The 126,468-nt window shown below is 55.4% G+C and overlaps 8 protein-coding genes and 1 pseudogene across 17 annotated transcripts; 3 read left to right on the top strand and 6 right to left on the bottom strand.

The window, feature by feature from the left end:
* Positions 1 to 6,080: 6,080 nt before the first annotated feature.
* LOC123374042 lies at positions 6,081 to 7,378 on the top strand (annotated as a pseudogene).
* A 33,250-nt stretch (positions 7,379 to 40,628) lies between these two features.
* Positions 40,629 to 48,313, bottom strand: EEF1G (eukaryotic translation elongation factor 1 gamma). Its single transcript, XM_045025294.1, has 10 exons — positions 48,162 to 48,313; positions 46,894 to 47,052; positions 46,117 to 46,180; positions 45,522 to 45,664; positions 43,739 to 43,882; positions 43,355 to 43,484; positions 42,682 to 42,868; positions 41,607 to 41,779; positions 41,340 to 41,464; positions 40,629 to 40,952 (listed from the first exon to the last, which is right to left on the bottom strand). The coding sequence occupies exons 1-10, from the start codon at positions 48,174 to 48,176 to the stop codon at positions 40,794 to 40,796; spliced, it is 1,299 nt and encodes a 432-aa protein (XP_044881229.1). The 5' UTR covers positions 48,177 to 48,313; the 3' UTR covers positions 40,629 to 40,793.
* A 2,133-nt stretch (positions 48,314 to 50,446) lies between these two features.
* POLR2G (RNA polymerase II subunit G) lies at positions 50,447 to 54,336 on the bottom strand. Its single transcript, XM_045023172.1, has 8 exons — positions 54,186 to 54,336; positions 53,369 to 53,478; positions 52,832 to 52,991; positions 51,791 to 51,841; positions 51,627 to 51,692; positions 51,318 to 51,389; positions 50,958 to 50,991; positions 50,447 to 50,666 (listed from the first exon to the last, which is right to left on the bottom strand). The coding sequence occupies exons 1-8, from the start codon at positions 54,195 to 54,197 to the stop codon at positions 50,653 to 50,655; spliced, it is 519 nt and encodes a 172-aa protein (XP_044879107.1). The 5' UTR covers positions 54,198 to 54,336; the 3' UTR covers positions 50,447 to 50,652.
* Positions 54,337 to 55,127: 791 nt separating this feature from the next.
* On the bottom strand, positions 55,128 to 66,714 carry LOC123373909 (5'-3' exonuclease PLD3-like). Of its 4 annotated transcripts, none has more exons than XM_045023165.1 (13): positions 66,052 to 66,203; positions 62,750 to 63,082; positions 62,443 to 62,541; positions 61,222 to 61,656; positions 60,526 to 60,716; positions 60,084 to 60,267; positions 59,866 to 59,980; positions 59,574 to 59,701; positions 59,054 to 59,254; positions 58,539 to 58,678; positions 57,883 to 58,048; positions 57,102 to 57,201; positions 55,128 to 56,817 (listed from the first exon to the last, which is right to left on the bottom strand). In XM_045023165.1, exons 1-13 carry the CDS (start codon positions 66,190 to 66,192, stop codon positions 56,624 to 56,626), a joined length of 2,427 nt encoding a protein of 808 aa, XP_044879100.1. In that variant the 5' UTR covers positions 66,193 to 66,203; the 3' UTR covers positions 55,128 to 56,623. The 4 variants fall into 4 exon arrangements, with proteins under 4 accessions (XP_044879100.1, XP_044879102.1, XP_044879103.1 ...); XM_045023167.1 differs by having other exon boundaries at positions 55,129 to 56,817; positions 61,606 to 61,656; XM_045023166.1 differs by lacking the exon at positions 66,052 to 66,203 and adding an exon at positions 66,590 to 66,714 and having other exon boundaries at positions 55,130 to 56,817.
* On the top strand, positions 66,337 to 70,979 carry ZBTB3 (zinc finger and BTB domain containing 3). Of its 2 annotated transcripts, none has more exons than XM_045023170.1 (2): positions 66,337 to 67,082; positions 68,056 to 70,979. In XM_045023170.1, exon 2 carries the CDS (start codon positions 68,108 to 68,110, stop codon positions 69,503 to 69,505), a length of 1,398 nt encoding a protein of 465 aa, XP_044879105.1. In that variant the 5' UTR covers positions 66,337 to 67,082; positions 68,056 to 68,107; the 3' UTR covers positions 69,506 to 70,979. The 2 variants fall into 2 exon arrangements, with proteins under 2 accessions (XP_044879105.1, XP_044879106.1); XM_045023171.1 differs by lacking the exon at positions 66,337 to 67,082 and adding an exon at positions 67,091 to 67,634.
* Positions 70,980 to 71,836: 857 nt separating this feature from the next.
* LOC123373912 (microtubule-associated proteins 1A/1B light chain 3C-like) lies at positions 71,837 to 74,808 on the bottom strand. Its single transcript, XM_045023173.1, has 4 exons — positions 74,684 to 74,808; positions 74,219 to 74,274; positions 73,881 to 73,987; positions 71,837 to 73,401 (listed from the first exon to the last, which is right to left on the bottom strand). Exons 1-4 carry the CDS (start codon positions 74,742 to 74,744, stop codon positions 73,239 to 73,241), a joined length of 387 nt encoding a protein of 128 aa, XP_044879108.1. The 5' UTR covers positions 74,745 to 74,808; the 3' UTR covers positions 71,837 to 73,238.
* A 151-nt stretch (positions 74,809 to 74,959) lies between these two features.
* Positions 74,960 to 89,471, top strand: LOC123374363 (dapper homolog 2-like). 6 transcript variants are annotated; one of them, XM_045024245.1, is made up of 6 exons: positions 74,960 to 75,480; positions 76,272 to 76,536; positions 80,957 to 81,055; positions 82,446 to 82,743; positions 83,003 to 83,254; positions 84,701 to 89,471. In XM_045024245.1, exons 2-6 carry the CDS (start codon positions 76,348 to 76,350, stop codon positions 86,020 to 86,022), a joined length of 2,160 nt encoding a protein of 719 aa, XP_044880180.1. In that variant the 5' UTR covers positions 74,960 to 75,480; positions 76,272 to 76,347; the 3' UTR covers positions 86,023 to 89,471. The 6 variants fall into 6 exon arrangements, with proteins under 6 accessions (XP_044880180.1, XP_044880179.1, XP_044880181.1 ...); XM_045024244.1 differs by lacking the exon at positions 74,960 to 75,480 and adding an exon at positions 75,530 to 76,161 and having other exon boundaries at positions 84,701 to 89,470; XM_045024246.1 differs by lacking the exon at positions 74,960 to 75,480 and having other exon boundaries at positions 75,530 to 76,536; positions 82,449 to 82,743; positions 84,701 to 89,470.
* Positions 89,164 to 93,203, bottom strand: TTC9C (tetratricopeptide repeat domain 9C). The gene is made up of 4 exons (XM_045024249.1): positions 92,970 to 93,203; positions 92,187 to 92,442; positions 91,603 to 91,785; positions 89,164 to 91,042 (listed from the first exon to the last, which is right to left on the bottom strand). The coding sequence occupies exons 1-4, from the start codon at positions 92,979 to 92,981 to the stop codon at positions 90,948 to 90,950; spliced, it is 546 nt and encodes a 181-aa protein (XP_044880184.1). The 5' UTR covers positions 92,982 to 93,203; the 3' UTR covers positions 89,164 to 90,947.
* An 8,372-nt stretch (positions 93,204 to 101,575) lies between these two features.
* LOC123374039 (paraneoplastic antigen Ma1 homolog) lies at positions 101,576 to 102,628 on the bottom strand. Its single transcript, XM_045023434.1, has one exon. The coding sequence runs from the start codon at positions 102,626 to 102,628 to the stop codon at positions 101,576 to 101,578; it is 1,053 nt and encodes a 350-aa protein (XP_044879369.1).
* Between the last annotated feature and the right edge of the window lie 23,840 nt (positions 102,629 to 126,468).

Here is a 126,468-nt window from a genome sequence, read left to right as displayed (position 1 = left end):
AGGGTTCACAGGCAAATTTTCATTCTGGCATTTCCTAACTTTTGAGTGTTTGAATGTGCAACCATAATAGTGTTCTTTTGACTTAGGTTTTTTTGTGTAATATCCTAGATTTTAAAAAAAGCAAATTGAAAAAAACAGAAATACCATCATATGTTGTGACAAACTGGGAATGTTCTTAATGTGTTCTTTGAATTCTATGTGGGCACCTGTGATGCAGCAGGGAGAGGGGAGTATTGACCTGGGAAGGTTGCAGGGGAGTTTTGCTAGGACTGTCTGCATTGGGGATGGGAGACTTTCCTTGAGGGATGATACCTGATCATGTAACATGAGAACCAGGAGGGGAGTTGGAGGCCAGGTGACACTTCTGCCCAGGAAATGGACAAAGGCTGGGGGAGAAGCTGGGGGGAGGCTGAGTGAGATGGCTGGAGGGAGTTTCAGTTTGGAGCTGGCTGGGGAACCTAGACTGGGCTTTGACCTCCCTGGGGCCCCCAAAGATGGACCTGACTGAGGGGGTCCTGTTGTCTGTACCTGTAAGACCTGTTTTGGACTGTGTTCCTGTTGTCTAAATAAACCTTCTGTTTTACTGGCTGGCTGAGAATCATGGTGAATCACAGGAAGGGGGGTGCAGGGCCCTGACTCCCCCACACTCTGTGACATATGTACATCCACGTGTCATCAGCAGAGATAGAACCTTTCGCCATAGATCTCTGCCACTAACTGAGTAACAGATAGCAATAGTAGGTTGTCATCCTCTATGTGGACCAGCATTACAAGGGGATCAGTCTCATGTTTTGGCAGTGGGTTTCACAGTTATTTACTGACATCAAAGGAATGGTGAGACTCAGGAATCATAAGATCCATCCCAAGCTTTGGAGGGGAGTGTGTCCTATTGGGCACAGACTCTTCTGCCCGTTCCTCACTTCCTAAGGTGGATCCCTTCTGCCCTGACCCTTCGAACCCCTGGTTCCTTGCCCAGCCATTCCCAGTTTCCTCTCTTCCAGCTTCTCATCCAACTAGTACTCTTCCCCATCCCACTCCCACAGCTTCCAGTCACCCCACTGCAAACATGAATGGAGCCTCCATGAGAAACTAGTCAATCTTAGTGTGAGGAATGTGGGAATTTTGGGTAATAGTTTTATGAGCCATGTGTATGCCTCATTTTACCCACCCACTTTATATTGCTATCCCCTGGATTTAAATGGGTTGACTTCTGGTAAAGGAAAGGGAAATGAGGCATAGCCAAATGTCACATATGCTGTCTGGGTTGGGACCAGATACTTTAACAAGAACTGGCTGGATTCAACACATGAATGAAAGGCCTGGAAGAGTCAATGGAAGAGCCAATGACCAGAAAATTGACACTTAAGGAATGGAAGCCAAACTAGGCTGGACATGTGAACACCACATCACTGGAGGCAGGAGACCGAAGGACAAGGCATGAGGTGGCTGTAGCCATGTCTACAACACTACAAACTTTGGTCAGCACAAGTTACCTCGGTATACAGCTGCCACAGTTTGTATGTCACTTGGGCACATGCATAATTAGCTGCTTGCATCAGTGCTGCGTGTGCTCACCAGATGTGCTTGTGTCAATGTAAAGTGTGGTGCACCACAAATAGGCATTCCAGTGTCCCATTTGCACCTGTCAGGCACAATGCCTTTGCAATGTTTTGTGAGATAGAAATGACTCACCCCCAGGGCCGACGAGAGGGGGAAGCTGGTAAAAATTACCGGGGCCTGGCAGTCCAGAAGCAGGCCTGGGGCCCAGCTTTGTCGGCCCTGTTTAGCCGGTCCGCCCTTGATGGGGGGCCCGAAAAATATTTTCACCGGGGCCCAAACCCGCTCTCGGTGGCCCTGCTCACCCCGGGATCTCTGGGAGCTAGAGGTCAAGTTCCCAGCATGCTACTTTCTCCATCCCATAATGCCATCCATGTCTCATCATTTTCATGCCATTTTTTAAAATCCCACATGGCACTTTTCCATGTCCGCTGTCTGACAGAAGCATAGAGCCTGCAGAGTTTTACGCTATTCTCATGAACACTGTAAATACAGGATGCATGATCCTCTTCTATTTGCACACCTGCAGGAAGTACAGCAACAACAGGGGACGTGACTGTTTCTCTGAGGACAGTGTGCTGTGGGCCATAGCAAAAAACAATTCAACGTTGCTGGTGCTGTTCACAGAACAGATGCACGAGGTGAAGCACCACTTCTGGGCCCGAGAAACAAGCATTGCCTGGTGGGACTGCATTGTAGTGCAGGTTTGGAATGACAAGCAGTGGCTGCAGAACTTTTGGATGCAAAAGGCCACATTCCTGGATCTGTGTGTAGAGCTTGACCCAGTTTGTTTCCAGCGCAGGGACGCCAGAATGCGAGCTGCATTGACAGTGGAGAAGCAAGAGACGATCGCGCTCTCAAAGTTTGAAATGCTGGATTGCTACTGCTTAGTGGTAAATCATAGAATCATAGAACTGGAAGGGACCTCGAGAGGTCATCTAGTCCAGTCCCCTGGACACAAGACAGGACTAAGTATTATCTAGACCATCCCTGACAGGTGTTTTTCCAAACTGCTCTTAAAAATCCCCAATGATGGAGATTCCACAACCTCCCCAGGCAATTTATTCCAGTTCTTAACCACTCTGACAGTTAGGAAGTTTTTCCTAATGTCCAACCTAAACCACCCTTGCTTCAATTTAAGCCCATTGCTTCTTGTCCGATCCTCAGAGGTTAAGAAGAACAATTTTTCTCCCTCCTCCTTGTAACAACCTTTTATTTACTTGAAAACTGTTATCATGTCCCCTCTCAGTCTTCTCCTCTCCAGACTAAACAAACCCATTTTTTTCTATCTTCCCTCATAGGTCATGTTTTCTAGACCTTTAATCATTTTTGTTGCTCTTCTCTGGACTTTCTCCAACTTGTCCACATCTTTCCCGAAATGTGGCACCCAGAACTGGACACAATACTCCAGTTGAGGCCTAATCAGCGCGGAGTAGAGCGGAAGAATAACTTCTTGTGGCTTGCTTACAACACTCCTGCTAATAGATCCCAGAAGGATGTTTGCCTTTTTTGCAACAGTGTTACACTGTTGACTCATATTTAGCTTGGGATCCACTATGACCCCCACAGATCCCTTTCCGCAGTACTCGTTCCTAAGCAGTCATTTCCCATTTTGTATGTGTGCAATGATTGTTCCTTCCTAAGTGGAGTACTTTGCATTTGTCCTTAATGAATTTAATCCTACTTACTTCAGACCATTTCTCCAGTTTGTCCAGATCATTTTGAATTTTAATCCTATCCTCCAAAGCACTTGCAACCCTTCCCTGCTGGGTATCATCCACAAACTTTATAAGTGTACTCTCTGTGCCATTATCTAAATTATTGATCAAGATATTGTACAGAACCAGACCCAGAACCGATCCCTGCAGGACCCCACTCGTTATGGCCTTTCAGCATGACTGTGAACCACTGATAACTACTCTCTGGGAACGATTTTCCAACCAGTTATGCACCCACCTTATAGTAACTCCATCTAGGTTGTATTTCCCTAGTTTGTTTATGAGAATGTCATGTGAGACAGTATCAGAAGTCTACTAAAGTCAAGATATATCACATCTACTATTTCCCCCCATTCACAAGGCTTGTTACGCTGTCAAAGAAAGCTATCAGGTTGGTTTGACATGATTTGTTCTTGACAAATCCATGCTGACTGTTATTTATCACCTTATTATCTTCTAGGTATTTGCAAACTAATTACTTAATTATTTGCTCCATTATCTTTCCGGGTACAGAAATTGAGCTAATTCCCCGGGTTGTCCTTATTTCCCTTTTTATAGATGGGCACTATATTTCCCTTTTCCAGTCTTCTGGAATGTCTCCTGTATTCCATGACTTTTCAAAGATAATTGCTAATGGCTCAGATATCTCCTCAGTCAGCTCCTTGAGAACTTTAGGATGCATTTCATCGGACCCTGGTGATTTGAAGACAACTAACTTGTCTAAGTAAGTTTTGACTTGTTCTTTCCCTATTTTAGACTCTGATCCTACCTCATTTTCACTAACATTCACTATGTTAGACGTCCAATTGCCAGCAACCTTCTTGGAGAAAACCGAAACAAAGAAGTCATTAAGCACCTCTGCCATTTCCACATTTTCTGTTATTGTCTTTCCCCCCTCATTGTGTAATGGGCCTACTCTGTCCTTGGTCTTCCTCTTGCTTCTAATGTATTTGTAGAATGTTTTCTTGTTTCCTTTTATGTCCCTAGTTATTTTGATCTCGTTTTGTGCCTTGGATTTTCTAATTTTGTCCCTGCATATTTGTGTTATTTGTTTATATTCATCCTTTGTAATTTGACCGAGTTTCCACTTTTTGTAGGACTCTTTTTTGAGTTTTAGATCATTAAAGATCTCCTGGTTAAGCCAGGGTGGTCTCTTGCCATACTTCCTATCTCTCCTACGCAGTGGGATAGTTTGCTCTTGTGCCCTTAATAATGTCTCTTTGAAAAACTGCCAACTGTCTCCAATTGTTTTTCCCCTTAGAATTTCTTCCCATGGGATTTTACCTCCCTGAGTTTGCTAAAGTCTGCCTTCTTGAAATCCATTGTCTTTATTGTGCTGGTCTCCCTTCTACCATTCCTTGGAATCGTGAACTCTGCCATTTCATGATCACTTTCACCCACGTTGCCTTCCACTTTCAAATTCTCAACCAGTTCTTCCCTATTTGTCAAAATAAAATCTAGAACAGCCTCCTCCCTAGTAGCCTTCTCCACCTTCTGAAAGAAAAAAATTGTCTCCAATACATTCCAAGAACTTGTTGGATAATCTGTGCCCTGCTGTGTTGTTTTCCCAACAGATGTCTGGGTAGCTGAAGTCCACCATTACCACCAAGTCCTGTGCTTTGGATGATTTTGTTAGTTGTTTAAAAAAAGCCTCATCCACCTCTTCTTCCTGGTTTGGTGGTCTGTAGTAGACCCCCTACCATGATATCACCCTTGTTTTTTACCCCTTTTATCCTTACCCAGAGACTTTCAACAAATCTGTCTCTTTTTTTCTATCTCAACCTCAGTCCAAGGGTACACATTTTTAATATATAAAGCAAGACCTCCTCCATTTTTCCCTGCCTGTCCTTCCTGAGCAAGCTGTATCCTTCTATACTAATATTCCAGTCATGCATATTATCCCACCAAGTCTCCGTGATGACAACTATGTCATAGTTGTGGTTATTTACTAGCATTTCAAGTTCTTCCTGCTTATTCCCCATACTTCTCGCATTAGCATACAGACATCGACCATACTGATTTGATTCCCCCCATCCCCGCAAGTTCTGTCTTGTCTCTCCCTTATTTCTGCTATAACAGCCCATGCTCCCCCCACAGTGGGGGCCATTGTCGTGTAAGTGTGTAGGGCCATTAATTGTCTCCTGTTACACAGGACTGATTCTTGGGCAATGTGCAGGGAATAGTGGATAGCTTGCAGCCATGGGGTTCCCGCACTGAGGTGGGGTGATAGACAGCTCATCTTGCCACACAGTACATCAGCCGAAAGGGCTACTTTTCTATGGCTATGCAAGCAGTGATGGTTCACCGAGGACACTTCACCGATATCAGTGTGTGCTGGTCAGGGACAGTACATGACACTCGCATTTTTAAGAACACAGGGCTGTTCAGAAAGCTGCAAGCAGGGACATTCTTTCCAGCCCAGAGCATTACCAATGGCAATACTCAAATGCCAATTGTGATTTTGGGGGACCCAGCCTACCCCTTGCTCCTTGGGCTCATGAAGCCATACACTGGCCTCCTTAGCAGCACCAAGGAAAAATTCAACTACTGGCTCAGCAGCTGCAGAATGCCTGCTGAATGTGCTTTTGATAAATTGAAGGGACTCTGGCAGTGTTTACTCACTAGATTGAGACACAGTGAGAATAAATATCTCCTTGGTTATAGCTGCCTGTTGTGTCCTGCACAATATCTTTAAGGCAAAGGGGGAAAAGTTGCTGCCAGGGTGAAGGGTGAGTGGCTGTCTACCACCTTTGAACACCCAGACACAAGTGCTATTACAAGCGCCCCAACGCTGCTGCTGGCGGGATGGTGAACATCCCCAAAACCCACAAGACTTACTGCAAGAAATGTGGCAAGCGGCAGCCGCACAAAGTGACCCGGTACAAGAAGGGCAAGGACTCTATGCTCAGGGAAAGAGGAGATATGATCAGAAGCAGAGTGGTTATAGTGGTCAGACAAAGCCTATCTTCCGTAAGAAGGCCAAGACCACAAAGAAAATTGTGCTGAGGCTTGTGTGGAGCCCAACTGCAGGTCCAAGAGAATGCTACTGTGGCTGACTGTTAAAGTGCCCTTTCAAAGCCTCCATTAACTGAATAGCTTCCTTTTTTTTCTTTCCACATTCTTTAATGGATTCCATAACAATGAACAAGATGGGAGTTTAGAACTGGATCACCTGGCCCTTTCTCTTCTTGTCTCATAGACTCATAGACTTTAAGGTCAGAAGGGACCATTATGATCATCTAGTCTGACCTCCTGCAGAACGCAGGCCACAGAATCTCACCCATCCACTTCTATAACAAACCCCTAACCTATGTCTGAGTTATTGAAGTCCTCAAATTGTGGTTTGAAGACGTCAAGTTGCAGAGAATCCTCCAGCAAGTGACCCGTGCCCCATGCTGCAGAGGAAGGCGAAAAACCTCCAGGGCCTCTGCCAATCTGCCCTGGAGGAAAATTCCTTCCCGACCCTGAATATGGCGATCAGTTAAACCCTGAGCATGTGGGCAAGACTCACCAGCCAGCACCCAGGAAAGAATTCTCTGTAGTAACTCAGATCCCAACCCATCTAACATCCCATCACAGACCACTGGGCATACTTACCTCCTCCCAGCTCAAAGTGCTTTCACCTAGGTTGGACATTAGAAAAAAGTTCCTAACTGTCAGAGTGCTTAAACACTGGAATAAATTGCCTAGGGAGGTTGTGGAATCTCCATCTCTGGAAATATTTGAGAGTAGGTTAGATAAATGTCTATCAGGGATGGTCTAGACAGTATTTGGTCCTGCCATGAGGGCAGGGGACTGGACTCGATGACCTCCTGAGGTCCCTTCCAGTCCCAGAATCTATGAATCTATGAATGCTGGCCATTAAGAGGTGCAAGCACTTTGAGCTGGGAGGAGACAAGAAGAGAAAGGGCCAGGTGATCCAGTTCAAAACTCCATCTTGTTCATTGTTATGGAATCCATTAAAGAATGTGGAAAGAAAAAAAAATGAAGCTATGCAGTTAATGGAGGCTTTCAAAGAGCACTTTAACAGTCAGCCACAGGAGCATTTCTGCTGGAATGTTCTCTGGGCCTGGAGCTTTGGGTGTCACTTAAGAATTGTATAGTGCTTGCTGTACATTTATAAAGGTGGCTGGGTGTATTCCTGAAGCTATGAATTCTGTGGTGCTTGGTGTGCACTTACAAGTACTGTTTGCTTTGAGTATCACTGTGCATTCTGCAATATTTATTGTGAAGTAATAAAGATAATAGAGTGTTTGTATTTAGGAAAAAAACAGTGCAGAAAATCAATGTGCAAACCCCAAAACATACTACATGCAATGTTATACAATTTTTAACATGACTTAATAGGGGTGAAAATTTAAAATTAGAAAGGGAGTAAACATTTCTGTTCATTTGAGTGCACAAATTTAGTCTGTTATCGCTACACATATACACCTGTGAGACCCACGGTTGGTGTGTGAAGCTGTTTCTTTCTTGATGAGTGTCAGGGTAATCATACACACTGTGATGCCAAGTGGTATGTTGGGGGACGTAGGGAGTGGTGACCAGGGAGTTCTCCAAGGATGCAAAGGGTGGAAAGTCCAGGATTTTGGACCTGTAGGCCAACCAGGGTCTGAAGCATTTGGATTTGCTGCCTGAGAAGACCCACTATGTCCTGGTGCATTTCCCGCTTCTTGTCTTGCTGTGACTCCTGGGCCTTTTTCCTATCCTCTCTGCCTTCCTCTATGCTGTCAGTCATATTGGCTCTCCAGGCCCCTTTGTTTACAGTCTGATCTAGCACTGGCTTGCAGGATCTCACTGAACATGTCCGTCCTTGTTTTCTTTCTCCTTCTCATCAGGGTCACGTGCTCTGGGAGTGTGGAGGGGACACTCTTGAAGGCCACAATGCCCAAATATGCAGGGGCGGCTCCAGGCACCAGCGCTCCAAGAGCGTGCCTGGGGCAGCAAGCCACTGGGGGCGCTCTGCCGGTCGCTGCTAGGGTGGCAGGCAGGGTGCCTTCGGCGGCTTGCCTGCGGAGGGTCCCACGGCTTCAGCAGACCCTCCATGCTTGGGGCGGCAAAATGTCTAGAGCTGCCCCTGCAAATGTGCTGACGAAAACAGTCAGCTGCACCACTGGATTTACAGTCACAGCAGAAAGGGAAATACACTTTTCAAAACTCCCTTCTCTTTGATTAGGGTGACCAGATGTTCCGATTTTATAGGGACAGTTCCAATTTTTGGAGCTTTTTCTTACCTATTACTCCCCACCCTCTGACCCGATTTTTCACACTTGCTATCTGGTCACTCTGTCTTAGACCCATAAACACTTTGACTATGGCATGCTTATTGACACTGCACCTTGGCACAGCACCGCTCTCCAGCTGCAGCCATGGTGAGTACAGCCTGCCAGGGGTGAAAGGGAAAAGGCTAATCTGTTGCATGAAGTTATCAATGTTGGTCCCTATGAGTGTAGGGCAATGGCAGCGAATATTGGCACTATTTCCACAGATGGTGGTGATTTTAGCTGAGATCTCACTCTTGAGGGTCACAGAGGCACAGAGAATACAGCTGCTACTGGCATCCCCAAGCCGCCCTGGCCCGTATGCTGCTAGCCCGTTAACTGCAATGGTTCCAGCTGAGGTCTTTACAGAATGGCGTGGGGGAGTGTCCTACCCCAGAGGAAGACATAAGGCAGCCATCCCTAGAAACCCTTGGGAGAGGACTGCAAAGTATCTCCATGAAAGTTTCAAGATCTCTCAGGAGGATAAACGGGACACCCCTATGTACATCAACAAAGTGCTCCACATACCCCCTCACACATCTCACACATTCAAGAGGTGAATGAAAAGCAGATTGCAACTCTGCCTCTGTTTGTTGTACCTCTCTCTCCTCTCATGCGAGTAAAACAATGAAAAATCAATACTTTTGTCTTGTTAACTTGGAGATGAGCTGGGTACCACCTTTAAATGTAAACACTGTAAGGAAAAATGCATGGACATGCTTACCTGACTTCCTTTCCCCTTCATCAGGCTCATGCGTGCTCACGTGGTGGGACCAAGTCTCAAACAGGTCCTGGCTCACAGCATGGCTGGAGTCCCTCACTGCATCTGCCCTCCTCCTCCTCGCTGTTCATAGCAGGGTTCTCTGTCTCAGACTAGGTGGCCCCTTATGTATTCCTGGAATACCAGACATTCTGGCATTTCCCAGAACAGCATGGGTCCTCCCCTGCCTGCATGATGGTGCCACATGAGGGAAGCCATTTTGAAGAGCCCTCCACTCTGCCCTAGGGTGACCAGATGTCCCAATTTTATAGGCACAGTCCCGATTTTGGGTCTTTTTCTTATATAGGCTCCTATTACCCCCCACCCCATCCTGATTTTTCACACTTGCTGTCTGGTCAGCCTACTCTGCCCCCCACCAGTCTGAGCTTGCATGCAGTGTGCCTGCCAGATCAGGCTGGTGGGGTGAAGTGGCATGCTCTTCAAAATGGCATCCCATGTGATACCCGACAAAAGCACATCTGGTTTTGTCGTACCAGACAGGAGACAAACCAGCCAAAACAAGAAGTTTCCAATTTTGGCCTCCCTATCTCAGGCTCCTCCAAGGTATCGAGTGGTCTGCAGGGTGCTGGTGGAGTGTCCAACACATATGCCATGCAGTTCATTGCACCCATGACAGATCTATTATGTGCTCCCTGGCCTTATGGTATCCCTGGTAAAATTCATTCATTTTCACACAGCACTGCTGCTGTTCCCTGTCAGACTCCTTCACCTGTATCTCCCATGCAATCTGCTTGTAGATGTCCACATTTCTACTGCTGATCCATAGCTGTGCTTGCACAGCCTCTTCTCCCCACAGGTCCAGGGGATCCAATACATCCTGTCTGCCCCAGGCAGACTGCATGTAGTACCTCTCCATGTGTGGAGCTGGCATGGTCGGTTGGGCATTTGCACACAACCAGGGAGAGCCGCCAGGTGTGCTTCCCAAGGTGGGCAATCAGCAAAAGGCATTTTAAAAACACACAAGTAGGGGCTTAAAGGGGAGGTGATGGAAGGTGACGTTCAGTCTCTGTGACCTCTGGGCAATGGAATTTAAAATTGTGACCAGAGCAGTCACCATCACTGAGAATGGGGCATTGTGGGACAGCTGCTGGAGGACTGTTAGGGTCGAGACAGGTCATGCAGTGTCTACACTCACACTGCATTGCCCTAAGTAGGTCAACCACAACTCCATGCCAATCGGGGACATGGCTTTACTGCGTTGCTGTAATGGGGCACTTATACTGGCCAGAGACAAATCTGAGCATAGACACATTCACAGATAGGTTGGTACAAGGTGCCTGATGCTGGTCTAACTTTGTATTGTAGAGCAGGCCCATGCTAAAAACTGGGCTCACAGACACACCACTTCTAACAGACACAGAGATGAGGAGCCAAGATGGACCTCAGAGGAACTTGGCATGTTGGGGGCCATTGCTTCTACCAATATGGACTCTGACTTGAGCCTGACTTTTCCATGCTAACCTAAAGACTTCCCAGTGCTGGATTCCAGAGGACTAATCAATGCCACTTCGTTTTGAAAAGGCTTCCCTGTATCACTAAAGATATTCACTGTTTGCCTTGCTCCTCAAAGGTACAAAGTCTCTACAGGCCTTTGAATGAAGGTGGACTCATTGCAGGAGCTCATGATGAGAAATGGTGCTGGAGAGCTGCAGAGCTCACCCTGGTAAAAAGTATGGACCCCTAGGATCTAGCATCCAACCAGCATCACTGCCAGGAGACTGCCAAGAGGCTGGGTCGCAGCACAGCGCCTGCACATCCATGACACTCAACAGGGGAGGTGCAGGGACAGGACATGACTTGTCCAAGGTCACAAAGGGAGCTGAGAATGGGACCAGGAGTCCTGACTGCCAGGTGCTGGGCCTCAGCCATGAGGCTACCTTTACTCTGTGGAAAGGATTCCCAAGTCGTTTCGGGCTCTCTGCATCCCCTCAGCACGCTGTTAGTGACATGCGCAGTGCACACTGCAGCCTGTGCTACTCTCCCGGGGGCTTGGCCTTATCTCCCGGGTCTGCAACATCTCTCAGTCAGCGGGTGAGTCACTCAGACAAGGGATTTCCCTGTTTGGGTCTCAAGCTGTCATTGCAGTTGCCCGGCAATACCAGCCCAGTGACTATGTGCATTTATTATGGTTTGGTATCCATGGCAACCAGCACTACAATGCTTCTCCACAGCCAGTGGGATAGGAGGAGGAAGCGGGGCTTCCCCACTCCAACTGCAGGGAAGTTTCTCCTGGGGAAGCCTGGCCAGCCGGATGGGTCCCATCCAGCATGCTGGGATTGGCAGCTGCTCAGGGCAGGCTGGGTCTCTCTGATTGTCTTTCACCTTTGCAGAGAATTCAAGTGCAAACAGGGCTCCACCTTCTCAAACAAAGCTGTGGGTGCACCCGGCTGCCTCCCTCCACTGCCTGCCTGGCAGGAGATGGACAAAAACAGCCTGACTCACTCAAGGAGGGAGCAGGAGTTTGGGGAGGCCCAGCCTTGCCTCCATGTCCCTGTCCTTCCCCTCCAGCTTCACTCAGGCTTGTCTCACAGCCACACTGGGTCTCCATCTAGTGCCACGAAGCTGTGGCATTAATGAGAGAATCCTTGCCCCAAACCAGCAGCCCCCCCACAGTGGTCGTGCCTCCTGTACATCAGCCATTTCTGTGGACGTGCTCAGCCCAGGTGTGGCCTTCTAGGGGGCAAAGAGAACAAGGGTCTGTTGTCCCCATCTCCATGGAAACAAGCCCTAAGGTTAAATTGACTCCAACCCTCCTTCCCCCATTCTCCTCCCTCCACAATATGCTGGGATGGGAGCTGTGTCTGGCCAGTCCTTGCTGTTCAGAGAGAGCTCCCTGTCTCTCCCATCCCCAGGTGGGCCAGTGCAAGAGGAGACAGATGACAAGTAAGAGCCTGCAGTGCTGGGAAGAGGGAGACTGCAAAACAGGTTTCTCTGATCAAAAAGATCATAAAGAGGGAGGTGAGGCTGGGCCTGGCCCGCCCTCCACCTCACAACTGCAATTCCTTCCTGCCAGAGAGAGACTGGATATGAGAGACAGACAGATGATGCCCCACCATTTACTATTGTTATCACAGTAGCATCCAGGGGCCACCATCAGGGATCGGTGCCCCATTGTGTCTGGAGCTGCACAGACACCAACTGACAGCAGAGCCCCCATTGTGTCAGGTGCTGCACAGACCTCCATCAAGATCAGAGGCCCCCCGTCATGCCAGGAGCTGTACAGACCCCAACAGAGATAAGGGGGACCCATTGTACAAGGCACTGCACAGCTCCTGACTGAGATCAGGGCCCCCATTGTGCTGGGCACTGCACAGATGCACATTAAGAGACCCTTCCTTCAGTCCCTAGAATCAGCGCTGCGCCTGTGCCAGGGCTAGCGTTGGTGAGGTCCCCACATCTGCCACCCCATGGTGGGGGGAGGCTTGCTGCTGAGTGGGGTTTCAAAGGGATCTGAAAAGCTGCCGGATCATCCCCTGGCCATACACTCCCTCCTCTGAGTCTACAAGAGCAGGCCCCTACAGCTACAGCAGCAATACCTTCTGCAACCATGCATAGCTCAGGTGTTAGACTCACATGGCAATCACTGTGTTGGCCAACGTCAGGGATTGAGCTAGGGATCACTAAAGCTTCAGTGCCCGACCCCATGGAGCCCTGATCTCAGCAAGGGTCTCTGCACCATGAGCTAAAGAGCCAACCTCTGTAGGTGGAGGAATGTAAGAGACTCTCATCCTTGGTGCACTGGGGACATGTACCACACACAGACCAGAGTGCTGGCTCTGTGTATGCCTTTCCCCATTCTGCCCCATGTGGAGGCCAGGGCTCAGGGGCGACTGGGGTTCAGTGCAGAGACAGCAGAAGACAGTGCTACTTCTCTGTGGCACCTCTTGCCACGAGGCCCTGGTACAGCATCCTGCTGGTGAGCAAGCGGATACAGGCCAAGTGCACACATGATCCTGGCCAAGATAAGAACAAGAGAGAAACCAAGCCCTGCGGTCTGGGCATATGACTCATTTGTGGGTAGTTTGATCATTCAGTGATGAATTCATGAGGCCTGGTTTGTTATCAGGGCTTTTTCCATTGCTACTACCAGCCCCGTCAGCCAGCTGAGCCTGGTAACACACACTAATACATATACAAATACACTCACTATAGATACACCACACACGCAAAATATACATACACCACACACTACACCTCCCCCCCCCCCCACACACACAGAGCATGTTCATTATAGGTACACCACTCCCTCAGCCTACATGTGCCCACATCCTCACACATCATATATATATCTCCTCACACACAACACTGCTCTGATTTTCCCCAGGACAGCTCCCCAGCCCACCAAGGTGCTGGCTAGTCTCAGCTCAGAGACATCTCTGGGGAAAATGTCTCCCTGCTCTGGCTACATGTGACCCCACTAAATGGAATCAGACGTTTGCTCTTAAACCCTTATTTCCAGGATCTCTGACTGGCCCTCATGAGCATGTTACCAAAGGCACCTGGATCAGGGATGGTGCTCGACCAAACCCCTGCCACTGCCACTCCTCCTCAGTAAGACAGGCCTCCTCGGCGGCAGCAGCAGCTGCAGGAAGCTCAGGTACCTGCAGGAAGAGCGGGCACATGGAGCCTGCGGTGACTGACGGAGACAGACCCAGCCTCTGACAGAGTGATGGGCAGGCGCATGAGACCCTGGGGAGGGAATGGCAGCCAAAGGTTTGCTGGGTCTCGGGGTGTTCTCCTGCAAATGCTCCAGAGAAGAGTCAGCATGACCAAGCAGAGAGGGGGAGGGGCAGGAGACCAGGGTTTACTATTGAATATTGCTCTCCTGGGAATGGCAAAGGCTGTCTCCAGCCACTGTGCAGCCTTGCAAGCCCCAAGGAGCTGACGAGTCTGAGGGGTGGGAAAGAGAAGAGGGGAAGGTGTTGCTACAGAGGTGTGAGAAGGAAGGACTGGTTTTAAGAGAGGCATCTCTGTCTGTGGTGTTTCTAAAATCTTATCCGAGGGTAGGATGACCAGATGTCCCAATTTTACAGGAACAGTCCCGATTTTTGGGTCTTTTTCTTATATAGGCTCCTATTACCCCCCACCCCCGTCCCGATTTTTCACACTTGCTGTCTGGTCAGCCTATCCGAGGGGAAAGCATGGGCCAGATGAACGGGCCAGGAATGGTCCCTTCTACCCCAGCTGGTTACAAGAAGGAGCTGTCTCACTATGAAGATACAGGTCAGTGAATTTAATGTCAGTTCTGGGCCTCCAAACCCGCACAATTTCCAAGTGCTGCTTCTGCACTGACTGGTGCAAGCTCATAGCCCCCTGGCGAGCACATCAGGGCCATGGATCTTGTTTTACCAAATGGGAAACAAAGGTGAAGAGACTCACCCAAGGTCCCACAGCACGTCAGAGCAGAGTAGGGACTGGAACATGAGAATCCAAGTCGTTCCCCCCCCGCCCCCCGGTTCTCATCACAAGACCCCACTCCCCTTTCTGAGCTGGGGATGGAACCCAGGAGTCCTGGCTCCCAACCCCCTGACTCTAACCCACTGGACACAGCCCTACGGCCGCAGATAGAACCAGGAGTCCTAACCCCAGCTCTCTCTCTTATAAAATACCTTTATTACACGACATGTACTCTACTGTGGAACTCTGTGATGCCAGATACCAGTGAGGCCCAGAGCCCTATGAGAATCAAATGAGCACAGATGAATGGATAGAGCTGTGCAGGACTCTGATTAGCCCACGCAGCTACAATCAGAACAGCTACGAGGACACTCTATCCTCTAGTGACAGTGTATTCCAGTGGGGTCCTTGGCCTCTGCTAGGAAGACCCCACCCCCTTCAGTATTGAACACTGACCCAATGCATTACATGTGGGGGGGATCTGCTTCCTCTGGCAGAGCCCAGATGCCAGGTTAGATGGGCCACGGATAACCAGCAGCCCCTGTGAAGAAAGGGGCAGGCCATGGGGTGCAGGGTCTGACCCTAACAGGTGCCACGCCCCCTCTGTTCAATCCCAGCCCCTGGGGAGCACCACTTCCAGCCACTGCAGCACACCACTGAATCGCCCTCTGAATGAGCACTGCAGCACAGCCAGGCAGCACATACTTGAGGCATGGCTCATTGAAAGGAGACACTCCAAGCCTCCCCTCCCCCAGCCACTGGCAGAAGGAGCCCTGGCTGCACTGTGATGCTCCAGGGCATCGCCAGGAGGGGCTGAGACTAGCAGATGGGGGATTGGGCATGGGGCAGAAGGCCCTGCACCGGGCTAGGAACCCTGAGTGTGTCAGTTCTCCTTTCTGCATGTGGCTAAGGGGCATCGCTCCTCAGAGCAACATGATTCACCCCCATGCCGTGCCCCAGGGCACCATGTGCATCACCTGCAAACTGCCACCCTGAGCCCTGGAAGAACTGCTCCCCAGTTAGCCAGTGCTGGGGTTACACTCCCAGCTCCTACTCTAGCCTCCCCCAGCTCTAAGGGGGACTCTCCTCTGGCTAGCACCCTGTATTTCCCCCACCCCCATGTAAGGGCGTGACCAGGGAGAAGAGGGAGCAGTTCAGGGAAGGGGGGCATGGCCATTGCACATTGGGGCTGATTCCCAGTCTGCTGCATGTGTAAAATGCTGCTGCTCTGCTTGGAAGCATTTCAGTTCCTTAGCACATGTATGAAGGGCAGAGGGTCCTCCCCATGGTGTTCCAGCTATGCTGGGCTCCTGCCTGGCTCACAGGCAGCCCTAGCCCTCATAGGAAGTTGGAGCTGCCGGATCTTACACAGTCCCCTATCCACCACCCCTCCAGGCTACACCAAGCCCAGCTCAGCCACAGCTCAGAATTGTAATTGGATGCAGCAGTCACCACACACAGGTGCCAGGCTTCCCCACAGCCACTGGGTGCAAGTGCCAGGGCACAATTGCCATGGGCTACACTCCTGTCTGGCCTGACGGAGCTCACTTGGCCTGTGGACATGAGAAGTAACCTGGCCTCAAGTGCGTGGTCTTCCCCAGACCTCGTCACTCTCTTGCGTCAGTCCTGCTGGCATGGGGGGGGTAGGGGGGCATTGCAGAGCTGGGATAGGCAAGGGTGCCTGCCTCTCCGACACTGATAGCACTTGGACTCTCCCCCTCCCCCACCAGAGAGTCAGAGAACTGGTTTGGCGAGGAGATGCCAGAGAACAGCGAGAGGCATGTTTATGATTGATGGAGAGGGCAGGGCAGGGAGCAGTGAAGAGCTGTGTGAGGCATGGGGAAGCAGCCTGACTTGGACAAGCACCTCTGGGGCGCAGTGAGTGATGTGCCGTTGCCGCCCGCTCGCGGCAACAATGCCATCAGCCCGAGAAGGGGAAATTTCCCCCTGCCTTGAAGAACTGACCCTGGGGTCACTACCAGCAGCTCTCAGGAAGTGAGCATGCAAAGGACATGGTATAGGACTGCAGGGCAGGTGCCCGTGTGCAAGGATGCCTGGCATGAAAAGGGGCAGAAAGGCCATTCTAAGTTGGGCTCCCATTTGGCTTCCACAGCACCTGCAGGAGAATCCACCGGAGATGTTACCGGCATGGGAAAGGGGCATCGCTAGCACCAGACTCAATGCCTGGCCATACTGGGACGCTCCTCTGCCTCTTCTCCTCTCATACACATAATATCCAATAACCCCATGAGAGGCAAGCTGGCCTGTCCCTGGTGCTTTCCGACGCCTCTCTGAGCCCACACTCAAAGGAGCCAAGTTTTGGACACTCAGAACGAGATGTGTGCAGGGCCCTGATGCAAACGTTTTTTGAGCTCTTAACACAGGAAAGAGAATCTGTCACATATGAGACAGAAAAACTCCCTGGCAGGAAGGGAGCTGGGCAGGTTCCACTCTCTATTAGCTGAACAGGGAGCGGATTGCTAGGCCAAAGCATTTGTAAACCGACCTGAAGTAGGCTGTGCCTGTCTGGAGCTAAGACAGGCTGCATGGTCTAGCTCGCTCCCCCTCTCTCTCCCGGCCCCTGGGGCTCTGTTTAACACAGGATCTTGCTAGCTGGCTCCCACAGTAAAGAGTTTGACTTTCTAACTCCCTGGCCTGGCTCCAGGCTTGCTCCCTGCCTCCTGGGAGACTCTCTAAGGGCCTAGTTCTGGGAAGCGTATTTTCCAAGCAGGCTGGGTGGCTGCAAAGTGAAGGGAAAGGGGAGGAGGATGCTGGGGGCTGGCCCCAGCGTAGGCTCCCGGGGAACCGTTACTTGCTGACTCCTTTAAAGCGTCTCTGGCTGCCACTAGGCAGAGTCAGAAGCCACCAGCATGAATGGGAGCGGCCCTGGCAGGAAAGGCCCAGTCTGCCCGGCATGAGTCAGTGGAAATGCAGAAGCTGAGCAGAGATTCTTAAAAGAAAATTCATATTGCCATAGCAACCTGGTGGGGAGGGCCCAGGGCCCGTAGTTGCAGGAGTGAGATGCCAGCTCATCCTGCCCCAGCTCAGCTTCCTTGGGCAGTTTTTAGCCACCCCACGAGGTCCTGGCAAAGGCAGCGGATTTCAAAAGGGCTGAGCTAGTTGGGAAATCGATGCTCCCTCACATGACAGCTGCACGCCACTCCGGGCACATTCCAACAAAGAAGGACATTCACTCACAGCCAGCCCCCAGAAATAGTCCCCCTGTGCTTCGTAAACAAGCCTGCCCAGTTATAAAATGCAGCTCTCCATGCAGGCAACTTTGTGACTGCAGCGGCGTGGGCGGGGGCAGGTGAGATTTGGAAATGGTGGGAGAGGTGGCCATGATCAGTGCCAAGGCTGGACTCAGAGACCACCATCAGGGAGGGGCACATGGACAAGGCTAGAAAGGCAGACAGATAGATCGGTCGGTCGGTCTCTGGCAGCTGAGCCCCAACCTCTTGGCCTATTGAAAAGGGCTGCGTGGCTCCATTCCACACACACCCTTGCAGGGCCCAAGACAGACAGCTGGTACTTGGGACTCTCACAGTCCCTGCCTGAGGCAACCCAGTCCTTATTCCCTCCCCGACCAGAGCCCTGCTCCTGCATCGCTACAGAACCCTGTGCACATGCTGCTCAGGGCTTCCTGCTGTCATTCATTCAGTAGCCACCAAGCCCTGTTCCCCTCCCTTGGGCAGGCTGGGCCATGGGCATTTAACCCTTTCCATACCCCGGCAGCGTCTTTTTGGTAGGAGGTCTCAGATGCAGCAAGTATGTGCATGGTCCACAGGAGCGGGCGCAGAGACCTTTCACACACACAGCTCCCATTTCAGGACATGCATTCCCTTGGGAATCCCTTCATTGCTCTTAACAACACATGGCTTCCTGGCTGTGCTGCCACCCGATTCTCCCTCACCCTTGGAGAAGATGTCGCTGGGTCTGGCCTGAAGAAGAGCTCTGTGTGAGCTCAAAAGCTCGTCTCACTAACAGAAATTATTCCAATAAAAGATAACTTCACCCACCTTGTCTCTCTTGGGCAGGGATGGGGCCTGCAATAACAGGGCACCCTGTTATTGACAAACCAGAGACAGACATGTCAGGGAACCCAGCACAGCATCCAAAAGAAATGCAACCCCATCCTCTCTGCCAGAGTCCTAGTTCCCATTATGCTGCAGGGAGGGAGTTCAGACTGCCAGAGTTCCTGCTGTAACTGACGGGCACTGCCATGGGGAAGCTCACAGCACTGGGGTCCGGGCTGGCAGACGAGGCACGGCTATGGGGAAGCTCATTGTGACAAGTCCCAGCTGTAAGAGAAGAGCACTTGTGAGGCTGTCCTCACTGAAATAATGATGCTTTTGTTCTGGGGCAGAGTCAGAGCAGCCCACTACAGAGCTGCAGCTGAGTGAGCTACAGGCAGATCAGGACAGGGACACTGGAATGTTGGAGAGGTTTTGTTGCTCTGGCAACAGCTGTATGTACTCCAGATGTGGCTGCGCTCACAGAAAGCATAAAGGGCCGGAAATCCCTCTGTTGGTCAGTTTTTCACGTCACGGATGGTCTCCCCTCACCCACTATGTATAACAAAAGCACAAAGGGGAAACGGCACATTCACTGCTTCTGTGCAGTTGGCAAGGCAGCAGCAGCACCCCACAGCTTCCTGGGGCCACGTGGAAGAGGCTCAGCAGCTGGTCGGGAAGCAGCAAGAGAAGACGATAAGGGGGCCCCTGTGGTATGAAAGGAGGGCAATGGAGGCGGAACTTAGGGCTTCAGCTTCCTGCAGGCATATCCTCCACTTCTTCCCGGGAGGGGAGCAGAGCATGTGCCCATATGCATTTGGATCTGATCCTTCAATCTCCCAGCCAGTAGCATTTGTGCAGCACTCCAGCCAGGGGCAGCAGCTTCAACCACCAAAACTAAGGGGGACTGCCCAAGATGCAGGGCAAGCACCTTGCAAATGGCAGCAGGCAGTGACTGGTAATAGGTGAGACAGACACAGGGCGGGAAACAGACTAATGGCCCCAGCACAGAATCTGCAGTAAAACTACACAGTGAGATTTTTCAGATTCCGAGCTGGTGCTCAGCCATGGCCTTTCCTGAGCTACACACCAAGCACAGTGCCAGGTTTCAGTTCCTGGCACGGGGGAAGCCTCCTCCATGGGAGGGAGAGAGGGGCTGAAGTTAGTCAGGAAAGCTCAGCGCTGCCAAAAAGCCCTGGAGAATCATTGCTGGCTTTGGAGTCAGAAGCCAGGCTCTAGTCTGCAGAGCGCCCAAGGCAGCCTCCCTGTTACATAAACCCAAACATACAGCCCAGAATCTCTGCATCTCACAGGCGTTAAAAGACAAGCGCACTAGCAGCCATGAACTTGGAAGCCTTTGTCATTGCTTCCTGAGCCCTTCAATTCCCCTTGCAACTTTCACTGAATACAGGATCTTTCTCTGCTTCCTGTCCTAAACCATTGTGCAATATTGCTGTGCATTGTTAAACAGCTATCACATCCCAATCTCGAAACGGCTGCATTCCAGTGAACAGTAAGGGATCCTCATCTGTACAGCCACTATACCTCACCCCAGAAGCGCTGCCTTTCTGCACCAGGCAAGGGATCCCTTTATAAGCAGCTGCCATGCCCCCCTCCAGAGGTGGCTGCATCTCAGCACTGGGTGAAACAACCTTCTATACATCTAATATCTACTTCAGGCTGAACTATCTAACAGCAATACTAATCAGAATCCCACATCATTTACATTAATCCTCAGAGTACACACAGGGCAGAGGAAACTAAGATGGAGAGAGCTGATCAGATGAAGAGCACACAAGGGGGCAAAACTGGGGTTAAAGGCTCTTGGCTCCTAATCCTATGCTCAGACCACTAGATCCCACAGCTTTGTGTATGTATTTATGCAACCCTGTCACTGGTAGTATCTGAGCACCTTGTAATCATTTAACATATGTCTTCACAACCCGCTGTGACTGGCAGGGTAATACAGCTGGGGCAAACTGAGGCACAGAGAGGGTAAGTTACTTGCCCAAGGTCACCCATGGAATTTGTGGTGGAACTGCTAATTGAGCCCAGGCCTTCCAAGTCCCAGGTTAGTGCCCTATCATTACACCATCCACACTTCCCCTCAGCAAGCACCCTTCCCCTCACCTCTCAGATGCTGGTGCCAAATCCCTCTCATCAGAACCCTCCATCATCCCAACAGGGTTTTTATCCCTTCATGCCCCGTCACTGTCCCCCTGAGAAGATGCCCCCACCCCAGTCATAATGGGGTGGGCTCAACTCCTGAATGGATCACTCGAGCTGGAATGTCGGAGCCCCAAGTCAATCCCCCCATCAGATGCAGGTCCAGAGGCTGCAGAGAACCCACCCTTGGTTGGCATGGCAGCAAGGGATTTAAAGATTAGGAAAACCCCAGGAGAAATGTGAGTAAAACTGCTGGTTCCCATGGAAACCCAAGCCAGCTGTGTCCCTTCCCTTACATCTATGGTGACCAGATGTCCCGATTTTATAGGGACAGTCCTGATTTTTGGGTGTTTTTCTTACATAGGCTCCTATAACACACACACCCCCGTCCCGATTTTTCACATTTGCTGTCTGGTCACCCTACTTACATCCTTCCTAGAGGCTTTCCCTGCTGCAGCAACAGGGCATGAAGAATTCAAACAGCAGCAGTGATGTGTCTGTGTGAGTCACCATAGGCCGGATGCCTGTGCTGGCAGAGCCACCCACAATGGCTGCAGAAATACCCATTGTTGGGGCTTCAGAGCAGGCCGCAGGGCTGCAGCCATGCCACGGCAAGGGGGCTGGACATCTCCACACCACCCCAGAGGCAAGACTCAACCCTCTTCTCAGCACAGAGACAGAGAGGTGCTCAGAGACCAGGGTTCCATGCAGCATTTAAAAGACAGACAAAGTACCAGCACCCACTGCTGCCCCATTCCCTAGTGTTGGCACAGCCTGCTTCTCCCAGACCCAAGGGCACCCATCCCACCCCAGTGGAGGCCCAATTACCTTCCCCCCTGTTGCAGAGGCACCCAGTCTCTCCCCAGTTTAGGCACAGCCAGCTGCCCCCGTTTCCCAGCAGAGGAAACACCTTGTGACACCCCTGGGAACATGTCACCAACTCTGACAATGCAACAGCTGTTTGCAGGCTTTTCATTGCAAAATTACTTTTAAATGAGCTGTCGAGCCAGGAAGGAGAATCCATCACCTCCAGTGAGTCACAGACAGCATGGCGGGGGGAGGGGGAAAAGGGGTGTATCTAGTGATTGGAGCAGGGGCATGAGATCCTGTGTTAAGGTTCTCCCCGCATACCAGGGGGACCACAGATTCCAATGGAGTTACTCCTGTCTGACTCCTGCACCAGAGTCAGTGAGAGGAGAATCAAGCCTAGCGATTCTATTTCTGGCTCCGCCACTGATTCACCCTGGGACCCTGGGCAAGTCATTTCCCCTCTCCGTGCTGTCCTTTCTGTAACCATCTGCACTTCTAACACTTCCACTGTCAGCCAGACACCGCCTGCCTACCCTTCTCCATGTCCTAGTAACTATGTTCCTTGGAGGCCAACGCAGGAATGTTCTGTCCAGTCTAGTTGTAAAGGTCCCAGTGACAGGGCTTCTGCACTGCAATGAACTGGAAATGGAAGGATGCTCCAGGAGTGCAAGCTCAAATTCAGGAGACTTGAATTCAGTTCCCTGCTCTATCCCCACTCTCTGGGTGACCTTGGGTACTTGGTTTTTCTGTGGCTCAACAGGGGACAATAGCATGGTCCCAAGGGACTGGGAGGATAAATACATTAGAGAATGTGATGTGCTTGGAGGCTAGATACACACCTCATCTGCATGATTAGACCTCTCCTGAGCTGCTCATGATGACAGAGGTCAATCCCTGCTCCCACCCTGGGGAGAGGGGCCATTTCCCCATGCCACCATTGTATCTCACACCCCTTTCGTTGGCGAGATTGTCCCCAGACGGGCAGGAAGCTGTTATTTCCCACCTGTGACTCAAAGGCCAAGTAGCTCCCAGGGAGGAAGGTGTTGCCAACTCTTGTGATTTTATCATGAGTCTCCAGCTATTTTTTCAAAGCCCCCACTCTCAGAGTCATGGGATTCTGGGCAAATCTGAATTTTTATTAAAATTGGTCTCGAGCCCTTCTTGCTGCAGAGAGAAGCTTGAAAACATGATCTGGGCACTACTCAAATGCTCCGAAACCAGGAAGCAAATGAAAAGAACCAAACACAATTATTTAGAATCATAGATTATTAGGGTTGGAAGGGACCTCAGGAGGTCATCTAGTCCAACCCCCTGCTCAAAGCAGGACCAATCACCGACTAAATCAAAATTTAATCTCATGGTTTTGGGAGCCTGTTTTGAACATTAGGGACTGAGGAAGAGGATTCATTGTGTGTCTTTAGCCCCAGGCATGGCTCAGCTGGTCCGATTCTCCCCTCGCTCACGTGGATGTGACTCCACTGACTTTAGAGGAACCGCTCCTTGCTAGCATTACTGACTGCAGGTTCAGGCCCCTTGGATTTCCGGCCGGGCACCTCCCACTCACAGAACATCCCTTTTTACAGAGCCAGTAATCGCTGTGTCTAAATAAAAGCAGCTCTGGACACCCCAAGATGAGTCATCCACTATCACTGAGCTGTTGACATGGAAAACGCCCCATCTGATCTGCAAGCTGCAAAGCAGGGGAGCAGGCAGGTCAGCTGACACTGGGCTTTCACAGGCAGGTGACTGCTCCCAAGGGACAGCTGAGCCTCCATGAATTGTCCCCACAAAAACCAGCAGCAAGAGGACAAGGCCAAGCTCACCCTAAAACACACTGGGGGTGGGGGTGAGGGATCCTACTGCAGACTCCAGCTTTATGCCAGAAAGAGGAAACAGCCCCCACCCTCAGAAGCCAGGTTCCCCTCCAGTTGTTGAGGCACTGAGAGAAGGCTCCATCGCACCCAGACCAGGGCTCTCTATACCCATCTGTGGAGCCATCTGGCTCTCCCCTTACAATGAACACCCTAGCAGGACTCAACGCTGACAGCAGTTTGCTGCAACCACCCACAGCCTCGTCCTCTAGCAGGTGCCTGGCGTCTCTTTGCTGCTGCATCTGCATCCTTGATAAACACCATCAAGAACCTGTGGGGTGAGCTCATGTGGAATGAGATTTGGTGGGTCCTCTGTGTGGGTGAAGAAACTTATTCCAGTCTGTCATTAAGGTGAGCAGGGAGGTCATACCTGCACCGCGTGTCAGGGAATAGCCCCCAGTCCAACTTCCCAGGGAGCCAGAATCCCATGGGAGCTGCTTGGTATTTGGTGCTGCCTCCCACAGCCTGTCCAGTGCCCTCGTTACCCAATGCACAAACGCACACATGCACTGCTCCCGCATGGCTCTGCCTGAGATTCCTGATGCCTGGTGAGCCAAATGGGGGAGGGACTATACTGGGGTGGGGACTCTGGGCTAAATCCTGCCTGTGCTGAGCTGGTGTAGCCTGGGAGCCCGTCCATTTGGGTATCTGGGCTCACCACAAATGCCTCCATCCCCTGCAGAAGCTAGAGAGCTGTCCCTGCAGAGCACTCATGAGTGGAGGGGTAAAGGGCTAACCAGACAAGCACAAGCTCCCCAACCCAAGCAGCAAGTACAAGCTAATGTGGGGCAGAGGAGCAGCACGGGGTGTCTCCTAGGGGTCCTATGCTGGGACAGGCCTCTGTCCCGCCTTGCTGTCCCAGCACGGACAGGGGGAGCTCTCATGGTATGGAGGACTGGTGGGTACAGTAGCCAAAGCCTCACATGCTCTGCTTTACAGATCTCTCCTCTCCAGCTGAAACCCAGGAAATGGGCATCCCTGCCAGTCACAGAATTCTCTTGGGGGCAGGCCTGGGGAGGTGTCTGGATGCAAAGCAAACTCAGCACCAAAAGCCCAGTGCCCTCAGTAAACACTCCCTGTTAACCAGAATCTGCTGATGTCCTGCTCAGCCCCATTCCCTGTTACCCAGAACCCCCTGGGACCTGTCCCACATCATCATCCCATTCCGTTACCCAGAACCCCCCAGGATCCTACCCAGCCCCATCACCACCTTCCCTGTTCAGTATCGCCAACTGCAAAAAAACTAAAGTCAGGAGTGGGACCCCCAAATATCATAAGAATTTAAAAAAAAAAAAAAAGATTTTTGGGGCCAAATGTGTTTTCTTTGGTCTGTCTTATGGTTGTTGAACTCCCCATCCCCAGTGTGTGTGAGACAATCAGTGTCACCCACGCACCCAGATGTACTGTGTGAGTAGGATGACCAGATGTCCTGATTTTATAGGGACAGTCCTGATATTGGGGATTTTTCTGATATAGGAGCCTATTACCCCCCACACTCTGTCCTGATTTTTTCATACTTGCTATCTGATCACCCTATGGGCGAGGAGATTTTTGCCCCTGCTGCAGGAGCTCTCACCCCACATCCACCTTCCCCCTGCCCAACAATTAATCCAACCCCCAGCCTCCAAACCAATCCTACCCCCAAGGTCAGCCCCCTCCTCACCTCTGCTCCTCTGGGGCTCTTCACACCTCCCCCCACAGGCCAGGGGGTGCTGCAGCAAGGTCCCCTTGCCCCCTTCCAAGCTATGGGGCAGCCCCAAGGCACTTCATATCCAGCCCAGGGCAATGGGGTGGTTGCGGGGGGGGGAGGCGGAGCTGTCTCATTGGTCACAAGAGAGGAAGGGGCGGGAGCCCCACAGCAGTGGGGCTACACCTGCTCTCCCTGCCCTACTGACAGAACGGGTCAGGTTGTGAGGGGAGCTGTGCTCCCCTGTAGCAATGCTGATTGGTTGCTCAGCCCCAGAGACATGCAAGGGGCAGGCAGTCAATCAGAGTGGGTTCCCCACATGCAGGGCCCGACTCAAATTCACTAGAGGGCAGAGCTCCAGGTGGGCGAGGTGGGCTCCAGCCCAGCCAACATCCCAGCACCCAAGCAAAGAGAGCTGGCACTGCTGCCTGCCTGCCCGCCCAGCCCGAGTGCACCATTCCCTGCTACCCAGAACCCCCCTGGGGCCCACCTAGCCCCATTCCTTGCTACCCAGTACCCCCGCCCAGGGCCCACTCAGCCCCAGTGCCCCATTTCCTGCTACCCAGAATCCCAATAGGTCTTGCTTGGTCCCAGCATGCCTCCTTCGGGGGCCCACCTTGAATCCCTCTGGGCTCTGCCCAGACCCAGCACCTCATTTCTGGTTACCCAGAGTTCGCCAGTGCCACTTTTTTGTTACCGAGATGGCCATCTTGCTTGGGGGAATAGGTCTGAAGGGGACTGTATCTGAGACGATGGGAGGTGGGGGGGCAGGGAATTGGGACAGTGTCATGGGTAGGGCTGATAACCAAAGCAGGTGCAGTACCTCCTCCCCCAGCCCCTGTCCCAGCCTCAAAGACACCGGATCCACAGAGAAGGTCAGGGAGAACTCTGGGGTGTAAGGCATGCAAGCCCAGATGGCACCCCAGGTTCAGAGCCCCAAGCAGAGCTGGCAGGAGCCCACACACCCCAGCATGTAATGAAAGGGGCTGGGACTTGGCTGGGGGGAGAGGGAGCAACGTGCAACCCTTGTGTGTGTTGAGCAACCCAGGGCAGGATTAGGGAGATAAAGCTTCTCCCTAGCAGCAAAACAGCTGGGCCTGCACCTCCCCTCTCAGGGGCTGGAACACTGCAAAGCCCTGCGTGAGCTGGGCCCCTCCTCAGCCCTCTCTATGCAAAACCAGACAGCCCTGCCTGTGCCATCCCAACAAGGGTGGGGGGGAGAAGCCCTCTCCATAGGGGGGGAGACCCAACCTCCTTGGCTTCAACTCAGCCAACTAACATGTGGCCTTGCCTGCTGCACTTAAGCTGCACGACATGTCCGCTAACAACGCGCCTTTTCTCCTAGTCAAGAGAAACCTACAGAACATTCCCCCTCTCCTGCAGGCGTTACCAGAGCTGTCACAAAGACGCCTGCTCCTGGCCTCTCTCATGTCTGATGCCACTATGCGCTGTTGCGCCTGCATTGTTTGTCCTGTGACATAGGGAAGGCATTTGAGTCACTTGAGACAGACCCTGGAAATCTGGCTCAGATGGCAGCATGCAGGCCTGGGCTACAGGCCGCACCCACTGCAGTGATGCCTATCGCGCCTCCAGGGCTGGCTCATGCATTGTCCCATAGAACCTGCTTCCCAAGGGCCTGACTTCCCCAGGGGCCCTCTGTTGTTATATGTGTTAACAGTAGTGCCTCAGTCACAGATCAGGAGCCCATAGTGCTAGGCCCTGTACAAACACAGAGCAAAAGTTCAGCCCCTGACCCAAAGAGTGTCTCATCTCTCCTTGCCTCTCCGGAGGGCTCTGTCTGCCAGGGAGTTCCCTGCCAAGGCTGCTTGGTTTAACTGGAAGCTTTCACACCTTGGCAACAAACTGGAGAGAGCCTACCGAAAATGACGATTTCCTCCTCCTGGCAGGCTGGCAGCACTTCCTTTCTCTGGAAAGAACAAGGGCATTTCACAGGCAATCGCACCCTGTGGTCTGATGCCAGCAGGCCATGGCAAGCAGAGAGGGGGGGTGGGGCAGGGACGGATTCACAGCAGGCAGCTCCATTGGGTCGTAACTCCCTGGCAAAGGTGCTTCTTAACCATAGAGATTGTTGGTAAAACAAAGAGCTCAGGCTATACACAGGGTGAGCCCAGAAAGCGCAACCATAGCCTGGCTGGGGCTTGCTCTCGCTGGGGAGGGAGTCCCATGTCCTCCCTGGTGCTTGGGAAGCACCAGCTGCTGAGACAAGAGCCCACGACCCAGGGCGTGTCTGACCTGAGCGAGGAAACTCCAGGGGGTGAGGGAGATTGTGTGTCTTTCTACCCAGAGCCCGGGCCAAGCCAGGGCGTGTTTGGCTCAGTAATTAGGGGTAAAGGCAGAGCGACGCCTCCTGCAGACTTGGCGCTGACACAAACCCTCCTCTCCCAGCTGGATTCTTTCCCTCTAAGAGTCTTAAAAGCTACAACGCAGCAGGCTGCTGCCCCAACTCCTGCATGCCCAGGACTGTCTGAGCAGGACAGACAGTCCTGTCTCTACAGAGACCTGGCACTCAACTGCACCTCAGTCCTTAGCACTTCCAGACCCATCCCACTGGGGGCTCATTATGGTGGAAATGGGCATGGCATGAGCACCAGGAAGGAGCAGCAGGCTATTCTGTATGGCACCTTCCAGACAAACCCTGTCCCTTAGTGCATTGCAGGAATATCTGTGGTCAGGAGCTGCGCAGACCACAGTGGTCCCCCAGTAACCCCCAGGTACAGGCAGGTGGCCTCTGTGGTCCTGGAAGCCTCTCAGCTACTCCCTGCACTTGAATCTACAACTCCCCCCTGGCTCTAGGAGAGGGTGATTGCTGCAAGCATTGGCAGGGAGTGGGAAGCCATGGAGATCAGGATCCTCTCACCCCAGGGTCTGGGGGAGCCATGGAGACCAGGATCCCCCATCCCCTCATCCCAAAGGTGTGGGAAAGCCCTGCAGACCTCAAGATGCAGTCTCCCAGCACGGGTGGGTTCAATGGGGAAGCCAATTCCCCTTTCACGCACTTAATCAGGAGTGAGAGCGGTGTCACTTCCGCCAACTCCACTCCCAAGCTCAGTGCAGCCTTGCTCGCTGCTCTCACCAAGCAGGGGCCAGGGCACCCCCTCCACCTCCAATCTAAGGAACTGCTGCTAAGAGGCTCCTGTGTGTGGCCAGCCTGTTTCTTCAACTGGATTGGAAAGTGCCAGGCCTGCCCTGTGGGTTCTGGCCTGCAGCTCAAGTGTTCTCCTGCAACCACCCCAGGTCCAAGGAGCCTCCTTGCCATTAATATCCCCTAAGAGGGTGGAGCAGGGCTGAGAGGGGCCAGGGGCAGACTCCACGCCCAGGGGAAGGGAAATTGGCCCTTCATGGCAGCCCGCCGGCCCTTGTGATAGGAGGCTGGGGAGGGAGAGAGATAGAGGTGCTTGGAGTTAGTATTGCTATTTGTATTGTGGCAGGGTCTGTTTCACTCCATCCACTCTTCTAAGGACCAGCCACTCTTCTTTTGCCTCCAAGGCCTCATACATTGTCCCCATTCTCCTCCTTTCACCCCTCTAATTTTGCTCCCCTTTTCATTATTTAGTTTAGAAGACAATCTCATTTCCATCTTGTGCCTTCATTTTCTTTAGGCCAAACATGCGTGTGACAAAAATACCTGCAGATCAGCTGGCTCTTGCCTCTTTCAGCAGTTCCTAGGGATCTTTGTATCTTCGTACAAAACTTCCTACAAGCTTCGGGGAGTGCTACACAAACCAGGGCAACATTTCCTACTGCAGCTTGGTTACGACGGAAAACTGGGGTTTGGCTCATTTGGGTTTTGGCAGAAAGTATGTTGAGAATGTTTCATTTTTTCATCCAAACGCTTTGAGCCAAAAGAAGAAAAATTAGGGGTGAGGGTGAAACCTCAAAAATTCCCACAGAAAATTTTGCCATGAGGAAAAAAATGTCCTTGTGCCTCAAGTTGCTCCACATATAAGAACAAGGAAAGAGCTATAGCGAGGAGGCCGATGGTGAGAGCTCAAGAAAACAATGGGATGACACCAGAAAGACAGCAAAGAGGTCACCATTGGGAGGTGCAGATACTAGAGGTGCAGTGGTTGACGGAGGACGTCACTGTGAGCCAATGGGGGACCTGCCAACAATAGGTGGCTCATATGGGGCCAGCCCATTCCTTCCCTCAAAGCCTTAACTGGCTCTCTGAGGCATCCAGTGAGGTTTTTTTGGCGTGTTTAGGGGTGAGGAGCCAACACTGGCATATTCCTAAGGTGCTGGGCCAGCCTTCTGCAGCCACAATCCCCCCACAGTTCATGACTGTCCCTGTGCAGAGGTCCCTGCAGGCAGCTGGCCAGAGTCCCCTTAGCACTGCATCCCAGAGGAGATTCGAGGATGCGGGCAGTGTGGGGAGGGTCCAAGCCTAGCGGCTTAGTGCTGGGTTTGGTGTCATGCGCTGTTGGTAAAGCTCAGACTCTCCCTTGGCAAGATGGCGGCTCTCTCAAGAGACCCATGTGTGCAGGCTCCTCACGGCAGCAGCTGTTTCTGGAGCACTGGGGTCAAGGGTGGCCCCTGACTTGAACTCAAGCCTCAAAGCAACATCTGAAAAGGTGTGACAAGCCAGTCGGGAGAGAGAAAACCTGCTCTGCTGATACTGGGCCATAGGTGCTGGAACTGGGGGTGCAGGGGGTGATGCAGCACTCCTGACTTGAAGTGGTTTCCATTATATAAGGATTTACAGTTTGGTTCAATGACTCTCAGCACCACCCCTGCATAAATTGTTCCAGCACCCCTGTACTGGGCCCGTCCACATGGTTAACAGACAAAGGACATTTACTTACCAACTGTTGTTAGACTCACTGCAGCAGAGGGGGGGCCATGCTCTCCATACCCTTCTGGGACAACATGCCACTGCCGTGCAAACCCCAACCCCAGATGATCTATTATAGCCCCCCCCTCCCACAACAACTCCGCCCTGGTCTCTGACTCTGGGCAGTATAGAGCCCCTCCCACAGTTCTGCCCTGCAGCCTCCCCCCTCCCCCATCTGTATTCAGTAATAGAGTCGTCCCCCCCACAACTCTGCCTTGGAGCTCCCCAGTCTCTATTCAGTATCCAGCTCTCTCTCCCCCCACCCCCCACCATGACAGCTCTGCCCTGAAGCTCCCTGGTCTCTATTCAGTGTAGAGCCCCCAGCAGCTCTGCTTGTAATTCACTCCCTCTTGTTCTCAGGTCCTTCTCCATGGGCCTGGGCACACTGCCTGGATCCAAGCCCCCTGTTTACATGTAATGTGACCTACATCAAAGCTGGGCCAGACAGCAATGGGGCCGTGTGCAAAACCCAAGCAGGGTGGCCCAGCCCAGCCTTGGAAGTGTCAGGTTTCCCTGCCTGGCTTCCCCCTGCAGCGCTAGGGGGCGAGGAGAGCTCAGCTCTGGGGAACGCGCTGTGCCCTGCAGTCCCACGGGCACCTGTTCCCATCGGGCACCTTCCCCAGCCAGGTGAGAGCAGCAGAGAGGTGGTGTGAGCTCTGCTCTGTTCTCTGCTGCCTCTGCCGCTGGCTCTGCCCATAACTGAGGGGAGGGCACTGGCCACGGGCCTGTCACATGCCCTAGCTGGGGGTCCCTCAGGAAGCAGCCAGGGCACCACAGACCAGCACTGCTTCCCCACCCCCTGACACACAGTGGCCACGCCACACTCACCCCAGTGGGAAGTACCTAGGGTGACCAGATAGAAAGTGTGAAAAATCAGGACAAAAGCTGAGGGGTAATAGGCACCTACATAAGAAAAAGCCCCAAATATCAGGACTGTCCCTATACAATCGGGACATCTGGTCACCCTAGAAGTACCCAAGGCTCCACACTCCACCAGAGTCCCACCCATAGCCCCGGCAGTGCTGAAGCAGACATGGCGGGGAGTGGGATTCTCTCCCCATGTTAGCTCTGCCAGCGGGGGATTGGGAGAGTCCCTGTACAGACCACCAAATCCTGCCTCTCGCCTGCAGCCACCTTGGGTAGGCAGGGGAGGGAATTCAGGGCACATTCTGCTGCCAGAGGCAGGGCGTCCCCGGCTCTGCCTAGAGCTGAGAGCTCTAGCAGGGAGCTGCCCCCTGTGGCTCACCCCTGCCAAGTTGAAGGAAGAGCCTGGGCTCTGGCAGCCACAGCGCAGCCTCCCTGGCTACAATATCAAGATGGCTTCTGAGGGCTTTGCAATTTCCTCCCAAACTATGAGGTTCAGAGTTTCTGCCTGGCAGCCCCTCCCTGGCACTGGGATTCCACTAGAGCAACCTGCCACCCAGGCAGCTCGGCCGTGAGCCGGCCCCAGCGCGCTGAGCCACGTCTGGGTTACCAGGGGTGGGAACGGACCACAAGCCAGGGATGTACCAGCTCTGTTGTGGGTCTTCCCAAGCCAGGGACTGACCCAGCCCAGCTGCAAGGAACCCAGAACCCAGGGAGGCAGGAGACATCAAGCCAGGGATTAGGGCTCAACTGGGAGGGGAATCCTACAGAGGACGTACCAACCCAGCTCGAGGGGGGACCCCAGATGCAGAATGCACCACTCCAGCCAGGTCCTCCCAGGATGCCTGTTACAGCAGGTTATATTAATACACCTGGAATTGCTCCTCCAGCTGTGATCCTTCAGCGATGCCCCCAAGAAGGTGACAGGTGGCACTGGCCAGGCAAGGGGTGCACGTGGCTAGTCTCTGTAACCCTGCGTTACCCTCTTACACTCACATGTAGCATCTGGCTTTAGCTCCTGGTACCATGCCTGCACAATGGCGCCCTGACCCTGAGTGCCATGCAAATCAATAGCAGTGAGTCACCCCTAGCCCCGCTGTGCAGAGCACGTCTGCTGCCGGCTGCCCCATGCCAGCCAGGGCCGAAAGCCCAGAGCAGGGGTCTCCAGCCACCCCACAACAAGGATAGAGGGTGAATAGGCCAGGGCAGGTGTGTGTGTGGAGGGGGGCACCATGAGGATCTGCAGCTGGCGGCAGCTGTGTTTTGTGACCTGTATTCTGGAGCCTGCAGGCCAGGCCACCCCTATCCCTAGAGGAGGGATCGGGGTTCAGCACACCCCCTGCCCCTCCCAGGTGAGCTGGACCCTGCCCCACCAATACTGAGGCCCAGCTCAAGAGGGGAAATACCTTTGCACTGAGGAATGCCTTATTCAGAGCCTGGCTTGTGAGTGAGAAGGGCGGGGCTGAGCCGCTGAGATGGTCCCCATCCCCTGGCTGGGAACTGATCCTGACACAAGAGCTGGGGACTGATCCTGACAAAATTGCTGGGGCCAAGCTCACAAGACCATCCCCTCAGCCATCCCATCCCCCTGCCGCCAGCCCAGAGAGGCCTCCACACCCAGGCACCTCAGCCAAACCAAGCTGGTAGCTGGTAATTTTACACTTTGTTTCAGTTCCTCCCTCCTCCCTCGCCCCTCCCTGGGGCTCTGGCTGGGCTGGGCTGAGCAACCTCCCTGCATTCTTCCCACTGCCAGTAAACAAACAGGAATTTGGCCAAGGACCATGGGTTACTCTCCCGCCTTTCCTGGCTCTCGGCCTGCCTCCCACGCTGGGCTGGATGCAGGGCAGAGAGACTGGTCAGAAAACACCTCTGCCCCGCATAGGGTCCATCACACCTGCTCCACATTGTGAGGGGCCAGACTGCATCCCGCTCCCCAGGCAACCTGGGGATCAGGCAGGTCACTGGAGAGAAGGCAGGCAGGGCAAGGGGCTGGCTCTGCACTCTCACCCACTGGCCTGGGCAAAGCTCCTTCCTTCCACTTGCCACCACTGCCCCGCCTATCTCAGGAAGCCGATGTGCCGCACTCACCCATGGCAAAGAGCAGGGAGACCTGAGATGAAAGAGGCACCAGAGGAATAGGAATTGTCACAAAGAGCTCACACGCACACCCCAACACCATGCCTGTAGTTACACACACAGCCCCTAGTGCCATGTCAGGGATGTAGTTACACACACACACACACACACAATGCCATGGCAGGGCTGTAGTTACAGCGCACACACCCCTCCAGCTAACAGCACAAACACCTTGTTTCTAAGCCTCTGGCCCCTGCAAATGCCCTCTCCCCAGGCCCACACGCTGCACCCCACACACCCTGGGTCAGCCTGGGATTGTGCATGTCCAGCCTGTTCTCTGGAGCACACACAAGAATCTGCACAGCCTTGTTTACTAGGAGCAGCATTCTGCTAAACCCTCGCCTGGCAGCCCTGTGTCACTCCAGCCCAGAGATCAATAGTGGGGGTGGGAGGGAGATGACAGCCTGGGATCGCCTGCTAGCTCCTCCCAAGCTCCGAGCAAAAGGAAAACAGCTCACCAAGATAACATTCCAGGTCCACATTCCAGGCCCAGCCCTGGCGTTTCCGCATGCAGCTCAGCAACCCAAAATCTCATGTGGGAACCAGGCGCAGGGAGCCAGAGTCACCTTGGGACTGTCCCTGCCCTCCTCCCACCAGCACCTCCTCCAGAGTTAGACTAGCACAGGATCTGGGCCCTCCTGCCTGGGATGCTGCTTTAACCACAGATGTGAATTTAAACCCGTCATTAAAGCAGTGGGAAAGGCCACAGGGACACTCTCATCTCAGTTTAAATCAGCTTTACTTGGGTCGGTTGGGAACGGTAATCCAAACCGAGATAGGAGCGTCCACAAAGGGCTTCCACTGGGGCACATGCCGATGCCCCCTAACTAGTTGGCATTGGGCAGCCACATCCCCAGGGTGTGGTATTCCACAGCAGGTAGCCTGGGTCCTATAGGTATCCTGCACCTTCCTCTGTACATTGTGGGACACTGGGTTAGATAGGTCCCCCGTCAGCGCTGCTCTATTCCAACCTGCCTGACTCCCAAGAGAGAAACCTTACTCCAAGGTACTGCCCACGGGCCCAAACAGTGGTCCCTCCCCCTGCCACAGGGAACATAGCCAGTGCACAGGTACCCTCATTGCTGAAAGCATGGGCCTGTACATCAGCTAAAGGGGGAAGCTCCATTAGCAGGTGGCAATAGTAGGCTGTTGCTCTCAGGTTTGGTCCTGCCATTAGTGTGGCACACACAATGCACACTGAACCAGCAAGTTATAATATTGCTCCCACCTCCCAACACAATGATGTACCACCATTAAAACACGCCCTCCAGAACATGCCAGAAGCTGGGAATGGGCAGCAGAGGATGATCACTTGATGATTACCTGTTTTGTTCATTCCCTTTGGGACACCTGCCACTGGCCACTGTCGGAAGACACGATACTGGGCTAGATGGACCTTTGGTCTGACCCAGTATGGCCATTCTATGTTCTCCCTGCCATGCACTGTGTGCCCCCATTAAACCTCTCCCCCAGCCCCACACAGGTGTGTTCCTATGATATCTGTCCCCAGCCTGATATACTGTTTCTCCATTATATTTCTCCTCAATATAGTGCAGGGGCTCTCAAACTGGGGGTCGGGACCCCTGAGGGGGTTGTGAGGTTATTACACGGGGGGGTTGTGAGCAGTCAGCCTCCACCCCAAACCCTGCTTGGCCTCCAGCATTTATAAGGGTGTTAAATATATAAAAAAGTGTTTTTAATTTATAAGGGGGGGGTCACACTCAGAGGCTTGCTATATGAAAGGGTTCACCAGGACAAAAGTTTATAAACCACTGATATAGTGTATCCTCATCTTATCTGTCCCCCTAGACCTTGTGTTCCCCACCCCAATAAATTGTGTCCCCCATTAAATCAGATACATTCTGCATCTTGACATAACTCTCCATCATACATTGGTTGTTCCCATTATATCTTTCCCCACTCCAGTACACTGTGTCCCCCTATACCAGGTTGCGGTGAATGGGCAGGTGGAGTGGAGGAAGGGCAGGGGGACAGCAGAGAATGAGGGAGGCTTTTCCTCCACTCAGACTATTCCTAGATTCAAAACACAGGCCAGGCTTTGGCTGCCCCTGCCCCAGAGCTCTGGGTCAGTCACTGGGAGCTGACTGGCGGGGCCAGCCCATGGGGCCTCTGCAAGCTGCAGCAGTGATGTAGGGGTTGCCTCCAACCTGGGGCCTCCTACCAGGGTAGCCCCAGCGGTGCGGTGCAGCGATCACGCTTTCCTGTGCAAGCAGCAGTAAGAAGCTAAAATGGAAGTGGGCTGGTGCTGCCTGGCTGCAGCTTGCTTCCTCTCGAGGGCTGGAAGCTGACTGCAAGCAGAGGGGAGCCGTGAGTCAGTACACAGAGCCGCCCCAGAGAGCTTGGGTGGGGCGGATTTAGCAAGAACAAAACTCAAGCCAGATGTGCGAACGGGCAATTTGGAGTGGCGCCAGCCTTGGCTGCAGCTGCTCCCCCACATCTGGTGGCCATCTTGAGGCATTGGAGTTTGTTTGGGAGGAAATGTGCCCCCAATGGTGGGGGGAGGATCAGGGGAGACACTGCTAAGGGGCAGTACAGGGCATTAACCCTTCCCTCACCGCACCCTATAGAAACACGAGCAGCTTGTTTGCCATAGGATGTGCAGTGAAGTTTGACAAGCTGATTCCAGCAGGCAGGGAACTACTCACAAACTGAGCAGCCAGGGCCACAGCTTCGCACAGCCAAGCGCAAGGAGTGGCCAGGCACACGTCACTGCTCCTGCCCTCGGGCACACAGATGGCATTTTGTGTAACTGTCTATGGCCCAGATAGGTACCCCACAGCAGCTGGTGGTAAGCCAGCATTTGCTGGCAGTAGTGCCTGGGGAAAGCAGCCGGAAGAGCGTGTCTAGGCTGGGGCTTACCCGTGGGGCTGCTAGCTGCAATGTGGCAGCCATGCTATATGCTGCATACATCAGGCATTGCATTAATGCAGAGTGCCTGCGAGAGGGGATTGCAGCTGCACCAGTGGGGAAGCCCCAGGGCAGAGACAGCTAGAGCCCAGGGGATGGTTTCAGGAAACGGGTGAAAGACACTGGCAAACGTTGGTATTTTAGTGGAGAGCATTATGTGCACAATAGCTGTGGGGGAGAAAGGGGCAGGCAATAAACACACATACAAGCTCCAAGCACAAGCCAATGGCTAACTACTGCAACCTGTGAGGACACGTGCCCCATGGCCTCTCCCCCACAAGCCTCTCCCCCCTGGTGTCAGGACACTGGCCTAGAAACCTCTCCACCCCCTTTCTGATGAAGTCTGGCAGGTCCCAGCAGCCCCCAGCTTAAGAGGAGGTTGGAACTCCACCCTGGGGTAGCCCCATAGCAGATTTACTTGGCTCTAGGGTGCTGGCGGGTCTAGTTGTAGCAAGCAGCTCTGGGGAATTTACACCCATAAGCCTTTAATGACCTCTGATCCCCAGCACAGTAGGCAAAGCTGGATGCCCTGAGCAGTGTGCTGTGTGGGTCCCTGCTCTGCTCCTACACCTGCCCAGAGGGAGGGAGACCCCTCCAGGCACCCTAGGGGCTGGGGTAGCATTGGTGGTGGTCTGGGTACATGTGCTCCCCTACACGTGTTCCTGTTACGTGCATGGTGCTGATAAACGGTTAGCAGACAATTATGTGCTGCTGCCACCACACAGGAGGCACTTTTCAAAGGTTCTTTAGAAACATGCTTTTAAACAAAACAGCCTGCCCCAGGGTAACAGCTGGTGCAGGCAGCTTTAAATATCCAACCCCCCACCCCAACACATACACTTTTTGTTTTACGTTATCCAAGCACCAAAGGCTAGTAAAAATCCCTCTCATTTTGTGCTCAGATTCTCCCCCCCCCCCCCACACCCAATAGTTTCACCAAACCTTCTAGAACTGTTTGTCTCTGGCTCCAGTACAACAAAAGCTCTTGGCATCTCCCTGACTAGTCCTCACGCTGCTTTGCGGAGGGACCATGGGCTCTTTTTGCAGATGGGGACACTGAGGCCCAGAAAGGGGAACAGATCCCAGCAATCCTGACTCCCAGCACCCCACCCTGCTCTAACCCATCATATCCCCCTCTCCTCCCAGAGCCAGGGTAGAACCCAGGTCGCCCTGCTGCTGGATCATTCGGTGGTGAGAATGGCAGAATGGTGATAGAACGCTGCCCTAAGGGCCCAGCCAGCAACGTTCTGTGACAATTCACATTATGCAGCAGCTGCAGAGCTGAGAGGTTGAGCACCGGCCTCCGCCCGCTCAGCTGCCCCTCTACAGATAGGAGCCTGGTTGGCTGCTACTGGGGGCAGACAGGGCTGGGGCACTGCTTTTACTGAGCCAATGGCTCACTGGTGTGAAAGTCCCCACCATTCCCCCCTCCCACACTTGTCAGGAGGAGGGGAGCTGGGCAGGGCTCTTTCTTGTCTCAGGCAGGCACAGAGGGAAGGAGGCAAGACTGCAGCAGGATCTGAGGGAATTTACAAAGAGGGTGGAGCAGGGCAGGGCCAGCTCATCCAGAAGCACTGGAGTGGGGCAGAGGCCTGTTACTCAGACAGCACCAGCAGGCCAGATGGCCCTTTACACCAGACACAGTGCCTGCCCCATGGCCTTGAGCCAGTGACCCCGCCCCATTTAAACACAACCATCTACCTTAGCATCCACTCCCCTGGGGCCGTTCCCACAGCCCAGGCTTCCAGCCTCGCTGTTTGGGCACTGGCACACACACACACACACCCCACCCCATAGCAACCACTGAAGGGCAGGGACTTTTCCTAAGGGATCCTGCAGCAGCCAATGGGGAAGCTACATTAGCAGCCAGCAGTGAGATCACAGCCCCCCCAGCAGTTCAGCCCCAGGCACTACAAGAGGCTCACACACTGCTCCCACTTCTAGCCCAGCTGGCACCAGCAGCTTGCTGCCCAGCCCTGCTCATGCTGTCAGATGGCAGGACAGCTACAGCCTCGCATGGCCAAACCACACCCGCAGGGAACGCAGCAGCCGGGCAACAGGATACAAGAGTGACTCATGCTTCCTGAGGGCCCCTGAAGAGCCAGATGGATGCGATTAACCCAGTGCTGCCTCCCACCACAACTGCAGCTCGGAAAGAGACAGAGGCAGCCGGTCCATGAAGACAGGCGGCCAGCTTCAACCAGCACGCAGTGCAGTGCCAGAGCTGTCAACAAGGCAGAGCAGGGGGGAAGTTGGGCAGCTTAGCTGGCAGCTGCAGTCAGGGCCCCAGCCCTCAAGATCAGCCCCTCTACACCCAGCCCAGGCACCAGCCCTCAGCAGCAGGGGGCTCCTGCCCACGCACCAGGACACCATAAGAGACTGTGGGACCCCACCCCCGGTTCAGTGGGCAGATGGTAACACAGCAGACAACCCTTCTCCCCATCATTCACCAGCCCTGCAGCACTTTGGACTCTTCCCCACCTAACTTGGAGCTTCACCCAGTCATGATGAGAGTAGGCACATGCCTGGGGGTCCCAGCCCAAGCTCCAACTCCAAAGTGCACCTAGTTCAGACACTTCAGCATGTCTTGGGTGGTGCAGGACTGGCCCCTGCCTCCCCCCATACCCAGGGAGCCCCAGTCACACTGATTGCCAGCCAGCACAAGCTCATTATATCAGGGGTGTGAATAAGCCATTTCTCTGCAGCTGGCATAGCACCCAGGCATGAGTCACGCACTCCAGGCTGCTCCCTAGGAACAGAGCCCTGCACCGGAGGGCTCAACTGCTAGGGCAGGGGTCAGCAACCTTTCAGAAGTAGAGTGCCAAGTCTTCATTTATTCACTCTAATTTAAGGTTGCACGTGCCAGTAATACATTAAGGTCTTTCTCTAAGTCTATAACAACTATATAAATATAGCAGAGTGTCCTGTGGCACCTTATAGACTAACAGACGTATTGGAGCATGGGTGAATAGACTTTAGTTAGACAAAGTGGGTAACTAAACTATTGTTGTATGTAAAGTAAATAAGGTTTTTAAAATTTTAAGAAGCTTCATTTAAAATTAGAATGCAGAGCCCCCCCCGGAATGGTGGCCAGGACCTGGGCAGTGTGAGTGCCACTGAATATCAGCTTGTGTGCTGTCTTTTGCATGCATGCCATAGATTGCCTACACCTGTGCTAGGGAGTCCCAGCTGGGGCAGGGACAGGAGGAGCAGGCCCAGGCCCAGGGATACTGGCTGCCTAGCTACAGGAAACAGGGCTGGTTAGGGCAAAACCCTAGGGAAGGCTCCTAGGAGCCAGCTGGCAGCCCCTGCCACAGTGGCGAGGGAAGGGGCCTTGCAGACAGCAGCTGCAGGGGAAAGACACCCAAGGCCCAGCTTTTGTGACTGACCAACAGACAAGAAAGCTGTCAGCCTCTAGGAGCCCTGCCACATGAAGGTTAAGGAGAATTTGCTCCTCACCCTGAAGTATTTCCAGGGGTGGAGCACTAGCTGAGCCAGGGTTGCACAATGCCAGGCTAGAAAGGGGGTGTGGCGAGCAGGCTGGTTGGTCAGGCAGACACCACAGCCTTGGAGCTAGGCATCGGCCTAAGGCAGCCCACTCAGGAGGGGGTGGGAACAGCCTAGCAAGTTGTTTGATGGGTTCCAGGCTGAGGCTTCCCTGACACCCTGCCAACAAGCTACTCATGAGGACAGTTGGGACCTGTTTCCTGTGGTACACCCAAGCCTGTAACCTACCTGGCTGCAGGGCTCAGCCCTGCCTGCTGGCACTGATAAGCTTATCACCAATAGGCTTTGAGGGCTAGGCCAGGGCAGAGGCTTGCAGTGACCTAAGCCCTTCCTCCAAGATTAAACACTGATTTGGGGCCTGGCAACTCGGCCTCTCCAAACAAACAAATCAGAGAGGATTCTCCCAGTGGGCACTGCCCCAGCAGCCAGGGCCACCTCCCCGCACTCCTGTGTTGTGCTGACAGCTCTCACCTGTTTAACCTTCCCAGCTGCAAGCTGCACACTGGGTGGGCAAAGGGGAGGCTGAATGGGACAAGCACAGCAGCTTGCTGGGCACTGTTAAAGGCAGAGGCCAGAGCCAGCCAGCCCTGGGTTCCCATTCCAGCCCTGGCAGAGACCCACATGGCCAGCTCCATGGGAGCACCATGCCCTGCCCCTCTGGAACCAAGAGCTCTGCCAGGGCAGGAGCAGCCTGTGCAGCACCTTGAGGGCAAAGCCACCTGGCACAGCTCCCCAGTGCTGATGCATCAGTTTTCCAGGAAGGGGTGACTGTGCCACAGCACCCCACCGACAAAGCATCTTCCTTTTACAGGAAGCCCAGATGGAGACAAAGCCAAACACCAGCCTCCTTGCCAGAGGCACTCACCCCTACCCAGCAACAGCAGCTCTCCCCCTCCATCCTACACCCCAGCCAAGACACCCATCGAGCCCACAGCAAGAGTCCAGATCTGCCCCACAGCAGCTGCACCCTTGCTAGGGACAGCCCAGATTTCCTGTCCTCCCCAGCAGGAAACTCAGTGTCTGTCCCTGCACCCCCAGCCAGCCCCACAAGCCCCTGCCCAGGAATGACAGACCCCAGGATACCAGAATGTGGGGTTTTTATTGTGTGTCACTGATCCAGGCTTCTGAAGTTTGGCCCCTGGTGAACAGTTCCCAGCAGCCCATGCTCCCACTGGCTGCTGCCCAGAGGCTGTTGTCCCTCACTGCACAGTCTGTGCTGTCCCAGCTGGCAGGAAGGCAGCACCCTCACTTGAAGATCTTTCCCTGGTTGAAGGCTTTGCCGATGTGTTTGAATTCGCCCTCCCATGTGAAATACTCCTTGACCAGCGTCTTGCACTCCTCGCTGTCTGCATCCAGCTTTCTCCAGGTATAGGACTCGTAATCCACCTGCCAGTCAGGGCTCAGCTGGGAACAAAGGGGAGGGGATCAGCAAGGAGCCTCCCCCCACATCCCAGGCACTGCACCAAACAGGCCCAGCTGAGCATAGTCCCTCCCTTTTGCCTGCACTGCAGATGGAGTCATCCTCATAGGAGGAGTGTGAACAACCCTTTGCTCTTGTCACTGGGCAGCTTCACAGTAGGGCATGGCCAGGCTGCCCCCCTTTGCCCAGGGACATTAGCTGGCTGCCTCAAGCGGCATTGCACCAGGAACATTACCTGTTCCCAGGCCAGGGAGCCAGCAGGCTCCAGAGACGCACAACCCTGTAGTGTGGCAGTACAGAGCTACTGGTACCTGCTCCTAGTGGGTACGGACAGATTCTCCTGCACACCCGTAGGCTGTGCAGAGACTCACCGGGAAGGCCAGCTCCTGGCCACGGAAGACCCAGATGCCGGAGATGGTGCTGTCGTTGTTGGTGCCGAAGAGGATGACACTGGAAAAAGCGTTCTTCCGCAGTTTGTCCAGGCGCTGGAACATGCCTAGTGGGAAGAGGTGGGAGAGACATCACTGCTATGCCCCACTCCAAGCAGGAACCCTCTGTGACCCAGACCAGCCCCAGGTGCTGTTCGGGGAGCTGGGGCAAGCCGGGGGGGAGCTGGGGGTTGTGTGCTGGGCTCTGACCTGTGATGAGGTTGCAGCTCATGAAGGTCTGGCTCAGCTCCTCAGGGAAGCGGTACTGCGAGTACCAAATGGACCAGCCGTCCTTGTCAAAGTGCTCCCAGAAGTAGGGCAGTGCCACCGTCAGTGTGTCCTCGTTGGAGTACTTCCGCTTGAACTCATCCATGATGAAGGGGCTGGGGGCAGAGTGGCTCCATCAGAGACCGGCAGGGGGCAGCTGTCCTCACCTCAGCCACCTCCCACATGGGCTGGCTCTGTCCCAGCTCCTGCCTAGCAGTGACTCCAAGGCCCCTCTTCCTGCTCAGGTGTTTGGGCTGTGGGGCCAGGACCCTGCACAACTCAGCTCCCAGGTCAGTGAGTGAGAGCCCATGGCTAAGAGTAACGGAGGGCACTGAGGAGGGCCAGCAGCATCTTCCCCAGCCTACCCAGTGGTCCTAGGCTAGGACCCCAGCTCCCATGCCTCTGGCCATGCGTTCCACATCCCAGCAGGGATTATGGGCCCAGACAGTGCAGCACAGGAAGCTATCCCAAGCATGCAGCAGGGCGTGGGACTGGAATGACTCCAACCCAGCAGTGCTGAGGCTCTGCCTGTCAGCATGCAGCCACTGCCCCCTGGTGGCCAGGGGAGGCAGCAGACAAGCCATAAGCAAGGGGACCCTAGCCTGAAATCTGATCCCCAAGAGAGGCTGCTTCCCTCTGCTAAGGGCCAAGGGGTAGAGGCAGGGAGGGGCAGGACTGGGCTCCCAAAGCCAACTCCTCTGTTTGCTCTGGAAAGGCCACTCTGCCCTTTCCCATCCAGAGGCCCATGGAGCAGCGGGAGGGGGCTGGCTGTGTCCCCACTGCCGGGCGCAAACAAGAGCTGGTGGCAGCTTGCCCAGAAGAGGCCAGAGGAGAAGGGGAGCAGAGCATGGGAACTGGCCCTTCCCAGGGCCCAGCCCACCAGCAGCAGAGAGGAGTCTGACAGCCGCTATTTGTGGAAGAGGAGGGAACATGACTAGTGCCATGCAACTGCCAGGATCCAGCCCCCTCTCCACACTTTCCCTGCATGAGCCCCACCAGCCAGTGAGTAGGTGAGCACCTCTTGGGCAGGTGAGCAAAAGGGTCCTTGGACTTCGGCTCAGCAGCCAGGGCCTGATCACACTCATCCAGCTCCTCCTCAGGCTCAGATTTCCTCTCCTCTTTCTTCTCCTGCTTTTTCTCCTCCTTGGCAGGCTTCTCTTTCTTGGGGACCTCTCTCTTTGGCTGGTTCTCAGCAAACTTCTTGGCTGCATCAAGGGGAAGAAGGAGCCCATGGGCAGGGAGCAGCCAGGACTCTCCCACTCCCCATATTGGAGGCCTGGCAGACCATCCTAAGACTTAGCAATGGCAGAAATCCAGCCACTGATGCCCTGACCCAGCCACTGTTAGCCCGGAACCAGGGAGACCCTGATCATAGCAGTCACAGCTCCCTGCTAGAGCTTCTGTGGTTGCGTCCTCCCCCACCCAGGGTGGAGTAGCCTCAGAACCAGATCAGGGGCTGAGTGAAGCCTGGGAGGCCCCACAGGGAAAGAGGGCAGTAGATCAGTGTACGCAGATCCCAGCAGAATCACCCCAGAGTTAGCAAGCAGGATCCTACCACCCTTCTCCCCCTCCAAGTTGTTCTCTAGACTCACTGCAACAACAAGGCCTGCCTTTACTGGGGGCACCAGGACAGCCACACACCCCTCAGAGGGGAGGCAGAGGGCCAGACCCCTGCCTAGGGGGCTACTCACCATCAAACTGAGCCATCTTTTCACATAGCTTCACTTCACCCAGCACAGCCTTGAACTGCGGCTGATTGATGCAGGTCACAAACCAGCGGTTGGTGTTGCTGTAGGGCTGGCGGAAGGACGGCTCCAGCACCTGGAGAGAAGGTCAGAGATCAGCACAGCTGGAGCCAGCCATGGCTCAGGTCCTGGGCATCTACCCCTGCCCCAGGGACAAGCAGCCACTCCAAGCCTTTGCAACCACACTGGAATCTATGACCAGCCTTGCCCCCTCAAAGCCCCACCCTGCACACCCAGGACAGCAGGAACTCTCAGCGAAGCTACAGCCCAGAACCAGACCCTCCTGCCACAGCCATGGAGCCTCAGGCAGAGCACTGAGCACCCCCGCACCTGCTTGTAGAGCCAGAGGAGGGTGCACACAACAGTGATGTCAGCCAGTGTGATGCGCTCCCCCACCAAGAAGGTCTGGGTCTTCAGGTGAGAGTCCAGGATGCCTAGGACCCGCTTCACCTCCTCCTTGGCATACTCTGTGGTCTGGAGATCAAAAAAACCAGGTGAACCCCACTGAGGCAGGGGAGACAGAAAGATGCTCATTTAGCTGCCATACATTGTGCCACCAAATACAGGAAACCGCTTCACCACCACCTAACACCCTCCCCTCCTCAGCATTCCCAGGAAACCAGAACAGACCAGGTGCACTCTAGTGGTTAGAGCAGAGGAGCCAGGTCTCCTGGTTTCTAACCCCAGCTCAACCACTGACTTCAGGAAAAGTCCTTTCCTATTTAGGAGGCAAATTCCAACCCCCCCCCCACCCCATGGGAATTGCAAACTCCCAAACCAAGGTGCAGGAGATGCACAAGCTATCATAGAATCATAGAAGATTAGGGTTGGAAGAGACCTCAGGAGGTCATCTAGTCCAACCCCCTGCTCAAAGCAGGACCAACACCAACTAAATCATCCCAGCCAGGGCTTTGTCAAGCTGGGCCTTAAAAACCTCTAAGGATGGAGATTCCACCAGCTCCCTAGGTAACCCATTCCAGTGCTTCACCACCCTCCTACTGAAATAGGTTCTCTTAATATCCAACCAGACCTCCCCCACTGCAACTTGAGACCGTTGCTCCTTGTTCTGTCACTTGTCACCACTGAGAACAGTCTAGATCCATCCTCTTTGGAATTCCACCCCTCCCTCCCCAATCAATGACTGGCATCGCCCTCCTTCCCCAACCCCCAGCTGGCAGGAGATGCTGCATCTTCTTTCCAAGCTTGGCACCAAGACAGGAATGGGCCCCAAAGCAGGAGAAAGTCTCAGACATGCAGCCTCAGACCTAGCCTGGCCTTGTGGCTGTTTCCTGATCAGAATCCCAGCAGGGATGGAGGGGAGCTGGAGGCCCATCAGCTCGGTGTGGCCCTTCCCACCCCTCATCCCTCTCAGTCCCTGCAGAAACAGGGAAGAGAGAAGCCAGTCTCACTGGATTACCACACAGGAGCCCTCTATTCACAGCAGCCTCCTGACCCTCAAGGGAAGGGGCCAGCAGTTCCTCACAGACTGCAGCCTTGGAGCAGGCTATTTGCCTTCTCAGCTGTTGAGGCACCAGTGACACTTGTCAGAGGAGAAGCAGCCCAGGGAGATCCTCCTTGGCATGGGCCCATCTGCATAAGTCAGGGAGGCAGTGCCAGGAGCTTCACTGTACCCCAGCTGCACCATGGCAGCCCAGACTCGGAGGATCTGGGCCTCCAACAAGCTTAGTACCTAGCAAGCTGGAAGGAGTGTCCATTCTCCGTTGGCTGTGGATGGCCGAGGGCAAGGACACTACAGTTACAGCCTCTCCTCAGATTTCAGGCCAAGCTCTCACTGCCAGGCCCTTGCAGAGATGCTCGGATGGCAGACACTGACTATGGCTCCATGCATCTGTCTCACCCCTAGTGAGGCAGGTCACTGAGTGCGACCGTAATGCAGCCAGTGGTGCACACCCCTAAAATCCTGACCCTGCCTCACAGCCAAGATCTAAGCCTTTGACACTCCAGGAGGGGATGTTTGTGAACAGAAGTATCAGGAGTGGAAACTTCCAGGACTCCCACATGTACACAGGGGCAGCAAGGAGTTGGCCAGGTCCTGGGGCTGAGACCATTCACTGGAGGAGAGCACGAGCTACTTCCCCCACCCCTCACTGACCTGCTTATTGTAGTGCATGATGCCCAGAGTAGGGAAGACCCAGGTGCTGGCGGGAGGGACGATGTCACTGTCAGCAAAGCTCACCCACTGGATGATCTGGGCAGCTATCTCCTTGGTGGATCCCCGCAGCTCGTCATTACTGACTGGAACCAGAGCCAGCTGGTCACTGGGATGGGGAGAGACACCAACTCCACCCAGACAAGACAAGACATACACCCCCGCCCAAATCAACACACACCCCCATCTCCCCCCCTCCCACCCCCGCAGCAGAGGCACTACCTGCCCCGGGAGTGGGACTACCATTAGGGGAAAGGAAGCAGAACTGCCCTGGCAGAGCCAGCTATGGGAAGAGCCAAGCCCAGCCCGAAGACACTACAGATCTAGCAAGTCCACAGGCACTGACCCTACTACAGGTGCGCTGGACACAGTAAGGAGCTGGCCAACGCACTGCTTACTCCACTGAGCCCAGCATGGACAGCAGCAGAGGCAGCAGCAGCTGGATAGGGTCAGGGACACCCTAACTTTACTGCCAGGTACAAGCTGCACAGGGTATGCTCCTTCTATGAAGTTTCCCTCCAGGTGCCCTGGCCATTACCGTAGTGTGCGATGGCGTTACTCTCAAACACGCAGAATCCATCAGCCCCTTCAAATGCAGGAACCTAGAAAGCAAGCACCATTGCACTCCTTACTGACCAACCAAGACTTTTACCCACCTGTGCAGCACCCCGCCCCCTCAGCCACACTAGCTATCTCCACCAGCCCTCAGAGTACAGCCAGTTTCCCCTCTCCCAAGGGCCGACATACTAGTCACAGAAGGGCATCTCGGCTCTGCTGACACCCAGCACCCCACAGCAGCAGCTCTCAGATGGAGTCACAGGGTGGCAAGGAGAGAGGCATTCATGCCCTCCAAGCAGGCACTAAGGAAGCCCCTCTGCTGTTTCCTTCCCCATTAGATACCCACCCCTGGGGGATGGAGTGGCTTGCAGCAGGGAAAGCATGCCGGGGGCGGGAGGCTGCTCAGGGCTTGTCCCTCTACAGCTCATTTCCCAAGTACCATGAGCAGTCAGTGCACAGCTGTCACCTATGGGCTGCCCAAGGGGTAAAGTGACATGAGCAGCTCCACCACACTCTAGCTACCAACATTTCCTTCGACACCAGGAGATTCAATGCAGCACTGTTTGCAGCTGGTCTGCCTCTGCCAGCCCAGGCCTCCCCAACCATCATATACCCAGCACATGGAGGCTAGAGGGAGGGATAGAGTGACCCCAGAGGACACCTGTTTCTCTAATCTGAATGACTCATTACTGGAAACTTGGCATTACCCCAGCAATGCTCCTCACTCAGTATAAGGAGGCACATGCAGCACTGTTACCTTCCCAACAGGGAATTTCTTCAGGAACTCAGATGTCTTGTTGGTTTGCCCAAAGTGGAACTGGGGTGGGGTGGAAAGGACCTTGATCTTAGCCCCACTGTACTGGGCAGCAATGAGGGCTTTAAATGCCCGCCAGTTCTCAGGATAGGTGTAGAGAGTCTGAAGAACACAGAAAATGAACAAGGGATGAAAAATGCAGGAGCAGATCACCAAGATCTGGCTTCTGGTTCACCCTCCTTCTCCTTTGTCCCCCAGGAAGACCTTCCTTCTTAAACCAAACCCCCACCACGCTGATTTTACCAACCCTAGAACTCACCCAGAAAGCTCCCTCATCTGCCATGGTCACCCCAGGTACTCCTTCCCCTCATTCACCACACAGTGGCTCCCTTCATCCACACCAAGCCCTGTCACCGGTTCAGAGACACAACCCTCTCTCACAGCCACTCTCCTCCTTCCATCCACCTCCTAGATTTCCCCTCACCCACAGAAATCTTCAGCACCCCAATCAAATGCCCCCCTTGCTTCAGGGTCCCCCATACATGCACAAAGATCACTACCCCATCAGAAACCCAAGCACTCTGGGCCACACCCCCATCCACTCATCTTCACTGCCAGCTTTGCCATGCACCAGAAAGTCCTGTCTCTCTATACAAACTCTTCACCCTGGGCCAACCCCCATTTATTGCTCCCACCCACTGACTAGACAGCTAAGCCAACACTCACTCTCCTTGGCCATTGCACCGCTCCATCAAAGGGACACGCAAGGACAGTAGTGCAAATGTCTCCTCCAGGTACCCCTGTACACCCAGAAAGACTCCCCTCCCCTACCTCATCAGCACTACACCCCCTCTCCCCGCCAATACCTTGATCCTAGCGCAGCCACCTCCTCCCCAGGAGATGGGGCCTCCCCCCCAATACCTCCCACCATAGGCAGACACGAAGTCAACACCCCCTCCAAACTGCCCCCCAGCTACGGGGGCCTCCAAACCTACCCCGCCGCTGCCGCCTCCCCTAACCGCACGCTCCCCATTTCCCCACCCTAGCCCCAGCTCTCCTGCAGCAGCTAAGCCCCCTTGGAGCCTGCCCCGCGTCAGCCCCCGCAGGGTCCCCCCTCCCCGGCCAGGACCCCCATAATACCACCCTCAGGCACACGAGCCCACCTCCGCCCAAGCGCCGCCATCCCCCCAGGCCCCGACCAGCCCCCCAGGAGCGGATGGAAACGGATTGCCCAGAGGGGGGCGGGGAACCCACGGAGGCGACACACTCACCCCGGCCGCCGCCATCTTAGCTAGCAGAGAAAAGGGAGGAGCCCGGGCCGGGACCACCGTAAAGCAAAGGGAAAAGAACCGCAAAGCGAGACGCTGCACACCCAATCACAGCACGACGGACCGCTGCCCGGCGCCCTTATAGGGCGTCACCTGGGGGGGCGGGGCTTTAGAGAAGCAACAGGAGACGCGCTTCTGGGTCACGTGCAGAGGGAGCTGCGCAACGGGAGGGAACAGTGATGGCTTTAAAACTCCAACCACGTGGCCGTTCCGCAGCTTATCCCTCTGGGTGCTTCGCGTCCTGAGTTAACGGACGCGCCCCACCAGCACCACCCCCCCCAAACTCCTCACTGGGCCCCTACCCGATGATACCCCCCACTTGCCCCTGGATTCTCAGGGCCCCGGGATGATAAACAGGGCCGGATTAACCTTGCATGGACCTGGCACCAAACATATTTGTGGGCCCCCATCGGGGTAATGGAGCATGGTGCAAAGGGCGGGGGGGGGTCAGTCCCCAGAGTGAGGAGCCAGCCAGGGGCATGACATAGTCCGCCCAGCCCAGGATGAGGGCACTGTTTACAAACCGGCAGTTGCCAGACGCACAATGGGCCTTACTGCACAGTGCAGCCTGCACCACACACACACCCAATTCCCTATGGCCAGAGCCTCCCCAAACCCACTATGCCCAATGCCCCCCAGACCCTGCCGCAAATGCACAGCACCCTGCACACCACCCCTACCCAGCACCCCCCTGCCCACAGCCCCATCACAACTGCCCAGCACCCCACACAGAACTCCCAGTCCCTAGTGCCCCAACACATAGAGATCTTCCCCACCCCCTCACAGCCCAGCAGCACCCCCCCCCCAGACCCACAAGAGACCCACTCCCCCACAGCCTGCCTCCCGGCCATACTCACCAGCCCTGCAGGGAGGCGACTGTGTCTGCCAAGCTAAGTTGCTGGTGCAGCCAGAACTGGTCCCGGGCCGGGGAATCTCTCTGGCCCTGGAGTGGTGAGATCAGCCAGGAGGGGCCCAGCCAAGATCCCACCCCACCAAGACTGGGCAGACTTCTGCACCAATCCCAGCTCAGCGCAGGTCCGGGGAGACAGGTGGGGACCTACAGGTGGTGGGAAGCAGAGACTGTCTTCCAGAGCTGGAGGTGCACTAGGGTCCTGGCAGGGGGCAGAGAGAAGCCAGCCAGTGGCTGGCTGAGAGGAGCAAGTGGTGAGCTGGGGGGGAGAGCCAGCAGGGTCTCAGGGCACAGTGCAAGCAGAGCAGGCCAGGGCCCTTTCTGAGCATGGGCCTGGCTCCATTATAAACCCAATGCTGGTGATAAAGGGCCACCTGGTGGCCAGCTCCAGGGGAGAGGGGGCAGCTGGCAGTACCTGGCTGCCCAGAGTGAGAGGCAGGGCTGGGAGACCCAGTTGGGCCCAGGGTTGCTGGCTCTGTGATACGCTGCTTGCTCTGGCACTGTGCTCTAGACCATGGGGGCTCTTACCCAGCACCAGGGCTGCCCCCACATGTCTATAGTACACAGCTCCTACCCTAGCTTGTTCTCTTCCAGGCCAGACACCATAATCAGGCATCAGAGCTCCTGCACCAGTTCCCCAGCACAACCCCGGCTAGGCCCAGGGTGCCAGATGGCAGGGGCTGGAGAAGGGATTGCTGGATGGGTGACAAAGGTCTTGGCCAGCAGTGCTCGGGAGCAGAGCTTGCCCCACCCTGTCCATCTCCCTCTGTCTTTTTCACACAGACTCCCCAGCCCTGCAGCCAAAGCCAGAGTGGTCTTTGGGGCAGGTTGGTGTGAGCAGCATGTGGGACTCATGGGCTAGCCAAGGCCAGGGGTGCAGAACCCAGGATCCTTGCACTGACTCAGGGGAAGCCCTGCTTCCCTGCCTTATAACATCCCAGCTCAGACCCCCTCCCCAGTGCCGCTTGGTGGTCTGCCTGTATCTGTGTGTCCACCTTGCCCTTTACGGTGTAAGCTCTGGTGGGGCAGGGACTGGTTGTGTGTATAGAGCCCCAGGCACACCAGGGGCACAGCCAGAATACAGACAGTAATGCTTTCTGGGAAAGGCAGACTGGCAACTGTGCAACAGGTCACATGGCATAGTCTAAACGGCTGCACCATTGCGCCTCTCTTGTTACCCTCATGTAAGGCCGAGGTGCCAAGTAGCTGGAGTGCTGGAGAGCAGGGCAGCCCCCTTCGTGCTCAGGAAAGGGAGCCATGAGCCCCACCCAAGGCAGCTGGCCCTGCTTTGCGGGTTGAGACACAAAATGCTACTTTATTAAAACAAAGGAACTTTTATTGGAGGTGAAGGAGGAAGCTCTGGTCCGTCGGCCACCCCCCCAACTCCCAGCTGCTGAGTGGAAGGGGCGTGGATCTGTACACTATAAATACAGCAGTAGTGCAGGGAGCAGGTCTGGCCTGGATGCAGCTCAACTGCTTCCCAACTGGAGCCCAGACACGCAGCGAGAGGGATGGATTTGTATTTCAGCTCACAAGACCTGCATGAGAAACAGAGAGAGAGGAGGTTGAAACCAAGAGCAACCAGAGCCCTGACCCCCAGGAGGTGCAGCTCAGCCCCTTCCCCTCACCCCCCCTCCCGCCCCCGGGGAGACCACCCCACTGTCGCCAGTGTCAAGCCATCCTATGGCAGAGACTGAGAGCGCTTACTTCTAGTGCAAGAGCCAATGCTGCAGAAACATTCTGGAGTAAGAGATCCACCCAAGCCCAATGTGAACTCAGCCAGCCCAGCCCATCTGGTTACTCCCCCCCCACCCACAGAGAACACTCACCCAGATAATCATCCATAAGGGAGCCAATGGCAAACTGCAAACCAAACAAACAGAGAGATTAGTGCGGCAGCAAAGAGACTGTGTGACTTGCCCCTGCCTGCATACCACTGCTCACCCCCTTGTGGGAGAGACTGGGAATGAACAAGCCAGCCCTCCTGCCCCACTCCTTACAGCTCCCAGGCTAGGAGCAGTTGGGAGCTCCCCCACAGCCAGCCCTCATGCCCTGCTCCCTACAGTGCCCCTTGCTGGGAGAGGCTAGGGTGGAGTAGCCAGCAGCTCCTGCCCCCTTCTTTGCTGAGAGCTGGGGATCTGCACGCACACAGGCACAAAGCATATTTGAAGGAGGCATCAAAGACTCACAATGTCATTCTTATCCACTCTGGTCCCCACGATTTTCAACCGGATCTCATCATCCTGTTGGATCACGATGTCCTAGAGACATGCAGTACTAGAGTGAGACCCATTTACGAGCTTCCTCCCTGTCTCAGACAGACAGCCAGTAAGTAAAGTATGTCTGATACGGGGGAAGCAAAATCCTCCCCCATCATCCACAAGCCTGCTCCACGGGTCTCCCTTACCCCCAGCTGGGGGTCTCTCCTTCTCCAGACACCTCCACTACCCCCATTACACCCCAAGCTCCCCACAAAGCATCATCCACCCAGGACTCACCTCATCCACTGTCTTGTAGCAGGGAGGGTTGGAGTTTGGGTCAAACTCCATCTCAGAGGGAATGGACTGAGAAGAGAACAGGAGTCAGTGAGGGAGGAGCTCCCCAAATATCACCCCACCCCTAACCTGTTCCCCAAGCTCCCCCTCCCCAGCACCCTGCTTACATGTCGAGATATGAAGCAGGACATGGGCCCGATCTCGGTGAAGAGCCCAACCTGTAGGAAGTGGAAGCAGTGATTCCATTAGCACATAGACATGGGAGTTATCCCGGTCTCCCACCAATAGCCACATCCACCTCCAGCCCCAAGACACCCACTGCTCACACCCTAGCACCCAGACACCACAGTCAGGGGCAAAACAGCACTTGCACATCCCTTCCTGATCTGCTCTGGGGTTCCTAGATCCTTAGCACAGGTGACACCACATGGTCTCAAGCCAGGGACCCACCCCCTGGCTTAGTTCCACGAATTCCCCTGTCCATCCCTTTCCTTCATGGGCCTGGAGGAGAACAGGATTGTTTGCATTGGCCACAACACTTGTAGCTCAGCATTATGACTATAATCTAATCTCATGCTTCAGATCTTCAGCCAGTCAATTGCAGGAGTCAGGAAGGAACATTTTCCTCCCAGTGCACAATCTGGGTTGGGCTGGGGAAGGATGGCCCCCTCCAACCCCCGCCAGGTGGGTCCCCCACTGCACCTTCCTCTGAAGCATCAGAGATCAGCCACTGCTGGAGACAGCTCACTGGGCACAGTGGGCCAGTGCTTCGAGGTGGTCCAGAGAATCCTCTTTCTAAATGCCTGACTGGGGCACCATGCTCAGATCATCAGACTAGGGGCCAAGAAGGAATTTCCCCCCACCAGTCAGATTGGCAGGGACCTTCAGCACTTTTTGCCTTCCCTTGCAGCATGGCATGTGGGTCACTTGCTAGGATCATCTGGGCATATCTTGCCAAATCAATTCCCTGTCACTGCAGGGCCTTCCGGCATTGGTGGCTGCTCAGACTCTCCTGTTCTCTGCCTGGGGCTCACAACAATTTAGTCACTGAAGGACTCAAGTGAGTGAATTCAATGCAGGAGTGTCCAGGTGAGATTCTCTGGCCTGTGTTATACAGCAGGGCAGACAAGATGACCTAATGGTCCCTTCTGACCTTACACTCCCTGAATCCACCCACCGACACCCCCACCCCCACTGCACCGTGTTACCTTGTTGACCTGCGTCACCACGGCATCCACCACCTCTCCCTTGAAGGGCCGGAAGACAATGGCCTTGTACTTGACGGGGTAGAGCACAAAGCCACGGCCTGGCTGGATGACGCCTGCCCCAATGTTGTCAATGGTGGTGACTGCAATGACAAAGCCGTATCTGGGGGAGAGTGGGAACCAGCTCTGTTAGAGAGTGCCAAGGCAGAGGAAACGGGGGCCAGAGAAGGAGCAGGGAGCCAAGGTCCTGTTATAGAGGGAGCTTCCCACACTCACCCCAGGGGCTAGTCTTAGGATCCCTTCAGAACAGCAACCCCCCTCCTTTTTCAACTCCCACTTCTTCCTTCCATGCATCTGCACCTGCCCTGGATCTCCCACCCCCTCCCTCCGTTCCCCCCACCCCACTGCTTCCCATTCCCTCCACACACACACACACACATTCCCATCACCCCCAGCCTAGTTACCTCCATCCCTACCCCCCACTGGCTGCACCTTCCAACCCCACAATGGCCTATCCTCCATACTCCTGCCCCTACTCACTTGCCCGTGCAGGTCCCCTCCACCTCCGTGAACAGCTTCTGCTTGACAGTGTTGAGGAGATTGGGCCCGAAGTAGCGTGGATGCAGCAGGATCTCGTGCTCCAGGGAGATCTATGGGCGCAGAAAAAGGGGGTGAGGGGGCAAAGGAGAGACCTGTCACTGAGAGGAGAAGGGATGCAACCATCAGCCAAACCCTCCCTCCCCTATCTCACAGCAGACTGAGCAGTGCACAATGTGGCAGGGCCCTAGTGCCCCCAGGGGCAGAGTGAACAGTGGCTGCTGAGACCTCTGGATTTGGGGGAGGTTCCCCAAGGCACAGGGAATGGTACATGCTGGGGCCCTGGATGGGTGAGGAGAGAATGCCTCCTGGGGCCGCGGGAGTAACTCATGCTAGGTTCCCAATGGGGAGCAGGAGAAGGCAGCTAATACACCTAGGGGATCGCTTCTGGGAGGGGGGTCGAGGAGCAACTGATTCCTAGAAACAGGGCTGGGGGGAACAGCTGACCACGGGGGGGGGGGGAGGCTGTCCAGGCGCTGCTAGCGGGGGGCGGGGGGAAGGGTAGGAAGCTGACCCCCGGGGGGAGGGTTATCCAGGCCCTAGCAGGGGAAGCAGCTGACCCTCGGGGGGGGAAGGTTGTCCAGGCCCCGGGAGGGCGGGGGCGGGAAAGCATCTGATCGGGGAGGGGGGGGGAGGATGTCCAGGCCCCAGGGGGGGCGACAGCTGATCCTCGGGGGGGGGAGGGTTGTCCAGGCCCTGGCGCGGCGGGGAGGGGAGCTGACCCCGGCGGGGCCGTCCCGGAGGGGGGCCCGTCACTCACGTGATAAAACATCTTCCAAGCGGGTCAGGAGTGAGGACCGGCAGGAACCCGCCACAACCCCTCCCCGAGCTCCTTCCTCACTGCTCCACGGGAGCCCCGCCCCTCAAGGAAACAGAAACCTGTAGGGTTCTGTGCGCATGCGCTCCTTGCAGTCACATGGGCGCCTATACTATCATGGCAGCCGCCCAGCGAGCGGCTGCCGCGTTGGCCTGAGGACGCCAGAGGGAGCTCGGGGTCTGGCAGGTGAGAGAGTAGGAGGGAAACCGTGATTGCCATGGCGAAGGGCGGGGCGCACAGTGATTGACAGGAGGCGAATTATCCCAAATCCCGTTTTATTGGGCAGTCAGGTACAAAAATAAACTCTGGAAAGCCATACCTTTCCCACGTGCCCGAGTCAGCAGCTCCACCCCCCAGCGCCGCCCAGGCTGCCCCCCTCAGCTCGTGGGAGCCCTGCAATTCCTCCCCCAAATCCCAGTCTGAGACCCCCCCATCCCCAACCAGCATTGACCCACAAGACCTCACCCCCGCGAATCCCCAATCACAGGGAGCCACCTCTTTCAACTCCCTGAAATTCACCCATCAAGGGGGCCATGATACCCTTGCAACAAATTCCTGATCTTGGCTCCTGGGAGTCGATTTCAGGGGGCTGCCCCCAGGGCCAGCTCCAGACCCCAGCGCGCCAAGCGCGCGCTTGGGGCAGCATGCCGCGGGGGGCGCTCTGCCTGTCGCCGGGAGGGCGGCAGGCGGCTCCGGTGGACCTCCCGCAGGCGTGTCTGCGGAGGGTCCGCTGGTCTCGCGGCTCCGGTGGAGCATCCGCAGGCACGCCCGCGGGAGGTCCACCGGAGCCGCGGGACCAGCGACCGCCAGAGCGCCCACCGCGGTGTGCGGCCGTGCTTGGGGCGGCGAAATTCCTAGAGCTGCCCCTGGCTGCCCCTCACAGTATGTCACAGCTTCCCGTTGCCTGTCCCTCCCCCAGCAAACCCCCACCACCGCTTCCCATTCCCCATGCACACCTAGCATCTTGGTTTGAGAGCACCAAGTGCTCAGATCCACACATACACATATGGACCCTGCCCAACATTAAACACACACGCTCAGTCCCCTAAGCCACTTCTCTAAACTAGTGCAATATCCTCTATGGTAAGCAATACAATAAATGGATCGGCAGTCCTGGAAAGAGGGGGAGACCCTCTCTGAGCCCTACCCCACCTCCTGGGAGATTGTCTCTGAGCCATAATCACCCTGCCCCAGAGGAGACCCTATCAGTTCACAAAGCGATGGGAGACCTTTGGAGATCTGCAGCCCTTGGCACTTTGAGACCACGACCCTGTGGTCAAGGGATAGATTAAACCCAAACATTTTGCATTTAAGTGCCTTTAGGTGGCTGTGGCTCTTTGTTCCTCGAGCACCTATGGCCACAGCTGTAGCACCCAGCTCTTGGTGCTGGCTGTATCGCTCTCCACACACCAAACTGTATTATCCAAATCTGCATTGGTTCAACCGCTAAAATGGCATCACAACTGGCAGGGCCACAGGACAAGGGCCCAGGCCCCTGCAATACAGCAAGACACATCTAGCCCTGGGGCACTGCTGCAACCAGCTCTTCCATTCAGCCCTGGGGCAGTGCCACTTTGCATTGGCTTGCAGCCTATGAACTACTTTTGTTCCTATTTCTTCCTGCCATTTCCCCAAGACTTATTTTCCTCCCCCAGCCCTGAGTGCAGGAAGCCAGGTTCCAATCCAGCACCTGTAAGTGGGACCCACCTAAAACAAATACCCGTCATGAAACTGGAGAAGTTCAGTTCCCAAATAAAATTTAAGGCTAGCTCCTCTCCCCATGAAGGTGCCCATCCCTTCTGGGAGAGGGTTTTAGACCCTGAGCCCATAGGCACGGAGTTGTTTTTCTCACTGCTTGCTCCTCCCCCAATCCCCCCAACCCTCTTGCCTGCTGCTTGTCCTCTTTACCCTCCCCGGAGTGCCTTCCATTAGTTGCCAAATAGCTGTTCAGCAGCCAGTCACAGGCCCCACCCAATAGCTGTGGCTGGGGGGTGCTGAGCACCCCCTATTTTTTTCCTAGCGGTGCTTGAGCCCCAGAGCACCCACCAAGTTGGTGCCTATGCCTGAGATTTAGCTAATGTCCACGTGCCAGGGCCCCAAACCCCCAGCTTCAGAGTGCAGCCAGGAGGCAAGCACCACGGCACTAATGCACCATGGCAAGTCACATGCTGGCATCCAGGGTCTCCTTGGGTGTTTCATTGCTGCTGCCTGCACTGGTCCTTCTTTGGCTAGTGGGATCCCTCCCGGAGCAGGGGGGAGCAGAAGCAGAAGCAGTCTGGTGCAAGCTGCCACAGGGCTGGATTTCCAAGGGAGGCTGCAAATGTACATCCAGCTGAGGAGAGGTCCTGGGCCTGGCCCAGCATTCGGGCAGGGAACTGCTCTCAGTTCTTGGCGGCACAGCTGGGCTTGGGGCTGAGTGGCTGTGAGTAGGGAGAGCTCCAGTCCCGCTGGAACACAGCCTCCAGCTGCTCCCGCAGGGTGAGCTGGGTAACCCCAGGGGCAGCCTCACTCTGGTTGACGATCAGCCCCACCCCTGCAGTGTTGGTGAAGTAATCCTCAGACCAGTTCGAGGTGCCTGCCGAGAGAGGAGCAAACATCAAGTCTGCAGGGAATCAACACTGACTCATTCAGGGGCCCCATCCTGGCTAACACCCCTCCTCTGCTCTAACCCACTGAACTCCACTCCCCTCCCAGTTCTGACAAAGAACCCAGGAGTCTTGGCTCCCAACACTCCCACCCATAACTGGACTCTGAGATGCTGTAACTGGTCGCAGTGATGGCTTCCCTGGCCTCCTTAGCCCATGATTCCAGACCCCTGGGCTGATCCCCACCCCACCCCATAGCTGGGGAGGCACACACCAATGTAGGCCAGGCGGTCGGTCACCATGTATTTGTTGTGGTTGACACGGGAGAAGGGAATGAGTTTCTGCACAAGCGATGCGGAGACAACAAAAAGTTTCTGAAAGAGACAAACAAAGTCACCTTTGAGCCTACAGGTCCAGCATGTCCTGGTATAACCTATAAAGGATGGTTTAGGTTAAGAAATAAGTAGAAGTTAAGCTAACTTAGGCCCAAAACCTAAGTATAGAGGAGTATGGAAAACTGACATTGCTAGTGTGAGAAAGTTAGAGATAAGCTGGAGATACCATGTTATGAGAAAGTAAGAGTTAGCAAGGACACGACCCTGGATGAGCAACATAATTATTCCAATGTAAGTTTAGAGTGTAGATCTGGCCTAAGATTGTAGTACTGTGTAAGTGATAACCGCGTGCCTGTTTGCTTATCTAATGATTTTTCTTTTTAATAGTTTGGTTGTAGCATTCAAATTGCCATCTAGTGGCCCTCTACTAAATACATTTTCTGTAACTGACTAGAGGCTCAAAACTGAAAACTAAGATGGGTTTTACTGCACTTTAGCTTTAACAACTTAATATTAATTGAGAACTTTTCAACACAAAGGTTGAAAAAGATTACACAGGTAATCTGTGACCCCTTGCCAATGCAGGGCACTGACATAGAGAGAACTTCCTACCAGCTGGCCCCTAGGCTGAGTCATGGAGTGGAAAGGTCCCCTCAGGATCCAGCCAGCTCCAGCCCCAGGCACTTCAGGTCCCTATTCCTGCACCACTCCAGGACTCACCACTTCGATAGGGCAGCCCAGAGGCTCCCGGCTGAGGACACTGAGCGACTCCAGGAACAGGAACATGGACTGGTCCGAGTGCTGCCAGCAGCTGATAAGCAACCTCACCTTCACGTGCCTGTTGCAGGCCGCAGCACGCAGTGCATCATCAATGACCGGCCAGAACCTAGAGGGCAGCCCAAGGAGACCAGGTCAGGGGACAGGACCTGGTCTCACATCCAACACCCCCCCAGCCATAGCCCCCCAAATGCCAAGACCCTGGGCCACAGCCTCACAACTGCTCAGCCCCCAGGCCATGGTCTCCCAACTGCCCACCCTCTGGGTCAGAGCTGCCCAACTGCCCTCCCCTCTCCCCAACCAGCCCAATCCCCAAGTCATAGCCCAGCCCCTCCCCCCAGCATCTGCCCAGCTCCCTGGTAACAGCGCCCCACCTTGCCCACCCCCTAGCCATTTATCTGACATTCACTAGTGCCAGCCTGTGTCTGACCCTCTGTCTCTCCTCCCCACCCTCACTGTCTGCAGAGCCCAGGTTGTCCCTGCCGCCAGCCTCATGGGGGAGGATAGCACGGGACTCCCAGCTATGTCTAGAAGAGACAATGTCAGGGGAGCTGACTGCCTGAACCCCACCTCCAGCCTGCACATCCTGTGGCCCCCACCTCTTGGGCTGGCAGAAGGTGCACTGGGGCACATAGTCCATCACCGAGATGTAGACAAAGGCCTGGGCATCCTGGATGGTGCTGACAATGGCTGTGAGGTCTGGGGTACGGCCTGTGGAGCAGAGAGCACGAGGGGAGCTCTGCAAGACAAACAAACACAGGTACAGAGACAGGCAGGACGTGTGTTAGCACAGAATCCAGGAGTGAATGACAGGGCCTTCTGGGGCCCAGAACCCCACAGGGTCAGTATGTGCCACAGCACAGACTCTGGGGAACGAGTAACAGGGCTTCCTAAGACAGGGAGAGGCCCCTGGCAGGGAGTCCTAGGTGGCTGCCCCCCATGCACTGGAGAGCCATCCAGCTGCTGTGCCAATATTGTGCAACCCCCAGCAGTGCCAGCAGGCAGTGGCTGAGCACTGGGCCCCAGGATGGCAGAGGAGGTATCGGGATATACAGAGTCCAGGAAGCAGCCATGATGAGCTGCCTGACCTGACAGAGCCTACTTGGATACTTACAGAGAGGTACAGTTCTGCACTGCTGCCATTGAGCTGCAGCTTCAGGGGGCGGCTGAGGCTGGACTTTGCGGAGACATAAGCTGGCCACACCGTCGGGAGTGAGGCCCCCTGCCCTCCCAATGCACGGTACATGGCGAAGATCCGGTGCAGGTCACCGGCCACACAGCTGCAGTTGTAGAGCACAGCACCCAGCTCCTTTACCTGCAAGGCATGGGTTTTTGGGAACAGCCATGCAGCAAACATGACCTTGCTCCAGCTCTAACAGGAGCGCCAGGCCGAACTCTAAACCCCAGGAGAGTGAGTGCAGCCTCAGTGGGCAGCCAGCCTCACCACCCAAGCCCAACTCTAACATGAGCCCCAGCTCCAGTCCTAACCCTGCCCCACAGGGACCCAGAAGAGTGAGCCCCAGTCCCTGTGAGCACACCTCCCCCCACCCACCTCCCCTCTTCCCAAACCCTCCCCCAAGCGCCAGTCGCTGTGAGTAACCTCCCCTCTGTCCACCCTCTACCCACTGTGGTACCTGTGTCAGCGAGCGCCAGTCCATGTTGGCGCTGCCAATGTAGACGTGCTTGCCATCCACCACCCAGAACTTGGTGTGCACAATTCCCCCAGTCAGGCGCTCCAACTCCACATACTTTATGTCTGCACCTGCAGGGGGCACCAGCAGAACAGTGGCCATGACACACAGACATCCTTTCCCGCTTCTCTCAGCCTGGCTATCCCAGCCCAGCTGGCTGGGGTCTTGTCTGCCCCTTTCTCCTCATGCCCCTATCCCCACCCAGGCTCGAGGGCTGTCCTGACCCCTGTGTTACCTTTGCTGGCCAACTCCTCGGTGTCTCGGTCAGACTTTTGGGGGCTGTTCACAGCAATGTTGAGCTTCACCCCCCGAGAGGGCAGGCCCCGCAGCTTCTCCAACACCTGCCTGCCCTGCAGGGAGCAGCATGAGTGTTATTGCTTAGCAACCCCTTCCTTCCCTCTCACTGGAGAACAGGAGCGGACAAGGGCTCCCTCCGCCTGTGCTGAGCCCCACCTGCCAGGATGAGGGTTCTTCCTCCTGCATGTCTGAGTCCCGGAGAGTGAAGTAGAAAGCTGCGATGTCTACAGAGCGGTTGGCAGCATCCAACAGGTCCATCCAGGCCTGGAAAATGGGGAGGTGACGGGGGCTAGAGTGGTTGTAATCCAGGCCCATGGGGATGCTTTCCACCAGCACCAAACTGCAGCAGCCACAGAGAGAGAGGCGAGATGGGCAGGGTTAGGAGACGGACTCCTCAACAGGGGTAGCGAGGGCATCAGTACTTGCCAGGACAAGCAGAGACCAGAGCAAAATCCAGCTCCCTTCCACTCCAAGGATCTGCTGAGTCCGAGGGCAAGCACAGCCATCTGCTACCTACTGCCTGCACAGCCTGTGCTGTCGCTATGTGCTACTGCCCACCACCTCCGTGTGACAGCCTGCCCCCTGCAGGATCCCTTACCTGCACTGTGAGCTGCACTCCTCCTCTGGCTCTCTCCACAGGCTGGCGACATGGCTCCAGCCCAGCTGCCATTGCTCCATCAACCCCAGGTCAGAGACGGGGCTGCTGTGCTCCCACAGGAACCAACCAGAGAAGCCCAAGATGAGCAGGAAGGAAAGAAGGATGCAGCAGGTGGAGGAGAAAAGGAAAAGCTAACAAGAGAGAGAATAGCACTTAGTGTGGAGCCCTGCCTGAGGCAGGAACCAACATAACAAAGGGACACCTCTCCAGGAGCCCCATGGACAAGGGCCCATATCTGTGTCCATCCAACCCTTCCAGGGACAGGACAGGGGCTGGTTGGACCAGGTCTGCTCTCTCCCAAATAGTAGCGTCCAGAACCCGATGCTGCAGGGAAAGGTTGCTGAGCACAGTGCTCTCCATGGCAGGGAATGTTCCATCCAGCAGCGGTTGAGCCAATAATGCCCTCTCGCAGGCCGAGACTGCCCCCCAGCCAGTGTGAGAAGGCAACTCTGAGCTCTTACTTCCCTGCCTGTGGCATTAGGGTATGGCTCTGAGGGGAGCTGCCACGGCTGTCAGGAAATGGGTCAGCTGTTTAAAGGGAGACTATGCTAGGCACCCAGCGCAGACATGGAGCAGGGAGCTCAGCACATAGAATGCCTGGACACTCCAGTGCAGAAGTGTGGATCTCTCCTTTACCTTGCTCCGCTTCCCTGGGCTCTTGGGTCTGGGGGCTGGTGACCTGAGTGCTGCAGTTTCTGTCCACATCGCCAAGCCTGGTGTTCCATGGGCAACGCGCCGCTCCCTGGGAGTATCTGTCTCTGTCAGACCTGGCGTCCCAGGTGCCACACTCCGCAGTCTGGGAGCTGCACTCTGCCACCTGGGGGTGCTGATCTGCGCCCTGTCCTGCAACCTGGGGGCCCCACCCTGTAGCCTAGGGAGACTGCTGGCTACCCTGCCTTGCAGCCAGATAGCTGTGCCCTGCAGCCTGGGGGTGTTGCTGGCCGCTTTGCCCTGCAGCCTGGGGGCCGTGATCTCTGTGACAGTGGTGGTCTGTGAGCCAGGCAGCGCAGTCTCCAGCACCTGCAGTTGGGCTCTCTCATCTCTGAACTCTTGCCAATCCAGGTTCAGCTTCTGCAGTGGGAGACAGCCAAGCCAAAGGGTGGTCCTTAGTCTGGCTGAGAGGCAGCCCCCAGCCCCCCAAGCATTGTCCCTCTGGTGCAAGGATAAGAATGGCCTAAAAGAGCACTGAGCAATAGAGGGGTACAAGCTGGGGGAGGGGGAGCTGCAGAGCCTGAGACCTGGGATCAGCCACTACCTGTGCCTAACGTGAGGGTCTGCTAGCCAGCCACAGTGAGGCTGCTCCACGCCCCACCTAGACAGGCTGGGTGGCATCAGCAAGAGCCACAACCCAAGACCCCTATTACTCATGGGAGGGCCAGACTGTCCATGGGGCTACAGGGCTCGGGGGGCAGGGAATGGCATATGGGGCTTTCACTGATAAAGCGCCTCGGCTCTGATCCTGTCCCAGTGTAGAGGGACTGGCTGGCTCAGTCAGGTCAGGCGTGGGAGAAGGGGCCTTTTGCTGCTAGGAGGCATCAGCTCCGATCCAGCCTCAGCGTCAGGGAGGACTGGTTGGCTCAGGAGGCTGGGAAATGGGACACGGGGCCTTTTCTCTCTAGGGGGTGCTGGCTCTGATCCAGCCCCAGATCAATAGTGACTGAAACCCATTCTAATCTGATAGCTGTTTGCTGACCCCAGTCCATCAGGCAGATGTCCCCAGCACAACTATTCCTGACTTGTCCCACTGTGGGCAGCCTCAGCAAAAGGGACTGTGGACACAGAACACCCCTCTCACCTCTAGGGGGAAATCCTGGATAACTGAGGCATAGAGGCTAGAGAAGGGAGGGACCACATTACCTCTTTCTCCCCTGAGCTCTCACTTCGGGTGGGGAAAAGCTCCTCCTTTTCTTCATCCTCCTCTGACATCTGCAGCCTATTCAGTCTCACATAGGGTGACTGGAAGGGAAACAGAAATAGCCAGATATCAGCTCTGCCAGTCTCTGAGAGACGCTACATGGGGCTAATGGAGACAGCAGCCCATCTGCATAGGTCTGTACAGCACCAAACCTCCAATCCCTGTGGAGTAGGGGTGAGGGAGAATGGGAGAGGGGATCACTCCAGACCCAGACATGCAAGCCAGCACAGACAAGACAGAGTGACTCACCAAGTGGGCATCTTGGTCCAGTGCCACCCATCTCTTGCTCCTGGAAGCCTCCAGCCTTACTGCTGGCTTCCGGGATAGGCCTCTCTTCATCACAGTCCTGGTGGGTTCATCCTTGAGCTGGGGCAGTGGAGGCTCCCTGGTTAATATTGGCAAGGGCTCCAGGGCTGACCCAGATGAGGGCTCCAGAGTTGGCATGGGGGTAGGGTCACTGGCTGGAGTGGGCGATGGATCCCGGGCTGGAGTAAGATGCAGTTTGTGGGCCTTGATGCTGGCCCGGGGCTGCAGAACAAGGGGCAAGCTCCCTCCCTCAGCACTGGGCACCTCTCTCTGGACCTGTAGAGGAGCGTAAGGCCCTGATTAATATTCCTTCCCCAGGTAGAATAGGAGTTGGACACTGATGCTGGTTGCTGCCCACATCTGCAGGCTCAATTTCATCAGAGATTACAAATTAACAAGGGACTGTAGTTTACAGCGCTGTTAATCTTCATTACATTTGGCACTTTACCTAAAGCCTCAGCTCCTGTAAGAATTGCAGCTTGCCCTTAAAAAAGAGTAAGTTTCTAACCCTCATGATTGCAGAGAAAAGCTTGAAAACATGACCCTGGTATGCTCCTAACAGTCCCTAGACGTGACCTGGGCATGACCCTAAGAGCTCAAATGAAAAGGAACATACATTTATTCTTGTTTTTAAATTACATTATTTCTTGGGGCTGGTCAGAGGTGAACTGGTCCTTTAAGGGGGAGGAGGGGCTCAGCCTCACCTGTGTTAAACTTAGCCCACTTCCCCAGGTGAAGGGAATTACACCAGGGGACCCTGACGATGGCATGTAACTAGAAACCAGGCCCGCTGGGGAACATAAGGGACAGCCACAGAGGGGTTGGGGAGGGCATATGTATTTGTTGAGCTTATTAGGAGGGCTGAACCTGCTATAAGCAAGCAGAAGCCCAGATAAACTGAAATAAGCGGGGGGGGGTTATAGTACTAAACCACCCCCAGAAGAGCAGTACTGTGAAAACACCAGCTGTGGGGGTGGTTTGATGTGAGATGGAAGAAAAACTGAGCTAGTAGCAGGGTCTGAACCCAGACTGTGTAACCTTGCTACCTGGCCTGCCTCTTGATTGGTTAGTGTTTTGGGGGTTGGCTATGCTGGATTTAGAACAGTGAGACCCTGTGCCTCAGGGTAATAAACCATCAGGAGGGAGAGGACACCAGGTGCCCAAACCTCTCTCCAGTATAGTCCCCTAAGGATGCTGGGTGAGAGACTTCACCCGAGGTAACTCCAAATCCCAGGTAAGAAATTGCCCCTTGGGGCTGAAAGTTTGTTCTTGGCACAGAGGGGTGTTTTCTTTGTAAAATGAACTTTGGTCACTTTTCCTTGGTTGTGTGTTTTAGGTTTTTTTTTTAAATCTAAAACTTCAGCCCTTGCCCACCTGCAGTGGCTCTACAGGCAACGGAAGAGTTGGTGGGTTTGTGACACCACAAGTGACAAGGAAGTGAAACCTGACTCTCTGAGCAGAAACAGGGTTTTTATTCAGGCTGTTTAGTTAGATGTCAGTGAATTACTGACATTTCTTTCATTCCAACACTAAGGCAAGGAGAGCTCCAAGGCATAGGGAGGCAGTGTGTTTTAGTGGCTAGGTCATTGGATTAGGGTCTAGTCCTGGGTCTGCCAAAAACATGACATTGGGCAAATCTATCTGTCTCCCTGCCCAGCCTTTGTCGAGTACAGAACAGCGTGAGCTCTCCAGGGCAGGGAGTGGCTCTTGTGTGTTGACAAAGCACCTGTCTCTGCAGAGTCCTGATCTTGGCTGGAGTTCTAGGCAATACAGTGTCAGAGATTTTAGAGCCAGAAGGGACCATTCTGATCATGTAAACTGATCCCCTGCATAGCACGGGCTAGAGAACCTTGTACGGTAGCTCCTGCCTCAAGTCCAGAACTAGCACTGGCTGGAGATTAATTAACAAAACACTTTAGCCAAAAAAGTCAAAACTCCAACTGTTCCTGAAAAGGTATTGGGTTTAATGAATTTCCTGCCCTGAGGGGGAAAACATTCAAGGAAAAACAAACTGTGAAGTTGCTGCAGTATCCCACTCTCAAAACAAAGTTCTGGTTTTTGTTTTGAAAAGTAATTTCATTTACACTGGGGGGAAAAAAAGGTGGAGGAAGAAGTCACAACTCTCAGAAGGAAGCAGTTTGATTAACACAAAGCAAAAAAAAATTCAATTCATGACTTTGGCCTGATGCAGGAAGGTTTTTACTCTTAAATTCTCAAAATCACTTCCCACTCAACTGTACCCTATAATGTCTGGTTGAGCGAAAGCAGAACTAGAAAAATCATCCAGTCATAATGTAAAGGCTGCAGGTGATGAGCGATCCACCATGGGGGGGGGGAATTGTTCTAATGGTTAATCACACCCACTGTTGTGCCTTTCTTCTGGTCAGAGTCTTCAGCTCCCAACCATTGGATGGCATTCTGCCTTTGACAGCTGCTGTTAACACTCCTCCCTATGCAGCAGTTACAGATCGTCATCAAGTCACCTCAATTTTCTCTTGGATTAAACAATCGATGGTTTATTAGCATGAGACTAGGGCCTGGTCTACACCTAAAACTTGGCTTGATCTAGCTGCCTGCCTCCGGGTTGTGAAAAAGTCACACGCAGGAGACAGTTAAGCTGACCTAAGCCTTGGGCTAGACCCCGCTAGGCTACTGGGAGGGAGAATTTATTACAGCGACAGACCCAGCCATTCGGGGGAACCCCACGCAGCGCTGCAGCAAGCCGGGATGTCACAGCAGGGGAGCTGCAGGCACCGGTGCCGCGGTGCTGTCGGGCAGGCACAGCCTAGAGCAGCGCAGCTTTTCCACAACTTGACTCTTCCTGGCCCGGGCCCCTCTCCCTGTTCTGCCCTTGCCCAGTGCAGGGGGGTCCCAGCGCTATGACAAACCCTCGGACCGCGCGCGTCACCCACCGAGCGGCACCAGCTTTGGGGGGTGGGGGAGCCCCAGCATTGCTGGCCCCGCAGGCCGAGCTCCGAGTGCCAGGTTGCTCCGGGGGGCCGAGTCCTCAGCCGAGCGCGCCGGCCAGGGCTGAGGAGGCGCCCCGCGGGGCCCTGGTGCTGGCTGGGTCGGGGGCCGCCCCGCCGGACGGAGCCTGCACCCCAGCCCCTAAAAGCCGCTGAGGGCCTGGGGTCGGGCCAGGGCGGCAGCGGCCGCACCCGGAGTCGGGGCCGCCCTGCCCGAGTCGCGGGGCTCCCCGGTCCCGCCCCCTCGAAGCCCCCCGCGGGGTCGCCCCCTGCTCTCACCGGCTCCTCCGCGCTACTCTGCGCCAGGCGCGTGGAGCGCCTCACGGGAGTCCCCGCGCGCAGCGAGCCCCGTCTCCTCATGCCGGGCGGGCGAGTGGCGGGGAAGGAAGAGGCGGGCCCGGCTCCCGCGCCCGTTGACATTCAAACCCCGGGGCTGGTTTGAAATGACAGCTGGCAACGCGCCGGCCTGGGCCCGCGGCGCGGCTCCCCCTGGCGGCCGATCCCCTGCCCGCCCGCCCGGGCCACGCGCCACCACCCCGAGCCAGGCCACCGCGAGCCGGGCCACGGCCGGAGGCGCCCCTCGGCCGCCGCACCCCGGGGAAGGGGAGCAGGGGCCCCTACGGAGGGGCCGGGACACACCGTCGGGCATCGGCTGCCTCCCGCTGCCTGGTGCCCGACGGGACTTTCACGGACACCCCAAGGGGGAGGAGAGCCCGCCCCGCCCGGGTGAGGCGCGCAGGGCGGGGAGGGGGCCACGGCTGAGGGATCGCAGCGAACGAATAACAAGAAAACAGAGGCTATTGCTCTGCCGCGCAACCTCGAGAGAGCACAGTATAGTTCCCGCGTCGCTCACCCCGCCTCTCCCTCACGCTCGCCGCTCATCGGCTACTATGGAGACCGTAGTCCCACCCCCACACCAAACGGCGGGCCAGGTTAGTTCACCAATCACCAGGGGGACTGGTGGACTGACACCAGGCGTTGACCAATCAGTGGGAGGAGCCGAGTCTGACCAGTGCCCGTTGAGATAGGTGAAGGGCTGAGGCATATATTTCTGCGGCCAGTCAGCGAGCAGAGGGTGAGCGTGACAGTTTATGGTAAACCAATCAACGGATGAGTCGAATTGATGGACGGGCGCTTCAAACTAATCGACGGGAATGGGGATTGAATGACAGCAGCCGATATCCAATCTTCGGGGGAAACCGGAGACTGACAGTGATTCCGAGCCAATCGAACAGCAGAGGTTGGAGAAGTGGCAAAGGCAGGCAGCAGGGGGCGGGAGTAGGCGGATCCCTTCAGGCCGCGGCTTTGTGGTGAGTGGGGATGTGGGGACTGGGGGGCAAAGTACCCCCTGAGCCGGGATTAGCCGCCCTCGCTTCCCCCCGCACCGGGACCCCCCCGGCCCCGTTCCCCTCACGCGGGACCAGAACCGGCCCCTCCTCCCATACTGGGACCCCCTCCCCCGGCCCAGCTCCCGCGAACTGAGACAGGCGCTCTCTGGCCCTAGCCCCCTAAACCAGGATCCCCCTGAGCCCGGCTCCTCCCACCCCCAATGCCCCCCAATCAGCCCCCTGCCTGCCCGCCCCCGAGCAGCCCTGGCCCGGCCTCCCAAGTGCCCCTCACCTAGTTTGGGCTGTAATGTTGGGGGCAACCACCTCCTCCCTGCCCAGGCTTCCCCATCCCCATTCAGGCCCCATTCCTAGAGCCGGGACCCCTGCGCCAGCCCTCTCCCCTCCCAGGTTAAAACTCCTACAGGCTCCTCTCCCATCTCAGGGTCACGTAGGGGAAGGTGACACAGGGCCATGTTAACACACGCCAGCCATGCTAGAATGGGGGATGCCTGCTCTAGGCAACAGCCAATGCTGGTGAATATTGGGGGGCACCAGCTTCCAGCCCAAATCTGGGCTGGGGTCCTGTGTAGGGGGATGATGGGAGCAGGGGCTTCTGGCTACTGTAGCCCACAGGAAGAGGAGATTCTGGATAGGACACTTTGCAGCGGGAAGGGAATAAAGAGGCTCAGCATGAGGTGTGAGGGCCCACTATGGGGCAGGCTGAAGGGGAAAGGGATGGGGGCAGGCAAGGGGCAGATAATGAAAGATGCAGGGCAAGTGAGGCCCCCATAGAGCCCAAGAGGGAACAGAGCTCAAGCTGAGGCAGCAAGGGGACAGATGAGAGGCATGAGGGCTGGGGGCCCATTATGGGGCAGTCTGGTGGGGAAGGGATGTTTCATCAGCCCCTTCATCTCCAAGGTAACTCTAATTCTCTTCCCCCTCCCCCCATTCCCAGGGGGCTCAGGGTTATGCCAGCTGCTGCTCCATCCTCCTGACCACCCTTCAGCATGGAGTTCCCTGACCACAGTAAGCACTTGCTGCAGAGCCTGCGAGAGCAGCGACACCAGGGCTTCCTCTGCGACTGCACCATCATGGTGGGCAACACCCAGTTCCTAGCACACCGGGCCGTGCTGGCCTCCTGCAGCACCTTCTTCCACATGTTCTACAAGGAGCGGCTGGACAAGCGGGACCTCGTCTGCATCAACAACGAGATTGTCACAGCACCGGCCTTCGGGCTGCTGTTGGAGTTCATGTACCAGGGCATGCTGGCCTTCAACGACACTCCAGTGGAGGATGTGCTGGCTGCAGCAAGCTACCTGCATATGAATGACATTGTCAAGGTCTGCAAGAAGAAGCTGCAGGCACGGGCACTGGCAGAGGCTGACAGCACTAAGAAGGAGGAGGACTCCCCAGCCAGCTCTGAGTTCCTGCCCAGCACCTCCAAGTGCCAGCTGCAGAGCCCTGAGGTCCTGCCACCACCTCTGCATCTGTGTGAGGCAGGAAAGAACAAGAAGGAGGAGTGGAAGAATAACCACTTGGAGAAAGCAGGCCCCCAGCAGCCTCCAGCACCAACTGCAGACATGGCAGATACTACCCAGCCAGGCATGGAGGGTGACTCCCCCCGTGGCCTTGTCTTGGGTAGGCCTCTCCCCCCAGCCACTGCAGACCTGTCCCTGTCCAGCCCCAGCAGCTCCACCGAAACCATCTCCCACAGCTACTTTCCCCCAGGCAATGTGGCAGAGGCACCATCCAGCCTGGAAACCATCCCTGAAAGCTTAGCTGTGGAGCCACGGGTGGGCAACTTAGATGGCTTCTACCCCAAGGAGCTGAACAGGGGCCCCATCAAAGTGAAGGTGGAAGCCATTGTGATCTCTGATGAGGAGCCGGACACAGTGGAGCAGCTGGAGAGGCGGAGCATGGAAATGAGGATGGAGAGCATCTTCCAGAGGCCCACAGTGGAGGTGGGACCAGCTGGGGGCTGCAACCGCCACCCCGATGGCTTTGAGGAGCCCAGTGGCATGGAGGAGGTGTCCTCAGAGGGCGGCTTCCTTCCACAGGAGCATCTCCCCTACCATATGATCCCAGTGCCGGGTGGACAGGGCTACTCCAACATGGTGACACCACCGCTGCATGAGCAGATGTACCTGCCAGAGTACGAGGCACACCCCAACTTTGGTATCTTCACTGAGGACGTCCCCACCTGCAAGACATGTGGCAAGACCTTCTCCTGTTCCTACACGCTGCGGCGCCATGCCACTGTGCACACACGCGAGCGCCCCTATGAGTGCCGCTACTGCATGCGCAGCTACACCCAGTCTGGGGACCTGTACAGGCACATCCGCAAGGCCCACAATGAAGACCTGGCAGCCAAGCGCTGTAAACAGGACGTGGAGAACCCTTCGTAGTGAACCCACATCTGCCCCACCCAGGGATATAAGACAAGCCGGACGCTGCTAAGCAGTACAGGGGAAGCCTTTGGATTTTCTCCTGTAGAGATGGGTTGGGGGTGTGGTGAGGCCCCCCCAGATGCTAGCAGGGAATTTTGAACTCTATTCAGGACACACAGGGACCTAACTCCAAACTAGCAGCTGCTCTGGTTCATGCCCTTGATCAGTCATCTTCCTGCCTAAGCCACATGTACCACCTCCCTGCCTGCTGGAAGGAGTCACTGTCATTTCTTATACACGGTAGACCTGTGCTGGGCACACTACACTGGCCTTTCCCCCTTGGACTGCTGCCAGCTTTGTAAATAGTTTGGAAATAGCTGCATTGATCAAAATAATTTAAATTCTAACCAGGAAACACTTCCTTATATATTTATGCTCAGAGTAGGTAGCAGCAGCTGGGAGTTCAGACCCAGGACAGTATCTGACTGTCAGGGTTACCACCACCCTTGGCAGGAGCTCTGCACAGAGAGGGGTTTAGAGTGATTGCTTCAGAGTGAGTTTGAGCAGACACACAAACTTCATTTCCCTCACCATCCACTCCCAGTGCTGACCCTTCTCTTGGTTATTTTTAACCTTGGCAGGGCTACTTATGCCCAGACACTGTCTCCTTGAAAGTTACTCTCCATCTTAATCCGCCTTAGACAGAGGCTCCCTGCTTTTAGGGTTTTATTTTTAAGCAAATTGTGGTTCTCTTTTCAAGAGGATATAAAGTGAGTTTTAAAAAATGGTTTCCCACCAATGGGGGTGGCCCTTCCAGCCCCCCAGCAATGAGCTCCCAGAGAATGGGGGGAGTAGCCCACCATCCCAGAGGATAAGTTCCCAGCAGCTATGAGGCTTTAGGGCCAACTAGCCCTTCTGCAAACCACCCAGGAAGGGACAAAAAGGTGAAAGGTGGGTTATTTGCATGGGATGGTTTGTACCAGTTTTGTCTGTGCTGCTTACTGTGGAGCCTTTGGGCAGAAGGGCAGATTGGTAGAAAACACCTAAAGCCAAGAAACCCGCTCCTGAAAACCCTCCTAAGGTTCCAGGCTAAGAGTTTCTGATTCCCATTGTTTTTAGTGTCAGGGCAGCATTTGGGCCCCCAACTGCTCAACACCACCCCATGGCCCTAACCAGCTGCTCTCTAAGCTCAAGTTGCCCCTCCCAGTTAATACTACTTTGTCCCCACACACTGCCCCAGCAGTGAATGCAACAGGGTTCCTGCTCACTCCAGGGGGAGGGACAGACTCCACAAGCTGCTGTGCTATTAAACTGTCCTCATATCAGCCCTTCTCCTCCACCTACCAAACCCAACAGCCCAGAGCTGCCACCTTTTATCCAACTCATTTGATCCTCTAAATATAAAGCCCAGAGTGAAAGTGCTTCCAGGACTCATTTCTGTACAAAACCAGGAGTTGGGGTCACTGCCCAGGACACAAGTTCTATAGTAAAACTAGCACCAAGTGCTTCCGCTGTCTGCTGTGGTCTCTTCTCTCCAGCACATTTTGGCGTCAGAGGGGTCAGCTCCGCTGCACCTCTGGCCTCTCTGGCTCAGGCCGACGAAGAAGTCCGTTTATCCGCAGGACAGGCTGCAGCAGCGCAACCTGATTCACTCCTACAGTGGAGGAGGGAGTTCAGTCTTTGTGGTTCTACCATTATTACACAGGCATTTGGCCTGAGGCAACCCCCTTGGTGGGGTGATATGGTCATTTAGCCACTGTTGGTCTGGAGCAGGGCCTGAGAGGTGAACCAGCACCAAGCACCACTCACAAGGGCTGGTTGAGGTGAGATTCCATAGTTTACTCAACCCTGCTAAGAATAGCACAAGCATGAGAAGAATGAGGTGGGCATAGGGGGAAGACAAACCCAGGCTTCTGGCCAACTCCAGAGGGGAGACCCTCAGAGCCCCCTTCTGATGGGATTTCCAGCTTCAAACTGCTGTGCACCTACCTGCCTTAGCCAGACTCCAGAAGCAGCACAGGAATATCACTCTTGTGCCATGGAAAGGGGGCCTCCAAGATGCTTTGTTCTAGGGGGCAGAACTCCCACCCAGATGAGAATTTATTTGCAGGAAAGTAAGAATCAGGAAGAAATTTTTCTACTCCCCTCTCAACTCTGAGGAGGAAAAATTCTCACACACAGTGTTCCAGGTCCCTCTTTACATCTGTCTGGTGTAGGAGTCCCTGGAATCAGACTGGGACTCCAGAGCAGGGTACAGAACAGGAACTGCCTATTTAGTGAATGCTCCAGCCTCCTCGGGCATTATCCCAGAACATGAAAACAGATGCTTCCCCTCCCTGCAATGAATCAATCTTCCCAGCAGCAATGGGAGGAGAGGCCCTGCTACATGCACACATGTTGTAGGGAGCAGGAAAGATGCTAGCTGCTATCTCAGCCCCATCCTGCTCTACACCATTAGGAGCCTTGGGTGCTTTGATAACACAGGCCTTTCTAACCCAGCTTTCCTTTGCCCACTTCTGAATCAGTGACAGCCACCAGCAGAAAGCAGCCTCTGATCAGTCTGAAATGAAGACAGGCTTCCAGCAGGGTCTCCAGGAGCTTTTACCAACCCAGCAGCACTGGAGAGGAAAGCACACAGCACCAGCTAAACAACCCTCAGACTGAGGCCTGCTAAGCAGTTGTGGGTCCAGGTCAGGGTCACCACAGCACAGAACCTCCCATCCAGGACAGGTTATTTGCACCAAGATAACAGGCCCAAGGGACCATGTGCTCTAAATACAGCTGTAACTGGTGCACTCCCCTCAGGCCTCTCTACTGACTGGTAGCATCATGAGCTGCTTGCACCTGGCAGGGGAGCTCTCAGTGTAGTCATTACTCCCAGCAACTGCAGTGGTTTGGCTATGCTGGATTGGATTGCCAGTCCCATTTCACACAGACAAGCATTTACAGAAACATGTTTTAACAGGGTTAACTAGTAGTTACAGGGTATGCTTCAAAAGGGAATACGTGCCATCTAAAGGCCAGACAGTGCTTATTCCATGTGCAGGATTACCTTCCCTCCTGCACAACTCAACCTCCCTTACAAGAGAACCAGTCTACCCCACAGCTAGGGCTGCCCTTGAGGAGGAAGTTCACCCCCTGTTCAGGGAGGACAAGGGTCTCCAGTGGTCAGCAGTGGGGCTAGGAAAGCTGCTGGAAGATAAGTTTACTTCCTTTTATTCCAAAAGCTACCACCATGTGAGTTCTATCCCAAGGTCAGAAGGAACAGGCTGGGCTTTATCAGCCTCAGGTGGTACAGCAGGAACTCTGAGCCAGCACTAAGCAGTGTCCTATAACATGAGCCCTTGAGCAGTGGGGTCCTATTGGTCTCACAGTGGGGGGAATCGCACTGGTGCCAGTGCAAGAGGCTGGCAGGTGTGACTATCCCCACAACACCGAAAGGGCCATCCCATGGGCACTGCATGACAAGGTAAAGGCACTTGCACTGGGCTAAAAGGGGGGGGCCCTCAGTCTGGAGTCAGATCTTTCCTTTTGGAGCAAGTCTATCCAGTCACCCACTTGGGGAAGGGAGGAAATGGGCAGGTTCCTTGGTGTCTCACCACACCAGGGTAGATGCCCCACTGGCCAGGTAGGAATATCATTCCTACTCTGACTAGAGGGGGTGGGATGACACCATTTACCAAGCAGCAACATTTGAATGGGCAACAATGGGTCCTCTCAGAAGAGCAGGGGTCCGAGGCAACCAGTGGCCTTAACCAAACATCTCCTGGGAGGCGTAGGTCATGTAGAGGAACCCGTCCTCATCTTGGTTTAGTGTGTACACTTCAGCCATGGTGAGCGACATGCTGACCAGGCTCCGGCTACCATCCACCAGCAAGTAGAACGACTGGGTGGAGCTGAGGGCCATCCTGTTCCTGGAGAAGCAAGAAGGCAGGAAAGCTGAGTCCCATCTGAGGGTAAGAAGGGAAAGCACTGACTGGTCTCCCTTGAGAGCACCCACTGCCTGCCTTGCCCAGGGGGGAAATGCACTACCTGGGCATTGCCTGCACTTGCTCACAGCCACCCCTGCACTTAAGCCACAACAGCTGCCAAGGAGAACAGGGGTCCCTTACCCAGGGCACCCTGGAACAAGAAGGGGCTGTTCAGAGAGCTGCAGTCTCTGCATTAGCCTTTGGTAGCACCTCTCCCAAAGCTGTACAGCACCCCTGAAACACAGCCAGGGGCATCCTAAGGGGGCTAATGACTGCCCAGGTGACAGCACCCCCGCTTTGTGGTCTCAGGGGGGAGAGAGAGAAGCAGGACCCAGCAGCACCTGGGGCACAGACACCAAAGGGTGCAATACCAAACCAGACCCTCACCTCCAATCACACACATACCTCCTCTGTTCTCTTACCGGATAATGGTCACAAACTGCCCCATTGTCAGCTCCTGAGGGACCAGGAACTTGGTCCTATCCAATGCTGGCAGCACCTTCTCCTTGGGGTACCGCTCCAGGATCACCTGGAAAACAGACACGTGGGAAAAGGAGGAAAGCAGCACCCCTCCCCGGGGCCACGCTACCGAGATAGGCACAGCCCCCCGCCCCTTTCCCAATCCCTGACCCTTCGGGGGGGGGGGGGGAGAGAAGAGGTGAGGGCCCATTTCCCACGCAGTGGCTGGTGCCCTTGGCCCCAGGCTACACGCTGAGCGCGCCCCACCTTCTCCCGCCAAGCAGCCGCCCCGCCTACTCACCGGGAGTTTGCTGGGGAACTTGGAGCGGACCGCGGCCACTTCGCGTTTCCTGGTAGCTGGAATGAGAAGCGGATCCGAGGAGGAGGGTCACAGTCAGGAGGGCCGAGCCAGGGCTTCCCCCACCAGAGACCCCCGGAGCCCGAGGGAAATGGGGAGAGACCCCGCGCGGGCAGCGCCCACTGAGATCTGGATACTCCGAGGAACCATCCGGGGCCCCCGCGCCGGTGGGGAGGGAGCGGGGGCAGGCAGCCAGCCCGGAGCAGGTCTCTCCGCACCCCAGCTGCAGGGGGAGCTCCAGCCCCCTTGTCTAGCTCCTGGGGCGGGGGGGCTCTCCGCTCCGAGCCCACAGAGGGGAAGAGGGCAGGGCACCCCGAGGTCCACCCAGTGGCTTCCCTGGAGAGGACGCCCTGCCCTCGAATTCACCGGTTTCTCCCTGCAGGGACCCGCCCAGGGCTCCCCTCTCACCGAAGCATTTCCGCTGCTTGAAGGGAGCGCGGGGCTCCCGCTTGCTAGTAACTGGCAACATCCTGTAGGGCGCTGAGCGGGGCTCACCTGCCCCCCGGAGCCCTTTAAATAGCGCCGCAGCGCTGCCCCAGCTGCAGCAGGATCCCTCTGCAACTCGCCCCGCCCGCGGGGGAATCGCTGAGGCCAGGGCCCTGCTGCTGCTGGGGAGCGCACGGGCCCTGACGGGACGGGGGGCTCCTGGTGGGGAGAAGGGCACTGGGGCGTGGGGGAGGGTTTTTCTTCTCTATGGGCTGATTTTGCTTCTGCTCAGAGAAGAGGGAGTCTGTCAACATCCATGAAGGGGATGGGAGCGGTTATCTGTTAATTGCCCCTGTCCTCTATGATGGGGGGACAGAGGGGCCTAGGGGTCTTGTTAATTGCCCCTACCCCAGGATGGGGGGTAGAGAGGAGTCTGTTAATTACTCCTGCTCTCCATGGTAGAGGGGTCAGTTAATTGCCCCCTATGATGGGGATGGGGGGGGATCTGTTAATTGTCCCAGCCACCCATGGATGGGCGATAGAGAGGGAGGTCTATTAGTTGCTCCTGCCCCCACCTCCGACACCCTGTGCACGTCCAGCGGCTAGAAGGGAATTCGGGCCGTATGGCTATTGAATCCTTAAGCCCGACTCCGTTAAGAGCCGCAAGCAGGAGCTCACATGGCTGGGCCCCAGGGTGGAAGAGGGGGAGCGAGAATGGACGAACAAGCCCGGGCACGGACTCGCAGTCACTCCCAAGGCCTCCCCGCCCGCCAGCCAAGGTGGGGGCCGGGCCCGGGGCTGCTATGGGAAGTGACCTGTCCCCAAGGGAGCTCCGGCTATATTTGGGGGGAGAATCTGCCCCTCACTGGGGGAAGGATTTGGATGGCATTTCACCCTCCCATGGGGTAATGGGGGCCTGTGCCCCCTACGCTGTATTCTGGGGGGTGCAGTGGGGTTATTTTACCCCTCGGGGTGTGTCTGGGGGTATTTGTCCCATAGTGCATTTGAGGGAGGGGCTAATGGGTTTTTGGCCCCCTGGTGCACGGCGGGGCCGAGGGGATATTTACCGTCTACTCCTCCTCTGAACCTAACTTCGTTCTACGAAATGTTTTGCCCGGGTCGGATCCAATCAGGAGCCCGGGGCCTTTGGCCCCGCCCCCACGTGACTCTTTCAAAACCAGCCCCTTTGTTTGAGCTGCTGTGTATGTACTGAAAGTCCCTGGCAAGAGGAGCCGGTGGCGGCTTCTGGGGGGTGCCTCTGTACGTCCAACTCCCCCATGGTGCGGGCAACTTATCGTCCCCCCAGCCTCCTCCCGATGCATGCGATTTACCAGCACTCCTGCTGCCGGTGGATGTAATTTACTCTCCCACCCATCCTGCCCACTGCATGCAATTTACCCCCCTCCCGGCATTCTGCTCCTGCTTGCGGTGCACACTTCCCTCTGCAGCTGCTGTACCCGGTGAGTCCTGGTTGCTGCACCTTCTTCCTCGCCCAGTCGATCCTGCCTCTGGTGCATACACTGCCCCCAGTTCTATTTTTTTCCTACCCCCGGTGTATGTACCTCCCCAGGAGCTGTGTCCCTAGCCCCTTCCCCGGTGCAAGCCCCCACCCTCGCTGATCGGTGCCGCTTGCCCCGGCGGTCCTCATGGCCCGCAGAGCTGTGCTGCCCTCCCTCTGGTCCGGGAGCGACCGAGTGCGGATCGGGGAGCGGCTTCAGGCCAGCCTCGCCGGGATCCTGGAGTTGGGGCTGCTGAGAGAGACGCAGAAGGGAACCGTGGAAAGCGCCCTAGGCATCGGGGAGCCCGCGGGGACTGTCCCAGGGGGGCAGCGACAGGTGAGAACGGAGGTGGGGGGGATGTATGGGCCAGGGGAGGGATTGTTGGGTGTAGTATGCGGGGTGGGGTGTGCTGGTGGCCTGTGATTTACAGGAGATTACATGATGTGGCCTTAAACTCTGTGACTCAGCGGGAGGGGCTGATTATGAGAGGGGGGGGAGTACAGGGGGCCAAGGGAGTGGAGCATGGGTAGCTGGGGTCCAAGTAGGGGAACTTGGGCTAAGTGTATGGGATGGGAGCACAGGGAGGGTGTGGGGGATGGGGATGACTCTGGGTTAGGAGTGGGATGTGGGAGAGGAACATGGGAGCTGGAGTAGGAGTGCGGGGGGAGCTATGGTTGGTGTAACTATGGTGTGATTGGAGGTGTGATGGTGCAAGACTGGGGGTGCGATATGGGGGCTGGGGCATGAGTGAGAGGGCAAAGGGGTATGCTGGAAGGGAAGGGCCAATGGTTGCTGTGACCATGGGGAGGTTGGTTGCAGGGTTATGGTCCAGGGGAGTCCTGGGGTGCCAGGATACAAGTGGGGAAGCTGGAGGGCTCAAGGGCTTTGAGCAGGTTGGCTTCCCCAGGACTCTGCCCTGGGATAGTGTGTGCTCCAGTTGGAGAAAAACATTCTTTTTGCAGCAAATGTGCCAGGAAAGCTCCCCAAATGCAACATCTTTCAGTCTGTGGAACAACCCTGGGGGCTGCCAGTGCTGACTCAAGCTGTGCCTCTCCAGCCCTATGCCCCACCTCTGGGAGTGGCTCAGAGGCTTAAGGGAAGGCACAAGAAACTCCAGTGTGGAGCACTATGTCCCTTAGGGGCAGGGTTGTGCCCTGAGGAGTCTGCATCCCTTATAACCTCTTCTCCTGTCTGACATACCTGGGCATGTTCCCATTATCCAAAGATGTGTCCAGCCCTTTTTTGAATCCTGCTAGGCTCTTGTCCCCAGTCATATATTGTGGCAGTGAGTTCCACAGATTAATTCAGTGCTTGTTTCCTTTCTTTGGTGTTAAATGTATTGCCTCTTTAATTTCGCTCAATGTCTCTTTGTTCCTGCATCAACTGTGGGGGGTGAATGGAGTCCCCAGTCTGCCTTCTCTATGCCAGTTACCATTTTGTGAACTCCCTGATGTCCCTTATCTGAACTAAACAGCCCCAGTCTCTTACTGAAGTCTCTACCTGTCTTCTAATTCTGGCTTGTATTTGCACCCCTCCCAATTCCACTTCCTCCTTTTTGTGCATAAAGTTTGTGTAGCAGCTCTCCGGCATGTGGAGGAGTTGGTAGGTTCATAGCCTGATGCTGGACAGTCTGTTTTGTGAGTTGTTTCTTATAAATTCTCTTTAGTCACTGCTTGAATGCAGCCACATCTGGTGTGGGCTGAGAAAGCTTATCCAACAGCACATTGCAATGCTGCTCAACAGCTTAGGAGAGGAAAAGGAAGGAAAAGAGATTCCATTATCCCTCTTAGACTGTCTCATCATATAGAATGTATGCAGTGTTGTAGTCATATTGGTCCTAGGATATTGGCGAGACAAGGTGGGGGAGGTAATATATTTTATTTGACCAACTTCTCTTGGTGAGAGAGACAAGCTTTTGAGCTTACACCGAGCTCTTCTTCAGGTCTGGGAAACGTACTCAGAGTGTCACTGCTAAGTACAAGGTGGAACAGATTGATTAGCGTAAGTAGTTACATATTTCAAGGCACCATTCAAGGTGAAGTGGCCTGTTAATGACTTATGCTAAACAATCTGTTCAGTCTTGTATTTAGCGGTGACGCTCTGAGGCCACGTCTACACTACAGAATTATAGAGCTACCACAAATAATTACTTCGCTTCTGGGTGTCTATGCCAGGGGTCGGCGACCTACGGCATGCGTGCCAAAGGTGGCATGCAAGCCGATTTTTACTAGCACGCTGCTGCCAGCCGGGGTCCCGGCCGCTGGTCCCGCTCAGCCCCCTGCCTGCCTGGGTGAATGGAATCCTAGGCCATCAGCGGGCTGAGCGGGGCTGACGGCCAGGACCCCACCTGGCAGGAGCCGGCAGCCAGAACTCCAGACCATCAGCTGGCTGAGCCACTCAGCCCGCCGCCGGTCTGGGGTTCCAGCCCCGCTCAGCCAGCTGCTGGTGTAGGGTTCTGGCTGCCAGCCCCTTGCCAGCCGGGGTCCCAGCCCAGCTCAGCCTGCTGCTGGCCTGAATGGATGGAACCCCAGGCCGGCAGCACCTGAGTGGGATCGGCGGCTGGGACCCCGGCTGGCAGGTCCTGCAGATGGAACTCCAGACCGGCAGCGCACTGAGCCGTTCAGCCGCTGCTGGTCTGGGGTTCCGTCTGCCGGCCCCTGCCAGAGGGGGTCCCTGCCTCCAGCCCCGTTCAGCCTGCTGCCAGTCTGGGGTTCTGTCAGGGGCCCCTGTAAATGTAAAATTTATTTTGGCATGGGAAACCTTAAATTACTGAAGACTTGGCACGCCACTTCTCCACGGTTGCCGACCCCTGGTCTATGCTTTGCGCTTTGTGTCTGTGGTGCATGTTCTCCCCAGGAGCACTTGTATCGATTATACTGTCAGCATAGGGCAGCTCCTGAAAGCCAGTAACAGTCGACATGAGCAGCACAATGTCTACACTGACACTGCATCGACTGACTACATCGACCGTGACTCTACGCCGCTTGTGGAGGTGGAGTTATTAATTCAGCATAGCGGGGTAGTTACATTGGCAGGAATGAAATTTAAGTATAGACACTTCCATAGTTAGGTTGACATAAGCTGCCTTGCCTCAACCTAACTCTGTAATGCAGACCAGACCTGAGTACATTTCCCAGACCTGAGGAAGAGCTCAGTGTAGCTTGAAAGCTTGTCTCTCTCCCCAGTGGATGTTGGTTCAATAGAAGATATTACCTCACCCATCTTGTCTCTTATCATATAGGAGGCAGCGTTTTGTGCCTCCCTCATCTGCCCTGTGCCACAGGACCTAACTAAGGGGTGGTGTGTGCTCTGCCATACTGGGGCTGCGCTGTTTGCGTTTCTCAGCCTGCTTTGTCTGAAATGGATGTGCCCTCGATTGTACAGTCAAAGCCCTAGGATGGGGGAGTTGGAGCCTTGTGGGGCTTCAGGGGAATTCTTGGCGTCTCTTCTGACCTCTGTTTGTACTGAGGCTGGGAGCTGAGCTGCAGGGAGGGGGATTCAGGCCTAGGCTGCTGACCTGGCCTTGGCAGGTTGGGCTCTGTGGATTTGGCTTGCCTGGAGGTGGGCGTTGGCTGGTCAGGCCCTGTGTGTATTAGAGGAAACAAACCACCTGTTGTTTACAGTCCTCACTTGCTTCCTGCCTGGCTATCCTCCCAGCCCAGGCCTGCGCTGGCGTGGGCAGTGCCAGCTTCTCCATCCCCTTCCTGGTGTCATTCAAGAGCAAATAGCAGAACCAGAGTCGTCTTCTAATGAGAAACGGGGGAAACGTCGACTAGCCAGCTCCAGTGTAAACTAACCCTGGGACAGGCAGCAGGCTGCTCCCTCCATCCCTGCCCTGCACACCTGGCATGCAGGGGGAGGGGAAATGGGGGGAGCGGCCCCAGGGCAGCCCGGCTGGTGCATGCCTGCTCATGCACAGTATTGCACACAGCTGTGCCTGTACTGCGGGGAAGAGGGTGTCTGAACAGCTGGGAGCCTGCGACCTGCCCCCTCCCAGGGACAGCAGTGAGGCCAGACCTGGCTTTCAGGGCCAGCCTGGCATAAGGCCAGCAGAGGCTTTGAATAACCAAATGAGTTGCGTGGAGGCATTGAGTCAGGGGCAGGTGGCAGAAATATCAGTGTGGTCTGGCTGTTCTCCAAGGTGCACGTGTGGACCCTCCAAGCACACCTGGGGCACGCCAGCAAGCCCCTGCCTGCGCGCCCCTCCCCCCAAACCTTGAAATCTTGTACATGCCCCCTCCGTTCTGCCTGTGTAGAGCATGTGTCTCTCCGCTTCAGTAGGTAAGATGGAGGCGGGGGGGGGGGGGGGGGCGCACACAAAGGCAACAGCTGCCCGGCCTGGGAGGGATGGAGCTGAGTGAAAGGCAGAAAGGGGCCTCCGGGCTCATGTTTCACTCCTGCCGCCAGCTTGGCTCTGGGGCCCTCCCCCCTCTTCCTCACAGCCTGCCCTAGCCTGGCTGTTAGTGGGGCTTGGGGGAAGTCCCATTCCCCCCTCCCATCCCCCCCCCACACCCGCACAGTCTGGGCCCTGCAGGAGAGGCCAGGCATGTGGGACAGTAGGGATGATGCTATGGAGCATGCTCCCTAATGCAACAGGTCACCCTGGCTGCTGCTGCTGGGGGCCGTGGGGCAAGGTCTGGGTGTATCTGGGGCCATGGGCTGGGGCGGGTTGGAGGGAGCAGCACCTGCTTCCATTGTGATTTCCCTCCACCCCTACCATATTGCCTCACTGTTTTTTTACCCTCTTGAACCCCAGGGTCCAATAAAACCTGAGCCAGCCCCTCCTCTTGGGGGGAAGCCACTGGGCCCCCCAGCTCCACGTCAGCCAGGATACAGATCTGCAAACATCTCTGGGGTAAGAATGACAGGGCCAGCCCCTCCCCCGCCCATGAAGGAAGGGGGATGGATGGGAGATTGAGGTAAAGTGCAGGGAACTGGGGAAGGTTGTGATCTTATCAGTACTTCTAATCATCAGCCTGGGGTCAAGGTGCATCATCTCTTGGCCTCCTGAACTCCTCACCTGGCTGTGGCTGCTGCTGCTTCCCAGTTCCTGGGGTGGGCAGGGAGGCCCCTGCCTGCCAAATCCTGTCCATCTGGGAGACAGCAATGATATGGGGGGAGGGAGCTAAGAGACTTTGTGCTGGGGGTGCAGTGGCCAGGTTGTACACCACCCTCACACCTGGGGGGAGATTGCGAGCAGCTTGCCCTCCCTTAGCCTCCCATCCATTGTGCCTCCGGGCTGTTTCCCAGCTAGGGATGTGTCTAAAGCTGCTGCTTGCCTAGTGGGTTGAGCACGCAGCTGTGTGCAGGACTCCTGGGTTCCCTTCTCAGCACTGCTGCTTGGTCTGTGCCACCTAGGGCAGGTTCTGTCTCTACCTGTCGCTGTAAGGGAGGTTGATGCTGCCTGACACCCCTGGGAGCTGTGGGGGCTAATGGGCAGGTTGCTCTGAGCCTGGGAAGCACCAACAGTAGCTTTGCAGAGCTCATTCAGCAGTGGACTCCCTTCTCCTTTGGGCAGCTGCTCTCTGGGGCAGGGCCGGGCTTCTGGCTCATTGGGGCAGTAGAGCCTAGACATGGCACACAAGCTGCAGCTTAGAATTGGTTTAAAACCTGATAGGGCTAAACCAGCACTGCACATGTGTGCGGACGCAGGAAACTGGTTCTGTCCCTTCAGCCTGCTCCTGTAAATGTGCCTCCAGCAGTGACACCACGCTGAGCCAGGTTTGAATCAGTGGGAGGCCACGCCTGCAGCACCAATTGGTACCGCAACGATTTAGTTCAACCTGTGCAACTTTCCGTGTGGACCAGAGCTTACTGGAGTGCAGTGCCAGCACAAAGGGTGGGAAGGGGCCTGCTCTCCAGGGGGTAGGAAGGGTCCTCTGCAGTGATGGGGGGGGGCACCTGATTTCCAAAGGGTTCCGGGGGTCTCTGTGGTGCCCAGAACAGCGACTGAAGGGAGCCTCCTCAAAGGGGGAGGGTTCTCTGTGTGATGGGGGCCCTGATCTCGCTCAGGTAGCAGGGTCTATTCAGTGCCCAGCAGGCCAGGAGGAGGGAGTCTGGGGCAGAGTTGGGGGGCTGTGCAGTGCCCAGTGCCATGGAGGAGGCCCAGTCGTAGTTGGGGATGTGCTCTGCCCAGCTCCTTGCAGAGACACAGGGCTGGGGCTGGCCCTGGATGCCAGGGCCCTGAGTGGCTGGTGGGTTTGGTAGCATCTCTCTGACTAACCCTGTTCATGCTTCTGCCACAGCAGGGATGGGGCAGCCTGGGGGCTAAGGAACCACTGCCCCCAGCTAAGCTGGACCGGAGCAAGTCTGAGGACCTGCTGGGCATCCCTGAGAAGCCATGTATCTCCTACTGCTCCTCCGAGAGCATTGACGTGGGGCACCAGGCCGGGAACAGGGACAGCAGAACGCCAGCGACGAGCCTGGCCTTGAGAACCGCTGGCTCCAGCGAGCAGTTGCTGCTCCCCAAGAGGCCCAGGGCACAGGCAGAGCCTAGCTTCACTGCACCAGAGACCTCAGAGGCCGACTCCAGGCCCAGCTCAGGTATGTCCAGCCGGGATATGGGCCCTGGCAACCAGGAGCGAGAAGGCACCAGGGCCTGCTCGTCCTGGGTGGCGTGTGATGCAAGCAGAGGCTCCGAGCTGGGCCATGTATCCCGTCAGGATCATCCTCTACAACCCAGAGTCCCTGGGACTTGTTAGTGGGGGACTCGGCGGGAGGAGAGGCCCATCCTGTTCGGGGCTGGCAGGGGGAGAGATAAGGACAACCGGTCCCCTGCAGTGAACCTCTCCTCTTGCCCCAGGGTTCTACGAGACCAGCGAGATGGGCTCCCTGTCCGACTCCTCCACGTCCATGCACAGCGAGTGCCCGGGGGGCTCGCACTGCAGCGTCGGTTCCCTCTCCCACCTCCCAGGCCTACGAGACAGTGGCTGTTCACGGCCACGCTCCACCGACGAGGCCACCGTCCGGCTTCTCGACCTCCGACTGCAACGGGTAATGGCACCCAATGCTCCCAGCAGTCCCCATGCTGCTGCCAGGAGACCAGTCTCAACAGGTAAGAAGGAAACAGCCGGCTCAGGATGCAGAGCCCTGCTGCCAACCACTAGGATCCTGGGAGTAACAAGGTGGGGACATCACCTTGAACCTGGCAGGGGGGAGCTGACTGATTCTGACTTCCCCATTCCCAAAGGGGCTCTGGACACCCTGCCAGGTGCCATTCATGCCCCCGGGCCAATGGCAGGGTCAGTGCAGGACTGTCCCATACCGCCTGTTCTCTGATCTTCTGCATCCCAGGCAGGGGTGGGCGCTGCCTGCTCCCCACTGCCTCACAGATACTCCAGGAGTATTTCGCTGAGTTGTCACAGATCTCAAGACCAGGAAAGTGCATTCTGATGGTCCAGGCTGGACAGCCTGGCCCAGGGACTCCTGTATGTAGCTTGCCACTCATGGCTGAGCTAGAGCATGCCTTCAAGGCCTGGTCTGCACTAGAAGGCCTCGGCGGTGTAAAACCCCACACCCTAACCAGTGTAGTTCGCCCCAGTGTGGCTGCAGTAATACCAGCATAAAGGTGCCATACCCCAGGAGAGTTTATTCCAAGAACAGCTAAACCAGGTCAGTGTAACCACATCCCCACTGGGGAAGAGAGGCTCTATGCTTTCACTACACCAGTGTGACTACAGTTAACAAGGCCTTAGAATCCTGGGCTTAATTTACAGCCCCCACCCCATGTCCCACTCTCCCTTGTGATGCGGAATCAACCATCTCCCTGGGTCTGTTAAATGGCTAATCACTCTCCCTTTTAACAATGTGCTTTCCATCTGGTCCGAGGCCAGGTCTGTGCTGGGAGCATGTTGCCGGTGTAGCTATCCCCATAGGCTGTCCCTGTGTACTACACCAGCAAAACACTCTGAGCGTGGCTGCACCTTAGACTTCCAAAACGGCTCTTGTGCCAGCGTAGTTTATTCCAGCCCCACCGAGCGCACGTAGCTCTACTAGCAAATGGCCTTTTTTGGGTGGCAAAACTACAGCTATGCTTGGGCTTTTGCTGGCACAGCTATGTTAAGTGAAGGATGATTTTTTTTTTTCATCCTTCTCCCTGACAGAGCTGTGCTGGCAAAAGCCCTAGTGTAGAGACAATTATATCAGCTAAAAAGGCCTCTTGCTGGGGAAACTGGTCTAAGCTGCACCTCCACTAGAAGGGACTGCTTTGGTAGCTATGCCTGTATATCTGTACCAGCCGACCCCTAGTGGGGACAAGGCCCTGGTCTCGAGGCAGGTTTTCAGCCCTCGACTTGTTCTCCTAGCTCTCCTCTCAACCCGCGTTGTTGCCCCGGGATCCCTGCCAGTGCCCGTGGTCACCCCCAGGTAACCATTTAGCCAAGCTGTGTCCAGCTCAGATACTGGGTCCAGTTTGGTACAGCCAAGCCCCATGTCATGCAGGGAATATTGGCCCAGGCACCTGTCTCTGATCCAGGGTGCCTGCTCTCTACTCTCTCCACAGGGGACCTGGAGTTCCTGCTGAGCCTGGGTGAGCTCTCTCCAGCCTTCCCTCCGAGCTTGCAGCTCCTGCAGTACAAGTGCGACCTGGTGTCCCGCAGCACCAGCGAGATCTACCACTACCCCAGCCCGCTGCATGCCGTGGCCTTGCAGAGCCCACTCTTTACCAGCGGCCTGTCCCGGGGCCCGTCCCAGGAGGACCTCAGCGAGCGGACAGCCATCCCCACTGTGCAGGAGGGCTCTTCCCGGAGTGGGACAGCCCCCTCCGAGGAGCAGCGCCAGGTCCAGCTGGACCGTTATATCGCCAAGCTGGTGCTGAGGTACAGGTGTCGATCGGCGGCTAGCCGCACAGAGCCTGGCTACCTGGTAGGGCACCAGAAGAGCCAGTCCATGTCATCGGTCTGTGGCTCCCCGCTGGGAGCTGGGCCGCTCCCCGGCTGGAAAATCCGCAGGCGCATTTCTACCTGCTCCCACCTCCGCTCTCCAGAGGGGCCTGACAGCTCCCAGGCCCTGGATGGCCCAGGAGGCCGGGGCTCCACTGCCTCCTCTGTGGGGTCCAGCGAGCGATCAATGGGGTTGCTCCTGGAGCAACTCTCACTGTGCCGGGAGCAGCCAGAGGGAGCCGGCTGGGCTGAGGCCTCGTCCTGTCGTCCCCATGTGGTCAGGGTCAAGGCCTCCTCCAGGAAGGCCCTTGGCACTGAGCGAGAGCGGCTGTACAAGGGCAAGCATGCCTCGCGGGAGTTGGTGAAGGCAGGCGAGGGTGCAGAGCGCAGCTGGCTCAGCCCGCGGGAGCTGCTTCGCAGGATCAGCCTCCGGCGCAGGCCAGCTCTCCGGGCAGAGGGCGGGAGCCGCTGCAGCTCAGAGGTGAACGTCCGCACGCCGAGGCCTGTGTATCGCTGCAGCTCCCAGCGCTGCCTGGAGCCCCCAGGGAGACAGAAGTGGGCATCCGTCCTGGAGATCTCCAGCCAGGCCCTGGGGAGGCCGAAAGCCGAGCCCTTCCCCCCACCAAGCCGCCAGCTGGCCTTCTCCACAGACTCCTGCTTCCCTGATGGCAGCCAGCTGGAGCTGCAGCCACAGCGGGCTGAGGGCAGCAGTGCCTCCAGCCTCAGTGAGGTAGATGCTGTCAGCCTGAATGGGGATTGGCGACTGCGGCAACTAGGCCCACCCAGGGCCTGCCCGCTCCATGCCTCTGCCACACTGGATTCCAGCAACATGGCCATGGCCAGCTTCAAACTACACAGGACTCGCTCCTTCAAGGAGCTGAAGAGGATGGTGAGCCGTTCCCTCAGGCCTCTGGCTCCCAAGGCCAGCGGAGCCTCCAAGTGACCTCCTCTAGCTGCAGGCTGCTCCCAAAAGCCATGTGGCAAAAACCCCAGTTAGCCCCATCCTTTGGAGGGGGACCCCGTTTACTGGGACTGCAAGCTCTGCCTGCCTCCTCCCCATGGAATCTTCACCGTCCCCTCTTCATGTCTCTTCTCTGTGGAATTGGCAGGGCCTGGTGCTTCACCCACCCTGATCGCCAACAAGTTGCAGAGGCGATTTAGAATCAGCCCCTGCCCTAACGCTGGCAGAACTGCAGTGACAAGGCTGGCACAGGGGCACCCTCTCCCTACAATATGGACAGGCCAGAGCAGCCTTCTCCCTGAGAGGCAGGGAGCTTGAAATGGCCCCCCAACTTCTACGGGTGGGAGGGGGCAGGAGCCACACTGGGCTCTAAGGACTGTATCTGGGCCCCTAGTGTGGGCTTGAAATCAAATGTTCATCAGGTACCATGGGCCCCTGCGTCTCCCATAACCTAGGTGTGTCTGGGTGCTGTTGTCTGCCCAGCTGCGGCGGGCAGGTGCTCTGTGTAGGCGGGTCTGCCCAGCTTGGCTGCACCAAGGAGCCTCATTGCTGGTGTCAATTCTAAGTGGGGGAAAAAAAAATAAAAAACAAATGTGAAGGATTTGGAGGGTGTTTTAGAACCGGGGGGGGGAAGGTGTCTGCTGGACTGGGAAGGGCAGGACCTCATTGCCCCCTGCAGTGCCCCACTCCAGTGTTAAATGCTGGCCAAGGCGGCAGCGGGCTCGCTCGCGCTCTCTCTCTGTGCATAGGCTGTTTTATGAGCATGGGTGCTCACATGCAACCCTTCCCTGCCTGTTACAGCCAAGCCCTGTATTTCATTAGCTGCTGTGGCCTTAGCCTGGGCTGGGGGTGCAACCCAGTCGGCTGTTGACAAAATCCCTGTGCACTCCCTATCTTAATGCCCCCATCTTACTGGAGGAGAGAGGATAGGATCCTTGCTGTTGTTGGGAGGACTTACCCTAAGGGCAGCATTTAGAATAAGTCCAGGCAGTACCTGTGTAATGACAGCTGGGGGCTGTGAACGGGTCCCCCTGCTCTATTTCATGCTGCTGCTGCTTGTTAGATGCTACTCGTATTAACCCCATGCCAGCTGCCTCCATGCTAATAACTCCCCCTCAGAGCCCAGCACTTGTCCCTGAAGCTGGGAGCAACCCCCAGCTGGAAGGTGCTTCTCTAGGTGAAATTCAGTAGCCTCAGCCTGTGCATCACATGGGGTTTACCAGGTGTGTGGGCCCAGGGGCTGGCCTGCACAGGAGAGATCTTCCACTGCTTTCTCACAGGCTCTCTGCACCCTGTGGCTTGGCCTTCCTGGCCCTTGCTTCATCACTCCTGCTGGTGCCCTGTTGGCTTGTGCATTAATTCTGGGCCTAGGAGGGAGAGGAGAAAGACCCACCAACAGTAGTGCTGCCCTCCCTGAACCTCTCACCTGCCATATCCCTTTCTTGGGGAGGGGTTGGCTGTTGCTCTTGGAGAAAAGGGAATAAGCAAGGGGGTAGTAAAGGGTTGGCCCGATTACTGCGTGAGGTAGAGTCACAGACTGTTTAAGGCCACAGCAGGCAACTGGATCATCAGGCATGAGGCACCAACTAGAGCAGTTCACTCAGTTCCCCCTGCATTGAATCCAATACCTCTTGGGTTTGACTAAAGCATCTTCCAGACAGGCCACCTGAGAGTCTGGAAACCTCAGGAGATGGAGGAATCTACTCCCTACTTGGGAGTTGTTCCAGTGGTAAATCACCCTCCCTGGGAAAAATGTGGCTCTTAATCAAGTAACCTGTCTCTTTACTAAACAGAGCAAGCGCCATCAGTTTCTCTGGGTTAGGCACCTCGCCCTCAAATAGAGTCTGTGGCTCTTCCCTGCATGCCGGCCAGGGCACTGCTCAAAATGTGCATCGCAAAACTGGATGCAGGATTCTGGGATCAGTCTCCCCAAGGCCACAGCTAGGCAGCTTGTTGGGCATATAGAGGGGAGTGGGGCCTTTCTGAGATATTGTGTAATGACCTACCGGGCTCTGCTACAGCTGCAATACCTTCTCCATTTCATAGGGCTGCAGGGGCTGGAAAGAAGCATCCACTTCTCCAGTCAGTTGTTATCTTGCCCTGTTCTGCACCACACAGAGAAGAGAGAGAACTTGGCCCTGGCATGAGCCATGGCACCTGCTTCACAGTGGCACAGCCAGCAAGGGCAGGAGAGTCGCTTACCTGCTCAAGAAGGGAACTAGGGATGTCCCAGGCTTGGATTTGGCCAGGGCAGACTGAGCACAATGAATGCAAGGACTGGGCTGTGCAATGACAGGTACAATGCAGAGGCCTTGGCTACATACAAACTGGTTGAACTAAAGTGCAGCAAGACCCTGGGTGGAGTGCTCTTGGCAGCTCCTAATCTGCTTCAGCTGCACTGAAATGAGTGTCCACATGGAGCTCTTCAGCTGTTCAAGTGAACCTGTCTTCACTGGTGTTGCCCTCTGTGCAGACAGGCTCCCTGGGGGCCCTCCTCAGGCATGGCCTACAAGCCTGGCAGATCAATGGGCCCAGCTGGCCTGAGACTCTATGCCCCATGGCATAGTTTATAATGAGACTCCTTCCTCAGCTGCAACAACCCCCTCTCCCCCTGCCAGAGGGATCGATCTGGGCAGCAGCTTAGTTCCGCCACCCCCTCCTCCTCTGTCCCCCATATCCCAGGCTGCCACCCCCACTCTGGTCCTTGGGGTGCTCCTGGCCCAAGCCATCTGCCCGGCCATAGATGGCACCCCAGTCGAGGCCACCAAGCCCCTCAGGGCGACAGCCAGTGCCAAGCAGCTAGGCCCTGAGCCTGGGGGCATGCTCTCCACCTCCCAGGCGGAGCGGTTGCCCTCCCCTCTGGGGGGAGGGGCTGAAGATTCCACCATGCTGCACGGTCCACCGTGGCTGCAGGTGATGCGCTTGCTGCGACGCCTGTGCCTGGTGTCAGTGAGGACCAGCCTCCTCAGCCCCAAACCGTGGTCAAGAGGTGCCGCACCCCTGTAGTTTGGGTGCCAGGGACCTTGGACCCATTCTGTCCCCGTTCCCACCCCAGCCCCTGCTCATAACCCTGCTCCTGTCCCCACTCCCACCCCAGCCCCTGATCCTGGCCTTGTTTAAAACAAAACAATCTTCCTGTAGTCCCTAGTGATCTTCCTCAGGCAATCCCACAGCCTTATCTAGCCCCAGGAGCCCGGGCTGCAGGTTACTTGGCCATGACCCCAGTCACAGCCTCACACCCCTGTGCTCTTATCTCCCTGGGGCAGATGCCAAGACGAGGGGTGGTGGGGCAGGTCCCTGCTCCTGGCTGGGCTGGATCAGCTTGTCACCTGAGAAACCTGCACTTCCTACCCGCAGTGGATCCCTGGCTCTTCCCTCCTGCCCCTCCGCCCTCGGGGGCTGACTCTAGCAGGCCAGGTCGGGGGAGGGGGCTTTGTTCACGCTGCTGCACCAGGCACGCCAGTGCAGGAGGCTAAGCTCAGCACTTGGGACAGAGGTGGCTGGGGGTCACCCTTGGGATGGAGCAGCCCCATGCACGGGCCTCACTGTAGTACTCTTTAGCCTGGGCCCTGGGGCTGAGAAGCTGGGGCAGCACCAGCAGTTTGCTGGTGACTTGGTGTTTGCACATTGCAGGGAGAGGAGGGACAAGAGCAAGGGGGGAAGCTGAGAAGAATCAACAGCCCCATTTCCCAGCTGTCAGCAGCCTGGGGGGAGCTGTTTGCTTAAGCCGCAGGGAGGAGCCAGGGCGTGTGGATGGCAGAAATGAAGGATGTTTGCTAGGATGGGAGGGCTGGGGGAGGAGGAGTCAGGCTTGTTGCAGGACCTGACAAAATCAAGCCCTTGGGAAAGAAGACATGAGCCCCCCAGAGCAGATCTCCCACCTGGCTGCTTGGAATGAGCCAGACAGTGTGGGCTCCAGGCCCAGCTCTGATATGAGCAGCCAAAATGTCAAAACCTGAAATGCAGCTGCCCCCACCCCTCATTTCTATCTGAACAGCCGTTGTTGGGGCCTCAGGGGAGCACAGCGTGGGGAGGGGTACGATGCACCTCTGCAGTGTGGGGCATAGTGCAGGCACCAGTGCAGCGTGTGCCCTGTCCATGGGATAAGCCACCTCCCTGCACAGTCCCAGTCTAATCCAGGCCCCTCTGCAGCGTGCAGATGAGGCCCAGCGTAAAGCTTGCAGTCGCTGCACGAGCCCCAGTGCTGCAGGCAGCTGGCTGCAGACGGGGTGAGGAGAGTGGAAATTACTTGTTTGTAAGAGCCAGAAGGGGCCAGGGTCCCAGGTGGGGTGAGGTCATGTGGCTCAGGATGCCAAGCTCCGCTCAGGATAGAAATGACCCAGCTACGATCACTATGGAAATTAGACCAATAGCAGCAGAGCAGGGGGTTAACTTCCCTGAAACAGCCCCCTGCTCCCCAAGTGCTCCCTCTGAAGGAGAGCCCAGGCAGGGAAGGGTCAGACACACACACACAATGCAGAGAGACAGGTCACTTTATGAAGAGGGCCAGCAGGGTGACAGAACTAATGATCCAGCCCATGCTCCCTGTCTCTGGCACCACAACCATGGGGTGGTTGAGCCTGTGCAGTTCTGACTCTGGGAATGCCCAGGCCCTAGGGAGCAACAGAGAGGACACTGCTCTGCAGACAAGAGAAAGGGGAGCAGTCCAAGCAGGTCCTAGCCACCTGCCTGGGGTTTCCCCTCTAGCAACCCAGGTCCCAAGTGACCTCATGGGTCCTATGCCATCAAGGGAAAGCCCTGGTGTTATGTCAGTGGGGGTGTCCCTGTGGCCCGGCAGTCTGTCCAGGAAAGGGTGGTGCATCCATGTGGCCCTGGAGTTCTGTCCAGGAAAGGAAGGTGGATCCATGTGGCCCTGGTGGTATCTGGTGGGGGGAGCCTTGATTTCGCTAGCTGAACATCCCCATGTAGAGCTGCTTCTCCTTCTGGTGGTAGGTGCTGAGCTGGGACTCTGTCAGCTGCAGGTACCGCTTGACATTGGCGTCTCCATGGAGCAGAGGAGAGAGACGGGACAGGCCAAGGTGTGAGCTGAATGCCCAAACTCATCCCCTCCCCTTATGGCCTGTTCCCACAGGTTGAAGTGTTAAGCCAGCCTCCTCCTGTGCCCTGATCTCAGTACTCCCTACCCCAGCATCCTCCACCAGCACAAAGCCAGGCACCTGTTGCTAATGCCCCTGCAGCTGAAGAGCTGCTCCCCACTCCAGAGGTGTCCTCCCTGCCCACCCACGGAGATATCACCAATACCCTCTACTCACGCCCAGACGTTTACCTGCTGCCAACGCTACTGCAGACAACAGCTGTCCCCTGCCCCCAAGACATGTCCCTGCTGCCTACCCCCCGAGAGGTGTCTGTCAACAGTGCTGTTGTAGCTGGGCAGCTGTCCTGCTGCCCCTGCCCCCACTGCCCTTAGGCTTGGCGTCACCCTCGGGATGGGGTGCACCAGGACAGCTCCCCTGCTGTGTGGAGACAGGGCCCTGATTCTTCCCAAGCAAGGCTGACTCTCCCAGTCCCCCCGCCTCCATGAGCGACCCTGCCCCAGCTCACCTCGGGGCTGGCTGCATGAGGCCGCCATGAGATAGTGCCGGGCCTGGTCATAGTCCCGCAGGTGGTAGGCGGCCACGCCGGCGCGGTACAGGGCCTTGGGGTTCTCAGGCTGCCTCTCCAACACCTTGAGGCTGTACTCCTTCACCCGCTCATAGTTCACTGGCTCCATGTGGAGCAAGCAGGCTGGGGGGAGGGGGGGGAGGAACAGCACCAGTGAGACAGTGCAAGGGGGCAGGGAGGGTCACTGCTGTAACAGCACAGTGGCATCACTACCACAAGACTGGCACGCATAGATGGAAATAGTGGTGGCAGATCCAGGGCTCAAGTGGCTCATGGGGTGGAGGGAGATGGCGGTGGAGGTGGCACCCACGGGGCCAAATAGCCCATGGAGGGCAGGGGGTGGGGGGGTGGGAGGGAGTGCCAACCAGAGGATGAAGGAGCCCACAAGCAGGGCGTGGTGGGGGGAGGGTGCACGGCAGGGTGTCACAAAGAAGGTTGCACTGCAATGTCACTGGGGAGCTGGGACACCCCTGGAGGACACAGTGGTGATGTCACAAGAAGGCAGCCACCCCCCCGCCCCATACCAGCCAGGTTGTTGTAGCAGTCGGTCTGGGTGCCGTGCAGTGCCCTCTCCTGCTCAGGCGTCACTGGCGGCTGCTCGCGCCCGAAGGCCTGCAGGGGAGAGGGTACACTGGGGTCCAGCCCTCGCAACTGCAGCAGTGCCCGGTGGTAGCGGCTCACGGCATCCCTGAAGAGCCCCTCCTTGTAGCACCGGTTCCCGTCCTCTTTGAACCTCTGGGCCTGCTGGAGCCGCTGGTCCATGGCCTCCCCTGAAGAGCCCTGCACAGAGAGGTGCAGCTGCAAACAGACTCTTCCCAGGAGACATCGTCTTCCCAAACTGACTCGCCTGCCCAAACACCACGTCCTCTCCATGCACCTGGCTCTGGAGAGGGGGAGCAGCTAGAACCGTACACGGCACCACGGAGGAGGTGTGCGTGGGCCAGGGTCTCCCAGGAAAGCAGGGCCAAGTGTCCAGTGCCCTGGGGTGTTTAATGATCACAGGTAATAATCAGGGCTCAGCTCTATAGGGAGGGGCCTTCTTCTCTTCTCCCCAGTGCAGGACTCTGCTCTATAGGGAGGGCGCAGGGTTTGCTGCCAGCTAGGGGGATGCATGGAGCTATGGGGCTCAGAGCTATAGGGAGGGTGCATGGTGTAGGGGTCAGCGTTATAGAAGGGGGCTGTTGGAAAAGGGGCTCGGTGCTCGAGGGGGGTGCATGGAGCTGCACCGTTTGGGGGGCACGGGGCTATGGAAGGGCTGCGGGGCTCCGCGTCCTGTCTCGGGGCAAAGGCCGCGCTGCGGCTGGTACCTGCGCAGCCATCCGGGCAGCCGCTCCAGGACCCCGCGCGCAGAGACCGATCCGATGCCGCCTCGCTCAGCAGCCGCGGCCGAGCTCCATGCTGCTTCCTGCCCGGCCCAGGAAGCGCGACCGGCCGCGCTGGGCAGGGAGATCAGGCACCATGTGACTGGGCGCCGCGCAGGGCCGGGGAGCCGAGCCCCCGGCAGCAGCCTCCGCTGCCCCAAGAGCTGGGCGGGGCCGGCTGGTGCCATGGCCGGGGGCTGCCTTGGGCGTGCTGGGCCGAGCCCCCGCCAGTCTCTCCCGCTCCTGCGCAGTGGCGCTGTCCGGCCCTCCGCCGCTCGGGGGCGCTCACATCCCGCGGTGGGGAGTCGGGCAGGCGGCAGCCTTTGCCTGCAGGCAACCACCGCCCCAAATGCCGGGAGGGACCCCACTGGTGCAAGGGCTGCAGGACTCCTGTGCCGCCAGCAGGCACCTGGGGGAGCCCTCATCCCAGCGGGGAGCCTGCAGAAGGGCTGTGACTCTGGGGGTACCCCCTACTGCAAACCTCCAAGGAGGGGGTTCTGGGATCTCTGGCCGAGTTGTAGGGGGAGGCGGACTGGGGCCCCTTGACTACGGACTGGCAGGGGAGGCTACTGGCAGGGAGGGCTGGTGGCAGGGTGCCTCAACTTAGAGCTCTCTTCCCTGTCCCTGGTCCTCCTCCACCGGCACTGAGTGACCTTCTGGGGATGCAACAAAGACTGTTTCCACCCCAGGTGTTTGGGGAAAGCTGTGGGTTGGAGAAGTTTTGGATTAAATGATCTATGCTCCATCCCCATACATATCTGTCTCTCCATCCAGCCATTTGTCTGTTTTATATAGCTGCCCATCACCGTGTATCTGAGGACCTTCCAGGTAAAATCAATAGCAGTAGCAAAGTCCCTAGTAGGCTTCATGAAATCTCTGGCATTCTCCATTTTGGGGGCAAAATTTCTGTTAGTTAATGATGTGTGGAGGCAGGAACAGCTGTCTTCTCTTCTATGGTATACTGACTCCACCTAAGGGATTGTCCATACCAGGGGTCAGCAACCTTTCAGAAGTGGTGTGCCGAGTCTTCATTTATTCACTCTAATTTAAGGTTTCACGTGCCAGTAATACATTTTAACGTTTTTAGAAGGTCTCTTTCTACAAGTCTATAACATATAACTAAACTATTGTTGTATATAAAGTAAATAAGGTTTTTTAAATGTTTAAGAAGCTTCATTTACAATTAAATTAAAATACAGCGTCCCCTGGACTGGTGGCCAGGACCCAGGCAGTGTGAATGCCACTGAAAATCAGCTCACGTGCCACCTTTGGCATGCGTGCCATAGGTTGCCTACCCCTGATCCATACAGAGGTCTTTGTAAATCTAAATAAATAGAGAATAATACTGTATTGTAATGACTGGCAGGAACTTCTCTGGAACAGTGTGCTCATTTCTGATCATCCCCACCCCTAAAGAGAGCAGAAACAGAAAATGTCCAGAGAATGGAAATGAAACAGTAATTATTAGGGATGTGGAGAAATTTCTGTAGGAGCGTTTAGAGAGGAGACGAATAAGAAGGCCAGGTCTACACTACAGACCTATATCAGTATAATTATGTCGCTCAGGAGTATGTGAAAAATCCATACCATCCTAACCCCTGGTGTAGACAGCACTACATCAATGGGAAAGCTTCCCCCTTCGACATAGCTACTGCCTCTCGAGGTGGATTATCTATGCCCACTTCTCCCATCAGCGTACTAGCATCTTCACTAAAGGGTGAATACAAGCCCAAAGTGAACTGCTAGAGGTATAGACAGTAATTAATGGGACGGATAAGATTCTTTTACCTTTGTGTGTGATCCAAAGACAGGGAGTTGCCTCAAGAAATTAAAAGGCAACACATTTATAAATGATACAAAGGGGAGATTTTTTTAAATGCAATGTATAGTTAACCTAAGGAACTCCATGCTACATTATATTAGTGATGTGGCCTAGTGGATAGAGCACTGGCCTGGGTCTTCAGCAACCTGGGTTTTATTCCTGGCTCTCCCACTGGCCGGTGTGGGTTACCTTGGGTAAGTCACTTTCCTTCTCTGTGCCTCAGTTCCTGTAGCTGTAAAATGGGGATAGTGATACTGATCTCCTTTGAAATGTTCTTTGAGGACTACTGATGAAAAGTGCTAAGTATTATTGTAAGAAAGATATACTTGTATGAATAAGAGCATAGGTGGTTTTATAGGATCAACATCCAAAAAGGAGATAAAGGGCATGGCTACACTTGCAGATGTAGAACGCTTTGAGTTAAACCAGTCTTCGGAGAACGCAGTAGGGAAAGCGCTGCAGTCTGTCCACACTGACAGCTGCAAGCGTGGTCACATTTGTGGCACTTGCAGCGGCATTGGGAGCAGTGCATCATGGGCAGCTATCCCACAGAGCACCTCTTCCCATTCTAGTGCTGTGGCTTGTGGCAGGGCCGGCTTTAGGTCGATTCCCCCATTCCCTCCTAATCGGGCCCCGCGCCTAAGAGCCCCCCCCCCCCCGCCGCCAGAGCGCAGCAAGCCCCATGGCCCTGCCCCCCCGCCAGAGCACAGCAAGCCCCATGGCCCCGCTATCCCGGCCGACACGCGGCGAGTCGCATGGCCCCAATCCCCCGGCCAGAGCACAGCAAGCCCCGCAGCCCCAATCCCTCGGCCAGAGCTCGGCAAGCCCCGTGGCCCCGATCCCCCAGCCAGAGCGCGGCAAGCCCCACAGCCCCGATCCCCCGGCTGGAGCTCGGCGAGTACCGCAGCACTGATCCCCCGGCCAGAGCGCGGGCAAGCCCCGCAGCCCCACGACCCCGGCCAGAGCGCGGCGAGTCCTGCAGCCCTGATCCCCCAGCTGGAGCGCAGTAAGCCCCACGGCCCCGCTATTCCGGACGGAGCATGGCAAGTCCCGCGGCTCCGCTATCCCAGCCGGAGCATGGCGAGTCCTGCAGCCCCGATCCCCTGGCCGGAGCGCAGCAAGTCCCGCAGCCCCAATCCCCCAGCCAGAGTGCAGTGAGTCCCACGGCCCTGATCCCCCGGCCAGAGCATGGCAAGCCCCACGGCCCCGCTATCTGGACTGGAGCACGGTGAGTCCGGTGGCCACGATCCCCTGGCCGGAACACGGCAACCTGAAGTGCCGCCAAAGACTCGGAATGCCGCCCGGTGAGTACAAGCCCCACAAATTGGCCCCGCACTTGCTAAAGCCGGCCCTGCTTGTGGGAAGAGGGCGGGGCATTCTGGGTCCTGTCCCAACGCCCCATGATGCATTGGTTCGCGTCCCAGCAATCCCTGTGCTTCCATCCATATTTGGCACCATCTTTCAACATTTTTTGTGTAACTTTAGCGCCCTCGTGGCCAAGATGGAGTCTGCTCTGCAGGCAGCTCTGGCCAAGAGACAGCGCGCGCAGGAATGCAGCAGGAGAAATCCCTTCCACCCCAGGGGCACCTGTTCCAAACTCCCCAGAGTGAACACACACACCCACAGGAAAAGTACAATGGACATAACAAAGGGAGATATTTATTTACAGAGGGCTGGGAGGAGAAAAACAACAAGGGGAAATATAGGGGGAGCAGTAAAACAGGGCTGCATTCAAACCAAGGCCCCACGGACCCAGTGGTAGCACAGTCTGACAGGGCAGACACCGAGCAACGTGTCTGCATACAGAGTTCAGGAGGCCTGAGCAAAGTTCCAGTCCGGTGGTGAGTCTTGGGTGCTCCTGGTCGTCTTTGGCGCCAGTGAACTCTCCCCAGCAAACCCCTCCGGTGCCTCTTCTGCCGCTCTCTGCAAAGCCACACAGAGCGGCCACCTCCCCACTTAACTATCTAACAGCCTCCCTCCTTATTCCCAGTGCAGAGTCACAAGCCCCAGTACTCACAGCCCCAGGCAGCTCCGGGCAGCCGTGATACTGGGTCCAGCTCCGGCCTGTCCTTCTCGGGCGATTCCCCCTGGCACAGGACTTCTCCTGGCTCCTGTCCTGGGCTGTCCCCGATCGGGCTTGTCCTCCTCAGGCCTCCAGCAGGTTCTCTCTGCTTCCTTCTCCAGGGCCAGCCATGCTGCTGCTTCTCTCTCTCCCTCCAGCTCCAGCCCTGCCCCCTGAAGTTTCCCTCCTTTTTCTTACTCTCCCCCTCCCCCTTGGGAAAAAGATTTAAAGGGGCCATGCTCTCTAGACCCCAAAGGGGTTACACTCCCCCCCCCCCAAAAGAAATAATCCTTGATGTCCCCATCAAGGTAGGCAACTTTAAGCCATGGATCCCCAGCAGGAGACCCAGGGCCCCCATTCGTCAGAAGCATTCCCATCATCCATCCCACAGGACCCCGAGGGGTGGAACAGGTTTCCCATGAGGCAGCTCGTCCCCCGTGGCACCCCAGGAAGCTGTAGATCACTGGGTTCCCCTAAACGATCATACGTCAGCACACACCTGGGCTTCCCTTCCCTAGAGGAACGTCTAGGCTGGCTGTCGGATGTTGGCTGAGGTGACACCACTGGACATGGAGGCAAGATGATGGGTCCTTGAGGTACGAATTCAAGTGCATCTGGGTTTAAAGTGGCTGTTTGGGGTACAGGGTTCTCTGCCTGCACTGAGCCTTCCTCATCATGTTCTTGGGGGGTCTCCACAGCTTGGGACAGTGAGGCCTCGGGAATGCTCAGTGTGGGGTCTTCCCCTTCACCATCTCTTTGCGTGACAACAAAAGGCTCCATTAGGGTCAGGTCATTCCCAACTGGATGTTCACCAAACCCTATTTCATCCTCACTCTCCGAGGAGCTGGGTGTTTGCAGAGGACGGGTATATTTCCGTCGTTGGGACCGTGTCCGACTTGCAGGTCCGGGAGTCTCAGAATCTGTGGAAACATCCTCACGGGGAAACAATACTTGTCCTATAGGTAACAGATGATTCCGGTGGAGAGTTTTGGTGGGGCCGCGACTGCCCTCAGGGCGTATGCGATACACTGGTAGATCCCCAAGTTTCTTCTCTATAATGTACGGGTGTGACTCCCAACGATCTGCAATTTTGTGTTTTCCCTGTAGGCCGAGATTTCAGGCCAAAACTCGGTCACCAACCCGAATCTACTGTTGCCTCACTCGCTGATCATATCGGGTTTTATTCTTTTGATTCTGGTGACCAGCTGCTTGCGTCGCTATTCGATATGCCTCTTTCAGTTGATCTCTTAAGCGCGCCACATACCCCAAGTATGTTTTTGGGAGTGCCCCATCTGAAGACACTTCAAAACAGAGATCGATCGGCAACCGGGCCTCTCGACCGAACATTAACATGTATGGTGTGAACCCAGTTGCATCGTGTCGAGTGCAGTTATACGCATGAACCAAATGCTCTACGTGCTGGCTCCAGTATTTTTTCTGCTGAGGCTCCAGAGTTCCCAGCATGTTCAGTAGTGTGCGGTTGAATCGTTCTGGTAGTGGATCCCCTTGGGGATGATAAGGGGTGGTGCGTGATTTTTTTATCCCCATGATCTTACAAAGTTCTTTTATTAATCGACTTTCAAAATCCCGTCCCTGATCTGAGTGTAGTCGGGCGGGCAACCCATAGTGGACAAAGAACTTTTCCCACAGGATCTTGGCAACCGTGGAAGCTTTTTGATCTTTGGTGGGATAAGCCTGGGCATAACGAGTAAAATGGTCAGTGACCACCAAGATATTTGCAGTACCCCGGCGGTCAGGCTCTAATGACAGAAAGTCCATAAAGACAAGCTCCATGGGTGCAGAACTTGTGATGCTGACAAGAGGAGCCGCCTGCTTAGGCAGAGTCTTTCGTTGGATACATCTGGTGCAGGTGCGAATATGGTGGGCGATGTCAGGCCCCATTCGGGGCCAATAGAATCTTGCCTTAACTAGGGCCTCCAACCGCTCGATTCCTAGATGCCCCATTCGATCGTGGCAGGCCTCTAACACGCCTTGCTGGTACTTCTGCGGTAGCACCAACTGCTTATGGTGAGGCCTCTGAGGATGCTTCTGCCCTCGGTAAAGTCGTCCATCCCGAACCAATAAGCGATCCCATTCTTTCAGCAAAAGGGCCTCCTCTGGGTGACTCGGTCGAATAACCCTGGGATCTTTTCCCCTTTCCAATGCATAAAGGATGTCCTTCATCCGTGGATCAGCTCGCTGGGCGTACTCTACCTCTCGATCCTTTAGTTTGGGCAGCTGTGGGTCCTATACTCTAGTAAAACTTGAGTAGGCTATGGGTCTAGCTTCTGGTGGTGCACCCAGACAGTCAATTGCCCGTTCTCCATTGGCTGTGGATTTTTCCTCCACAATGGATACCCGTTGGCATAAAGCTCTCAGTTCAGAGGTCCCCACATTTATCTGATCATTGAGTAATAAATCCTTAGAGTGAGGTTGCCGAGACAAGGCATCTGCATCCATGTTTGTTCGACCGGGTCGATACTGCAGAGTGAAATCATAGGCAGAGAGTGCCGCTAACCACCGGTGTCCTGCTACGGATAATTTTGCTGTTGTCTTGATGTATGTCAAAGGGTTATTATCAGTTTTTACAGTGAACTTGGCCCCATAGAGGTAGTCATGGAACCTCTCTGTGATGGCCCATTTCAATGCCAGGAACTCCACTTGATGTGCAGGGTAGTTTCTCTCAGGCGGTGTGAGACCTCGACTTGCAAATGCTACCGGTCGGAGTTTGCCCTCACGCTCTTGATAAAGGACAGCGCCTAAACCAGTGTAGCTTGCATCAACATGAAGTTCATACGGCTGGGTGGGATCAGCGTACACCAAAACAGGTGCTTGCGTGAGCTGTTGAATGATTTTATGGAAAGCTTCTTCACACTCAGCAGTCCACCGTTTTCCAAAAGGTGCACCCACATTGAAGTATTTATGGCGAGGTGAGTTCCCCCTCTTCTTATTTGTGGGGGGGTATCCCTTGGTGAGCTCTGTGAGTGCATGTACGATGTGTGAAAAATTCTTGATAAACTTGCGGTAATAGCCACAGAATCCCAGAAATGACCTTAATTCCTTGAGAGTTGTGGGCCTCGGCCAGGTAGTTACCGCCTTCACCTTCTCTGGGTCTGTAGCTATACCATCTGCAGACACTATGTGTCCCACATACCGCACGGATGTCTGGCAGAAGATGCACTTGTCTAAGGATAACTTGAGGCCAGCCTGTTCCAAACGATCCAGGACTTTGCACAGCCGAGTCTCGTGTTCTTCTAAAGTGCGCCCGAACACTATAATGTCATCCAGGTATACCAGACACTCCAACAGGTGCATGTCCCCTACCACCCGCTCCAGGAGTCTCTGAAATGTGGCTGGAGCTCCAGATACTCCTTGAGGCATGCGATTAAATTGGTAAAATCCTAAAGGGCAGATGAATGCTGTCTTCTCCCGGTCCTCGGGTGCCATGGGCACTTGATAGTATCCACTGCGGAGGTCAAGGACAGAGAACCAGCAGCTACCATTCAAGCTATCCAAAGCGTCATCCACCCGGGGCATTGTGTATTGGTCAGGGATCGTCCGCCGGTTCAGAGTGCGATAGTTGACGCACATGCGCACCTTTCCACTTTTCTTTCGTACTACGACGATTTGCGATGCATAGGGGCTCCTGGATTCCTCAATGATACCTGCTTGAACCAGTTCCTGTAGGTGCTGCCTCACATCTTCAATATCAGCGGGGGCTAATCGTCTCGACCTCTCTCGAAAAGGCCAACCATCCTGCATTTGGATATGGTGCTCCACATCATGTGCACACCCAACATCCCATTCGTGCATAGAGAAAACAGCCTTCCTCTTGATTAACTTCTCACACAGGCGGTCCTTCCACTCAGCAGGAATGGGGGAATCCCCAAACTGGAAACTATCCCTCCCAAAAGGCCTAGCCTTGGTCTTCTCTTGGGATGGGGGTCCCCTGGCTCGCTGGTATGCAGCTTTACATAAAGCATGCATTGGCAGCTCCTGCAGATAGTTGTTCCCTGCCATCTCACGGCATTTCCACGCCAACCTCTGGAACAGGTTTGCATTTGTCCCTAGGATTAAAGGTGCATACTTTCTTCCCTTTGGATCTGGGCAGACCAGTGCCAAAGTTTCTATTTCCTGGTTTACCCCCGCAACATTCTTTGGGAACTGAACATTTAACAGGATATATCCCCGATAGGGGCAGGAGTCACAGCCAATTCCCCAGACTGTCAGGCCAGACAGGGGACGCAGGGGCAAGTGCTGCAGGTGTTCTCGGTAGTAAGATTCATAAAGTATGGTGACCTGTGATCCACTGTCCAGCAATGCCTCACACAATCGTCCTTCTATACGAACAGGTACTATAGCTTGGGGGCCTATCAGCCCACGTGGGTAGCCTCTGTTTGTGTTTTTTTCTGGGGAGCCTTGGAATTTCAGGGTCTTGGGTTTGCTCCTTCCCCAAGCCCTATTGGTGTTTCCCTGAAGCCTCTTAATGGTCTGCTGCAATCTCTGAGATACCCTTGCATGATCTGTCTTGTTTTGACAGTCGAAGGCATAGTGACCATCTCTTCCACAGTTATAACAGAAACCTTCACGCTGGCTATCACCCCTCCTGCTACTCTCCTCTCTTGAGGATGGCACAGTATGTCCCTGAGCTTTCATCATGGCCACTTCTCAGGTCAAATCTCTCAGTGCTGCTGCCACTGATGAGGCATCTTCCATCTCTCCAAGCACTGTGGTGGTGTGACTCCCTGCCATCTTCGGCTGCAACACTGCATCCGCTTGCAACAATCGCTCCTCCTCCTCACGTATCTCTCGAATGAGCTTGTGGAATGGGGGTGGGTTTTGGGCCCGCTCCCTCAGCTGCAGTTTCCACAACATCAACCCATCTTGTCGGGTGCCCCGGAGGATTTGGTCCAACCTAGCGAAATCAATGCGCTTGGTGGGGATGCCCTCCTTCCGCACTACCTGCTGTAGCAAATCCTCTAGTCTCCTGATGAAATCAGACAATCGTTCGTGGGGCTCCTGATAGGTATGGCGGAAACGATAATACAGGTCTTCACTGCTATCGGTAGCACCGTAGACACTCTCAAGAGCGGTTAAATAGTCTTGCACTGTGGCAGCTGGTTGTGAGTCTTTCAGGGCTCGGATAATTCGCATGGCAGGTCCCCTCAGACTCTCAAGCACCCGTTTCCGCTTCTCAGCATCAGAGCATTCCCACTCTTGGACAAGTGGCACTGTAAAATCCCTCCATGTTTCATAATCATCCTCCCCTGAGGGTACAGGTGACATCCCCGAGAATGAACGTAATCGCTTGTATGGAGCATTTTCATGTACCGGCTTCAATGCATCTTTGAGAGCATTTCCCAGCTCTTTGGCCCATCCCACCAGGCTGGGTGCTGCAGGTGTTGGAGCCCCTCCTAATGCTAAAATTAATTCTTCTCTTGTCCGCTTCTCATCTACCATCAGAGCTTGCAATTTCTGTGCTAAAGAATCCACCTCAAGTGACTCAGGCACACTAGGAGGGGACTGCTCTGCCCCGAGAATTGTCCAGGGGATACCTTCTACTTTCACCTCTTTGGGCACTTTGTCAAGATCTGCTTCCTTGGAGTGAGTACATAGTGCTACCATGCCCTTCACTTTGCGGTTGTAAATACGGGTGTGGACCTTTACCCTCCCCAGTATTTCAGCTGCATCTAGGCTCTCCTCAATCTCATTTGGTTCCATCTCTTCTGGGAACCCCGCCACCAGCACAGCTTTGGTTACTGGGATTTGTGCCCCTCGGCACAGGTCTTCTAATAATCCTCTCTCCATTTTTTTTTTTTTTTTACTGAGATGAAAGTCACTCAGGAGTTTCTTTTCTCTGTGAAGAAAAAGCCCAAGGTGCGCAACGTAGGGGTGTGGGTATGTGTGTGTGTGTACTGCAAATTCCCTGTACGGGCCACCAAGTGTAACTTTAGCGCCCTCGTGGCCAAGATGGAGTCTGCTCTGCAGGCAGCTCTGGCCAAGAGACAGCGCGCGCAGGAATGCAGCAGGAGAAATCCCTTCCACCCCAGGGGCACCTGTTCCAAACTCCCCAGAGTGAACACACACACCCACAGGAAAAGTACAATGGACATAACAAAGGGAGATATTTATTTACAGAGGGCTGGGAGGAGAAAAACAACAAGGGGAAATATAGGGGGAGCAGTAAAACAGGGCTGCATTCAAACCAAGGCCCCACGGACCCAGTGGTAGCACAGTCTGACAGGGCAGACACCAAGCAACGTGTCTGCATACAGAGTTCAGGAGGCCTGAGCAAAGTTCCAGTCCGGTGGTGAGTCTTGGGTGCTCCTGGTCGTCTTTGGCGCCAGTGAACTCTCCCCAGCAAACCCCTCCGGTGCCCTCTTCTGCCGCTCTCTGCAAAGCCACACAGAGCGGCCACCTCCCCACTTAACTATCTAACAGCCTCCCTCCTTATTCCCAGTGCAGAGTCACAAGCCCCAGTACTCACAGCCCCAGGCAGCTCCGGGCAGCCGTGATACTGGGTCCAGCTCCGGCCTGTCCTTCTCGGGCGATTCCCCCTGGCACAGGACTGCTCCTGGCTCCTGTCCTGGGCTGTCCCCGATCGGGCTTGTCCTCCTCAGGCCTCCAGCAGGTTCTCTCTGCTTCCTTCTCCAGGGCCAGCCATGCTGCTGCTTCTCTCTCTCCCTCCAGCTCCAGCCCTGCCCCCTGAAGTTTCCCTCCTTTTTCTTACTCTCCCCCTCCCCCTTGGGAAAAAGATTTAAAGGGGCCATGCTCTCTAGACCCCAAAGGGGTTACATTTGTATTCAGTGCCAGCTTTAGGCACAAGCATTCCAAGCATGTGCTTGGGGTGGCACTTTTCAAGGGCCAGCAATCCTTTTTTTTTTTTTTTTTTGCTTGGGGTGGCCAAAACCTGGAGGGGGCCCTGTTTGTACTGCACGCTCTGTCTTCCCTTTCGGTCTGCGGAAATGGAGCCTGAACTGCTGAGGAATATGCTGACTAGTCTCACCAGCACGTCACGTTTGGCAGTCAAGTTACTCCTTAAGATCCAAACTGACAGTGAGGACTCAGACGATGATATAGACTCGAGTAACACATACGACACATGATTACTTGTGGCATTCACGGACATGCTCACCACCGTGGAACACCACTTTTGGGCTTGGGAAACAAGCACTGAGTGGTGGGATCTTATTGTCCTGCAAGTCTGGGATGACGAGCAGTGGGTGCAGAACTTTTGGATGAGAAAAGTCACTTTCATGGAACTGTGTGAGGAGCTCACCCTCATCCTGCGGCACAAGGACACAAGATGGAAAGCTGCCCTAACGGTGGAGAAGTGGGTGGCTATTGCAATCTGGAAGCTGGCAACTCCAGACAGCTACCGATTGGTCGGGAACCAGTTTGGAGTGGGAAAGTCGACCGTTGGAATCATGTTGATGCAAGTTTGCAGGGCCATTATTCACATCCTGCTCAGAAGAACTGTGACTCTGGGTAACGTGCATGACATTGTTGCTGGCTTTGCACAAATGGGTTTCCCTAACTGCGGGGGGCGATAGATGGGACGCATATTCCAATTCTGGCACCAGCCCACCTAGCCTCCGAGTATGTTAATCAGAAGGGGTATTTCTCTATGGTTCTCCAGGCACTTGTGGATCAATGTGGGCGTTTCATTGACATTAACACAGGCTGGCCTGGAAAGATGCATGACGCACGCATCTTTCGGAACAGTGGCCTGTTCAGGAAGCTACAAGCCGGGACTTTTTTCCCAGACCAGAAGATCATTGTAGGGGAAGTTGAAATGCCCATTGTGAACCTAGGAGACCCAACTTACCCTTTATTGCCATGGTTCATGAAACCCTACACAAGGAGCCTTGACAGCAGTAAGGAGCAGTTCAACAACAGGCCGAGCCAGTGCAGAATGACTGTGGAGTGTGCTTTTGGCCATTTAAAGGCCGCTGGCGCTCTCTGTATGGGAAGCTGGACCTGGCCGATGACAATATCCCCACGGTTATATCCGCGTACTGTACCCTCCATAACATTTGTGAAGGGAAGGGTGAAAGATTCACTCAGGCAGGGAACTTGGAGGTTCAACACCTGGAGGCTGAATTTGAACAGCCAGAGAGCAGAGCTATTAGAGGGCCCCAGCGCAGGGCTGCAAGGATTAGGGATGCCTTGAGGGAGCAATTTGATTTAATGTTTGGTGCCCTGCATGGGAGTGAAGTGCAGTGGTTTCAATGTTAGTAGGAATCTGTGTTTGCTACGCTGACTTTCAGTGCCTGTTGCTTTCCTGGGCTAAGGTATCTTTTACTTTATGCAATAATAAAGACTGTTTTCAAAGCCAAAAATCAATTTATTGAAAAGAAAGTTCATTTATTGAAAAGCATTATTGCTTGGGAAACAGAAAGGGCAAGGGAGTGGGGTGGGGAATGGTACAATCACAGATTTGCATATGTCCTGTTATCATACTCAGCCTTTCTGTCTGGACTGCTGTGCAATGAGTGCTACACTTCAGGATGGCTATACTGCATGGTGATGGGGGTTGAGTGCAGTGGGTAAGGGTCATAGTTTTCAGGGCTGGGTGGTGAAGCTACAGGCGTTAGAGGCAGCTGGTGGTGATAAGAATCTGGATGTTGGGGAAAGTGGGTTGGAGGTGACATGGAGGCACAAGGGAAAGCGTTTTGGGACAAGGGCTGCAGGGGGGGCGGGCACGGTAGTGCTCCGCCTGTGTGGCTACGAGCGCCTGGATTGAGTCCGCTTGGCGCTCCATGATGCTTGTCAGCCGATCCATGCTTTGCTACTGGAGCTCTGCGCTTTTGTGCTGGTGCTACTCATTCTACTGGCGGATCCTCCTTTCACTCTCCCTCCACTCCTGCGCTTTTAGATTCTCGTTAAGGACAGGGGCGGCTCTAGCTTTTTTGCCGCCTCAAGCACGGCAGGCAGGCTGCCTTTGGCAGCTTGCTTGTGGGAGGTCCCCGATCCCGCGGATTCGGCATACCTGCCGCCGAATTGTTGCCAAATCCGTGGGACCAGCGGACCTCCCGCAGGCAAGCCGCCGAAGGCTGCCTGACTGCCGCCCTTGCAGGGACCGGCAGGGCGCCCCCCACGGCTTGGCACCCCAGGCACGCACTTGGAGCGCTGGTGCCTGGAGCTGCTGCTGGTTAAGGAACTGCTGCATTACTTCATGCAGCATGTCTTCTTTGCTTCTACGTGGCCTCTTCCTAATTCTTTGGAGTCTTTTGGCCAGTGATAACATGGACGGCTGAGATCTCAAGGTTGCATCTGTAAAGGCAAAATGCAACACTTAACAGAGGCAGCATTGTTCACACTAGACAGAGCAATGATTCTCCCGTACTTAAGGGCAAGCACAGTCTACACAATAGCATCTTATGCCCATCGCAAAGCAAGCAGACATAACCCTTGGGAGCCCCAAAATGGTGAGTAAGCACAGAGTCAAGGGGGATTGATTGTTTCATGGCCGGACTGTCCTCTGGGTTTCTGTGCCTTGGGGAGAGCCAACAGCTGCAGGGGACCCCTATACTGAACACTGCCCCCACATTTTCCACAGGAGTTCGTCCTGGAAGATATCTCGCTGCTGAGGGTGACCTGGGAAGCAAGGGAGGGTCTTCTACTACAATGAGGCCCATATGCAGCTTGCCTGTGTGTAACAATGGTTCCCCCGCTCCTCACGGCACAGTGGTGTGGACATGTTAGCCTGACTGGGACAAGGACCACAGTGGCTCTCCCAAGTAACCTGCGCAAGCCCATTGCCCAGCTCCTGGATGAGACCTTTGAAGAGATCACTGAGGCCGATTACCATGATGTGAGAGAGCACATCAACACCCTATTCCGCATCTAGGCATGCATGCAGCCCTAACTCTCCTCGCCCCAAGAGCCCGCACCGAATAACTTCCTTCCCAAAATAAAAGTCACTTACCTGGCACCTCCTCTGCTGTTTGTCCTTGCCCAAGCACCGGCCGCCGTGACTGGCTACCTTCCCCCTGGCTTGAGAACAGCTCCCGTCTGCATGCATCTAGGGATGCCGGCATCCCTAGGTGTCTTCCTCCTTGTAGGGAGCCGGGGTGGCCCCCTACCGAGCCGGACCCGGACACGCCGCGCTCTCCGCCCGAAAGGGCGGGGCCAGGGCGCGTTCGCTCCGACCCCGGCGGTGGGAGGGGCGGAGCGGACCGGGTCGCGCCGCGCTCCCCGCCGGAGGAGGCGGGGCCAGGGCGCGTTCGCCCCGTCCCCAGCTATGGGTGGGGCAGAGCAGGGAGTACAAAGGGCGGGGCCCTTTGCTCCGGGAGGGGGGCATCACGGACGGAGGCAGACGCGGACGCCGAGCCGCTTCCGCCCGCCCTCGCTGCCGACTCCGGGGAGGCAGAGGACCCGGCAACCCCCGCGGAGCCAGAGCTGCCTGCCGCGATCTATCCGACCGAGTCGGAGGTTCGTGGACCTGGACATTTACCAGCGTTCCCCTGCTAGAGGGGCACGCTGTGGACTTTGCCAGCGTTCCCCTGCCTGAGGGGCGCGCTGTGGACTTTGCCGGCGCTCCCCTGCCTGAGGGGCGCGCTGTGAACACTTGCCGGCGCTCCCCTGCCTGAGGGGCGTGCTGTGGACTTTGCCAGCGCTCCCCTGCCTGAGGGGCACGCTGTGGACACTTGCCGGCGCTCCCCTGCCTGAGGGGCGCGCTGTGGACACTTGCCGGCGCTCCCCTGCCTGAGGGGCGCGCTGTGGACACTTGCCGGCGCTCCCCTGCCTGAGGGGCGCGCTGTGGACACTTGCCGGCGCTCCCCTGCCTGAGGGGCGCGCTGTGGACACTTGCCAGCGTCCCCTGCCTGAGGGGCGCGCTGTGAACACTTGCCAGCGTCCCCTGCCTGAGGGGCGCGCTGTGGACACTTGCCAGCGTCCCCTGCCTGAGGGGCGCGCTGTGGACACTTGCCGGCGCTCCCCTGCCTGAGGGGCGCGCTGTGAACACTTGCCGGCGCTCCCCTGCCTGAGGGTCGCCCTGTGGACACTTGCCGGCGCTCCCCTGCCTGAGGGTCGCCCTGTGGACACTTGCCGCCGCTCCCCTGCCTGAGGGGCGCGCTGCGGACACTTGCCAGCGTCCCCTGCCTGAGGGGCGCGCTGTGGACACTTGCCGGCGCTCCCCTGCCTGAGGGGCGCGCGGTGGACCTTTGCCAGCGTCCCCTGCCTGAGGGGCGTGCCACGGACCCCCCGCCGCAGCCGGTAGCGACGGGATCGGAGGACACCCCGGCTTACAGTGGCACCTGACCAGGGACTTGACCCATCCCTGCCGGAAGGGATCCGAGCAGGGCGCAGCGGACATCCTGGGCGGGAGATGGAGGTAGAGGCCCTTATTAAACTCCTGGCCGAGAGCCAGCAGCAACAGCAGCAGCAGCTCGTGCAGCAGCTGGGGGCCCACCAACAGCAGCTACTCCAGACCTTGGGGGTCCAGCACCGGGAGCAACAGACCCAATGCCTCCAGCAGCTCGCCACCCTGTGGTCGAGCCCCGGTGGCGCCGCGCCCGGGGGGGCTGCGGCCCCTGGACCCCCCGCACCGCCAGTACGTCTGGCCAAGATGGGGCCCGACGATGACCCCGAGGCGTACCTCGTCACCTTCGAACGAGTGGCGGCAGTGGCTGGGTGGGCCCCGGACCAGTGGGCGACTCTCCTTGCCCCCTATTTGACGGGGCCTGCGCAGAAGGCGTACCGGGGACTCCCCGATGATGAGGCTCGGGTTTATGCCCGAGTGAAGGCCGCCATTTTGGACGCCTTTGACATTACCCCCGAGACCTTTCGACGGCGGTTTCGGGGAAAGCGTTATCCTCCCGGCGCCCGGCCCCGAGCCATCGCCCAGGAACTACAGGATGCAGCCAGCAGGTGGCTCCAGCCGGAGCGTAGAACCGCGGCGAAAGTAATAGAGCAGATTGTCATTGAACAGTTCACTCACATCCTCCCGACACCCGGGCGGGCGTGGGTGCTGCGACACCGACCTCAGACCCTGCGGGCGGCCGTCACCCTCATGGAGGACTTTCTAGAAGCCGAGGCCCCTCTAGGGCCGGCTGCCCGAGGCCACCCGGCAGGACCAGGCACTCAGAGGCCGGAGCGGAGCCCCAGCTCCAAGCCGGGGACCCCGCCCCGGGCCCGGCGCCCAGAAAGCGGGGGGACCTCTTGGGCCCGACCCCCCGAGCCACCTCCGCGTGCCGGCTCCGGACGCTGGACCCAATCCCCACGACCTGGCCAACCCCGCGGGGCCCCCAGCGCCCCCACCCGTTCCGGGCGCTCGGAGCTAGGCCCCTGCTTCCGGTGTGGCGAGAGCGGTCACCTGCAACAGGACTGTACCGCGATGGAGTGTGACTTTGGTCACGTGTATGCGGGGGAACATCGAGCCCGCCCGCCCTCAGCGGCCAAGTTAACGGCTCCCATGGAGGTCGCCGGGACCCACGTGGTGGGTCTGATCGACTCAGGTTGCGGGCAGACTCTGGTGCGGCAGGCACTCCTTCCGGAGGGCCAGCAGACCATGGGGGAGGCAATGCATCCATGGGGACGTGAAACCGTATCCTACGGCTCAGCTCCCGCTCACGCTGAACGGGGCCACCCAGCTGCTGAGCGTGGCCGTGGCCCCGTCCCTGGCCTATCCGGTCATTCTAGGCCGGGACTGGCCCGGATTTGTCGACGTGCTCCGGTCCGCGGGCTCGGCCGAGGCGTTCGAGGGCGCATCCTCCGAGCCCGATATTGGCCCCCGTACCCGCCCGGACCGGGACGAGGCCCCCGTCCCCCTTCCCGGCCGGAACGGGCGAGCGACCGGGGCCCCCGAGGAGGGCACCGAGGACTTTAGTCGGGATCAGCGCGAGGACCCTACCCTCAGGTTCGTATATGAGCAGCTAGCCCGAGTCGACGAGGATGTCGTGGATGCCCGCCGAACTACCCACTGGCCGAGGTTCGAGCTCCGCCACGACCGCCTCTACCGCGTCGATCGAGACCCCCGAACCGAGGAGGTTCGAACCCAACTCGTGGTTCCCCGCATTCACCGACGAGCCGTCCTGAAGCTGGCCCATGACATCCCCGCCGCAGGCCATCTGGGACCGGAGGCCATCTGGGACCGCAGCCAGGATCCTGGCCAAGTTCTTCTGGCCTGGTATTCACCGTGAGGTGAGGGACTATTGTGTGTCCTGCCCGGACTGCCAACACGCTGCCCCCGCCGGTGTCCGGAAGGCCCCTTTGGTCCCCTTGCCAGTCGTAGGGGTGCCGTTCGAGCGGGTGGCAATGGATCTCGTCGGGCCCTTCCCCAAAAGCCAGGCGGGGTATCAATACATTCTCGTCGTGATGGACTATGCCACCCGTTTCCCCGAGGCCGTTCCCTTACGCGGTATTACCGCGCGCTCTATTGCCGCCGAGCTTCTGAAAATCTTTGCCCGGGTAGGCCTCCCTCGGGAGATTCTCACAGACCAGGGAACCAGCTTTACATCTAAGCTGTTCCGTCAAGTGTGTGCCCTGCTGGGGATCCAGAAGTTGCAAACCTCTGTCTACCATCCCCAGACAGACAGACTTGTCGAGCGATTCAACCGCACCCTGAAGGGGATGCTACAACGCTTCCCCACACAGGACCTCCGCCAGTGGGACCAACTACTTCCCCCTCTGTTACTAGCAATCCGCGAAGTCCCGCAGGCCTCCACGAAATTCTCGCCCTTCGAGCTCCTCTATGGGCGACGACCCCGCGGCGAGTTGGACCTCCTGAGGGAAACGTGGGAACACACCCCATCCGCGATGCAGGGTCTCCTGCAGTATGTCCTACGACTGCAGGGGCGTCTCGCACAGGTGGGTGAGCTGGCCAGAGAAAACCTGAGCGCCGCCCAGAGAGCCCAGGAAGGGCAATATAACCGGGGCGCCCAGGCCCGGACGTTCGCACCAGGGGACCGGGTCCTCCTCCTACTCCCCTCGGAGGAGTCGAAGCTCTTCGCCCGCTGGCAAGGCCCCTACGAGGTGCTTCGACGACTTGGCCCGGTTACTTACGAAATCCGACAGCCCGGCCGCCGGAAAGAAAAACAGGTATACCATATAAACCTGTTAAAACCCTGGAAGGAACCGGAAGGGCTACTAATTGCCCCATACCCCCCCGAGCCAGACCTGGGCCCGGAGCTCCCGGAGGACTCGGGAGTCAACCGGCCCCACCTCGCCGAGACGCTCACCCCCGAGCAGCAGGTCCAAGCTACCTGCTTGATCGACGCGTTCCCCACGACCTTCACCTCAACGCCCGGGCGAACTACCCTGGCCCAACATGTGATTCAGACTGACCCCGGCGTGGTAGTCCGGGGAACGACGCGGCCATTACCCAGGCGAATGCGGGAGGCCGTGGAAGACGAAGTCCAAGCGATGTTGGAGCTGGGGGTTATTGAGCGCTCCCAGAGCGAGTGGCGGAGCCCTGTCGTCCTTGTCCCCAAGCCCGATGGGAGCCGGCGATTCTGCATCGACTTTCGGAAGGTCAACGCCGTGTCGAAGTTCGATGCTTACCCCATGCCTCGCGTAGACGAGCTCCTGGAGCGGCTTGGGGACGCCCGATATATTACCACCCTGGACCTTACGAAAGGGTATTGGCAGATCCCCTTGGAGCCACACTCTAAGGAGAAGACTGCCTTTGCCACCCTTTCGGGGCTCTATCAGTTCACTCGAATGCCGTTCGGCCTCCATGGGGCCCCCGCAACCTTCCAGCGGTTGATGGATCGGGTGTTGCGGCCCCATACTACATACGCGGCGGCTTACCTCGATGATGTAGTCATCTACGGCAGCAACTGGGAGGGCCATCTCAACCAGGTAGCGGCTGTCCTCCGCGACCTTCGCGCCGCTGGACTTACAGCCAACCCCAAGAAGTGCCAAATCGGACGAGAAGAAACTACCTACCTGGGCTACACGTTAGGCCGAGGGCTGGTGCGGCCCCTCATCGGAAAGGTTCAAGCACTGCAAGCATGCCAGCAGCCGACCACCAAAAGACAGGTACTGCAGTTCCTGGGCCTAGCTGGTTATTACCGCCGGTTCATACCCCACTTCGCGACCCTTACGGCCCCGTTGACCGACCTCTTGACGAATAATAGCCCCCGCCGAGTGTGCTGGTCGGCCGACTGCGAGAAGGCCTTTCTAGCGGTCAAGGCCCGGCTGTGTAGTGAGCCGGTACTCTTCAGCCCGGACTTCCATCGCGACTTTGTCGTGCAGACCGACGCCTCCGACGCCGGACTTGGGGCGGTCCTCTCCCAGGAGGTTGACGGGGAGGAGCACCCGGTGGTTTACCTAAGCCGGAAGCTGTTCCCCCGGGAGCGGAACTACTCCGTTCTGGAGAAAGAGGCCCTGGCAGTTAAGTGGGCAGTGGACGCCCTCCGCTATTACCTCCTTGGTGCCCCCTTTACGCTTATTACGGACCACGCCCCCCTGAAGTGGCTCAATGAAATGAAGGACACGAACCCCCGCCTTCAACGGTGGTACCTCTCCTTGCAACCCTACGCCTTCTCGGTTCGCCACCGGGCGGGGCGCGAGCACACTAATGCGGATTTCCTGTCCCGCCTCGGCGAGGCTGAGGGTGCCAGCTCCGATGTACGGGACCTGGATTTGAGGGGTGGGGTATGTAGGGAGCCGGGGTGGCCCCCTACCGAGCCGGACCCGGACACGCCGCGCTCTCCGCCCGAAAGGGCGGGGCCAGGGCGCGTTCGCTCCGACCCCGGCGGTGGGAGGGGCGGAGCGGACCGGGTCGCGCCGCGCTCCCCGCTGGAGGAGGCGGGGCCAGGGCGCGTTCGCCCCGTCCCCAGCTATGGGTGGGGCAGAGCAGGGAGTACAAAGGGCGGGGCCCTTTGCTCCGGGATGGGGGCATCACGGACGGAGGCAGACGCGGACGCCGAGCCGCTTCCGCCCGCCCTCGCTGCCGACTCCGGGGAGGCAGAGGACCCGGCAACCCCCGCGGAGCCGGAGCTGCCTGCCGCGATCTATCCGACCGAGTCGGAGGTTCGTGGACCTGGACATTTACCAGCGTTCCCCTGCTAGAGGGGCACGCTGTGGACTTTGCCAGCGTTCCCCTGCCTGAGGGGCGCGCTGTGGACTTTGCCGACGCTCCCCTGCCTGAGGGGCGCGCTGTGGACTTTGCCGGCGCTCCCCTGCCTGAGCGGCGCGCTGTGGACACTTGCCGGCGCTCCCCTGCCTGAGGGGCGCGCTGTGGACACTTGCCGGCGCTCCCCTGCCTGAGGGGCGCGCTGTGGACACTTGCCGGCGCTCCCCTGCCTGAGGGGCGCGCTGTGGACTTTGCCGGCGCTCCCCTGCCTGAGGGTCGCCCTGTGGACACTTGCCAGCGCTCCCCTGCCTGAGGGGCGCGCTGTGGACACTTGCCAGCGTCCCCTGCCTGAGGGGTGCGGTGTGGACACTTGCCAGCGTCCCCGGCCTGAGGGGCGCGCGGTGGACCTTTGCCAGCGTCCCCTGCCTGAGGGGCGCGCTGTGGACACTTGCCAGCGTCCCCTGCCTGAGGGGTGCGCTGTGGACACTTGCCAGCGTCTCCGGCCTGAGGGGCGTGCGGTGGACCTTTGCCAGCGTCCCCTGCCTGAGGGGCATGCCACGGACCCCCCGCTGCAGCCGGTAGCGACGGGATCAGAGGACGCCCCGGCTTACACTCCTCCTCAGCACCCTCACTGCTGCTTTCCTCCTCCTCCTCTTCCCTTGTTGAACTGGGCTCTGAAGTGTCCATGGTGGTACTTGGAGTGGAGGTGGGGTCGCCCCCAATATTGTGTCCTGCTCTTTGTAGAAACGGCAGGTCGTGGGGGCAGCACTGGAGGAGCGGTGGTTTGCCTCGCGAGCTTTGTGGTAGGCATTCTGCAGCTCCTTCACTTTAATCCTGTACTGCAGTGCGTTTCTATCATGTCCCTCGATATCTGCCTGAAGGTATCGTAATTCCTACAGCTGGAGCGCAGGTGGAACTGGACAGCTTCTTCCTCCCAAACACTGATGCGGTCCAGCACTTCGCCATTGCTCCATACTGGGGATCACTGGTGCGTGGAGGCATGGTCACCTGGAAAGATTCGCTGAGAGCACTCCATGTGTGTCTGTGCAAACAGGAAGGGGATTTTCAAAATTCCCAGAGAATTTAAAGAGCGGGTCTAATGGTTGGTCACCTGAGGGCAGGGCAGTAGAGTTCAAAGTGATTAACAGAGTGGCTAGAACAGGCATTGTGGGACACTTCTGGAGGCTGATCAGAGCTCATCAACAGACCAGGGTATCCACACTGGTGCTGAGGCGCTCCAGCAGGGGTGCATCAAACGTTATTCCATTCACTGAGGTGGATTACCAGGAGCGCTCTAGCTGCGGAGTCAGAGCGCTCTATGTGCCTTGCCAGTGTGGACGTGTCGTGAGTTAGAGCGCACAGGGCTGCTTTAATGCACTCTAACACGCAAGTGTAGCCATGCCCAAAGTCTCTTATTTCAGGACAGAGAGCAGACATGAAGGCTAGTCAACACTACAGAGCCTATGTTGGGATAGCTATGCCAGTGTGGACGCAGCCTACACTGACAGAAGGAGTTTTTCCATTGGTGTAGTAGGACCCTTACCCCCAATGATGTTAGCTATGGCAGCAGAAGCCCTCTGTTCTCAACATAGCTGCACCTATACTAGGGGGGTTGTCAGCATAGCTGTGTCAGCTTGGGCTGTTCACATCCTGACAGACATAGCTCTGTCCAATATAAGTTTTAAGTATAGACCAGGTCAAAGTGACAGGAACTGGAAAGAAATCACTCTCTTGTGCTTTCTACTGCACAGTCATCCATAGGATTTTTACACCTTTCTCTAAAGCTACTCAGCTCTGGTGGAGACAGCAAAGTGAACTAAACAGACCCAGTGTGGCCACTGCTACATATGCTGGAAGGTGGGGAAGCCCAAAGGGTGTGTTTGAGGAATTTACAAGCTTCCTGAAAAGACTAGTGGAGCAGTTCTCAAACTGTGGGTCACAACCCCAAAATGGGTCGTGAGTTTGTTTTAACTGGGGTCACCAGGGCCGGCATTAGACTTGCTGGGGATCAGGGCAGAAAGCCCAAGCCCTGCTGCCTGGGGCTGAAGCTGAAGCCCGAGCAACTTAGCTTCATGCGTTCCTAGGCAATTGCCCTGCTTGCCACCCCCCCTAATGCCGGCCCTGATTCTAGAGTAACACAGGGCACGGAGGCATGTAGTAGTTTTGTTGTCAAAAGGGAGTTGTAGTGCAATTTAGTTTGAGAAACACTGGGCTAATGTTATTAATTCAATGTTACAGTTCAGCAGCCAAGGGTTCATTTAGATTGTAAACTCCGGGGGGCAGGGACAGTCTTTATGTTACCCTATTATGTACTGGGGGTCACCCCATCCGTAATTGCGTAGGCCAAGCTCATTGCACACACCAGGGGCTTCTTGCACCCCTCCATTCCCCCACAAGCTCCCTTTGTGACACCTTTGTATATCCCTCAATTGCAAGAACCCTGTGCAACTCATCCATTTTTCCCCCTGCCAAGGGTTCTGCTTGCTCTCCATTCGCCCCTCCTCCCATAGCAAGGTCCCCCATTTCCCCTCTCATGTAAGGGGTTCTCGGAGTGCCCCTTTTCCTTCCATTCCAACCTTTCCCTCCATGTCAGGGACTCTGTGTTCACCTTCTCCCATACCAGGCTCCCGCCACCACTCTTAGGGCTTCTGTGGACCAGGATCCCATTGTACTAGGCACTGTGCAAACACAGAACAAAGACAGTCCCTACCCCAAAGAGCTCGCAATCTAAATTATAAATCTGTACAGCAGCTAGGGCTCCAGGTGCTACCCCAGACAAGATTATAATCAGAACTCAACAATCAGAACATTCCAAAAGTGAAGGATCTGCCATGACATGAATTCATCTATGTTGCACTAAAATAGAATTTTCTATTATAGTTCTCCTTGTTAAATGAAGTAATATGTTGCTACTGAATGCCATAAATCAAATGCCAAAGGGGAAATCCTCAATGGGATGAGGATTTCACCCAGTAAGTGGACAACTTCATGTTGCAGGAAAGCATATCTCTTTTGAAATGTTCTGACTTTTGGAATCTTTGTTTTGTTTTGCCATCCTACTGCTAGGGTGACCAGATGTCCCGATTTTATAGGGACAGTCCCAATTTTTGGGTCTTTTTCTTATATAGGCTCCTATTACCCCCCACCCCCGTCCCAATTTTTCGCACTTGCTGTCTGGTCACCCTACCTACTGCATTGGCTCTATTGCATTGCATGTCACTATTATTATGGTAGGGTCGCTTAAATAATAGAAAGGCAATTAGCACATAGATTGCACTGACAGATATCAAACACAATCCCCACTCCCAAGTTTTGTACATAGCTGCAGGTCCCTAAATAATTTCTTAGTTCAAAGAGATTAACCACCAATTCCAAGAATGATTAATGTGCAGTAGTAACAATAGCACAATATAGTCTCTAAACACAGGAACTCCCGGACTAGATCAGAACTGAGGCCCATTTAGTGCAGTATCCATGACAGTGGCTTGTATCATGTGCTTTAGAGGAAGATGCAAGAATCCTGCAGTAGCAGATGTGGGATAATCTGTTTCCCAACACTAGGTCTCCTGGTCTCTAATAGTTCTAGATTGGCTTAAACCCATAAGCAGGAAGTTTAATATCACTGCCAGATTTTTTTGTTGTTGTCTTTAATTATAACTCTTGTTATCCATACAAATGTCCAATCCTTTTTTGGATCTTGCTAAATTCATGGCCTCGGTGACTTTCTGTGTCAGTTAACCCCACAAACTAATGATGTGTTGTGTGTTTTCATCAGTTTTGACTTTGCCACTTTCAAATATAGTTTGTCTCAGAAAAAACATTCTCACAAGGTCAGCAGCTGTAGATTCACCTCATCCTTCCTTCTCCCCGCCAGAGCTATGGTTTACATCCAAGAATGTCTTTGCATCAGCAGAAGGATGCTAAAAGCTTGGCAGGAGAAATTGCTGTCACTGTTTGGGAGAAGTCCTCCACTATTCACAAGGCTGTGCAGCACCCTCTGTAACGTGTGAGCCAAACAATAGCTGCCAGTACTGCAAGAAACAGACTGTCCTGAGAAAAAAACAAACTCTCCTTGGGACCAGAAGCATCTCGCATTGAGTTCAGTCTGTTTTGGATGGGAATTAAGGCCTCTTCAATTCTGAATAAGAGTGTCAACACAGGGGTTTAATAATGTGCTTTAATTTATCAGATTACTTTCCTGAGTGTCCCCATGTAGACAAGCACTGAGCGCTTACACCACTCTCAGCTCTGGAACACCTTAACAACTAACAAAGCATTAGTGTTACAGCACAAAGATCCATGCTTGGTCCAGTGAAGTCCCTGCTGCCCCACAACACAAGAGAATTTTCATCTCAAGCGCTTTCTCCTCTGGAAGCTGGTCTGCCAATGAAATGCAAGTTGCTCCTTCCCTAGGCCACAAACCTGTGAAGGCACTTGTGCGGAGCACCCTTCATTGCCTTCAAGGATCCTTTGTCATGACTGGGGTCCTCGTGGTCCTTTACTGCTTTGAATTAATGAAAGAGAAAGAGAAATCACATGCTTGGTCATTACATCGATTGCTTTAGGAAAAACACTGACTATATAGTCCCTGAAATCCAGCCACCAGGTAGCGATCAAAGCAGCAGACAATGTGGGCACCACAGTGGTCCTCAACCATGATGACTATGTTAGTGAGGCCAACTGACAACTCTCCAACACCACCTACTATAAAGAACTCAACTCCCCACACTATAATTCACCCAGGAATGTAAGGATATAATCAAACCCTTCCCCAAACAATTTCAAAAGAAGCTCTACAACCTCATCCCCCACAAACCTACCCCAGGGACCTTCTACATGCTTCACAAGATACACAAACAAGGGAACCCAAGCAGACCCATCATATCTGGCCATAGCATTCTTACTAAAGGAATATTAGGACTCACAGAAACCATCCTCAAACCACTCCCCGTACAAAGGACCAGTTTCCTCCAGACACAGATAACTTATTCCAGAAACTCCACAACATTAACCACCTCCCTCAGAACACTATTCTTGCCACTACGGATGTTATCTCTTCGTACACCGACAACCCTCACAATGACAGCATCACTGCCCACCTCAAATATCTACAAGACAATCGACAACACTCCAAACACATCACCAAACTCATCCATTTCATCCTCACCCATAACAACTTTACATTCAGCAACAAACACTTTGTCCAAACCATAGGAACAGTGCCGCGAGGGCGGCAGGCAGGCTGCCTTCTGCGGCTTGCCTGCGGAGGGTCCGCTGGACCCGCGGCTTCGGCGGACCTCCCGCAGGCACGCCTGTGGGAGGTCCGCCGAAGCCGCAGGACCGGCGGACCCTCCACAGGCAAACTGCCGGAGGCAGCCTGCCTGCCGTGCTTGGGGCGGCAAAATCCCTAGAGCCACCCCTGCCCTGAACAAGCGGCGGACCGGCTTTGAGAACCACTGCTCTAGAACATGCCCACACCAGCATCAACTTCCTGGACACCATGATCAGCTTAAGCAATGGAACCTTAAAGACAACTTATATACAAGAAACCCACAGATCACTTCAGCTACCTTCACAGTTCCAGTAACCACACCAAACACACCAAGAAATCTGTTCTCTACAGCCAGGCGCTCACATACTACAGAATATGCTCTGAAGAGAAAGTCTGGGATGCACACCTTAACACACTTAAAACCATCTTCTCCAAACAAGGACACTCCACCAGAGAAGAAGATTGCTTAATGGCATGGGCCACCCAAATACCCCAAGAGAACTTGCTTCAATAAGGACAAGAAAAACACCCCCCCTGAGCACATAAACTAGTTATCATGTACCATCCCGCACTGAAACCCTACTGGGGATCATTAAATAATTACAATCCATACTCAATGAGGACCACATCCTGAATGCTATCTTTCCTGAAACCTCTCTTCAGGCCTTCAAACAAGCCCCCAACCTCACTAGGCTCAATATGAGAAATAAGCTCCCCATGGACCAGGACCCACCAACTCAAAGCGCCATCAGACCCTGCCGTAACAACCTGAAAACATATCTCCCCTGCTACAATGATCAATAACCCCCACAACACACCTTTCAAGATCCATGGGTCCTACATCTGCTGGTCACAACATGTAGTGTACCTCATCCAGTGCACTAAATGCCCCAATAACAACTATGTGAGTGAAACGAGACAATCACTGTGCTCTCAGATGAACTCACACAGAAAAATGGTAAAGACAGAAATACCACATTATCTGTCAGTGAACACTTTCCCCAAAACAATCACTCCATATATGACCTCTCCGTCCTCACCCTCAAAGGAAACCTGTACAACATCTTCAAAAGACAAGCCTGGGAGCTCACATTCATAACTTTGATAGACACTAAAAATCACAGACTTAATAAAGATGTTGGATTTATGGCTCATTACAACAGTCTATAACCCACTAATCCTCCTTTGTTCTATGACTGCAGAGGCGTTAAGTGCTCACTTCACCTTGAGTGGTCTTTTACACCAAGTTAACTCCTTATGCTACACACTCTGTTCCACTTTGTATTTAGCCGTGACACTTGGGGAGCTTGTCTTCACACACAGCACTACAGTGGTGCAGCTGCGCCGCTGTAATGCTTTAATAAATAATTTTGGGCTTGGCTACACTTACAATTTTGCAGCGCTGCAGCAGGGTGTGAAAACACACCCTCTCCAGCGCTGCAAATTGCGGCGCTGCAAAGCGCCAGTGTAGTCAAAGCCCCAGCGCTGGGAGCGCGGCTCCCAGCGCTGTCCGTTATTCCCCACAGGGAGGTGGAGTACGGACAGCGCTGGGAGAGCTTTCTCCCAGCGCTGGCGCTTTGACTACACTTAGCGCTTCAAAGCGCTGCCGCGGCAGCGCTGCCACGGCAGCGCTTTGAAGTGTAAGTGTAGCCAAAGCCTTTGTTAGTCTCTAAGTGCCACAAGTACTTCTGTTCTTTTTGCTTTAATGAAGATGCTCTTATCATTGCACTATCTACACGGGGAGTTAGGTCAGTGTAAGTACATTGCTCAGGGGGGTGGATTTTTCACACCCCTGAGTGACAGTTATACAACTATAGGGGTTTGGCTACACTTGCAGGTGTGCAGCGCTGAGAGTTAAAGCTGTCTTCGTACAGCTGTGTAGGGAAAGCGCTGCAGTGTGGCCACACTGACAGCTACCAGCGCTGCAGTGTGGCCACGTTTGCAGCATTTGCAGCGGTGTTGGGAGTGGTGCATTATGGGCAGCTATCCCACAGAGCACCTCTTCCCATTCTGGTGCCGTGGGTTGTGGGAAGGGGGCGGAGGGGGCGGGTCATTCTGCTTCCTGTCCCAACGCCCCGTTATATATCGCTTCACATCCCAGCAATCCCTGTTTTTCCGTCCACGTTTGGCGCCATCTTGCCTCTTTCAACGGTTTCTGTGCAGCGCGATTTCTGTGGGAAATGGAGCCCAAACTGCTGAGGAGTATGCTGACAAGTCTCGCCAGCACATCACGTTTGGCAGTTGAGCTATTCCTTAAGATCCAAAGTGACAGTGAGGAGTCCGACGATGATAGCGAGTCGCGTAATGTGTACGACACGAAATTGCTTGTGGCATTCACGGATATGCTCAGCACTGTGGAATGCCGCTTTTGGGCTCGGGAAACAAGCACTGAGTGGTGGGATCACATCATCATGGAAGTCTGGGATGACGAGCAGTGGCTGCTGAACTTTTGGATGAGAAAAGCCACTTCCATGGGACTGTGTGCTGAGCTCGCCCCCACCCTGCGGCATAAGGACACGAGATTGAGAGCTGCCCTGCCAGTGGAGAAGCGGGTGACTATTGCAATCTGGAAGCTGGCAACTCCAGACAGCAACCGATCGGTCGGGAACCAGTTTGGAGTGAGAAAGTCGACCGTTGGAATCGTGTTGATGCAAGTTTGCAGGGCCATTAATCGCATCCTGCTAAGAAGAACTGTTACTCTGGGGAACGTGCAGGACATTGTTGCTGGCTTTGCACAAATGGGTTTCCCTAACTATGGAGGGGCGATAGATGGGATGCATATTCCTATTCTGGCACCACCCCACCTAGCATCCGAGTACGTTAATAGGAAGGGGTATTTCTCCATGGTTCTCCAGGCGCTTGTGGATCACTGTGGGCGTTTCATTGACATTAACACAGGTTGGCCCGGAAAGGTGCATGATGCACGCATCTTTCGGAACAGTGGCCTGTTCAGGAAGCTGCAGGCCAGGACTTTTTTCCCAGACCGGAAGATCACAGTAGGGGACGTCGAAATGCCCATTGTGATCCTTGGAGACCCCGCTTACCCGTTAATACTGTGGCTCATGAAACTGTACACAGGGAGCCTTGACAGCAGCAAGGACCAGTTCGACTACAGGCTGAGCCGGTGCCGAATGACTGTGGAGTGTGCTTTTGGCCGTTTAAAGGGGCGCTGGCGATCTCTGTATGGGAAGCTGGACTTGGGGGAAAGCAGCATCCCTGCGGTTATATCCGCGTGTGTGCTGTACCCTCCATAATATTTGTGAAGGGAAGGGTGAAAGATTCAGTCAGGCATGGACCTCCAAGGTTCAACGCCTGGATGCTGAATTTGCACAGCCAGAGAGCAGGGCTGCTAGAGAGGCCCAGCACAGGGCTGCAAGGATTAGGGATGTCTTGAGGGAGGAATTTGAGGCTGAAAACCAACAGTAATGTTTGGTGCCTTGCACGGGAGTGAAGTGCAGTGGTTACAATGTTAGTAGGAATCTGTGTTTGCTAAGCTGATTTGCAGTGCCTGTTTCTTTCCTGGGCTAAGGTATCTTTGACTTTCTGCAATAATAAAGACTCTTTTCAAAGCCAAGAATTCATTTATTGAAAAGAAAATAACTTTATTGACAGACACACAAGTTTTTGGGAACCTAAAGGGGCGGGGGGGGGGAAACTGTACAGTCACAGGTTTGAATATGTCCTGTCTGGAGTGCTGTGCAATGACTGCTGCACTTCAGGATGGCTATACTGCATGCTGAGGGGGGTTGAGTGCAGAGGATAAGGGTCATAGTTCTCAGGGCTGCTTGGTGAACGTACAGGTGTTGGAGGCAACTAGTGGTGGTGGTAATAACCTGGATGCTGGGGAAGGGGGGTTTGAGCTGACATGGGGACACAAGGGAAATAGCTTTGGGACAAGGGCGGCAGGGGGGTCGCGGGCGCGGTAGTGCTCCGCCTGCATGGCTACGAGCGCCTGGATAGAGTCTGCTTGGCGCTCCAGGATACTTATCAGCTGCTTTGTGCTTTTCTTCCTGTCCGCTGCATTTCTCTGGCGGATCCTGCTTTCCCTTTCCCTCCAGTCCTGCACTTTTTGATTCTCTGTGACAGAGTGCTGCATAACTGCTTGCAGCATGTCTTCTTTGCTTTTTCGCGGCTTCTTCCGGAGGTTTGGTAGTCTCTCAGCCGTTGATATAATGGACAGCCGAGATCTCAAGGTTGCATCTGTAAAGGCAAAAATGCAACACTTAACAGAGGCAGCATTTTTTATACCAGACAGTTATTCCCCCGCAGTTAAGGAGGGTAACAGTCTTCACAACAGCATAATTTTCCCATCCCAAAGAGAGCGCACGTAACCCACGGGAGCCCCGAAATGGTGAGTAAAGGGGACTGATTGTTTCAGGGCTGTACTGTCCTCGGGGTTTCTGTGCATTGGGGAAAGCAAACAGCTGCAGGGGGCACCTACACTGAACACTATCCCAACATTTTCCACAGGAGTTTATCCTGGAAGATATCTCGCTGCTGCGGGTCACCTGGGAAGCACGGGAGGGTCTTCTACTGCAATGCGGATTCCACCCTGGCCCCTACTCAGCTTGCCTGTGTCTTGCAATGGTCCCCCCACCCCTCGCGGCACAGTGGCGTGGACGCGTTAGCCTGACTGGGACAAGGACCACAGTGGCTCTCCCAAGAAACCTGCACAAGTGCATTGCCCACGCTCTGGCTGAAACTTTTGAAGAGATTACCGCGGCCGATTACCGCGACGTGATAGACCACATCAATGCGCTGTTCCGCATCTAGGCATGCATGCATGCAGCCCTAACCCTCCCTCCTCTCCCAAAAAATTTCAATCCTGAAAATAAAAGCCGCTTACCGGGAACCCGCTCCTCTGTTTGTCCTCCACCAAGTACCGGCTGCTGTGACTGGCTACTTTCCTCCTGGCTTGAGAAGAGCTCCTGGCTGCATGCCTCCTGGGACTCCGGGGTGTCTCCCCCCACCCCAGTACCCTCACTCTTGCTTTCCTCCTCCTCCTCCTCCCCCCGACTCTGAAGTGTCCATCGTGGTCCTCGGAGTGGAGGTGGGGTCACCCCCAAATATCGCGTCCAGCTCTTTGTAAAAACGGCAGGTCATGGGGGCAGCGCCGGAGCGGCAGTTTCCCTTGCGGGCTTTGCAGTAGGCGCTCTGCAGCTCCTTCACTTTAACTCTGCACTGCAGCATGTCCTGGTCATGGCCCCTTTCCAGCATGGCCCTTGATATCTGCCCATAGGTATCGTAATTCCTACGGCTGGAGAGCAGCTGGGACTGCACAGCTTCCTTCCCCCAAACACTGATGAGGTCCAGCAACTCGCCATTGCTCCATGCTGGGGCTTGTTTGCCACGTGGAGCCATGGTCACTGGAAAGATTAACTGATTGCACTCTACACCTGGCTGAGCAAACAGGAAGGGGATTTTTAAAATTCCTGGGGCATTTAAAGGGTGGGTCTGACACTTGGTCACCTGAGGCCCGGGCAGTAGAGTTCGAACTGATGAGCAAAGTGGCTGAACAGGCATTCTGGGATACCTCCGAATACCTCTGGAGGCCAATAACAGCGCTTTTGGTGGCCACACTGGTGAAGCAGCGCTGCATCAGCAGCGCTATAGTCATTATTCCCCAGGTCGAGGTGGAGTACAACCAGCGCTGTAGCCAGGGAGATACAACGCTGTATGTGCCTTGCAAGTGTGGACGGTGAGTGAGTTGCAGCGCTGTAAAGCCACTACCAGCGCTGCAACTCTCCAGTGTAGCCAAGTCCTAGTTCTGTTCCGTAGACCTGCCCTGAATACTTTTCCCAGACTGAAGAAGAGCTCAAAAGCTTGTCTCTTTCACCAATAGAAGTTGGTCCAAATAAAGGATGTTACCTCACCTTGTTTCTCTAATATCCTGGGATTCTCACTACAAGGACACTGCAAACAATTTATTCAAGTGTTAGTTTCAAATTATTTTTGCAACTGGGTTGGGGGGTGAGCCTGGAATTCTAAATCCCCACTTAACTGGTAGAGGTAAATCAAATATGTGTGATTCTGATGCCATAATATTAAGGCCCTGATCTTGCAGACATAGAAACTATTCAGTCAATTATCAGAGGTGTAGCCATGTTAGTCTAGATCTGTAAAAGCAGCATCCGACGAAGTGGGTATTCACCCACGAAAGCTCATGATCCAATACGTCTGTTAGTCTATAAGGTGCCACAGGACTCTTTGCTGTTTATTCAGTCAATGTTAATGGGTCTTCTCCTCAGTGTAAAGTTAAACACAGGCCTGAATTAACCTGTTAATCCCATTAATATTCTCATGTCTCAATTTCTTCCTTCATACAGTACTAAAAACATGAACATTTTTTCCATGTAACCTTATGTCTCAATATTCCAGCACATAGGCTGGCAGCATCACCAACCTCAAGCACTCAAATATCACGAGGCAGGTCACCTAAAACCAGGAGATTTAAAAACAAACAATAAATGATGGGGTCTTTTTATTGGCTTTCTGCTTTTTGAGCATGGGCTAGAAAAGAACAGGAGTACTTGTGGCACCTTAGAGACTAACAAATGTATTTGAGCATAAGCTTTCATGAGCTACAGCCCACTTCATCGGATGCATAGACTGGAACATATAGTAAGGAGATATATATACACATACAGAGAACATGAAAAGGTGGGAGTTGCCCTACCAACTCTAAGAGGCTAATTAATTAAGATGAGCAATTATCAGCAGGAGAAAGAAAACTTTTGTAGTGGTAATGACAAGAAGATGTGAGACATAGGTAAGGGTAGGAGAGATGTCCTGGAAGCCAAATTTAGGCTGCTAGGGAAGAGACTGAAATCCAGGACCTCTATGGTGGCATTTTCAGAAATGCTCCCAGTTCCACGCACAGGGCCAGGTAGGCAGGCAGAGCTTCAGAGTCTCAATGCGTGGATGAGACGATGGTGTAGAGAGGAGGGGTTCACGTTCATTAGGAACTGGGGAAACTTCTAAGATGGGAGGAGCCTATACAGGAGAGATGGGCTCCACCTAAACCAAAGTGGAACCAGACTGCTGGCACTAAACATTAAAAAGGTTGTAGAGCAGTTTTTAAACTAGGAGATGGGGGAAAGCCGACTGCTGCAGAGGAGCGTGTGGATCGGACACAGACTTCTCTTAGGGGAGAGTCTGATGATAGAGAATCTCCAGGTTATAGTCAGGAGCAGAGGACTGAAAAGTATAATGTAAGGGCCGGATCAGATGATAAACAGTCACATAAAAAAGAATCTGGCACATCAGAAAAAGCCAGGCTAATAAACAGGGACAAGTTTTTAAAGTGCTTGTACACAAATGCCAGAAGTCTAAATAATAAGATGGGTGAACTAGAGTGCCTTGTGATAAAGGAGGATATAGATATAATAGGCATCACAGAAACCTGGTGGACTGAGAGCAATCAATGGGACACAATCATTCCGGGGTACAAAATATATCGGAAGGACAGAACAGGTCATGCAGGGGGAGGAGTGGCACTATATGTGAAAGAAAGTGTAGATTCAAATGAAGTAAAAATCTTAAGTGAATCCATGTGTTCCATAGAGTCTCTATGGATAGAAATTTCATGCTCTAGTAAAAATATAACATTAGGGATCTATTATCGACCACCTGACCAGGACAGTAATAGTGATGATGAAATGCTAAGGGAAATTAGAGAGGCTATCAAAATTAAGAACACAATAATAGTGGGGGATTTCAATTATCCCCATATTGACTGGGAACATTTCACTTCAGGACGAAATGCAGAGATAAAATTTCTCGATACTTTAAATGACTGCTTCATGGAGCAGCTGGTACGGGAACCCACAAGGGGAGAGGCAACTCTAGATTTAATCCTGAGTGGAGCGCAGGAGCTGGTCCAAGAGGTAACTATAGCAGGACCGCTTGGAAATAGTGACCATAATACAATAGCATTCAACATCCCTGTGGTGGGAAGAACACCTCAACTGTCCAACACTGTGGCATTTAATTTCAAAAGGGGGAACTATTCAAAAATGAGGGGGTTAGTTAGACAAAAGTTAAAAGGTACAGTGACTAAAGTGAAATCCCTGCAAGTTGCATGGGCCCTTTTTAAAGACACCATAATAGAGGCCCAACTTCAATGTATACCCCAAATTAAGAAACACAGTAAAAGAACTAAAAAAGAGCCACCGTGGCTTAACAACCATGTAAAAGAAGCAGTGAGAGATAAAAAGACTTCCTTTAAAAAGTGGAAGTCAAATCCTAGTGAGGCAAATAGAAAGG

The sequence above is a fragment of the Mauremys mutica genome, chromosome 7 (assembly GCF_020497125.1).
Source record: "Mauremys mutica isolate MM-2020 ecotype Southern chromosome 7, ASM2049712v1, whole genome shotgun sequence".
NCBI lineage: Eukaryota > Metazoa > Chordata > Testudines > Geoemydidae > Mauremys > Mauremys mutica.
This window is presented reverse-complemented; position numbering and strand designations above follow the sequence as displayed.

Excerpts from the sequence above, each read along its gene's own strand:
- EEF1G (XM_045025294.1), bottom strand. Across the intron at positions 45,665-46,116 it reads TAACGCCATCGCACACTACG|TCAGTAATGACGAGCTGCGG; the intron begins GTAATGGCCAGG and ends CTCTGGTTCCAG. Across the intron at positions 43,485-43,738 it reads TCCTCTGGCTCTACAAGCAG|GTGCTGGAGCCGTCCTTCCG; the intron begins GTGCGGGGGTGC and ends CCTTCTCTCCAG.
- POLR2G (XM_045023172.1), bottom strand. Across the intron at positions 51,693-51,790 it reads CCTGCTTCATATCTCGACAT|TCCATTCCCTCTGAGATGGA; the intron begins GTAAGCAGGGTG and ends TTCTCTTCTCAG. Across the intron at positions 51,390-51,626 it reads GCTACAAGACAGTGGATGAG|GACATCGTGATCCAACAGGA; the intron begins GTGAGTCCTGGG and ends GCATGTCTCTAG.
- LOC123373909 (XM_045023165.1), bottom strand. The coding sequence starts at position 66,192 with ATGTCAACGGGCGCGGGAGCCGGGCCCGCCTCTTCCTTCCCCGCCACT. Across the intron at positions 62,542-62,749 it reads TGGACCAAGATGCCCACTTG|TCACCCTATGTGAGACTGAA; the intron begins GTGAGTCACTCT and ends TTTCCCTTCCAG. Across the intron at positions 56,818-57,101 it reads CGACCGCCTGGCCTACATTG|GCACCTCGAACTGGTCTGAG; the intron begins GTGTGTGCCTCC and ends CTCTCTCGGCAG.
- ZBTB3 (XM_045023170.1), top strand. The coding sequence starts at position 68,108 with ATGGAGTTCCCTGACCACAGTAAGCACTTGCTGCAGAGCCTGCGAGAG.
- LOC123373912 (XM_045023173.1), bottom strand. The coding sequence starts at position 74,744 with ATGTTGCCAGTTACTAGCAAGCGGGAGCCCCGCGCTCCCTTCAAGCAG. Across the intron at positions 73,988-74,218 it reads AGTTCCCCAGCAAACTCCCG|GTGATCCTGGAGCGGTACCC; the intron begins GTGAGTAGGCGG and ends TCTGTTTTCCAG. Across the intron at positions 73,402-73,880 it reads CAGTTTGTGACCATTATCCG|GAACAGGATGGCCCTCAGCT; the intron begins GTAAGAGAACAG and ends TTGCTTCTCCAG.
- LOC123374363 (XM_045024245.1), top strand. The coding sequence starts at position 76,348 with ATGGCCCGCAGAGCTGTGCTGCCCTCCCTCTGGTCCGGGAGCGACCGA. Across the intron at positions 82,744-83,002 it reads CGACTCCAGGCCCAGCTCAG|GGTTCTACGAGACCAGCGAG; the intron begins GTATGTCCAGCC and ends CTCTTGCCCCAG. Across the intron at positions 83,255-84,700 it reads CAGGAGACCAGTCTCAACAG|GGGACCTGGAGTTCCTGCTG; the intron begins GTAAGAAGGAAA and ends CTCTCTCCACAG.
- TTC9C (XM_045024249.1), bottom strand. Across the intron at positions 91,786-92,186 it reads CTGCTACAACAACCTGGCTG|CCTGCTTGCTCCACATGGAG; the intron begins GTATGGGGCGGG and ends CCCTCCCCCCAG. Across the intron at positions 91,043-91,602 it reads CTCATGCAGCCAGCCCCGAG|ACGCCAATGTCAAGCGGTAC; the intron begins GTGAGCTGGGGC and ends TGCTCCATGGAG.
- LOC123374039 (XM_045023434.1), bottom strand. The coding sequence starts at position 102,628 with ATGGAACCAAATGAGATTGAGGAGAGCCTAGATGCAGCTGAAATACTG.